The sequence below is a fragment of the Piliocolobus tephrosceles genome, chromosome 2 (assembly GCF_002776525.5).
Source record: "Piliocolobus tephrosceles isolate RC106 chromosome 2, ASM277652v3, whole genome shotgun sequence".
Lineage (NCBI taxonomy): Eukaryota > Metazoa > Chordata > Mammalia > Primates > Cercopithecidae > Piliocolobus > Piliocolobus tephrosceles.
Window position 1 is genome coordinate 136,228,734 of NC_045435.1, and position 144,179 is coordinate 136,372,912.

The 144,179-nt window shown below is 37.2% G+C and overlaps 1 protein-coding gene and 1 long non-coding RNA gene across 2 annotated transcripts; both read right to left on the minus strand.

The window, feature by feature from the left end:
* Nucleotides 1-472: 472 nt before the first annotated feature.
* Nucleotides 473-5,319, minus strand: LOC111526542. Its single transcript, XR_003309405.1, has 2 exons — nt 3,410-5,319; nt 473-2,681 (listed from the first exon to the last, which is right to left on the minus strand). It is a non-coding gene; the product is annotated as an uncharacterized LOC111526542 (long non-coding RNA).
* Nucleotides 5,320-12,841: 7,522 nt separating this feature from the next.
* On the minus strand, nt 12,842-117,448 carry STT3B (STT3 oligosaccharyltransferase complex catalytic subunit B). The gene is made up of 16 exons (XM_023192293.2): nt 117,070-117,448; nt 75,109-75,217; nt 71,195-71,482; nt 54,587-54,652; nt 50,669-50,768; nt 35,277-35,375; nt 33,442-33,588; nt 32,558-32,606; nt 30,802-30,956; nt 28,342-28,553; nt 26,777-26,964; nt 25,554-25,725; nt 24,515-24,688; nt 20,915-21,028; nt 17,355-17,567; nt 12,842-14,476 (listed from the first exon to the last, which is right to left on the minus strand). Exons 1-16 carry the CDS (start codon nt 117,378-117,380, stop codon nt 14,396-14,398), a joined length of 2,478 nt encoding a protein of 825 aa, XP_023048061.1. The 5' UTR covers nt 117,381-117,448; the 3' UTR covers nt 12,842-14,395.
* Nucleotides 117,449-144,179: the final 26,731 nt, after the last annotated feature.

The window sequence follows — 144,179 nt, forward strand, 5'->3', positions numbered from 1 at the left end:
AATTCTATAGGTCTATAGGTAAAGTACATTTCTTGTAGTTAGCATATAGTTGGGTTATATTTTTTTACCCATCAGGCAGTTTACATCTTTTAAATGCAGAATTTAACTGATTTACATTTACAGTTATTATTAGTATGTCATGTTTTGTTTCTGTCATACTGTTGTTTTTAGGTTGTTTTGTATATCCTTTCTTTTTCTCTTATTGTAATTGTTGTTTGGTGGTTTTCCGTAGTGGTACCATGTGAGTTTGTTCTTTTCAATTGTGCATTTGCTTTTCCAGTGAGTTTTTTTACTTTTCTGCCTTCATGATGGTAAATGGCATCTGTTCCCTTCCAGGTTTAAGATTCTCTTGAGCCTTTCTATAAGGCTGGTGTAGTGGTGATTCTCTCAGCTTTTACTTGTCTAGGAAAGATTTTACTTTTCCTTTATTTAGCAAGGATAAGTTTTCCGGATAATCTTTGGCTGTCAGGGCTTTTTTTTTTTTTTTTTTTTTTTCAGTCAGCATTTTGAATATATCCTATTCTCTCTTGGCATATAACATTTCTGCTGAGAAGTCTGCTGTTATTCTGATAGGAGTTCCTTTATAGGTATTAGATACTTTTCTCTTGTTTTCAGAATTGTCTCCTTGTCTTTGACTTCTGAGTTGGACTATAATGTGCTATGGAGAAGACCTTTTTGCACTGTTATCTCTTTAGGGATCTCTGAATCTTCTGTATCTGGATGTCTAAATCTCTTGCTAGACTAGAAAAGTTTTCCTCTTTTTGCCTTCTGGGACCCTGATAATTCAAGTATTTCATTGCTTTGTGGTGTCCCTTATGTCATGAAGTTTTACTCACTACTTTTTATTCTCTATTTTTGCCCGAGTTATTTCAAAAGACTTGTCTTCAAGTTGAGATTATTTCTTCTGCTTGACCTAATCAGTTGTTGAAGATTTTGGATGTATTTTGTATTTCATCCAATGATTTCTTCTGTTCCAGAATTGGCTTTGTTCTTTTTTATGATATAATCAATCTGTGTGGTAAATTTCTCATATGTATCTTTACATTTTTGGTTTTTTTTTTTTTTTTTTTTTTTTTTTTTAAGAGTTTTTGTGTATCTCACTGAGCTGCTTTAGAATCAGGTTTTCCCCCTAGATTTTATGAATTTTTGATTGGGATCTGTTACTGCAGAGTTAGTGTTCCTTTAGAGCTGTCACATTTCCTTGGTTTTTCATGTTTTCTTTGTCCTTAGATTGATATCTATACATCTGGTATAACAGTTGCTTCTTCCAAATTTTTGACTTTGCTTTTGTAGAGGAGGACTTTTTCCTTAAGGTGTGTCTATGATGTTGGTTGGGTAGGACACTTTCCCTTTGATTCTGGGTGTGCACAGTAGCATACTGTGTCATTTCTTCAGTAGTAAATGGAGTCAATGGTATCTGTGATTTCCTTGGTGGCTTAGGGTGAAGTTATTAGCAGAGGCTTTGGTGATGTTTTGCTGGGGCCTGGTATGCCATGTTGGTTAGTCTTTGGGCTCCATTACTGGCAACAGTGGGCTGTGTCTGCACTTGGCTCAGGGCAAGGGAAGCTGGCACTGGTGTTAGTGGGTCCATGCAGGCTAATTCTTGGGCCTCCAAGTGGCTCACTCAAGCACCAATAGTGGCAGCAATGAGTCAGGTTCTTGGTCCCCTGGGCATGGCATGGGCAATGACAGGAATAGCGGTAGGGCAACAATCTGGGCGCATGTGGTGTGCATCGGTGCTGGTGGCATCTCTAATGGGCTGAGAGGGCCAGTCTCCAGGCCCACATATGGAGGTGGCTGCCAGCTGTGCTGGTAGTGGCCTGGTGGGTAGGCCCAACCTCAGGCTCCTTGAAGGAGTGTTCAGGTGCCAGTGGTGGTGGAGTGTGCTAGGCAATCCTTTGGTCCTTGGATTGTGTACTGTGACACTGTGGCACAGGGTTGGGGGAGCTGAAGCCAGGCCAGGTGGGCTTGTCTTCAGGCTGCCTGATGGTGAGTGCAGGTGCCAACCATGGTAGGCAGGAGTATGCTCGCCAGCCACCTGTGGAATGCTTTGGTGGCAGGTGGCAGCAGCCTTCAGTGGTGGGCAGCCTAGGCCAGCAGATGGGAAATACGTATGCTGGGGTAGCCTGTGCCTCACCCATGCCTCAGACCTGGTATGATTGCCCAAGGTTGCTCATGGCTAAACCCCAGAGGCAGCAGCCATACTTCTCTTGTGCCTCAAGTCCTGGCATTGCTGGGCTCCAGAACAGTGCATGGTCTAAGATAGTGCCTTGCTTTAGCTGCTTATGTCTTAAGGAGTATGTGAAACCCAGTGTGAGCTTCCTCCCTGGACCAGTGCCATAGTATAATAATCTGGCAGCTCCCTATGTTAATTTCAGGGCCTGTGACTATCAATCAAGGGGCTGTCCCATGGTAGGGTTGCAGGAGTCCATGGTAGAAATGTGGACTGCTGAGGGTCTGTCACTTACCTTTTCCCTGTACTGTGGTGTCTCTTGACTGCTAGACATTCCTGGACAGGCAGGTGTTCCCACTTCCTTCTTTCTTCCTTAAGTATTTCCTATCCCTTTCCTGTTGAATTCCAGTATTCTTTCTTGGATGATCTGTTTGACTACTCACTACTTTGGTTCTTCTTGGTGGAGGCAGCAACTACTAAATGCTTCTAGTCAACTGTCTTGAAGTGCCTGTTGGAATTTGGTGTTTAAAATAATTTTTTAGTTGATAGTCCAATTTTGTTTGTTTTTTCTGTGTTCTCCTTTAGTTCTTTGAGTGTATTTTAAAGTCTTTAGTACATCTGATGCTTTTAAGGGACAGTTTCTGCACATTTTTCCTATGAATAGACCATGTATTGTTCTTTGTATGCCTTGTGATCATTTGTTGAAAATTGGACATCTGAAAAACAACCAAGTTTCCCAGTCTTTGCAGACTGGCTCCATGCCAGGAGGGACCTCCACTAACTAAAAGGATGTATTCTGAGCTTTAGAATTATCCCACTTTGAAGCCCCAGAGACCCTCCAGGACTTTGCTTAGTTAAGGGTCTTGCCTGGGGTCCTGTGTGTATTTGTTTTTATTGTTATACCACGCTTTTAAATTTTTTACTTTTCCAAAGAGTCTTCCTGCACCTTGTTCTAGTCCATAGGACCGCAGTCCTGCAGTTTTCACAAGCAGTTACCCACCACTTTCTATAGCTTTTCCAAGGCAGAGCTGTAAGTATACCACTTTTCCTCATCCAAGCTCCAAGTTAGGCAAAACAGAGACTAGTTCAGCAGCCCCCAAAATGCTGCAAATATCTGCCCTGCTCCCTCCTATTTGAGGGAGGTCACTGATCCCTGGGCTGCTGCTTCCTCCCAACACTACCACACTGTGGAGAGGGTGGGGCAAGCCTGAGTAAAACTAACACAAAATTTCTTACCATTTTGAATGTGACTTTTCCTTGATTGGGCATTAGCTTGGTTCCTGTAGATCTTTGTCTTCCAGAGTTCCCATAAAGTTTTCTTTAGTCAGTCTCTACTTGTTTCGTTAATGTTTCCATGGGGGAATGAAGACCTGGAGCTGCCTAATCTGCCATCTTGCTCTCATTTTCTATTCTTCTTGGTGCTGTATAGTCCAAGCACAGTGCAAAAATAAAATGTACAGCATAGCAAGTTATATTTTAAAGCAGACACATGTAATCATAATGCAACTCAAAAAATAGAATATTTCTAAAACTTAGTAAGTTCCCTGCTTACCAAATCACTGATATCCCTCACCCTCCCTTCCCAAAACTGATCATTATTTTAACTTTGTGGGCAATCATGTCTTTGCTTTATACTTTAACACTATGTATACATCCCTACACAAAGTATAATCAATCATCTTGCCTGTTTTGGAACTATAAACAGAAACGTATGTTACATATCCTTTTGTCTGATTCGTTACTGTTTTTACCAATGTTTTTTCCTAATAAAGGAAACTTTTCTCCTTGTATTTCTTTTTATGACTATACTACTATCAACTTGTCTATTTTTAAGATTTAGAATCACTGGATATAGGAATATGTATATTGTCAGTTGCACTAATGCCGAAGTTTGCCATAGTGGTTTTCACCAGCAATATATGGCAGCTCGTTTTTGCATACCATCTCCAATATTTATTTGTACAGTTTAGCCAATCTGGTGGGTAATATGTTCATTTTCGTGTATTTATTTGCCATTTGGATTTTTTCTTCTGTCAAGGGCTAATAAAAATATTTTGTTTTCCTAAGAGTTCTTTATATATTCTGGATATTAGTCCTTTATCAGTTACAGGTTGGGTGACAATATATCCTCATTTGCCCAAGATACCTAGGTCCCAGGGTAATTAAAGGGCCATTGAACAAAGGCACAGAACTTGCACTACCAGATTTCAAGACTTATGGTAAACTTACAGTAATCAATATGGTACACTATTGGTGTAAGAAGACACGTACATATCAATAGAACCGAATAGAGAATCCAGACACAGACCAACATTTTAAACAGATTTCTACAAATGTGCCAATTAAATGAGGAAAACAAGTCTTTTCAAACAAATGGCATTGGATCAGCAATTAAAAAACCCTAACACCTCAAAGTCAAATACAAAAATTAACTCAAAACATAGTACAGATCTAAATGTGAGATAACTAACTTGATATTTATTATAAAAAGGAGATATGAACTAGGTTTGCCCACTGACGGGTCTCTATTTTACTTTTTTATATTCCCTTGGGGGAAAGGGCGGTAACAGAGCTACACTAGTCCCCATGTTCTGCAATGTTCGTTAGTGAAGTTTTTTCATTAATAAGTCCATCAAAACATTTTTAAAAATTTCCTTCCACAGGATACAGACTGGGCTCTGGTCCATGTAAATCTTAGTCTGTGGAAGGAAGAACACAGGATATATCGTCTATCTAGCTTGTTTCAGCAACTAAGTGTGCTGAGATGATGAGAATGCACTGTTGTCACTCTTGTTGCCATTTCATCTTTAGTTTTCATTGTCTTACTAGCTCCACTTTTCAGTGAAGCCAGTTTCATAGGAGACACTTGATATTTTAATCAGTGCCCCCAGGCTGTTTTACCCAGGCTGGAGTGCAGTAGCATAATCATAGCTCACTGCAACCTTGAAGTCCTGGGCTCAAGCAATCTTGCCAACTCAGTCTCCCAGGTAGCTAGGATTACAGGCACATGCCACCATGCCTGGCTAAGGCTATTCTTAAGATTTAGAAATAGAGGCCAGGCACAGTAGCTCACGACTGTAATCTCAGCACTTTGGGAGGCTGAGGCGGGTGGATCACTAGGTCAGGAGTTCAAGACCAGCCTGACCAACATGTTGAAACCCTCTCTCTACTAAAAATACAAATTAGCCAAGCACGGTGGCTGATGGCACATGCCTGTAAACCCAGCTACTCAGGAGGCTGAGGGAGGAGATTTGCTTGAACCCAGGAGGCAGAGGTTGCAGTGAGCTGAGATTGCACCACTGCACTCCAGCCTGGGCAACAGAGCGATACTCCGTCTCAAAAACAACAAAGATTGAGGCCATCCTGGCCAACATGGTAAAACCCCATCATCTCTACTAAAAATACAAAAATTAGCTGGGCGTGGTGGTGCGCATATGTAGTCCCAGCTACTTGGGAGGCTGGGGCAGAAGAATCGCTTGAACCCAGGAGGCAGAGGTTGGAGTGAGCCAAGATCGCGTCACAGCATTCCAGCCTGGCGACAGCAAGACTCCGTCTCAAAAAAAAACCCAAAAGGATTTAGAAATTGAAAATATAGCATTTTATTGGCCTGTTTTTTCTAAGTAAAATGGAGATTGTGACTATCTCTGGGTGGCACAAAATTAGAACTAGCAATGTCTAGCTACCATACAGATAGTGGGGAAGATGTAAGAAACATTAAACATTAGATTTGTTCTGCGATTCAAAGATCACAGATTTTATTGCTAATATTCCATTTTTAATAATAGGGATTTCTAATAATAGAGAGGTTTAACCAACTACCCAGCTAACAACAATTAGAAAAGCTGAACAATACCCGCTTCAAAACTTAACCGAACCAAAGCAATATTAGCAGGCCAGAATCAAGAAGACAAATTCTGAGGTAAGTTTGGCATTTGGGGCCATTTTTCCTTGGGAAACTGACAGACTTGAATACCAATTTTAATGACTTCGTAGGACTATGAGGACAAATATTCCTATCTGCTTGGATGAAATCCTCAGAGAATTTCAGCCTGAGAATAATGAACTAGCCCTTATGGGGATGGCAGGCTAGCTTTGTATATAATATTAATCCCTTCATAAATTGAATAAAGGTGTTTCTGGTTTATTAGCTCCCCTAGGTACCTGGCAAAAAAAAAAAAAAAAAAAAAAAAAAAAATCTGTAAAGCATAGGCTGAACATGGTTGCTCACACCTGTAATCCAAGCTACTCAGGAGGCTGAGGTGGAAGGGATCACTGAAATGTAGGAGGTGGAGACTGCAAGGTCATACCACTGCATTCCAGCCTGACAGACTGACCCTGACTCAAAAAAAAAAAAAAAAAATCCTGTAAAGTAAAACACTTTAGGCCCAAACCGACTCATGCTATTTCTTAAATATAATGTCTAAAACACAAACACATGCCCATCAGAAGACCACAGGAACAACAAGCAGCAGAAAAAAAGACCCACTATGCAATAGAAACAAGACCCACAAGAGCTCTAGATAATGGATTTATCAGATACAATTGAAAACTATTCTATGTTAAATAGCCATAAGATTGGGAATTTCAGTGGGTCAGGTGTAAGGTATAAAAAGAGACATAGCTGACTGAAGGAGTGAATGGAGAGGCAAAAGGAGAGAGGAGGGGGAGGGAGACTGGAGAAATTACGAGCAAGAAGGTCTAATTATGTTTAATTGGATTCTCAGAAGGAAAGTACTGAGAATAGGGGAAGAAGGAACATTTTTTAAAGAGATAATGAGAACTTCAAAAAAAAAAAAAAAAAACTGAGGAAAACCAACAAGTCACAAAGTTAAAAGCTCAACAAATCCAAAGTGGGATGTATTAGAAAAATAATAAACATACATTATGTGGACACCATAACAATGTTGACATAATGCTATTATTAATCAGAAACAGGCTTTTAACAAAAAGTCTTATTAAAAATTGTCTGACATTTCTAAAAAGCTGAAGGCTCAATTTACCAGTAAGATACAGGCTCCAAATGTGTATGAACTTGTTAATATGGAATCAAAACATATAAAGAAATTCATAATTCAAGGAGAAATACACCATCTATAATAATCGTGATTTCAGTACATTCTTCTCAGTAAATAACAAAATAGCCACAAAAGATTCAAGCAGTATGCACAAGAATTGCCAAAAGAACACACATTGTTTTCAGGGACATATGGAGAAAAATTATATATATGTCAAATATTTATGTTTGGCTGGGTGCAGTGGCTCACACCTGTAGTTCCAGCACTTTGGGAGGCCGAGGCGGGTGGATCACCTGAAGGTCAGGAGTCTGAGACCAGCCTGGCCAACATGGTAAAACCCCATCTCTACTAAAAATACAAAAAATTAGCCAGGCATGGTAGAGGGTGCCTGTAATCCCAGCTACTCAGGAGGCTGAGGCAGGAGAACTGCTTGAACCCAGGAGGCAGAGGTTGCAGTGAGCTGAGATCATGCCATCGCACTCCACCCTGGGCAACAAGAGCAAAACGTCGTCTCAAAAAAAAAAAAAAAAAAAATTCATAACACACTTACTTATGTCTTTGAAAGCACCGTGTGCTCACTTGACCCTATGTTTTACTGGCAAAATATAATAATATTCTATATGTTTATAAATTGGCCATAAGTCGAGTCACAGAGCAAGCCTCAACCAATTTCAAAGGATTAAAATTATAGAGTCTCTGACTACAATTCAACAAAGGTAGAAGTTGATAATAAAAGTGTATTAGAAAACCACCATATTTGGAAATTTTTATAAAGTACATGTAAATAACCCATGGTTTTAAAAAAGAAGTACAATGGAAATTAAATATACATGTAACTTAATGACATTTAGTCACCTCAAAACCTGTGAGAATGGAGGTTAAATTATGCTTGCAATAAATGTGTAACAATACATTAGGAAAGAAAAAATCAACACACCAAGTTTAAAAGAATATTGCCCTCCGCCCACCCCAAGGAAATGGCACAAAATAATGAAATAACACTGTAGAAAACATTAAAGTGAGGAGGTGCTCTTTGAAAGAAAAAAACAGCTAATGAAATCGATGTAAAGGAAAAAAAAAAAAAAACCTGCGAAGGAAAATAGGGGAAAAAAGTGTGTGTATGGCAAAGGTCGGGGGAAGAAGTATGAATTCAAGGGGGAAAAAAATGCAATATATATAATTAAAAGGGAACACCAATAGAAACTGCAGACATTAAAACAATTAAGTGATATACTGTTAACAATTTTACTTTAACCGAATTGAAATTGTAGATGAATTCCTTGAAAACAACTCACCAAAATGGAAACAAGGAGTAAAAAACTGAAATAATCCTGTACCTGTGAAACGTAATCTATAATTAAAAGCATTTGCAACAGAACTCCAGGCCCAAATGGTTTCACCAGTAAATTTCACCAAGCATAAATCACTATTCCAGGAATACAAGTTTCATTTAATTTAACCTTGTGAACAAAGTCTCTGTAATTCGTGTACCAGATTAAAGGAGAAAAATCAGCATCATCTCAATGAATGAAGGAAAAAACTACTTGAGAAACAAAAACTACTCATGATTAAAAAACTCACAGCAAACAGTAATGTCCTTAATCTGATCAAAGGTATCTATAGAAAATATACAGCAAACAAACTTAAAGGGTGAAATGTCAAAAGCTACCCCTGCGAGAGAAGAAAGCAAGATGTTGCCTTTTCCTTGCAGTACTATACTGGGTGTGTGTCGTAGCCAGTGAAGCAAAGCAAGAAATATAAATATATAAGGATTAGAAAAGGAGAAATAAAATTGTCATTATTCCCAAGTTATGTTCACAACAAAAAAATGTGAAATTGTTAAAAGAAAGTTTAGTAATTTCAACATATAAAAATCAACTATTTTTATATGCTAAGATAGAAAATCTAATTTTATAAGATAGTATTTATTAAAAAATAACATATACCTTGGAATGAAAGTTATGAAAATGTGAAATGTCTTCAAAAGCAATAAAACAGAAACTAAAGGCCTGCATAAATGGAAGGATATGCCACGGGGCTCATGGACACGAGACTCAATATTCTAAAGGTGTTCATTTTTCCCAAATGATCTATATTCACTGCCAAATCAAAAGCTCAACAGGGTTGTTGTTGTTGGGTTTTATTTTTTTTGGTGGAACTTAACCTGATTCTACAATTTGTATGAAAAAGCAAGGCAAATTAAGGAACAATGGAGGGACAGACGGACTTTCTCTACCATATTTTCTGAATTATCTTAAAGCTATATGTTAAGTCAACACAGAGCTCTATGGAATATAACAGAGGGTCTAGAAATAGATGCATGTATGGACATATGACTTACTATGAAAGGGATAGTGAAGAGCTGTAGGAAATGAACTGTCTTTTCAATAAATGGTGCTATGTCATTTAGATATACATATGCCAATAAAATCCCTTAAAACAAAAACAATTCACATTGTACTCAACAAATGAATTACAGGTGGACTGCAAAGTAGAACAATAAATTTTCTGGAAAACACAGCAGACCATATGGCTTCAAGTGAGGAAAAGATTTTGTATAGATATATAAGAGATGGAAATAGACTATATTAAAATTATTAATTCCTAGGCAATTTGCAACACAAATGAAGGCCTTATATGCAACAAGACAAATAATTCCTATTAACATAATAAATTAAACAGGAGAAATGTATCAGAACCAACACCTTATAAAAGGGAGATCTCTAAATGGCCAACCTTATTAACCTAGAAATACCAAACTAAACACGATGACAAATCATTATTCACCCACCAGAGAGGCAAAATTTAAAAAATGACAAGGGTTGATTGGGATATGGAAGTAACCCATCAATTCCACTTTTTTGTAAACACCCACAGAAATACACGCATATAAGCACCAAGGGAGATGTAAAAGAGTATTCCTTTAGCACTGTTGGTAATGTTCTCAAACTGGAAACAATGTAAATACCCTTTAACAACAAAATGGATATGTGTATGTGAAAGCAAACTATAGACACACACAAGGAATACTATATGTATCAATGAAAACAAAAAAAAAAAAAAAAACACGTGTAGCTGCAATAACCTTGATGTATTTCACAAATACTGGGCAAAAGAAGACAGATATAAATAATACATACTCTCTTATTCCATTTCTATAGTTCAAATAGATGCACCAAAACATGTTTAGAGAGAAATACTGAAGTGGTAAAACCATAAATCAAAGTACCAATAAACACCATTATAATGATTACCTTTTGGAAAGGGAAGTGGGACAGGATAGTGACCACAAAGGGTCATGAAGAAACTTCTGGAGTACTGGCACTGTTCTGTTCTCTTGACCTGTGTCATGGCTACGAAGTTGCTCACTTTGCATTAATTCACTAAGTTGACCCCTGAACAATGACCGCCAGTCAAAAATTCACATAAAACTTTTGAGTCTCCCAAAACAGAACCAGTAATAGGCTATAAAACAGTGGTGTCACATACGGTGTTTTAAGTGGGTATTAGCAACACTTGCTCTCACAACAGCAACAGGAGATGGCTAATTACTATAGTACAGTACATATGCAGTTATGATTTAATATGGCTTTACATTGGTTTACATTTCTCAACTGTGAATGGCGCCATGTACTCAGTGAACTTAAGTTTTGATAAATCTTACCATATGATATAGACTTATATATATTTTATGGCAGTAAATGATAAAATAGTAGTACCTAGGCCAGGTGCAGTGACTCACGCCTGTAATCCCAGCACTTTGGGAGGTCATGGCAAGTGGATCACTTGAAGCCACAAGTTCAAGATAAGCATGGCCAACATGATGAAACCCCATCTCTACTAAAAATACATAAATTAGCCACGGATGATGATGGGCACCTGCAGTTCCTGCTGCTTGGGAGGCTGAGGCACGAGAATCGCCTGAACCTAGGAGGTGGAGGTTGCAGTAAGCCAAGATCACGTCACTGCACTCCAGCCTGAGTGATGGAGCAAGACTGTCTCAAATCAACAGCAAAAAAGTAGTATTTATATACTTTGTGCATTAATCACATAGCTTTTTCTTAACTTTAAAAACATTTCTAGGCTATTTGCAAGCTTTTTTCAAATTGCTGTAAATCTCCAAAAAATGTTTCAATACATTAACTATATAGGTTCTTTTGAGACAGCGTCTCACTCTGTTGCCCAGGCTGCAGTACAGTGGCGTGATCTTGGCTCACTGCAACCTCTGCCTCCCAGTTTCAAGCAATTCTCCAGCCTCAGCCTCCAGAGTAGTTGGGACTACAGGCACCCACCACCACGCCCGGCTAATTTTTGTATTTTTAGTAGAGATGAGGTTTCACCACGTTGGCAAGGCTGGTCTCAAACTCCTAACCTCAAATGATCCGCCCACCTCGGCCTCCCAAAGTGCTGGGATTACAGGTGTGAGGCATTGCGCCCGGCCAAATTTTTTCAATTTATTGAAGAAAATCCATTTGTGCAACTCATGTTATTCAAGGGTCAACTGTACATTTTCATGTTCTCTGTGTTACATTTCACAATAAGACATCATATTTCATTACTGTTTCTGGTCTATCTCAATTTCCTACCATTTCCATGGCAGACAGCTGTTGAGCTCAACATTTATTCTTTACTCCACCTATCTCGATTGAGGATTATGGGCAACATGGCAAAACCAGCATTAAGCAGCAGCAGCTACAGCAAGATGAAGAGTTCTGGAGACTGGTTGCACAACAACGTAAATGTACTTCACTATTGAGCTGCGTACTTCAAAATGGTTAAGTTCGTAAATTTTATTTAATATCTATTTTACAATTAATTTTTTAAAGAGGAGAAACAGCTCCAAATTTCATGATCTTACAGTCCCTTGGTTATGGAAACTCACTACAGGACGCTTTTATACTATTTTAGTCCTCTGGTCACTTGGTCATGGCCTAGAATGCAAATGAATTAAAACTCCACAACTATAAACTCAAGTAGGTTACAATGTAAGTCTTACAGGTGAATTTTGTCTTTGGAGTTGCTGCCTTGCTGCCTTATTCAAACTACAAAGCACTACAGCCTAAAAGCTATTTTATAGTCTAAAACTTCACGGCCACGATCTTTAAGTTCCTTTGGTGTACAATGTTAGTGACCACACAAGAAATGAATTAAGAGATCTAAAGAATATTTTGAGTCAATTATCCTACATTCCAATGTATTCACTTTTGTGCTACAAGTGCTTAAACAGTTACAATATGGTATTTTACTGACAAGATACACTGAACCAAAATGTTGTTTCCTGAGAAAGGTGAGGGGTCTTTCCTGAGATTTGTCTAACGAGAAAATTCTATACTGAGACGACATTTCATTACCAGAACTTCATGGACGGTTTTGTTAGGTTCCTATCCTTATTTACACAGAGATAAAACTCCTAGTTGGTGAGGTGTTTCCCCTCCTCAAATCCCTTCCAAAACAAAAAACAAAAACCCAAAAAACCGAGATTTTCATTCCAGGGTAAAAGGCGGCAAAATAGCTTGGTCTAAGATGAAATAATCCTAACGTATTTCTTTCCACACATTTTCTTTACAACCTTTGTGATAGTGAACAAGGAAGGAGGAGATACGTGTTCGGTACTAATTCCTTTCAAAACCAAAAGATTTGTAAAAAACAACGCTTAACACAAAATTTGAATTAACTTTATTTCCCCTACAGTCAACAACTTCTCTGCATTGAATTTTAAAGCAACAAAGTAAAATAAAATCCCCCAAATGACAAGGTATCAGAAATCCAGACTTCGTTACACTCTATTTGTGAAAATGTTCAGCCATTTTATTGTTCTGTAAAAGAACCATCATCTGGGTCAAAAATGAATTCTATAAATCAAAGAATATTCTACACCTTGGAAAAGAAAATCAGCAGTAACATTCTCACTGAACATTGTAAATTACATTTTTCTTCATAAAAGGTACATACTATTCTGCACTTTTCCACCAAAAGCAGTGGTGTGTTATGCTTGTTATATAAAAAAAAGTTCTATCCTGTGGCAGGAAAAACCCTTTCTCTTTCACTTTTACTAAACAACTGGAGAAAATGTTCAAGTCTGTATAAAGTTGCCTATAAGCTGGAAAGTGAACTTGTTCAATCTCCATTTACATTTTAGTGCACTTTTTGACAATTGTCACATTTTTAATAAAAGTAAGAAAATGCATATAGCATTAAAGAGTGTTTCATCAAATGCTTAAGGGATTAAAACACATGGAGCAGAGAACAAAATCACTGTGATGGATGAAACTGTTTTAAAATAACAAAAGTCCAGGCAAAGTTGTTACAAGTCTTTTGCCATTTTGATGAGTCACAGAAAATGAACTTCAGACACCTGTCCACTTTAAGGGTTTTTTCCTTAATCTTTTGCATGTAAACATAGTGCTAACTTCAGTACTAAGATACCAAAACCCCATCCTGGTAAGCAACATCCTGTGCAGTTGCCATGATTTCCAAAGAATATAAATTTAGCCCTTGAATGAACAATGTATGAAATCTGCTCTGTAAGTACCTGGTGAAAACAACTGCTAACAGCAGTAATAATGTGTCAACATAAAAAAACTACTTGAATCAATTAGCTACTCAGAGGTCCATCTTTGAAACAGCAGCTTCTTCTCAGAGCAAACAGTAAGCAATAGAAAATGTCCATTTGATGAAACATTCTTTGCATTGGAGAAACATGAAAATAAATATAATTCAAGGAAGTATAATTATTTTTCTAATATGTCTTTCTCAGACCTGTACTAGTTTACTGGTTCAAGAAGCTCTCATCACCTTTTGTCACTTGTATTTTACATATTGCTATTTGGGTAATTCAAATAAAATGCAGGTCTTGTAAAAGAAAACATTGACAAGTATGCATGTGCCATGGACCAAATTAGAGGGTTCTTTGGTGCAATTAGTCCAAATTCTCAGATTTGAAGGATAATATGTACCAATAAAAAAAAATCTGCTGCTAGACATTTACAGCAGTGCTCTGTCTTGCTTCACATTGGAAATCGAAAACAGCTGTTCTCAACAAGCCAATTTTATTTTTTTAATCAGGCATTGCCAGAAAATTTTGTATATTAACCCAGACCAGTGATGGTTCTGTACCCTCTGTTGCTGTGAAACACGACATGAGCTAAAGGCAAAGACCGGTTCTCACAAGGACAACTGCTTCAAGTTAGGAACCAGAACAGTGCATTTAAACAGTCTTCTTAGATATTTTCTTGCCTTTCTTAAAAACCAGCTTATTTTTAATGTAGCCACGCTTCCTTTTGGTAGTCTATAAAAAAACAAAACAGAGCATTAATGCAGGTTTCTTACTGATTAAAAAATCTATACACACACATGGTTTACTGCACTATAACAACTTAGTAAGCTCTTTGCTCTTCTTGTGACTGGATTCCTTGAATAGTTCAGTGAATGCCACTAAACTGTTAGTGGTGTTTCTCACCTGAGTACACTAACACATCTAAGGTGCAAGGACTAGGTTCCTAGACATCCTCACCATCAAGTGAATGAATCTTCAGTTCTCTTCTCAACCAAAGAGTGCTGAGCTGTAATTATTCAACTTTCCAGGCAAGAGAGAATATGTAACACGAGACTAAGGAATCAGAAATGGTAATGCTGCTCCTGGTTTAGCCTCCAGGAAATTAGGTGTGTGCCAGAAAAACAAGTTAATTTAGTAACTCTTAAGAGTCCCTGTTTTCTGTAAAATGAGCATGACTGTAACCATCTATAAAACTGAGAGATATAATCACTTGGCACATTCTCTAAAAATAATCTTTTAGGTAAGAAAATAAGCAATTGAAAATGTAAAGCAAAACAACATTCCTTCAGTTTCATACATCTTTTAAAAATAAAATATTTTTCTTAACAATTCAGTATCCCACTAAAATACTTTTTATAGACGTTTCCTAGTATTAGAAACAAATTACTGCAAATGTAGTGGTACAAATTTCTGCAAAAATATTTATGTTAGAACCCTACAGGATAAATCATAGGCACATATGTCTTTCAATCTGATACACAGCCAGAGATACTGAAGACAGCAAATATTTTTTGAAAATAAGTAATTTAATGCACCGTCAAAGTTCTGGGTTAACAGAGGCAAAAGACTCGAGAGACTGACCACTCAATTCAATTTTCACATTTAAATACAACTCTCAGAAGTTTCAGAAACTGGGTAAGTCCTGCATCATGTTCCTTTACTCATGATGTTCAATTCAAGACAATTTATAGTAGTTTCTAACAGGGATGAGAACACAAGGCAAAATGCAATCCTTCTTAAGGTACTAAAAATTAGCTACTGCTAACTTGTCAACCCCATTATGTTACCTTATTGTTGAACTGATTTTATTAAGGCAAAAAGAAAGAAACTTCAGAGGGTACAATTTTTAAAAATTCAAACCAGATCTAGTAGTTCCTATATTATCATTACATCCAGATTCTAACAGGACACTTTTTCTATGAGGTCTTATGATGTGCCCCAGGAATACCCAAGTGTGTAACAGCCCTCAGGGTGCTTTTCTCCTACTGGCAGTGAACCATGCCAAAAAACCTTTTCTGCAGCCTGGACTATAATTTCTAGCACCTTAGTCATGCTGGCTTTGTGATGGCCGGTAAACTCTCAGAATGGATGCTGTTATGTATACCCTCCTCCTCCAAAGTCAAAACCAGGGTAGAGAAAGGAAAGTATAAAAAGCATTCCTTCATAGTGCTAGCACAAAACATCTAAACCATGGAAACCAGAACGTCAAAATATGTTATTGGCTACCAGAATATATGTTGTGGGCACACAAGACAGATTATGTTTTATTTATCCATTCACATTTATTTTGGGAAAACGATGGGAAGGCAAAAGAGGTCAAATTAAGAAAATTGACTGCCTTCGGGATCTATATCATCAGACAAGTTCAACAGCCCTCTTTCTGCATAAAAAGTACACCTTAGTTATACTTAGATATCTTAGGAGTAACTGCTTTGAGACTAGCAGCATTTGCCTTGTGTACTGGTGTGACTCACCAGTTTCTCCTACCTCATAGCTGTGACAATCATCTGATTTCTTAATGTTATTTTACCTAAAGATGATGAGTTTTCTATGACTAACACAATGAATGTCAACTCTATGTGACATCTTTAAATACATTAGTCTAGATTTGGTAATTTACATCTGGCACATAAAATATTCATATAAAAAGCTTCCACTGACATACCACACCATTAATATTCAGCACTTTCATAGTACAAATTAAAATCATCTGTATTTTGAATATATTTGATGTATATTTTAATACACAAAAAATTAAGACAGTTGTTTCAATGATATAAAATAGCTGATCTGAGCTATGTAAACCTAAGCATCCTTAAAAAAGGAGAACTGAAGTTAGTCTAGTAATAATCGGTATTGTAAGCATAGTACCTTATAATGAACCTTAACATTTTATCTGACTGTTCATTACTTCCCATTTCCTAGTGCTGGACAACCTATATAAACACTCATTTTTAGTTATCTTATAAAAGATAGATTATAGATCTATTTGGCTTAAGTGAGCAATAATGACCCCCAATGAAATACTTCATATCTTATATAATATTTATTAGAAAAGAATTGCAGTAGTCTCATAATTCCTGCCTATAAGCTTTGTCACAATTACATAAAAAAATAATTATCTTAAGATAAATGATTTTTTTTGGGCTTCAGAAGGACTCACCCAATTCAAACCTATTCTTTATTCAATGAATAATAGAGCAATACCATACTAAGAATGGAACACGAAGATGCAATATAAATTTGCTCTGCTCAAAAGATGAACTATTCATAATTATTTTACTTGAGAATTTAGCATTTTTACTTTCATACAGGTTTGGAAAGCGATGGCCCCAACTACATCTTACTTTACAAGTTAAGTCTTACCTGTGGGAATAGCACAAACCAAAGCCAGAAGGTCTCTGGAAAAATCTCAGCTTGGGATATCTGAAGTGCTCAGTTTGAAAGGAATGCTCCTAGCAGGCTAGCCTGATATTTAGTTTGTATTAATATAGAAGCCACAGTCTTTATAAATCTGGCAGATGGACATTTATTGCAATTTCCAGAAATTCTTTTTCATAAAAACCAACCAACCTTAAGTTACCCTTTAATGCCTTCACTTGGCACCCACCTTCTTTGACAAATACTTCTGTTTTGGGAAAATGTTGGTGACTCGAGGTTTGTGATCTAATGTCTCCCTGTTATCAGGTGCTTTTACTTTATATATCCTAACAAGCCAGTGTTCTGATGTAAAGGCTTCTTCCAAATGCTTGAATTTAATGTCCTTATTTCCAATCTCAGCATTACGTGTTCGGTCAAAACCTGGGGGTGTACGAAAATCCAGCTGCAAAAGTAACGTTATTACTGGGTGTTAACCACATTGGAAAACATTCAGTGTTATAAGACGGTAAATGTTATCATTACAGTAATACCTTCTCCCTTTAAACTAGGAAAACAAGTACTATCTTAATAGTTCTCATGTATTGCTATAGATAGGAAGAAATCAGGAAGAGAGAAACTAAGTACATCAGAGTAAGAATTTCACAAAGTCTTTGGAATAGATGAGCATCCTAAAGGTATTTAAAAAACACACACACACTAAAACATAGAAATGAAATCTATCAAAGCCCTTTTTATAGGTATACAGAGAGAACACACCCAAGGGGCTTCTTTTTTCAGGGCCTTGCACTATCCTCTCTGCCTGGCATGTTCTTCATTCAGCTATTTTGCATGGCTGGCTCCTTTACCACCCACTTCAGGGAAATATTTTCTTTAGATTAGTGACTGACAATTCTCCTTTATTGTTTCCTTAGAGTATCTTGTTCTCATAACATACATTATTAACATCCTTACTTACACTAAAAGTTACCTGTATCTTCGACTGGGATGTAAACATGTCTTTATCTTATTCAAAGTGTAGCTTTATATCCCAATTATTATTTGTTAAATAAATGCACAAGTAAGCAAGAGATACTACATTGTGAAAGTGGGAACTACAAAGGAGGCCAAATAAAAAAACCAAATCGTGAAAGGATTTATGAGGGATAAAAAGGGAAAACATAGGGAGGGAAGGAAACTTTAAGAAATTCTCAGACTGTCTTGGTGTAGTGGCTCACACCTGTAATCCCAGCACTTCGGGAGGCTGAGGCAGGAGGATGACCTGAGCCTAGGAGTTCAAGACTAGCCTGGGAAACATAGCAAGATCTTGTCTCTACAAAAAATACAAAAATTAACTGGACATGGTGGTATGTGCCTGTAGTCCCAGCTACTCAGGAGGGGAGGTGGGAGGATCAACCAGAGCTCAGGAGGTCATGGCTGCAGTGAACCATGATTGCACCACTGTACTCCAGTATGGGCCACAGAGTGAGATCCTGTCTCTGGGGGAAAAAAAAAATTCTCAGACTAAGTTTATGTTGACATACAAATCTAGCGTATAGTTATGGGATTATAGGTGTGAGCCACCAGGCCTGGCCAAACTCAACTTTAAAACAAACATGAAAACCAGCTCTCCTTCAAATAGTGAATTACTTGTTCTTGTTTATCTATATGATAGTAAAAGTTATACTTCATATTTTAACCATATATTATTCTTGAGTCAGGTAGGCATCAAAATGAATGTATGCTGGGAACATGGCTTAAAATTATTGATAAACTTAAAAGAGAGGAAGAAAACGGTCCTTTGGTGTGATCAGTAGTGAGCAACTAGCAACAAGCCAATCAGAAAATATGTTTTCTGGGGTAACTGATTATTACAGCCAATGTGCTTCTTTCTTAGCAAGAGTTTAAAGACTAAGTGTGGCTTTCAAAAGAAACTATGAACACAAATAAAAACCTAAATCTAGATTATCATCTGCTTTTTTTTAAGTCACCTACAAAGTAATTCCAAGTGCATAATGATAAAATATAATCCACTTGGAATTACTTGAAGCAACACAACAAACAGGAACACAGTATATGCTAACTATTCTGAAACTAAGTGAATATTCTAGTCCATATTAGCCACAAAGATGGTGTTTTAGAAAAGGATAAAACTTGGAGCCGGGCACCGTGGCTCACGCCTATAATCCCAGCACATTGGGAGGCCAAGGCGGGGGGATCACAAGGTCAGATTGAGACCATCCTTGCTAACATGGTGAAACCCCATCTCTATTAAAAATACAAACAATTAGCCGGGTGTGGTGGCAGGTGCCTGTAGTCCCAGGAGAATGGCATGAACCTGGGAGGCGGAGCTTGCAGTGAGCCGGGATCACACCACTGCACTCCAGTCTGGGCAACAGAGTGAGACTCCCTCTCAAAAAAAAAACCAAAAACAAACAAACCAGAAAACAAAAAACAAAAAAACCCAGTAAAACTTGATTCACAAATTGAAGTCCAAACATACCCCTTTAGTTTTGATAGTTATCTTGATTTCCAAAGATAGTATAAAATTAAGCAAGCAATTTTTCCTCTGCTTTATCATCAACTTAACCAGAGAGCAATACAGAAATAAGCACTTTTCAGTGAAACTAATAGTATGAAGATAGTAATTTGGGACAGACACTTATAACTAAGGACAGATTAACAATAGCAAAACAAATTGATTAAGACTGAGCGCTCAGCGCACATTATGCAGGAGAAACCTCAATGAAAAGGAACTCAAAGCAGTGGCTTAGAACTCTGGTTTATACAGCATGCTCAACAAAGAACAATACATTTGTGAAGAAAGGACAAAGGAAAGTGGTTTTAGGCCTCCAAGATGGCGAAGTAGAAGGGTACATATATGATAAACTAATGGAGAAAGTTTTGTTTGCAGATTCCTCTGGTGCTTTCTCTGGGCTGATAAGAGTCTTAAGAGTTGTCTCCAGTAAAGGAGAATTTATATTCCGCCTTTAGGTAGAAAAGAGGTTAGACAGAGCTTTTTCTCTGTTTGCTGCTTCTAAATCGCCTTCAGTTCAAAATTAACTTTTATGTCAGAGGCATATTTTGGGGTGACATATTCTGGTTTCCTTAAAAAACAAGTCATCAATCCAAGCACCATTATTTACAAACAAGAAAAGAACCAAGTGGAATTCAAGGCAGATACAAATTGTCTGAGAGTTACATGACTTGACAGAACCTGATCGAAAACACAGGTATTATGACATCAAGTCCATTGTTTCTTCTTTCTGCCACAATGCCTCTTTACACATTCACTCATTTGGTAGACCCTTAAGCTTTTGTACCACATCATTCTAATTTACTAGAAAACTCTGACCCAGACAGCTCTAGCTATTTGTGGTAATGGAGAACAGGGAGAGAGTGAAAATCTGAAGTGACTATTTACTTCAATTCTTTAATTTTAAGCTTTTCTCCACCAAGCAGCAAAGTGACGTACCTAAGACACCACACTGTTTCCTAGCTAGGAGAACTCTTCTTGGAGAACAATACTTTCCAAAAGCATGAGGTCTAAAGGTGAGATGGCAAGCAAAGATTGGATTTGAGGCTACTGTTAATAAATATGTTAGAAAGAAGTCCTTGATCTAAAATTTTATTTTCTAATTTCTCACATATTAGTTTCAGAAATCTAAATTTAATGAAAAAAAAACACACTTAGATAACCACATTTTTCTTCAGCACAATCAAAACATCATTATCCTGTTTTCTAGAGGCAAATAAGACTATGTTTTAAATATTATTTTGAATGAAAATTAGACAAAAATGGATTTAACTAACCTGCATTTCTCCAAATCTGTAGTACGACATTTTATACATAAGGCAATTCAACAAAGTAGGGGATCCTGCTTTGTCTACACGGAATTCTCCCTGGGGGGTAAAATAGTCACTTTCCTACAAGAAAGAAACCAGAAGTTCCATATTAGTTCAACTTAACATATTCAAACCTATAGTTTCCTCTTTTCATTTCTGCATAAGAATAAGCTTTTGAGGTATCATTATAAAGCCATATTCAGTTACACCTCAAAAAAATAAATCCCACCAGACTTTAAACCATGTTATAAGGCTTTAATTATTATTATTTTTGAGACAAGTTCTTGTTCTGTCATACAGGCTGGAGTGCAGTGGCATGACTGTGGCTCACTGAAGCCTCAATCTCCTGGGCTCAAGCAATCCTCCCATTTCAGCCTCTCAAGTAGCTGGGACTACAGGCCCACAGCACCATGCCCAACTAATTTTTGCATGTTTTTGTAGAGACAGGGTTTCACCATGTTATCCAGGCTGGTCTTCAACTACTGGGCTCAAGTGATCGGCCTCCCAAAATGCTAGGATTACAGACATGAACCACTGCGCATGGCCACTTTCATAATTTAAATAGACTGGTACCAACACCATGGCTTAATACCAGGCAGGGCTGGCTCTCTCAATTACCCATCCTCATCTCTGTTACTCCTTTTCAGAGTTTTCTTAAGTGTTCTAGCTAAATTTTTCCATATGAACTCTAAATTCAGCTTCTTTAATTGGGGAGGAGAATGTTAAAAAAACTGTGGTAATTTTTTTGGGTTAACTTATAAATTAACCTCTATGAGGAACAATTTTGGAACTCTAGGTAAAAAAATGTAATTTCTGAGTCAGAAATTGCTTTTCTAGGAATTAACGCTACAGAGATACTTGTATATGGCCAAAATAATAAATGCAGAAAGTTATTATGCATTGTTTATAAGACCAAAATAGTGGAAACAATCTAAATTCCATCAATGGGGACAGGTTAAATAAATCATGGCACACACACAAAATATGCAACATACTGTGCAAATGTAAACAAAGGAATGAAGAAGCTCTCCATATTCTAATATGGAAAGATCACCAAGACATATTATGAAGTGAACAGGGTATATAACTTTCTAGAAGTAAAAATCACAAGAAAATAACCAGTGATGACCAGGGACTTTTCTCTATTTTTAACTGACAAATAAATTTGTGTATATTTATGCTGAAGATCACGTTTTGAAATATGCACTGTGAAATGGCTACATCAACCTAATTAACATATGCATCAATCATACTTATTTTGTTGTAGTGAGAACACTGAAATATCTACTCTCTTAGCAACTTACAAGTACATAATGCATTGTTATTAACTATAGAGGAACTTTCTGTTTTTTTTTGGGGGGGTAGACTTGTTTGTGTATCCTCTTATACTTTATTTTTGAACCACACACAGAGGGGTAGACATTTATTGTATATCCTCTTATACTTTACTTTTGAACCATATGACTGTATTATCTATTCACAAAGTTTAAAAATAATTTAAGATGCACAGAAATTTAGGATTTTTGTATATATTAATGTTCAAAGCATACATTTAGAAAGAGTGATCTATCACATGTCACAGTTTTAACACTGCTAAAGCAAATCCACAAATAAAAACCACATACTGGGAGAATTAAATTTCAGAAGATTAATACAAAGAAATAATGTTTACTCATCAGTTAAGGGAAACATTACAGCATTGACATTTTTGATCAGGAAATCTGAGGCTTTACTTCATCCCCATCACCCGACACTTGCATATATTGTCCCAAAAGATTCCTTTATTCTGGATCACTGGCAATTACTCTTATCTTTTGTGCCTTCATCACGTAAAAGCATAATGCTGGATGTACATCTTAGCTCACAATTTAGTAAAAGAGATAAGACAGAATCTAATACAAAACAGCAGTGGTTCCCAACCTTGCAGTGGTTCCCAACCTTTTTGGCACGAGAGACCGGTTTTGTGGAAGGCAATTTTTCCACGGATGGCGGGGGGCTGGTGGTTTCTAGATGAAACCGTTCCCCCTCAGATCATCAGGCATTAGTTAGATTCTCATAAGGAACGTGCAACCTAAATCCCTTGCATGCGCAGTTCACAATAGGGTTTGTGCTCCTATGAAAATCTAACGCTGCCGCTGGTCTGATAGCAGGCAGAGCTCAGGCAGCAATGCTCGCTCACCTGCCCCTCACCTCCTGCTACGTGGCCTAGTTCCTAACAGGCCACGGACCAGTGCTGGTCTGCGGCCTGGGGTCTGGGGACTCCTGCAAAACAGGTATAAATAATTTGGTGATGAGTACAGACGTTGAGTATACCAGAAAAGGGCTTTTAGAGGGGGGAAAAGTCTGTGGCAGGGAAAGTATTCCATGAAAGGAACAGCAAAAACACATGTGTCAGGTGAGTCAAGGAAAGAAACCACAAGCAAGTTTCGGGGCTGGAACATACTGGCAGAGTAGAAAAAGGTGGCAGAAGAACAAGAGACCAGCAAAGGAAAGTAAAACATGAAGAGGCTTACATTCCAAGCTAAGGGGTTTACACTTTATACCAATGTTTTATCAGAGGTTGTCTATTTTGTACCAGTCCCTAGGCGGGGGCTTCAACTACTTTACTATGAATTCTCATTAAATGGCACTACAAATTCATTATCTTTGGCAAAAGATAACCTAGTCTGCCTTGGTCACCATTTTAATTCCAGATCCTAGAACTAGACCTAGTGCTCAAAGTATATTATGTTGACTGGCTAAAACAACTTGCCCAAGTTGACAGTTCTAGTTTTAACTCATGTCTGTCTGGTTTTAAGGTCCCTTCCCTTAATCTATTGACATCTTTTGGGCCTAAAAGTAACATGATCAATTTCATCTTATACTGGGAAGGAGGAAACAAGATAAGGCAAAGATAGCAATTTCAAGGTTACTATCCTATTTCAGGTTTACAAGCATAAGGGTCAGTACTAGAGTGGAAGCAATGGAAATGGAAAGAAAGGGATGACGTGGCCGGGCGCGGTGGCTCAAGCCTGTAATCCCAGCACTTTGGGAGGCCGAGACGGGCGAATCATGAGGTCAGGAGATCGAGACGATCCTGGCTAACATGGTGAAACCCCGTCTCTACTAAAAAATACAAAAAACTAGCCGGGCGTGGTGGCGGGCGCCTGTAGTCCCAGCTACTCAGGAGGCTGAGGCAGGAGAATGGCGTAAACCCGGGAGGCGGAGCTTGCAGTGAGCTGAGATCCGGCCACTGCACTCCAGCCTGGGCGACAGAGTAAGACTCCGTCAAAAAAAAAAAAAAAAGAAAGGGATGACGTGAGAGGCTGTGAAGAGACGTACAAGTAAGAAGTCTTGGCAAGGGACTGCTTCATAGGGGAAAATGGAAATATTCGTTCCATTTTGAGTTCAAAAAGTTTTAATCTAGGAAATGCCTCTAGTATCTTTAATAAATAGTAAAGTCAGGGTAAGGAACTAATCTGAGGGATAGGATGATGAAACAAATACAATGCAATTATCTAAGGATCAGAGAATTACTTGGACACAGTGAGCTATCTTATACATACCTGGAATTATCTAGTTTCTTACCCGAATGTCTTTGGGATGTTCCCCTTCAGCTATCCTAACCATCCAGAGAAATTTGTTGATATCATCACCAGAATAGCCAATAACCCCTCCAAAAATAACCAAAACATAATCTACATCTAGAGTCCTCATGATTTTATAGGCTGCTGTTTCATTAGAAGACATAGCTTTTCCCACCTGCAGAATTAAAAAAAAAATGAGAATGTTTTTGATTACTCCCACATTCATAAAAATCAATGTATATTTTTACTACAACATGGAATTCATCAAGAGTTTGTTTTACATGGAATTTTTTTTGCAGAAATGATTTCCTATGAATTCAACAAACGCACTGAAATTTATGAACCTCTCAACTATAACTAATTTATAGTCAAAAATCAGAATACATGTTCTAATATTTTGCTAATAATTAAGTTCTATGACATCAACATTTTATGATGAAAGCAGGCAAGCTTAGAAGAAACAACTTCTCACAACCGCAGACCAGGGCTGGCCAGTGATCTTGCTAGCACACACATTTCTTCTCCCCAGTCTAGCACACATCTGACAATTAGCTACAACAGTAATACAAATAGAATTCATTTGGTTAAGACTACTCTTTGTATTTAAAATCTTTGAAGTACAAAGAAGTGATTACATTAATCTATGTAGATCAGTTGTTTAATAGCTAGAGTAACAGTCTGCCTATCCGTAAAATACAGTGCATTTACTTTACATATTTGCAAATAATTTTTAGTTTATAACATGAAAAATACAAGCCAAACACTTTAAGTTTCAGATTTTGTCTAATTCTTTAGTAAGCTAAATTTATCATAAAATCTACCAGAAATCAGCCTGTAATTCTGAATGATACTCAGTACCATTCTTAAAAACAAAATAAATAAGCACAACTTGAACTCACTTTACTGAATATGTGTGTAAAAAAAGTACTTTGAGAATTCAGCAGAGTACTTTTCATCCACATTTTTCCTAGTCACAAGTGAAGCCTGATTGCTAAAGAGTCAATAGAGATTTTTTAATCTTGTGTTTATTAAATCCTTACCAGTGCTATGTGGCTGTTATTCCAGGTGTTATTATCCACCAACGTAGTTCTATTAGCCATTCCAGCTATCTGATAGCCATAATCCCACCAAGACATTACTCGTGCATGTTCATCTGTATTTTGCCTTAGCCAAAAGTAAGCTTCTCTAAAATCATCTAAGATATTCCTGGTGCTGAAAAGAATCACAATACTCTTTTAAATGAGATGTCACAAATGTGAAGAGGCTAACTTAAAATCTTGAGGTATTAAACCACTGAATGCGTTTAGATTTTAAGGATGGTAGTTATTAAATAAAAGCCTCTACCGATGAGAAAAAAAATACTGAAACAATGAAGAGCGAGACTAGTGTTATTCAAACTGTGTGTGTGTGCACAAACCACCTGCATATCTTGTATTAAAAAAAAAAAAAAAAAAAAGCAAAAAAAGCCGATTCTGATTCAGTAGTTCTGGGGTAGGGCTTATTAGTGTACAAGCCTAATAAGCTCCCAAGTGAAACAGTAGTTGAAAGCCATGGCAACACATAAATCAGCTGTTCTTACATTTTAGCTGCATCCGAATCACCTGGGTCTGTTAAGTCAGCCTGCTAGGCCCCAGCCCCAGGTTTCTAATTCTGTAACATTAGGATGAGGTCAAGAATTTGCATTTCTAACAAGTTTCATGTTAATGATGATGCTGTGTGTACGAAGACTACACATTTGAGAAAAACTGATGTATATGAATGATCATGCAGGCAGAAATACTCTGGAAAAGAGCATGAAATACAATGATTACTACCGATGACACGAAGGTGGAGGAGACGACAAAGAAAGGTAGATTCAAATGCAGAGCTTCACAGAGAGCAGAAGGCAGAGACTGGCGGGGGCGGGGGAGAGTGCTCGGGGATGGTTAACAGGTACGAACACAACAGGGTGATTACAGTAAAAAATAATTTAATTGTACATTTAAAAATAAGACTGTAACTTGATCGTTTGTAACTGAAAGGATAAATACTTTAGGGGATGGAAACCCCATTTTACACGTGATTATTACACATGCCTGTATCAAAAGACATAAATAGAATGTACCCCATAAAATAAGTATTTACTATGTACTTACAAAAATTAAAAAATTAAAAACAAAAACACAAATGCAAAATCTCACAAACAACATTCCATTTTTTAATTATATCCTTTGAGACAAAGAAAAAGTGTAAGTATAAACTGTTTTTGTATCTATTTTCTTACCCATCATGATTGTATGAGGCCAGGACTACACTTGGACTAGAGTAAGCATTGCTTGTGACCCAGGTACAGTGGACAGCAAACATCATCAATAGCATCAGCATCAACATGGTGACAATGCTTTTTATATTAGGGCCTAATCCCTCTTCAGTTTTTTCCTGTTCAGTTACATGTTTCCTCACTTTACCTGCCTGAAGATATTTAAAAAATTGGTTAGACAAATTCATTATTTGACTTGCTTCATTAAGACACTCAATGGAAAAAGTTTGGAGACTGTTTATCAATTTAATTCCATGACTCAGAAAATGTATAACCATCAGGATATTCTGATGTGGGTGATGGAGTGTTTTCTAAAGTCAAATGTGAATCAGGTTTCCTGGGAATATACCAATCCAGAAGCTGGTCATAGAGCAAAATAATTATCTACAGTAAGAAGCTGCTTTCAAACCCAGTTGTCCTTGCAATTTAATTAAATACAAAGGAGATTAACCAAACGACCTCATTGTTGTGAAATCCTAATATGTAAATTCTTATAAAATCTTAATTCCACATCCTGAAAATGGCAATGCTCAGCTATAATTCTGACCATGTACCATTTTAGTACAGGAAAAAACTGCATTAACAGAATCAGTCTTCCAATTTCCAAACCCTAAAACCAACAGACTTGTTAAAACTACAATTACCTTAAAAAATCAACTTCCCCAACTAAAAAGGGAAGAGAGAATATAAAAAGTCACAATTTCTAAATTTCAAGGCTGGTTAAGAAACCACAAAGCAACAACAAAAAAAACCCAACGAATAACAACAAACACAAAAATCAGGAATGTGGGTTTATTAACACAAATCTTGACAAATTAAATTCATCTTACAGAAGGAAAGAATTCCAAAGTTAATACCAATACTGGGAAGTTTAATTTCTTATTGGTATTTTAAAACCTAGGCAATATTCAAATAGCAAAGTTTAATATGTCATCCAAGACAAGTGCTCTAATTCTTACAAGTCCTTTTCACACTTGCACCAACTGAGAAACTATAGATTAAAAACAAATTACCTTGTATTGGCCAGTTACCGATTGCTAACGAACTGGAGGGTTTTTAAAAAGGCATTTTGCTCCCACCATTTTACTGTTCACCCAACCAAATACCACTTCCAAAATATTTTGGAAGTATGCACTGAGTATGGACCTGAAGAATAAGCACTTATCTGTCCACACGGTTTCAGAAGGGTTTACAGTGCCAAATGTTATGTAATTTAGTAGAGCATCAAGTTTTTGCTCTCAAAAATGGAAGGGTATATTAACAAGGGTATATATATCTTAAGTATTCAGATAACAAATGATCAAAAAGAAGTAAGAATTCCTTCTCTGATTACATTCTGTTTTCTAACTCTGGGCTAAAAGACTGACCAGGATTCACATTTTGAGGCAAACAGTGAAGACCAACTAGAAAAGTCAGAGTTTGTCAAAATCACCATTTAATAACATTTCTTGATATGTATAGTTCTTACTGTGGTGGAAAAATTAAGAAAGTACATAGACAATTTAAAGGCCTTACTTTAGATTCCCCACCTTATCATACAAATTTCCTGGATTTCTTTTGTCATCCTCATCACTGCTGTCCTCCACAGGTGGATTTTCCCTTTTCATGTCATCCCCCAAATAGTGCTCAAAAACATTTGAAAAGGCAATTGCAGACAGCATACACACGACTGGAGTCAAAGTCAACATCAGTCGCACCATCACTCCAGCAAAGTAGACAGCACTGATTGCATATAGAGCAACTGCAAAGACAAATTCTCTTACAATATGTCGGAGGGAAAAAGTTCCCAGGAAACTGAACTAGATACTTTAAAACCACACTATAAAACCAATCTGGAATTATATAAATGTCTCACAAATGATCTAATTGTTTCTAAATTGATACTACTGACCAACTGATGAATTAGCCACATTTAGAAATTATAGCTAGTGTTCACTAAATAAAATCTACATATCCACAGTTTAGAAAAATGTATATTATTCTAATTTAATTAGTTATGAAGAATTAGACTTAATTTTATTTGTCAATAACATCATAAAAAATCCATAGCTGGCAGATAAAAACATATTTGTGCATGACATCCCCAGGCAAAATAAATATATAGATTTTAAATCTATAAAAAACCAGTGCCATAATCTGGCACGAAGCCTGCTTTAAAAACAAAAACGGGATGAGAAGAACGTAAGTTATTAATCAAAGGAGGAACCGGCAAAGTTACTGCCAGGAAACTTAAAAAAAATTTTTGAAACAAATTTCCAATAGCCAGAGCTTTCTGGATAACATGCTAATAACCACAGGAAAAGGCTCTATTTCTGGCTGAAGGGTATGTATGACTTCACAAATTCAGTGAGACACGTGAGCTCCTATCTTACCTGACACTAATTTTTTTCTGACTAAAAAGTATATCACATCATATTCTCAAGTGTGTATCTCCATGCATTTGTATATATACACACCTGTGTAACTACAACCCATAATGATATAGAACATTTTTATATGTCCTCATGCCTCTTCTCAGTCAATAACTATCCCCTCCCCTACAAAGAAAGGTAACCACTATTTAGACTTCTAAAAAATTAGTATTCTTTATTCTTGAACTTTACAGGAATGTAATCACATAAAAATGTTCTCTTTTGTATTGGCTTCTCTTATTTCCCCCATCCTGTTCTTTCATTGATTGATGTGTTGTATTCCACTACAGATATATAAAAATTTATTCATTCTACTGCCGATGACTTTGGAATATTTACTATTAGGGGTTACTGTAGATAAAATTACTAGTGCATTCTTACACATGCCTTCTGGTAGATATATGCACTCCCTTATCTTAGATATATACATAGGAATGGGATTACTGAGTCATGAGGTTTAAGTTAAAGCTTCTTGAATGATGCAGTATTAACAGGGCCTTATCCAGGGTCCATTAACCTAGAGAAGAATGAGTGTGCCATCCTTTAAACTGAACCCCTACAAGTGCTGTTCTTTCTTTCCTGATTCATATGTCACTCATGGTCCAGGCCCCATAACTGTACAAGTTTCTAGCACTACAAATTACTGACTGGTGTGATCCTGTGCACGTGATAAAGCTTTTCTCAGTTTCAGTTTTTATCTTATACCAAACAACCACGGCCTATTTCATGTGTGATTAAATCACGTACAAGCCTTTGATATCTACTTATTTTGTCCACTTACATTAGAAATATCGAATCCTAAATACTTGGCTTTTAAATATTTTGTATTTCAAGTCTTATTAGTTGGAAATACACAAATCTATCAATGAAGAGGATGTTTACTGAAAGGTGATCCTTATTGTTATAAAATGGACTTGGCTCTGAAATCTGGAAGATGAATGTCCCTAAAAGCTTCTTTCTAAATAAAATTTTACTCAGAAAACAAAGTCAAGGCTATTGTCAACAAAGTTAAAATTTTCAGTTCTCAAACACAAACTATAATAACATTAACCTCTCAGAAACCATAATATACTAGTCCTAAATTAAAACAATCAAAATACTTAATACAAATTCAATGAATTTTTTTTTTTTTTGGAGACAGAGTCTCCCTCTGATTCCCAGGGTGGAGTGCAGTGGCTTGATCTTGACTCACTGCAACCTCTGCCTCCCAGGTTCAAGTAATTCTCCTGCCTCAGTCTCCTGAGTAGCTGGGATTACAGGCATGTGCCACTATGTTCGGCCAATTTTTGTATTTTTGGTAGAGACAAGGTTTCACCATGTTGGCCAGGCTGCTCTCGAACTCCTGACCTCAGGTGATCCACCCGCCTCGGCCTCCCAAAGTGCTGGGATTACAGGCGTGTGCCACCATGCCCGGCCTCTCAATGAATTTTTCTTGGTTAAGCACCTATGCAAAATAAGGGAGAAAATTTATGTCGAATATACAGAGTCAAACAAAGAGAAACAATAATTTAAAGTAAATAATCTCAAAAAGAAAAATAACTATTCCATATCAAAGTATTCATTAAAAACCTCTCTTACCAAATACTCTTTCATCGTTGATATTTTTGATGCAGAACCAAAGGCCTGCTGGGAAGGTACACACAAGAATATGTAGATCAAAGAAGAAAGACACCCAAGTCGTAGGTTGATGCTCAGACACTGATGCAATAATTGGAATGTGTATTTTTGCATACCTGGTATTAAAAAAGTTAATATTGTTTACAATTAAGTGATAAAACAGGAATTCCTTTTAGATGAAGAAATCTTGTTTGGTTGTATAAATGGTACCTACTCCCTACCCCTTCTGATTTAAATATACCTTCCAAGGTAACCAGCTATACTGGATATGAACCTGTTTGGTCTATGTTGGTAAAACTAAAACTAATAATGCCGTCTGTAAAATTGAGACAATTATCTAGATCCAGACATAAGAATGTTGGCTCTGAATTCCAATACAAAAATCGCTGTTCAAATGGCAATTTGTTGTGCAGTTTAAGTCAGCATTTTTCATGTTTGCATCAACGAGTCTCATTACCTTTAGGAATTATTACTACAGACTGAATATCCTTTATCTGAAATGCTTAGAACCAGCAGTGTTTCAGATTTTAGAATATTTGCATTATACTTATCAGTTCAGCATCTCTAATCTGAAATTCTGAAATGCTTCAATAAGCATTTCCTTTCAGCATCATGTTGGTGCTCAAAAAGTTTATGATTTTAGAGCATTTCAGATTTTGAATACTCAACCTGCAGCAGAAATACTTTACCCAATAATTACACCTTACACAAAGACGATGCCTTGCTTGACACGAAGCTGGCATGGAGGCAAGTGAAGGAAATGGAAAGGACTGAAAAAATTATTACTGAAACACTCTGAGATTCTAAAGTAGTCAATTAAAGTTTAGAAATTAAGAATAAATGTAACTGCACAAGTTAACCTAGCAATTTAACCTAATCAGAATAACAGTCTACAACTTGGGTTATCCTTTAAATTCGTTAGTGATTCATAGGTTGAACTCTTGAAGTATGTGTCTAATTGTTAGTTCCAGTCACTCATGCATAATTTGCTCATGTCCTTTAATTAGACCTGGACACAAGTCCTTCTGGTATCACATCAGAAAGCATGTCTGTTCAATAAATTTTTATTGAGCCACCTGGGGAGTAACAAGACAGAACAGCAGAAACAGAGGAGGGGCATAAATTATAATCAATAGATGTTTTCTAATCTCCAGAAAAACATTTTAGAGACAAAAAGTTTTACTGAACTAGTCTAATTCAAAACCAAATGTATTAACTCATTTTCTAACAGCATTCTAGAAAAAACCCCACAACAGATATATACTCTCTGTTTCACAGATTTAAAAAACTTAGATCAGATGGTATTAGAAAAAAATTAAACTTTCTTCCTATCTATGGCAATTAAATTATAACATAGTATCCTTAACAATTCTTAAGAATAAAAAATTATTACTAAAGATGAAAATGTTATGTTAGGTAAAAGAAAAATCAATCTTTAAATTGCACAGTTTACCTAAATATTCTTACAAACAAAACGGAAACAAGGAGTTGCCCATGCAGAACAGAAATACACAATGTACATTTCATACTAAAGGTACATTCAAAACAGGTATCATAACAAGATAAAATACAAGGAATTTCACATTTACTAAACTAGCACCTTTGGTACTTTAGAAATGTTGCCCAAGAACTGAATGAAACGCTGAGAAAACAGATAAAAACAAAGGAAAAGGGGTATTTCAATAAATATGATGCCAAACAACATAACTGCACTTACCCAGTATCCCACAATGAATAAAACCTGCCACTCCATGGTGCAATGTAACCTTGGAAGGAAAAACACAGAGGAAATTAATCTGCCTTTTTATTATTTTGTAAATCTCTTATTGCCTTTATGTTTATTATTAATTATAGATAGACTTAAACTAATGTTCGAGGAATTTCGGTTTGCATTTATAGATGTATTTCGGACAGTTGGCGGTCAGAAAAAATAAGGTAGTGATCAAATACAAATAATATCCATGGAGAATCCATTTCCAGAGAAACACACTTGAGATAAAGTTGTACAAAGTTTTCCAATTCTCTTAGGCTTTTAGTTGACTAACAATGCTAAGGCATTAAACAAGACCAGATCATTTTTTAAAAAAAAAAAGCAGTTTCTAAATGATCTAATTCGTATGCCATATCCCACTAGATAAATTCAAAGATGATTTTAAACACTCATGGCTTTTACATTAATTTGACAGAATAAATTTAGAAATAATTTGATTAGTTTCTAAGGACTGGTAAATCAAGGTTAGAGGGTAACTTACAATCCAGAAGCAGACTGAAACTGATTCTGTTAGTAAACTGCTGAAAAGTAGGGGAGAAAGAGGGAGTGTGTGTGCATGTAAGAGAAAGTGAGCATATAGCAGGTAAATAACAGTTCTGATTTTTTTTTTTCTTTTTATAGTTTGGGCCTATTCATCCAGCAAGAGAAGGATGCTTTAAAGTAGATTTATCAGAGCTTGACACCACAAAATTAATATACACTGTTCAAAAAAAGAAAAATAAAAAAATCACTCTGTAGTCATGCTATTACGCAGATTTTAGAACCTTTGGCTATTATTCTTGTATTGTTTGTATAGACAATACTCACATCCTACAGGTGGTAACACCTACCTGTATAAGTCAAATAGATGACACTAAGGAACACAGCACCTGCAGCTAGTGATACACCCAAAAAGAAAAGGGTCTGGAACTCTTGTTTTGTTAATCGGTCTCTCAGATACTGCAAGAAAGCATAAGCTTGCAGCAACGCAAAGACACCTAATTAAAGAAAAGGGTCATAAAATCAACAAAGCAGTTTTCCAAGGCTATTTAAAAACTTTCATTCGAAAGAGCTTCATCGAATGTCCTGTACCATTCATATCAAAGACTAGTTATTTCATTTAGCCAACATTTCCTTTGTCAAATGACAGTTGCCCAACTAATACATCCAAAAAATTCTGTGACTTTTTTTGTTTTTAAATCATCAGACTCCTCAAACATGTACCAGGCCGAAGGGGGAAAAAATCCCATTTGAGTAACAAGCCAGTTTAACACATTAAGTTCCTCCCTTTTCCCTATATTTTAGGGGGGTTTTCTGGGGTGGAGGGAAGTAATTTTTAAAAATCATGGAAAAACAATTCTCCGATTTGTTTTGCTGAAGGATACAAAGACTTAGGATCAGGATAATCTTGATATATAGTTAGTATTTATAACTGAGTAATAAGATGTGACCTTAATTACACATTTAGACAAGATTCTAAATTAGCATCAGGGCTCACGCCAAATTATGGCATCTTGGCATTTGAGAAACCAGCAGAAGCTGGGAAGTCTTTCTCATCTTTTCTGTTTGTTCTCCCTTGAGGCAGGTCATAAAATAATTCTGACTTTCCTGTAAGTAGGTTATAAGATCCTCATTCCAGAGGGGTCCTTCTACTACCCAGAGGAAAAGATGAAGACACAAGAGACACCAAGAATAATATGAACAAATAGGCCTTAAGTTCTTCCCAGTCTATTGCCATTAGATCATACTTCTCTTTGTCCAATCTTATTTCTACATGATCGTCCACTCTTCATCAAACCTAAGCATAAAAATAGTTTTCCTGCCTTTTAAAAATGTTCACTTCTGAAGACTTTTGTGTCATGTAAAATTTATGCTTTTCTCTTAATCTGTCTTTCGTTAGACATAACAATCTTTTCTCCCCTACACTAGTAAATACAAAGGTGAGTGCTAAGATATACAAAACTAAAGGAGTAATTGCAAAAACGGATTCTCAAAAAGTACAAAACATGATACAAAAACATTAAACATAAAACTTTGAACAAAGAGGGTGTAAGAATCCTCAACCATCTAGAACATTAATTTTAAAAAATAAATTTAATTCTAAGGGTTGTTTTTTTAAAAGTCCATTTTACAATGGTTAAATAAGTATTATCAAAGATTTAGAGTTTAGGAAATGTTGTAATACATATGTGTAAAGACAGGTGACTGTGTATCTACATAGACATTCTATTCATTATTGTGTACACAACACTAAATACACATCTCTCTGTGTCTCAAATTACTACTTGGTAAAGTGATGCCATCCATTCAGAAATCTAAGTATAACAGTAAGTTAGTGATTCTTAACTATTCTGGGAAGATGGGGATTAATTCAGACTCCATTGAGAATCTGATAATAAACTCTATAGAAACACCATGTCTGAAAGTTATATATTGCTATCTACATAATATCAGTGTACAGATGTTACAAATAAAATAACTACCCACAGACTTCCAATGGGTCATAAACCTTGCAATGAGAATCTCTGACAAAATTTTTATCTACAGATTTCCCATAATTGTGACTCAGATTACTTTGGTTGTCATTGCAACAACTAAAATGATCAAAAACTGTCATCTCTTGGAAGACTGCCAATCACATGTCCACATATTCTTTAGAAGAAGGAAAATACGTATTTTTTCATACCTGCAGCTGCCATGTGTTCACTTGTTCTGATTGGCTGGAATCCCACAAAAGGTATCTGCATGGATAATATTAAACCCACAATGTAGAAAGTGCTATATGCTATAAAGACAAAATAGGAAACAAGGACAATTTACTACTACCATTAATTACCTAAAACATAAAAGTATATGTAAATCCTGTTTTTTAGTAAAGTATTAACTGAACTTAAGAACAGAATCTTGAAATGACTTTTATTAGATGTACATTTGTTAACCATATATTACAGATTGTGAATATTCTATCCATTTTCAAAAAAATTAGTACTGTATTTTGCAGATCATTACAAGTTTGTGAGACTTGTGTTGCATTCCTTTCCCAGAAATGGAATCAAGTTTGTTTTGATCTACCATTAGTAATCATTAATATGACTCAAGCAGCTAAGTAATATATAAATAAAATTAAGTAAATACCAGTCCTATTGGCATTAATCCAAAATACACATGACTTAATACTCATCACCACTGCCAGCATGTGTGAATACCTGCTACTGTCTCAAAAGCTCTCAAGTATTTCCTACCTTTTTATTATCCCATAATACTTTGTATAGTACTGAGTTAAATAAATTCATATGTCCACTAAGTTTTCTGTAATTAAAGAACTAAGTACACAGAAGTCAAGCCATTATACACACCAGCTACTGAATTTAGCATCTAATAAAGGAAACTCACTTCTTTTCACACTAAGTATATTACAGTATTCTCGTCAATCTAAATTAAGTTTGTCAATCTAAATGGACAAGGAAACTGGGGAGGGATTTACAATTTGTGTCAAATACTTGGTTTATATGCACAGACCACTGTTAGGCAACTGATTAGAGAGAAAGTATCTGAAGTCACGGAAACTAAAAATTCAGTAGAAATAAAGATAAAGCCCATCTGAAATAAGTCAAAGTAAAAACTAGTCCATTTATACAGGATTACACATCATTTATACATATTATACATAACTTAATTATACATCATTTAATGCATATCATTTAATAGTTTTTGGCAAATAAACTATCAAAAACAAAGATTGGGGGTACATTTAAGAATACACAATATTTGCGTATCCTATATACTGCGTAGCAAAGACGACTGCACACACTTTCCTCCTCATTCAACTTAGATGAGAAAGAATATTGATTTGCTTTTAAAAGAAACCCATCTAGAGAAGGTAAGTTATGGGCTACTGGTTCAAATATTAAGTTGCCTCACAATCTATATGATGAGATGACCATAGTGTTAGGAAGACAGTAAGAAGCTCATAAATTTAATAGGAAGGACCAAAGTAAGTAAATAAAGTTTCCATTGACCTCAAGCTAATGGAGGACCAGCTGTCTAGAGAAGACAACAGACATAATCCATCAGATAATGTTCTTTCCAAACACATTAATGTTGGAATGGAATTACCCTCTACGACATAGCCAAACCCAAATGTAATCAAAGTTAAATAAGAATTTCCCCATCACATGACCTGAAATGTCCACAAATTACAAATCAGCCTGTTGAAGCCCTGATAAAGGAGAGTTACAGAGGCAGAAGGAAAAAAAAAAAGAACCATGCATACTAAAGTATAAAGAAAATTAAAAACTGAGAACAAGATCACTATGTAATCCTGAACTACTTAACAGCAAAAGCTTCAGTTTCCTCACTACAGAATGTGGGTTGGACAAGACTTGTAGATCCCTCCCAGCAATTATAAACTAATATTCTATTATCAACAGGCCTTTCAGATATCCAGAGCTGAGAAGTCAAACCCTAGACAAACACAGAACACACAAAGGCACAACTAGAAATTGACTAGGCCTGAGAAAACCTTGTGTCATTTATGTTTTTATTATAGCTAAGTCTTATGTTGAAACACCACAACCACCTCTGAAACTGGATTTTTCTTCTAAGTACAAATAAACACTGAACGCTGTAACACTGTCACAGAATTTAGATTCAGTATAAGAAAGGATACAAACTGAATGAAAAAGCCCTCTTAAAAAACTGAGGTGAAAGTCACATTACATAACCATTTTAGAGAGAACAATTCAGGGGTGTTGAGTACACTCACAAGGTTGTGCAACCACTACCCCTCTATAGTCCCAAAGAATTTTCAGTGCCCTAAAACAAAACCCTACACTCATTAAGCTCTTACTACTCCACATTCTCTCCTATTTCCAGCCCATGATAACCACAAATCTGCATCTGTCTATACGGATAACTGGTTCAATCGTAAAGGTAATAGGTGTTGTTTTTGTCTTAAAGTAAAAAGTGAAGAAGTTTTCACCCTATTTATTTCCCTATAAGTCACATTCTCCAGAAATAATCACTAGCAGGTATATGGGCACACAAACACATATTCATACTCATATGCATACTTTCTCTCTCTTCAAATGGAGCCACACTTTGCTTGACAATGTAAAAATTTTAGCAATCACATTTGGTAACTATAGATGAAGTTTCCTTAGACATTTGTTCAAATTCATTTCCAGGCATAGTGGAAAAGAAGAGTAGACCTGACAACACTCTCAATTGAGCACTTCCATGCAACTTCTCAGAGACATTTACTGTCATTAGTAAAGCAGAAAACACTTTATACAGAAGCAAATGCACTGGAGGTTAAGTTAATAATAAGAATGATGGAGAGTTCAAGAAAAAGAAAATATTAAGAAATGAAAAAGCCCAGGTGGGACTTTAATTTGTATTATTTGGTAAACATAGGTTAATGCTAAATAAACTAATAGAAACAGACAAGTTTTAGACAGTATTTTACCTTGAAACTTCCTCTATCCCAATTAGTCTCATTCATACCTATTTACCAGCACCAATGAAACAAATTTGATAAATGTGATATCTGCAACAATCCAAACATAAGCATTTACTTTTAAAAGAACTGGACCCAAGTCCCTATGTTTCACATTTTTTGGATCACTGATCCTGAGATGTTTCATATTGGAGATACGTGTTTTATGTGATAGCACTCTTCAGTACATGGATAGACTGTTTGAACATCCCTTATCTAAAATGCTTGGGACCAGAAGTTTTTTGGATTTTTGGAATACTTGCATTATACTCAACAGTTGAGCATACCCAAACTGGTGATGCAAAACAGGAAACGCTCCAGTGAACATTTCCTTTGAGCATCATATTGGTGCGCAGAAAGTTTTGGATTTTCAAATTAGGCGTACTCAACCTGTACTTCCATTAAATAAAGTTGAAGATTGCTTGCCAGATAATATATCAAATACCACAAATACCTTGCTTAATACTGACTGCTCTGCTTGAATTTGTAAAATTACACATATATTGCTATAACTCAATTTAAATCTCATTTATAAATCTACATTTTAAGACATAGAAAATAAGAAATGAGATACATTTGAGTAAAAGAAATGGTGAAGTAACTCAATTCTTAAAAATAAACACAATCTTGGCCAGGCACGATGGCTCACACCTGTAATCCTAGCACTTTGGGAGGCCGAGGCGGGTGCATCACTTGAGGTTGGGAGTTCGAGACCAGCCTGACCAACATGGAGAAACCCTGTCTCTACTAAAAATACAGAAATTAGCTGGGCATGGTGGCACATGCCTGTAATCCCAGCTACTTGGGAGGCTGAGGTAGGAGAATCGTTTGAACTGGGGAGGCGGAGGTTGCAGTGAGCCGAGATCGCATTGCACTTCAGCCTGGGCAACAAAAGTAAAGCTCCATCTCAAAATAAATAAATAAACACAATCTCCACTGCAAAATGAAAACATGCGCTTTTTGCCAGACTTTGTACTATAGCATCTAATACATGTTCAGAAATTACCTCTTCAATTTATGCATTTAAACATTAACTTCAGTATGGTCAATATATTTTAAAAGCAGAAAATCCTATTAAGATCAATCCTATCCTCTAAGAGTCAGATAAATTGGTAAAAATCAGAGATGTAAACAAATGACCATAATATTGGGAAGGTCATGTGACATTTGGTGGGGGGAAAGGCTCTATACAACTTAAGATCTCTTCTCTTCTTGACATGGACAACGAAGAGGTAATTAATGTCTGGTACTGCTCTCTAGTGTTCTCAGAAGACCTCAACAAGACAAACCCATAGCCATCATTCTGTACCAATTCTCCTTCCAATGAACTCTTTTTTTTTTTTTTTTGAGACGGAGTCTCGCTCTGTCGCCCAGGCTGGAGTGCAGTGGCCGGATCTCAGCTCACTGCAAGCTCCGCCTCCTGGGTTCACGCCATTCTCCTGCCTCAGCCTCCCGAGTAGCTGGGACTACAGGCGCCCGCTAACACGCCCGGCTAATTTTTTTTTGTATTTTAGTAGAGACGGGGTTTCACCGTGTTAGCCAGGATGGTCTCGATCTCCTGACCTTGTGATCCGCCCGTCTCGGCCTCCCAAAGTGCTGGGATTTCCAATGAACTCTTTAAGAACCCTGACTAAACTACTATACCCATTTATTACAACTTTCTATCCATCCATGTAAACCTACTTTTCTTACCCTTCAAGTTAGAATAAAGCATTCCATCAAACTGGTGAGCTCTAAGGAAATGCATGATACCAATAGTGTTGTAAATCATTTATTACATCATGAAAATGTTATCATACTGCCATCCTGTGGATGCACAGTTACTGGCATTCATTACTGCAGATCATAATTCCAATGTGTGAGAAAAATTCCACAAAAAATTACCATTAGAAAGATATGTATATACATATACACACACACCTATTATTATTCTGTTTATTCTTAACCAAAGAAAATCTCTAATTTGGGACAGATGAGTAATAATCTCCTCAAAAGAACCTAAAGATGTCTACATTCTTGGAAGTATTTTATATCCAAGGGTGGGATGAGACTGATATAGAGAATATACCATAGCCCTTGACTTAATGTGCTCAAGTGAGTTATTTCATAAAAGAAAAGGTACTGAAAAATCTGACTCAAATTTAAATGAAATTTTAAGTATTGAAGAAGTTTGCTGTTCCCCAAAGCAATCTTTAAGTACCTTCTTTCTGACAAGGCATTACAGCTTAGGTTGACAGTACTCTTTACACTTTTAAGTTATCATTATACTTTTTATGTAAATAAAGTTAGAAAAGGTTATGCAAATACTATATTCCCATTATCTTTAACCCAAGTTAAATCACATTAGCATTTCTGAATTGCTTTGCTCTCTCTCAACCAAAATAGTATTAGCCAAAAGAAACACAACGGGTAAATACTTTAAAATCCAACCAATTTTGCTTTATTATAAACAAATACAATTACAGGCTTATGAAGGTTCTGAATACTAAAGATATTTTATTTCTTTGTAATCACTTTTGGTTAATGTGAACTCTGGTAGATATGCAGGGTAAAGAATAGTAAGAAACATGGATTAAAAAATAAAACAACAAAAAAACCCCACAAAACACTGATTCTTCTTGATCAGCAGAGAGAAATACCTGATTAACTTAACATTATGTATAATTATCATTATACATAATGATAAAAATCATCTCTCTTTTCCAAGGACAATGCTCATTATAAACTATGTTGAGAATGAATCACCGAAACTTTTATTTTACAAACTCCAGACTTGTAAAAGCAGCAAGAAATTACTTGTTCAAAACACTTCAGTAGAGACACTTAATCACAACATTTTTAAAACAGCAAGTGTGACTGGGTGCAGCGGTTCACGCCTGTTATCCCAGCACTTCGGGAGTTCAAGACCAGCCTGCCCAACACGGTGAAACCCCATCTCCACTAAAAATACAAAAATCAGCCAGGTGCGGTGGCATATGCCTGTAGTCCCAGCCACTCAGGAGGCTGAGGCAGGTAAACTGCTTGAACCCAGGAGGCAGAGGTTGCAGTGAGCCGAGATTACACCACTGCACTCCAGCCTGAGTGACAGAGTGAGACTGTCTCAAAACAAAACAAAACAAAACAAAAAACCAAAAACCGAAAACCAAACCAAAACAAAACAAAAAACTCAGCAAGTGTATCTTGTACTAACAATTAAAACGAAAAAAATAATGTATCAGGAAAAAACAATCTAAACAAAGTACATCTTGGTTTCATTTAATTCTGGCAATGGTTAATGAAATAATATTAAAATATAGTGAAATTACAAATGTACTGTGTGTGTGGATGTGTTTGGAGACTATGAAAAACTCATGGAATATATAATTTTTATGTAACTTAAGAGGTGTTAGGTAAAGATCCTCAGTAACTTCTAGAGCTAAGTAGTGACTATACCTAACAAATCAAGAAGCAGTAAAAACCAAATACCAGCAAATTTAATTCACTCATAAAGAAGAAAGTGAAACAAACACAAAATAAAAAAAGATTTAAACCACAGGAAATCACAAATCCTGTCACCACAAGTCATGCTACCACTGAAAATGTTTTGGTTCTTCTCAACACATCCTTTTCTTTCTTTCTTTCCCCCTTTTCTTTTCTTGAGACAGTCTCTTTCTGTTGCCAGGCTGGAGTGCAGTGCCATGATCTCGGCTCACAGCAACCTCCGCCTCCCGGGTTCAAGCGACTCTCCGGCCTCAGCCTCCAGAGTAGCTGGGACTACAGGTGCGCGCCACCAAGCCCAGCTAATTTCTGTATTTTAGAGATGGGGTTTCACCAGGTTGGCCAGGATGGTCTCGATCTCTTGACCTCGTGATCCAACGCGCCTGGCCAACACATCCTTTTCTTAATGTCGACTACTACTGTAGTAGGCTCCTAAATTCATTTAACTGATATCACCAAGAATTCATAACTACTTCTATGCAGGAGTTAATTCTTCTGGACTATGAAACACACGTCTCAATGGGAAGAATAGACCTTTAAAGGAAATCTCACTCGGGTCTATTCTTCTAGATAATAAGAGTACCAAGTGATTTATCAGGTCTTTTTGGCTTGGAGAACATGAAGACTGTTTCTAGTCACTGAAAAAGCCTTTTTGATCAGGCCAATGATTATTGCTACAACATAGGTGAGATCCTTGCTCTAAATAGCCTGAGTTTTAATACAAGGAGATACTGGAGGACCAATCCTTGTGAACTACACATTGAGTTATATCAGCAGCATAGGTGGCGCAAGCAATACCATCTTCCCTTTGTGTTTGAACTTTCAGTTGCCCCCAACCCCAATAACCTCTAAAATATCCACTGGCAAAGCTGCAAAGAAGATCCATAAATACCGTAAACCGATCTGAGGAAAATCCCATCTCTTTTCCCCAATAAATAGCTTCAGTACCTGTTACAAACACTTATCTTGAAAACTCACTTTATGTAACCAACACTGAAACTTCTAATTTTAAATGAAAATCTATGGAAAAAATGGTGGGGGGGAGGGGAATGCAGTTATTATAGTCCCGTTAGCCTGTCTGCTCTTGGCTCACTTACCTTGAAGGTACAACAAAAAGTAAAGGCAAAACAATTAATGCAAATAATATATTCCATCTGTAGAAGAGTAATCTCTTGTCTTGATAAAACTTTATCTGCCACAAACATAAAACTGTACAGTGTCTTATTGTTTTCAATACCTTAGATCAAAACCATTAAAACTACTTGTTTAATTACATACGGAATATCACTGTAAATAATGGGGTGTAATCCCAAATATTTTGTGGCAATAAAACTTAGCTATACTAAATAAAATGCTACTGGGCACAGTGATTCATGCCTGTAATCCCCACACTTTGGAAGGTTGAGGTGGGAGGACCATTTGAGCCCCGGGAGTTCGAGACCACCCTGGGCAACTTAAAAAGATCTCCTCTACCATTTCTACAAACAACAACAACCCCACCCCCCGCCTCCAAAAAACAACAACAAGAAATCAACATTTTATTTGCTATAAACTCTGTACATGTTTGACTTTTTCAACTATACACACTTATTCAATTATATACATTTGTATTAGTCTGTTCTCACACTGCTGATAAAGACATACCTGAGACTAGGTAATATATAAAGAAAAAGAGGTTTAATGCTCACAGTTCCATGTGGCTGAGGAGGCCTCACAATCAAGGTGGCATGCAAGAGAGAAATGAAAACCAAGCGAAAGGAGTTTCCCTGTACAAAACCATCAGATCTTGTGAGAGTTATTATTCACCACCAGGAGAAGAGTATGGGGAAAACCACTCCCATGTATCATTTCCCACTGAGTCTCTCCACAACATGTGGGAATTATGAGAACTACAATTCAAGATGAGATTTGGGTGGGGACACAGCCAAACCATACATTCTGCCCCGGCACCTCCCAAATCTCATGTCCTCACATTTCAAAACCCATCATGCCTTCCCAATAGTCCCAAAAGTCTTAACTCTTTTCAGCATTAACACAAAAGTAAAGAGTCCAAAGTCTCATCCAAGACGAGGCAAGTCCCTTCTGCCTATGAGCCTGTAAAATCAAAAGCAAGTTAGTTACTTCCTAGATACAATGGAGGTACATGCACTGGATAAATACACCCATCCCAAATGGGAGAAATGGGCCAAAATAAAGGCGCTGAAGATCCCATGCAAGTCCAAAATCCAGTGGGGCAGTCAAATCTTAAAGCTCCAAAATGATCTCCCTTGACCCCATGTCTCACATTCAGGTCACGCTGATATAAGAGGTGGGTTTCTACAGTCTTGGGCAGCTCCGCCCTTGTGGCTTTACAGGGTACAGCCTCCCTCCTGGCTGCTTTCATGGGCTAGCATTGAGTGTCTGCAGCTTTTCCAGGCGCATAGTGCAAGCTGTCAGTGAACCTACCATTCGGGGGTCTGGAAGACGGTAGCTCTCTTCTCACAGCTCCACTTGGCAGTGCCCCAGTGGGGACTTTGTGTGGGGGCTTCAAGCCCACATTTCCCTTCCCCACTGCCCTAGCAAAGGTTCTCTTTGAGGGCCACCCCACCCCTCCAGCAAACTTCTACCTGGACATCCAGGCACTTCCATACATTCTCTGAAATCTAGGTGGAGGTTCCCAAACCTCAATTCTTGACTTCTGGGCACCTGCAAGCTCAACACCATGTGGAAGCTGCTAAGGTTTAGGGGTTGCAACCTCTGAAGCCATGGTCTGACCTGTACCTTAACCCCTTTTAGCCACAGTTAGAGCAGCTGGGACACAGGGCACTAAGTCCCTAGGCAAAACACAGCAGGGAGGGCCCTGGGTCTAGCCCATGAAACCAGGTTATCCTCTTACGCCTCTGGGCCTGTGATGGGAGGGGCTGCTGCAAAGGTCTCTGACATGCCCTGGAGACATTTCCCCCATTGTCTTGGCATTATCAGTTGGCTCTTTGTTACTTAATGCATATTTCTGCAGCCTGCTTCCATTTCTCCTCAAGAGAATGGGTTTTGCTTTTCTATTGCAGGCAGCCTGCAAATTTTCCATCACATTGGCAGGCTGCAAATTTTCCAAACTTTTATGCTCTGTTTCCCTTTTAAAAAGGGAATGTTTTTTAACAATACCCAAGTCACCTTTTGAATACTTTGGTGCTTAGAAATTTCTTCCACCAGATACCCTAAATCATCTACCTCGAGTTCAAAGTTCCAAAAATCTCTAGGGCAGGGGCAAAATGCCACCCGTCTCTTTGTTAAAACATTACCAAGAACCACCTTTACTCCATATCCCAAAAAGTTCCTCATCTCCATCTGAGACCATCTCAGCCTGGATTTCATTGTCCACATCATTATGAGCATTGTGGTCAAAGCCATTCAACAAGTCTCTAGGAAGCTTCAAACTTTCCCACATTTTCCTGTCTTCTCCTGAGCCCTCCAACTGTTCCAATATCTGTCTGTTACCCAGTTCCAAAGGTGATTTCACATTTTCGAGTATCTTTTTGGCAGTGTTCCACTCTACCAGTACCAATTTACTGTATTAGTCTGTTCTCACACATACCTAAAACTGGGTAATTTATAAAGAAAAAAAGTTTTAATGAATTCACAGCTCCACGTGGCTGGGAGGCCTCACAATCTTGGTGGAAGGTGAAAGGCACACCTTACATGGCAGCAGGCAAGAGAGAAATGAAAACCAAGAGAAAAGGGTTTCCCCTTATAAAACCATCAGATCTTGTGAGACTTACATGGAACAGTATGAGAGAAACCACCCCCATGATTCAATTATCTCCCACTGGGTTCCTCCCACAACGCATGGGAATTCTGGGAGTTACAATTCAAGATGAAATTTGGGTGGGGACACAGTCAAACCATATCAACATTTATTATCAAATTTTAAAATTATCAAAAAAACACCTAGTACAGGTTATATTTTAATTGCTAGTTTGCACTTTATAACACACAAGTGTTATTTCTCCATTACGTTTCTCACAACCAAAAATAGCTGAAAGTTTATTTTTACTTAAAAAAAAAAAAAAAAAAAAGGAACATTCCTTAGATTCACACTGGGGTTTTACGCCCTCAGTCTTAATACAGTAATCACGTCTCCTATCCTCTTGAACTCTTTTGTCTATCTGGCTATTCCTCCATAACTTTAACACCAACAACAAAAGCAAACACTTATATAGTACTTTTTTGTGTTCATCTATTATTAAGCACCTTTCATATATTAACCTATAACTCATTAATCCTTAATCTGTAAGGTAATAACTATTATTGTCTTTATTTGACCCACGAGGACATTAAGGCCTAAGGACATCAAATGACAGCAATTTGTCCAAAGCTACACAGTAGTAAGGGAGCAAGAATTGTATCCTAGTAGATTGACTCTGGAGTATGTACTCTTACCCTCAATGTCATGATACCTTTTATTTATGGTTACATTACCACAAATTTTAAGTCTGCTTCTATACTATTCTGTCTTCTCAAGATCAAGACTTATCTCTAAAACTTTTAAAAGAACATGGTTAAAGTCCAAACTGATTTTCACAAATTTTTCCCTATTTCCATTTTGATCATATGCTATTAAATTGATTACACTGTATAATATACACTCCTTACAGGAAGGTTTTTTTATTCATCTTTGTATCATAATAGCTAGCACAAAACACAGTATTTATTTTTTCAACACTTAATAAACATATGGTGAGTGAAATTTGCTTTAATTTCCTCAATAGTACAGTAGAATTAGACAAAATAAATTTCAGAACTTCCAGCCCTTGTATCCTGGAATTTTTTTTTTTTTATCCTGGATTTTTTACATGCAATCTTTTTGTTTTTTCTAAGTTAAACTAACATTAGCTGTGTTCTGTTTACAGCTGCCAAGTATAAATGTGACTCCTAATAATTTGGTTTTACTTTTAATGTACTCAATAATTGGATTATTTCTTTATTCACAAAATATATAATGCCCATAATAATCTGTACAGAACTAAAGTAGGTAGTATGTTTATAAAACTTTACTTTTAATGATGGTTCCCAGCAGGTATCATCCAAAAAATACATTTTAGATGTAATATGAAAAACAACTGTTACTCTCCTCACATCACTGCAGAAAAAATAGACAATACCATAAACAAGCTGTTCTAGTGACATTTCAAAAGCATTCATCAATATTAGAAACTGATTTCTTCTCTGTGCTTAAATTACTGACCTAATCTAGTTAATGCAGCCCTTGAGGTAAAATTCCTATTTCTATAAACTAAAAACCAAGTCTCATTTATTATAAACTTAACACATACTCATTGTACGTATTTGGAAAGCAGAAAATTTGGAAAGCAGCAAGAAGTATGAAAAAAAAAAATCACTGGTAATCCTTACTGTCTGCTTTTTATTAACATTTTCCCATGTCATCAAAAACTCAAAAAGATTAAATTTAAAGGCTGCATAATATTCCACATGGCAACATTGCAATTAAAAAATCATTCCCCTATTGGTCATTTAAGTTAGTTCCATATTTTCACAATTACAATTTATACCACAGTAAATATCCCTAAATTTGTATTCATATCTTATAATTTCCTTATGACATGAACACAAAGTATGATAAGCTTTAATCAAATTAGAAAGCTTAAATCACTTCACATCCCATCAGTTTTACTGTGATTTCTTCCAAGAGCCATTCTTTCTACAAATGCAACATAAGGTTTGGGTGTTCCTCTTAAAACAGTAGAATCCTATGCATAACATAATTTTTAAACATTTACTTCCCAATATAGTGAAATTCACCAAGTCAAAAATATCTCCTAACAGAAAATTAAATTTTTCCTCCCAAAATTTCAAGTAGAGACGGCCTCCCATCTCAGCTTTTCTTACACCTCCCTTGCTCAATTCCCATGCCACTCTTCTACCACTATACATCCACATTACCTCCCATGTGCCTCCTTTTCCACGTGAATAAACTCTGACAGTTTTCTGTGGTTGTGTTACAATTGATTTTAATGACACATGCAAAAATCTACTCAAAGAGGACACAATTTTTTCATAATTATTTAAAATAATTCAAGTCATTTAATTCAACACTTAGAAAACAACTCAACTTTTAATTAATATAATTATGAGTTTGATATTTATCAATCATTAATTTTTTTACCTAAACATTTGTGCTCAAGGGGATGGAGAACAAAAGACAAAGGATGTTACGTGCCAAAATCAAATAACTTTATATACAAACACTTTACAGTGCTTCCACAGTTTTAAGACCATTAAATTAGGAGAAACTGAACTTAAATCCTGACACACTCTGGATGAAAGAAGAGCAACACTTGCTCTATCATACTACTTTCCATCCATTTACAAGTAAACCCTATGAAAGTAGACTAGAAATCATCAAAATACTCCCAGATAATTATAAGTAAAAGAAACAAGTTGGGGTAGAGTGGAGAATTTGGACATTATGAACATTAGCTTTATACACACATACATCCCTAACCCATTTTATTTTTCTTTCTTCTCAAAATACTCTCAAGAGTCAACCAAAGTAGTATGAATTTCATATTTTTCCAGAATGACCAAAAAAAAAAAAATCCCAGTTACCAAATACAAAGGCCTTTCTCAAATTCTAATCCTTTGAAATCTTGGTGCTAAGGTTAAAGGGGAGTTGGATACTGCCTGAATTTTAAACTTTTACGTAGAATATACTTCCATCTCACCATTTTAACAATATACTTATTGGACTACTTCTGACATCTCCTTTGACTCTTCTTCCTGAATCATGGCATTTCATAACGTGTACTCAATTTTCTCTCTCTTGTATTCCTCTGACCATTCAATTCTCAAGATCCCAGACTTTTAAAATTAAACAAAACAACAACAAAACACCCTCTTAGTTCCTTCACTGTAACCATTTAACTTAAAAAAAAGCTTAATCTGTTATTTATTATTCTCCTTTCTGGATCCCAACTACTGTTTATAGTGTTTTTGGGGTACAGAAATACATAGGTTTATGCATTTCAACAGTAAGGTTATTTGTTTATATGAGAGGCACACAGATTTGGTGTATTTTAGCATCATGGGCCATTCATTCAGTCATTCACGCAATCACAGACAGGTCTCCTTCTGTCACCCAGGCTGGAGTGCAGTGGCAAGATCATAGCACAATGCAGCCTTGAATTCCTGGACTCAAGTGGAACTCTAGCCTCAGCCTCCTGAGTAGCTGGGATAAGAGGTGTGAGCTACTATGGCTGGCTCATTATAGGCTTTAACGCCAAAATGTGAGTTCAAGCTTCAGCCCCATTATTAGCTACATGATATTTAGCAAATTATGTCTCTTCTTGTTTCCACATCTGTAAAATGAAAATAATAGTACCTACCCTTACAGTATCCAATGAAAAAAGTATGCTGAAATGGCTATAAATATAATATACTATGCTTTTGTTGTTGTTTGAGATACAATTAATATACTATAAAATTATCTTTTAATAACCTATCAAGTAATGGTTTTTGGTGTATTCACAAGGTTGTGTGGCCATCACTACTATCTAATTCTAAAATATTTCCTCATCCACGAAAGAAATCCCATATCCATTAATAGTCACAACTCTCCTCTCCTCTCCCCCTCCTAAATTCCCAGGCAACCACTAATCTACTTTCTCTTTCTTTTTTTTTTTTTTTTTTTTTTTTTTTGAGACGGAGTCTTGCTCTGTCGCCCAGGCTAGAGTGCAGTGGCCGGATCTCAGCTCACCGCAACCTCTGCCTCCTGGGTTCACGCCATTCTCCTGCCTCAGCCTCCTGAGTGGCTGGGACCACAGGCGCCCACCACCTCGCCCGGCTAATTTTTTGTATTTTTAGTAGAGACGGGGTTTCACCGTGTTAGCCAGGAGGGTCTCGATCTCCTGACCTCGTGATCCGCCCGTCTCGGCCTCCCAAAGTGCTGGGATTACAGGCTTGAGCCACCGCGCCCGGCCAAATCTACTTTCTCTTTCTATGGATCTGCCCATTCTGGACATTTCCCAAAAACTCTACTTTCTGTTTCTACAGATTTGCCTATTCTGGACATGTCACACTAACAGAATCATATACTATGTGGCCTTTTATGTCTGGCTTTTTTACATAATGGCATAAAGTTTTCAAGGTTCATGTTGTAGCATGTATCAGTATTTTATTCCTTTTCATGGCTTAATAATACACCACTGTATGAATATACCATATTTTATGGTTTCATAAAGTTGATAGACATTTGGGTTGTCTTCATTTTTGGCCATTATGCACAATAAACTCTGCTGTTAACATTCACATAGAAGCTTTTGTATGAATATATGTTTTTGGTTCTCTTGGGTAAATACCTAGGAGAGGAACTGCTTGGTCACATGATGAATCTATGGTTAACTTTTGAGAAATTGCCAAGCTACTATGCTTTTGAAAATGAACTTAAGATTTATCTTTGTGTTATTGTTTTCCAACATTATTAGAATAGAATTATATTATTTTACTAAGACACTGGTTTCAGTTCACAATTGCTCTCAGTTCCTTCGACCCATAAAAGTTCTAACCCTATCATGGAAAATGAGATCTAAGGTGAAAATATCATCTACCGCTAAGCATCACAGTGAAAATACTGTTTTAAAACTTGTAGAGAAAAATGAACATTTTTCTAAAGACAACAGAGACTCAATCTATTAGTACATTATCCAAAAAAGAGCTTTTGAAAGCTTATTAAACTGCTTACTTTGAGGATGTCAATCTCTTACAGTAAGTTGAATTCGATATAAAAAAATGTGAATGATTTTCATGATAAAAATTCCCATTCCCCAAAATTAAGGGGAAGAAAAAGAGCTGACAAATATTAAACCCAGACTAATTTCTCCCCCCCCCCAAAAAAAAAACCAAAAAAAACAAAAACTTACCAAGGAAAAGTTGATGACAAAGCACTTCCATAAAAATGTCTGACCTTCTTATCAATATAAACAGCAAAATGAACACAAAATTATTTTTACCTTTACATGCATAATATTGACCAAATAGAAATATCTCTTCAATAAAAAGAATGTATACAAAACATCTCTTAGCTGACAGATGTCAAAAATCATATTACTTACCTATGTAGACTCTTTTGCTGTATCTCTGCATCAGTAACAACACAAATACATGCAGTGGAATCAGATTGATGATAAATACATAACCACCCCAAGCAGAGACCTATATGAAAAGAAGTGCTAAGTTAAATTTATATTTTTACTTTTTAAAAATAAGTATATTTAGGAATCTAAACATACAATGAGCAAATATAAACATTAAGATTTTAGCAATTTTGAGAAATGCTTAAATAAGAGCTTACTAACCTATAAAGAACGTATTCCTCAATTTTATTGATCATTAAAATAACACGATCCCACAAATCCAATATGCTTTTCCAAATGCACTGGAGAAATGTTCAAACTAAACTAGATTTAATAGAAAAGCTGAGAGTATTATAATTTGTGAATTGTCAGTAAACAGGCTGTCATAGAGACAAGGAGTTTTAGGATATAGATAATAAATTTTGAAAATAAAGTTTTTACTTCACCCACTTTTTATAACAAATTTGTTGTAAGAAAGTTCACTGAGAGTAAGAGCAATGAAAGGACTCACTGACAACTAAAAAAAATTCAGATGACATGAATATGCTTTGAGATTCTCAAAAAAGTGCTAGCTGGGCATAAATTTTTTTCTTAAAAATGGATTTATACAAAGCAAGATCCCATTTTAATGTTTGGCTTATACAATATACACTATTTAGCCAGAATAACTGAGGATGTTTTTGGTCTACATTAATGAATATTCTAAACAGAATCTCCATTCTCAACCAATAGAATTAATTTTTTGGTACACTAAATAATAGGTAATAAGCTCTTGTTAATATCAAAGCTCTCAGATGTCCTCTAATAATTAGAGCCTGTCTTGAAAGGTTCATTTGTATCAACAGTCACGTTAGCAGACTACAGGCCAGCACATCTATTCCAATAATGCTGCTCTTACCTAAAATATTTCAGAACCCCTTGTGGAGAACTGCCATCAGTTTTCCACACATACACCAGTTTTCTGCCTTGGTCACATGGTATTTTTCACAAAAAACAATGTTACTCTAATGGAGCGCCAGTCCTAACTGAAAGACTTCTGACTACTTTCAGAATTTAAGCCTAAATTTGAAAGAGAACAAGTTTGATATTGCTAAGTACAACTACCCAGAATGTGCCCCAGGCTCTAACCACTTAAAAGGAGCCACGGATAACTTGGGTGCACATATTCTATGACATTTGTTTAAAAATTAAAAAAAGATTAGCTCAAATTATCATTAATTTTCAGAAGACTACTATATAGGTTACGGTATAGAAAAAAAGAGAAAGAAGAATAAAGAGGTAATATTGCACCCTAATCCTAAGAAACCTGTTTAAAAAAATATGTAGGTGGGCCAGGTGCGGTGGCTCACACCTGTAATCCCAGCACTTTGGGAGGCCGAGGCAGGCGGATCATGAGGTCAGAGATCAAGACCATGGTAAAACCCCATCTCTACTAAAAATACAAAAAATTAGCCGGGCACAGTGGCGGGTGCCTGTAGTCCCAGCTACTCGGGAGGTTGAGGCAGGAGAATGGCGTGAACCCAGGAGGCGGAGCTTGCAGTGAGCTGAGATCACACCACTGCCCTCCAGCCTCGGTGACAGAGCAAGACTCCGTCTCAAAAAAAAAACAAAAAGTAGGTGGCCGAGCACATTGGCTCATGCCTGTAATCCCAGCACTTTGGGAGGCTGAGGCAGGCAGATCACCTGAGGTCGGGAGTTCGAGATCAGTCTGATCACATGCAGAAACCCCGTCTCTACTAAAAATACAAAAATGAGCCAGGCCTGGTGGCACAGGCCTATAATCCCAGCTACTTGGGAGGCTGAGGCAGGAGAATCGTTTGAACCCAGGAGGCAGAGATTGCGGCGAGCCGAGATTGTGCTGAGCTGAGATTGTGCCATTGCACTCCAGCCTGGGCAACAAGAGCCAAATTCCATCTCATTAAAAAAAAAAAAAAAAAAAAAAGGAGGTAAATTTACAGGTTAACCTAGAGGATATGACCATTATTTCAGTAATGACTCTAGGTACCTACTACTTTAAGGCTGAAAATTGAGTATAATATCAATATGCTACCTTAGCTACTCTCTTCACTCAAGAACAAAGAAAAGCTGAAACCAATCTGAAAGTAAATCTGATGTTCTGAAAAGTACTTGCTGATCTTATGCATGATCTTTAACTACAGTGATTTATTTCTTTTCGGATCCACATAAATTCATTTTAAGAGTTTTCCTTCATTTACTTGAAGGAGTGAAATGAAAGCAAATGGGCCAGAATAACATTCTTTCTACAACCTTTTCTCATTCCGTTTCTCCTTTTAGTTAACTCTTTACTTAGGTTATCCTTTTCAACAAGACTTCCAATTACTCTTATTTCTCTGCTCTAAGTTCTCTTCACTAAACTGTTTAGATAATGACTGTTAAAAACTCAGATTATTTTAACATTAAACAGTTACCTAGTCAACTCCAATATGGAAAAACTAATTTTTAATATCACATTTAAAATTGAGTGTTAAGTAAAAGTTTATTTCATCCAAACATAGCTCCATGCTCGATATACGACAGGCAAAATTTCCTATTCTTTTTGAGTATGCAATCTAACTTGGAAAATATTTTACTTGTCAGAGCTATTTGAAAAATAAAGCTAGGGGCCGGGTGCCGTGGCTCACACCTGTTATCTCAGCACTTTGGGAGGCTGAGACAGGCAGATCGCTTGAGGTCAGGAGTTTGAGACCAGCCTGATCAACACAGTAAAATCCTGTCTCTACTAAAAATACAAAAATTAGTCGGGCATAATGGCACACATCTGTAATCTCAGCTACTTGGGAGACTGAGGCATGAGAATAGCTTGAACCCAGGAGGCAGAGGTTAGAGTGAGCCAAGATCGCACCACTGAATTCCAGCCTAAGCGACAGAGCCAGACCCTGCCTCAAAAAAAAAAAAAAATAATAATAATAATAATAATAATAAAATGAATAAAGCTACGAAGAATAGAAAATAAATTTAAGTCATTAAAAAGTTAAAACAGGCACAGCGGCTCTCGCCTATAATTCCAGTGCTTTGGGAGGCTAACATAGGAGGATTGCTTGAGGCCAGGAGCTTAAGACCAGTCTGGGCAACAGAGTGAGGATCTGTCTCTACAAAATATTTTTAAAAATTAGCCAGGCGTGGTGGCACATGCTTGTAGTCCTGGCTGCTGGGGAGGCTGAAGTGGGAGAATCACTGAAGTTCAAGAATTCAAGGTTATAGTGAGCTATGACTGCACCACTGCACTCCAGATTGGATAACAGAGACAGACACTCTCTCTGAAAAAATAAATGACAGGCCAGACGTGGTGTCTCATGCCTGTAATCCCAGAACTTTGGGAGGCCAGGGCCGGCAGATCATGAGGTCAGGTGTTCAAGACCAGCCTGGCCAACATGGTGAAACTCCGTCTCTACTAAAAATACAAAAATTAGCCAGGCGTGGTGTTGGGTGCCTATAATCCCAGCTACTCGGAAGGCTGAGGCAGGAGAATTGCTTGAACCAGGAGGCGGAGGCTGCAGTGAGCTGAGATTGTGCCACTGCACTCCAGCCTGCGCAACAGGGCAAAACTCTGTCTCAAAATAAATAAATAAATAATGAATATAATCTTTAAAAATTAAAAAAAAAATTCTTAATAAAATGTTTAAGTATTTTGAAGTGGTACATTTGAAAACATTTTGCTTCACTTGCTGCAAATATTTTACTTGAGGGTTAAATATTAGCCCTCTCCATCAAAGCATGTGTATACAGGACCTGTGAGTAGGAGAAGGAAAGAGGATGGTAGTAATGAAAGATCACATTAAACAAAATAAAAATCCTATAGACTTCAGGAGAAAAGAGAACTGTTTTAACCTCCAAAGACCTATTAGACTTCATGTAGTCTCAAATATGAAATCTTACCATATAGAAATAGGATAAGCAGCAGCACATTGTCCAAAAAACTGACCCAGTTTTTACGGATTTTACCTAAAAAATAAAAGTAACTGATATAATAAAAATGCTTACAAATGCTCTTGTGGAATTTTAAAAGTTAAATGTTTGGTAACCACGTGCTACAAAAAGTCAAGGTTATTTTTAAAAGTACTGTGGTTATTCAGATATGCAGACGTACTTAATATATGTGTTTATAACACTGAGCAGCACACTGAGACATTTTAAGAATAGCTCTCATTCTCTGTTATGCACGTTATGTTATTTAAAAGAATCACCTTTTAAAAAACAAATTACATTTTTTTCATTTTCTGCAAAGTCTCTTGCCCTCACTGATATCCACACACCATGCCACAGGTCACCATGGCCACCTCCCACCCCTTTTCCTTAAGTGTCTACATTCCAGAGTGGTCTTTTGCTTGTTCAGCAGTGCCAAACCAGTTCAATGGGCTGAACCACACCCTATGCAACGAGGTGTGAAAACCTTCCAAGTTTGCCCTTTCTTGGGTACCCTCCCTCAGCCTTAGGATACCATAGAGAGTTTCCTTCTATTTTAGTTACTCTTTTATCATAATTAATACCTCTTTCTCTCTCCTAACCGAACCCAGACTGCTATAATCTATTACAATAAAACCAAGGTATATTTTACAACCACTAAATACAGTTCATATCCTGAAACTTCCTCAGGCTCAATCCAACTGGCTGAAAGAGAAAAGTAAATGAAACATATTTTTCAGTATTTACTAATACACAGAAAACTTTGCTAGGCTATGTTGGACACAAACTAAAACTCAGTCCTGTACTAGGGAGATAAGATACAAAGGCAAGAACCTGAGTCAAAGCATAATATAAAAGAGGCCCTATGGTGAGTATAAACACTGAGTACCAAAAGGTCCTTATAGAGCCTGAATGCCAAAGTCAGGAAAGCAGTTCTGGCTGGGATAAAATCACCAGAAGCTTTACTGAGGTGGTGGTTTTGGGCAGAACTTTGAGGGCAATGAGGCAGGAAAGATGCAAGGCATCCAATCAACCACCCACAGTGAATTCAGTAGCAGGCACAGATAGAAGAAGTAGAGGTGTGGAATTTAAAAATTTTAAGCCCACAAAAAGCTCACAATCTAGAGGAAGTAAATTGAAAAGCAAGTAATCAATATACTATATTTCATAGAATCTATGGCCATCACTCATAACATACATCCTAATTTCAGAGATGTCAAAATCTGTGGAGAAAGTATACATTTTAGGATTGATGAAAGGTGCTATATATCAAGTGCTATAATAGAGGTAGGTATCAGAAACGAAGTGCTATGAAAACAGAAATGAGAATAACAAAATCTACGTAAAAGAATGGTCAAAATGTCAAAGGAGGCACTGAAGAATTATAAACAAGGAGAGAGGGATCAATAACCAAAAGGGGAAAATAGCAACACCTGCGAATACAGAAAACAACAGCTGAGCTACTCAGAAGGAACTGAAAAGACTTTAGGAGAAAAGTTAGGACTTTGTAAGTGTGGTATTATGATATATGGACTTCTGTCCAGTTTGTGGCTCGTAATTCCCCTTGTTACAGAATCTCTCTCTCTGAACTTCTCCTACTCACTTTTCACTTCTCCACTTGGCAGGGCTCTAATTTGATTTTGGGTCATAAGACCCTCTATTTCAGAGAGTGTTCTGTCCCATACCTGGAGGAAGGAATGCTGCACAGAGAGGCCAAGAAGAATCTGAACAGTAGGCTTTGCTAAGTTTAGGTCACACTCTTTTTGTCCAGTCACATTTTGACGAGGGTGTCCATGCTTCAATCATGGACAACCAATAAAGTCTCCATAAAAGGCCCAAGGACAGGGTCTGCTGAACTTCCAGACAGTTGAATACAAGGAGGCTGACAGGAAGGTGATCAACAACTCATCCATGTACCAGGATGAAGGTGCACCCCAACTCCATAAGAACAGAAGCTCCTGCACTTGGGACTCTTCCAGATCTTGTCCTACATATCTCTTCATCTGGCTGTTTACCTGTATAATTTAGGATATCTTTCATAATAAGCCAATAAATTGAACTAAGTGTTTCCTTGAGTTCTGTTGGCCGATCTAGCACATCAATCAAATCTGTGAAGGGGGGCTGGGCCCGGTGGCTTATGCCTGTAATTCCAGCACTTTGGGAGGCCGAGGCGGGCAGATCACAAGGTGAAGAGGTTGAGACCATCCTGGCCAACATGATGAAACCCTGTCTCTACTAAAAATTCAAAAATTAGCTGAGCATGGTGGCGGGGCGGGGTCCCAGCTACTCAGGAGGCTGAGGCAGGAGAACCACTTGAACCAGGGAGGTAGAAGCGACCCGAGATCGTGCCACTGTGTTCCAGCCTGGGGACAGAGTGAGATTCCGTCCAAAAAAAAAACCTTGAGGGGGTGATGGGAATCCCTAATTTCAGCTGGGCTATCAGAAGTTCTAGAGGCCTGGACTTACAACTGGTGTCTGGGGGCATAAGCTGGGATGGTGTGCTGGGGACAGGCCCTCAACCTATGGGATCTCATGCTTTCTCCAGGTAGACAGTGTCAAAAATGATTTGGAGGACACCGGCTGGTGTCTGCAGCAGAATTAACTGCTTGGCAATGGGGAGAAATCGCCAAATATTTTGAGGTCACATGAGTCTTCTGTACTGATGATTACTGTTTTGGTGTGAAAGCAGAGAAAAAGTACGGATTGAGTTTTTTTCCCAGACAGTAAGTCATGCTCACCATTTGGTCTTCTTTTACACATATTAAGGAGTCCAGTAGTAGAAGCTTTGAAATAAGAAAATTGCATGTTCAGATAAGCTATTTTTTAAAATAACACAGGTAAGCTTCAACCCAAAACTACAAGACATGCAAAGAAACAAAGTGTGACCCAAATTTGGACACGTATAGGTTGGGGAAGGGGACACGGTTGATAAAAACTAATTTTGAGTGGGCCCAGATGTTGGAGTTAGAGGATAAAGACTCTAAAACAGCTGTTACATGTTCAAGGAACTAACGAATACTATATTAAGAAAATTAAAGAAAAATATAACAGAAATTTCCATATAGAATATATACATATTCTCCTATACATGGGAGAAATAAGAATGAACTAGAAATTTTAGAGCTGAAAAGCGTAATAAATGGAATAAAAAATTCATTAAGTAGGCTTAACAGCAAATTTGAGATGGCAGAAGAATTAGTGGGCATGAAGATAGGTCAACAGAAAGTATCCAACCCAAAGAACAGAGAAGTTCAAGAAAGGAGAGGCTACGAAGACAGACAGATAAAAACATGTAAAGAAACAATTACAACTTCCCAAATTCTAAGGTAAGCACTAATCTACAGATCCATGAAACCCAAGAAGCCACCAAACATAATAAATACAGAGAACTACACCTAGACAAACTGTAGGCAAAGTACTGGCAGATAAAGACAGAGCAAAGTTGAAAAGAGAAAAAAAAAAAAAAACCCCACAGGGAAGTAACGATACGATTGACTTTGCATCAGAAAAAAAATTTTGACAGAAGGCAGTGGTATGACATACTCACAGTGTTAAATGAAAGAGAAAATTATCAAGTGTTAAATGAAAGAGAAAAGTATTGAAAGTAATGGGAAAAATCACAATTACTTTTGCAGCAACCTAATACATTCTTACACAACTATCCTTCAAAAAGGAAGGCAGGTGAGGATTCTGGGAAGACAGTGAAAGAAGCAGCAACAGAAATCAGCTCCCCACCTAGACAATAACTGCTCGGGCAGAATCAGTCTGATGTGAGGAAACTTGTCCTCCAAGTATTGAGGTTCTGCACTCTGATCACTGATTGCTGCTTTTTGTCATAGAAGAGCAGACAAAGAGGTATCACCCTTGCACTTTCGCCCCATTGTTGCAAGCCCCTCCTCCTCTGGCTGAAGTGACTGACAGGGGATTTAAAGGGCTGGCACTTCTTTCCCCTCCATTTTTCTGCTTTTCCCCACTTTGGAAACCAAATACTGAAGACTATGACATCCAAAATCAACCATATATATGAAGAAATATATGACGGGAAATTAGAAAGTCACTGCGAATACCCTGGAGAAGGTGTAGGCTTTTACAAATGGGCAATAAGGACATGAAAATATGCTCAACATTACTGCTCATTAGGGAACTACAAATAAAACTCCAAGATGCCACCTCACACCCATTAGGATGGCTACTATCAAAAGAACCAGAAAATAACATGTGTTGGCAAGAACTGGGAAAAATTAAACCTTTGTGCAGTGTTGGTAGGAATGTAAATGGATACTGCTGTTGTGAAAAACAGTTTGGCATTCCCTCAGAATTTAAAAATAGAATTGACATATGATCCAACAATTCCACTACAAGGTATACACTCAAAATAATTAAAAGCAAAGTCTTGGAAAGAGATTTGTATAACCACTCTCAAAGTAGCTAAACTATAAAAGTATCCATCTGCAGATGAATCAATAAGCAAAATATGGTATATACATACAATGGAATATTATTCCACCTTAAAAAGGAAGAAAATCCTGACATGCTACAACATGGATAAACCTTGAAGACATTATGCTAAGTGAAACAAGCCAGTCACAAAAAGACAAATACTATATAATCCTATCTATGTGAAGTATTTAATCAAAATCATAGAGACAGAAATTTGAATGGTGGTGCCAGGGGCTGAGAGGAAGGTAGAAAGGGGAGATATTGTTTAATGTGTATAGAGTTTCATTTTTGCAAAATAAAGAGCTCTGGAGATGGATGGTGGTGACAGTTGCATAATCAATGTACTTAATGCCAATAAAGTATATACTTAATGATTAAAACATTCATTTTATGTCATGTCAATTTTACCCTAGTTCAAAAAAACTGGGGGACAAATGAAGGCAAAATTGAAAAATTCCATTACAGCAGATTTGCTCTAGAAAAAATATTAAAGAAAATCCTTCAGGCTAAAAGGAAATTATAACAAATGGAAACTCAGATCACGGGACAGAATAAAGAATACTGGAAATGGTAAATATGGAGTATATAGAAGACTCTCTTGATTGTTTTCTTAATAATTGTAAATTATATGAATATAAATATAATCAGTGTTGTTAGGTAGATAACATACATAGATATAATACACATGACAATAACAGGACAGAGGAGAGGAGAAAAAAAATAAAGCTGTGTTGGAGCAAAGGTGCTATATTTTACCAGAATTATGTTAAGTAGAAGTAGATTGTAATATTAAGATGCATAATTCGTTCTCTGTATCAAGCGCTATACATAAATAGCAATAACAGCTAAACAATTAGGGGAATTAAAATGGTATACTGAAAAATGCATTTCAACACAAAAGAAGACAGTAAATGGCAGGAGCAAATCAAATAATATTTAAAACCTGCATTAAATGTAAATGGACTAAAACCTCCAATAAAAAGGCAGAGATGGTCAGTCTGGATAAAAAAGCAAGATCTAACCATATGCAGTCAATGAAACTTTTAAAATCCAGAGATACAAATACTTTGATTTTAAAGGACAGAAAAAGATAAGCCATAGAAACAGGAATCATACCAAATCAATCAAAGCAAGCAGATTTTAAGACAACATTCCTAGAGACAAAGAGAACTACTTCGTTATAACAAAAGGGTCAGAATACCAGGAAAATGTAAAAATTTTAAGTGTACAGGGACCTAAAACAAATCCTTAAAATACATAAAGCAGGAACTAACAGAACTAAAAGAAGAAACTGTTTCTGAGAGGCAGTTATTGAAATCTCCAACCATACTGTTGAAGACAGAACTTGAAAGAAAAACAATAAGCATATTGAAGATTTGTACAATATCAACCAATTTGACCTGACCATTAATTTACAATATGTAACCTCCAAACAGCAGAATACATGTTCTTTTCAAGCACATGTGGATTACTGTCCACGATGGAGAACATGCTTGACCAGGATACAGCAATCTTGTTTTGAACAGTCAAGATGGTAAATATTTACACTTAGGAGCCAGATCTGTCACAACTATGCAATTCTGTCATTCTGGTGTAAAGGAAGCCAAAGGCCGTATGTTTATGAATGGCCAGGGCTGTGTTCCAGTAAAATTTTATTTACTAAAGCAGGTAACCTACATATGGGCCATACTTCACAGACTTCTGTGCTAGACCATAAAACAAGTCTCAACATACTTAAAAAGACAAATTATGCAAAATATGGTCTTCAACAACATAATTAGAAATCAACAAAAAAAAAGTATGCTAAAAAAATCCCAAATATTTGGAAATTAAACACCATGCTTAGAAAAACCCCATGAGTCAAAGAAACTATGAATTCAAAGAATATTCAACTATATGACAATGAAAACACCACATATTACAATACAGAGAATACAGTTAAAGAAGTAAATACAGTATAATTTTAAATAGTTATATTAGAAAAGTAGAAATGGAGAAAATAACTTAAGCTTCAACTTCAAAAAGCTAGAAAAGAGTAAACCAAATGCAAATTAGAAGGAAATAACGAAGACCAAGAAATCAATTCAATTGAAAATGTAAAGGAAAAAAAAAAAAAAAAACAGTGAAACCAAAAGTTGGATAAGCTTTATCTAGACTAATCAAGAAGGGAGAGAAGATACAAATTATCAGTACCAGGAATAAGGAAGGTGACATCACTACAGACTGTACAGAAATCCAAAGACTTACAAAGAAATATTATGAACAATTTCTGCCTACAAATTAGGTCATTTAAATAAAATAAAAAGATAAGTATTATCAAATTACTCATGAAAAAATAGAACATCACAGAATAAAACTATGCCATTAAAAAGTTGAATTCATATTAAAAATCTTCCCTGGTCCACATGGCTTCAATGGTAAATACTGCCAAACAATTAAGGAAGAAGTAATACCAATCCTATGATTATTATTTCAGGAAACAGGGCAGGAAAAACTACACTGTCCAACGTGACATTAGAGGTTCCAGTCAATACAACCAGGCAAGGAAAAAAACGAAAGGTATACAGTTCAGGAAAAAAGTAGCAAAGACCCTCTGTCTCTAAAGATAACATGATCTTGTATGTAGAAAATCCTAAGGAATCTAAAAAGTAAATTTTAACATGCAAGTTTAGCAAGGTCACAGAATATATGATCAATACATAAAAATCTACAATACTTCCCAATTTTAAAATGTACAATGAAGTTACAGTAATCGGGTCAGTACAGACTTCTTGATCTATGTTTATGAGGTAGGTATAGACATGCAGATCAATGGAACAGAACAGAGCCCGGAAATAAATTAGTAATTATGTTTTCCCCCTGAGATGAGGACAAGATAAAGTTGTCCTCTCTCACCATTTCTGTTCACATTGTAATGGAAGTCCTAGCAAATGCAGTGAGACAAGAAAAGGAAATAAGAAGTACACAAACTGAGAAGGAAGAAACGAAGCTGACTTTTTTCATGAATGACATGATTGTCTATGTAAAAGACCCCAAAGAATCAGAAAGAAAATTACTGGAACCAATAAATGATTATACACAATACTGGAGGACAATGTTGTTAAGATAACAAATCTTCTCATCTTGATCTGTAAATTCAATGTGATCACAATCAAAATCTCAGCAAGTGACTTTGTGGACATCAACAAATCAATTTGAATGTTTATATGGAAAGGCAAAAGACTGAGACTAGCCAACATGATACTGAAATAAGACTGATACTACACCTGACTTCAAGACTTATTATACAACTATAGGAATCAAGACAGCGTGGGAAAAGAACAGATCAGCAGAACAGAACACAGCACAGAAATACAGCCCCATAAATATAAACTGACCTTTGACAAAAGGCAATACATAAAGATTAATCTTTTTAACAAATGATGCTGTAACAGCTGGACACCCACATACAAAAAAAAAAAAAAAAAAAAATCAATCTAGACATAGATCTTATCCTTTTCATGAAAATAACTCAAAATGAATCTCAGACATGAATGTAAAGTGCAACACTATAAAATTTTTAGAAAACAACACTGGAAAAATGTAAATTGGAATAAAAGGCAAAAATCTAGCAGTAGCCCAAACATGGCACAAAAACTGTATTCCAACAGAATTTACAAACGGCTTTCTTCCTCTATACTGAGCAAATCTAGCAGAAATTTAGTGAATCCAGATGACTAAAGAGATATTTTTGTAATGGATTAGGCTTAGGGAATTAACTTTACATAATTCTCACAAATTATGAGGTCCTCTGTTTCTAGAATAAGTTAACATTTCCTAATTGATTTAAAAGAAATAAATATTTTAGACAAATATTTTAAGGGTAAAACTCAGTTCTATTACCTATATTACAGTGAAGCACCTAGTACCTGCACAAAAAAAAGTCCATATACATGTGGCCAGTGACTATCTTATTAAACAGAGTAGATATAAAACACTTCTATCATTATAGAAAGTTCTATTGGAAAGTACTGCTCTAGGCCTACAAACATGGGCCATCTTGTGTTTTGGTTCACAGTATTAGGAGATGCACTGAATTCCACTTGTGCTTGGGATGTGGAAAGCTGCAAGAGAATGTTATTTTCACCTCAACAATAAGGGAGAAATTCTAGATGATCTACAAAATAGTAAGTTTTCTTAGGCTTATCAGAGAGCTAAAGTCACAAGGCACATAAACAAGTGTTAAAACAGCTAAAGAAACAAGACATAAGAGGAATTTACACTCACAAGCTCTTTTCATAAGCCCAAGTAGTCATGAGAAAGATCTGGAGTAGGATAGAAGTTCAGCATCCTTGGTGATACTGTCAGTCACATGGGAAATTATAAAAATCTGAGCTAGAAAATTAAAATAGGGCATAAAAACTCTCTGCAATTCTTACAGTAATTTGTATACAGATGTTTATACATTTGTTTAAAATGTAATAAAAATGTACACAGATGTCCACAGCAGCATTATTCCTCACAGACAGAAATTAGAAAGAACCCAAACGTTTAGTCAACTGAAAAATGGAGAAATAAAATGTGATAACCATACAATGGAATATTATTCAGCCACAAAAAGAAATAAAGTATTTGTAAATACTTCAACGTAGACAAACCTTGAAAATACTATTGTAAGTGAAAGAAGCCAGATGTAAAACAGGTAAGGTCACTTACACTTTGTGAGGCACAGGTGGGAGGGTAGCTTGAGGTCAGGAGTTTAAGACCAGCCTGAGCAATATAATGAGACCCCATCTATATTTGAAAATTAAAAAAAAAAAAAAAAAAAAAATCTAAAAGGCAACATATTATATAATTCCTTTTATATGGAATTCCAGGATAGGCAAATCAGAGAGGCAGAAAGCAGATTACCGGTTGCTAAGGGCTACGGGGATGTGAAAATGGAAAGTGACTATCATGGGCACGGGCTTTCTTTTTGGAGTGTTAACATGTTCTGTAACTGGATAGTGGTAATGGTGGTACAACTTGGTTAATATACTAAAAGCAGTGGTAATGATGGTACAACTCGGTTAATATACTAAAAGTCACTGAATTCCATTCTCTAAGAGGATAAATTGTGTAATACACAAATTATTTTTCAATAAAAAAATGTATGGGGTACAGCTAAAGTAGTACTTAGAGGAAAAATTATAGCTTTAGGTGCTTAAAATAGATCAAGTCACTAACCTGATCATTCAGAAAAATTAAAACAAAAATGAAGAAGATCTAAATAAATGGAAAGAAATACTATATTCACAGATTCACAGAAGGCTACATATTAAGATAACAATTCTACTCCAAATTGACTTATACATTCAATGTACTTCCAATCAACATCCCAGAAGGCTTTTTCATTAAATAAGTTAATAATGTGATTCTAAAATTTACATGATGCAAACAGCTAAGAAAAGCCAAAATAATTCTGAAAAAGAGAAAACAACATTAGATTACTCATGCTACCTGATTTCAAAAGTTTCTAGAAACTAATGAAAACAACATAAGGTATTGTTACAAAGACAGACACAGATAAACAGAAGAGTTCCAAAACAGACCCATATGTATATATTCAATTGACTTTGACAAGGTTACCAAAGCAGATAATTCAGTGGAGAAAGAACAGTCTTTTCAACACATGATGTTGGAAAAACAGAACATTCAAATCCAACAACACTTATATTGCACCAGACCATAATCAACATGAAATAGATGACAGTCATGAGTGTTAAACCTAAACCTATTTAATTTCTAGAAGTAAACACCTGAGAAAATCTTTGTGATTTTAGGGTAGACAAAGATCTCTTAGACAAGACACCAAGAACAAGATATATTAAAAAAAAAAAAAAAAAAAAAAACCTGATAAATTCCGTAAAAATCAAAATTTTCTGCTCTTAGAGCCTAGAGAAAATGTTTATAGAGCACACATCTGATAAAGTATTTATTTCCAAAATATATAAAGAACTCTCACACCTCAAGAGTAAGAAAACAACTCAACCAAAACATGTGCAAGATATGAACAGACATTTCATCAAAGAACAGGGATGGCAAATAAGCACGTGAAAAGATGCTCATCAGTCACTGGGGGGAAGCAAACAAAAGCCATAAGATACTACTACCTACCTACAAGAATGGGTAAAATTTAAAAATGCCACGTGATGGAGTCGTAAATATTACTCTCATGTATTTGTGGAGGGAATGCAAAATGAATACAGCAACTTTGGCAAAATGCTTAGCAGCTTTTTATAAAGTTAAACATATACTTACCACACAAACCACCAATCTGTGCCTATGCATTTACCTGAGAGAAATAATAATATATGTCCAAAGACCCATATGCAAACATTTCACAGCCACTTAATTCATCATTGCCAAAAACTGGAAAACAAATTGTAGTACACCCATATAATGGAGTACTATTCAGCAATAAAAAGTAACAAACTACTAAAACATCAACAACATGGTTGACACTCTCAAAAATATTATGCTAAGTGAAAGAAGATGGATATACAGGGTCACGCCTACTGTCTGTATTATATGGCATTCTAGAAAAGAAACTCCTACAGCTATACAGACAGAGAGACAGAAATCAGACCAGTGGTTGCCAGAAATGGGGTTGGGAGAAGACTCACTACAAAAGGTACAGGAGGGAACCTTAAAGAAACAAAACAAAACCTCTAAGAGGCAATATGATAAACACTGCTCCTTGTACTACTTTATCTGTGTTAGTTTTCTGAATCATGTACTCTGGTGCTTGTAAATAACAGTAACAAACACGTACTAACCTCTCACTATGTTCTCACAATATTCTATACCTTTACATGTATTAACTTTTAAGTTATATGAGGAAGGTACAATTATTACTTCCATATTATAGTTGATTGAACAGGCACAGGGTGGGGATTTAAACAACCTCCAGTGACAGAGCCGGAAATCAAACCAAGAGAAAACCAAACCCTGGCAATTATGCTATAGACTTTACTCTTAATTACTCAATCATGATGAAAATGTTTTAATCTCTGCAGAACACAAATCCAAAAGTGTATCCTAAAATGTCTGTCAACATCAGCTTGTAACTGTAATAGGGCACCAAGAAATAATAATGCTATGACAAATTACTTATCTTCTAAATTTTAAAAACATATACCTTGTAAAAGAGTTGGTTTAAAAACAAAAACACTGGGTGAGGAATTAAACAACTTAATATTTACATATTAGATATTACAAAAATATTTTCACCTTTTTATAACTTCATTTGGGTTACAAACAACTTTTCAGAATAGTTAGAACTGTAATTACTTCCACTTTCAATTAGTAATAATGAAATTTTAAATAAATGTCATTATCTATTATAATTCTGTAGCCAAAACATTTTCTCTATCTTAGGAGAAAACTGAATGAGATTCAAAAGTGTCAATTTGTCAAGAGTCAGAGAGTATTTTATGCCAGAACTCAAACACAAGTATTCTTATTTTCAAATACTGAAGCTATTTCCACCGTAAACCTAATTTATTTAAATGTATTGTTTTTAAAAAGAAAACAAAAGAAAACCTCACTAGAATAATCTCCCAGTTTCTGGGTGAGAATGTTTTATCATTCCATCCTTCTGTTAATATGATCCTTCAAAGCAATGTTATCTATAATTTCTTCTAGATTATCAACTTCATATAACCTTGTATAACCAACACATAAAACAGCACCTGCTTCATATTGTATTCTACAAAAATTTCTGTTGAATTAATAAAACAGTATCATGCCACTTAAAAAAAGAAAAGCTGTAATGAACAAGCTAATCCTAAAACTTACGAAAATGCAAGGGACCCCATATAACCAAAGCAATCTTGAAAAAGAACAAAGTTGAAGGACTTATGCTTTTGGATTTCAAAACTCATTACAAAGCTACAGTAACCAAAACTGTGCAGTAGTGGCATAAAGACACAACATACTGATGGCAAGGGAATGGAACAGAATTGAGAGTCCAGAAAAAAAACCATACATTTATAATCAATTGATTTCTGACAGAAGTGCTAAAACCATTCAACAAGAGTATATTTTTTTTAACAGTGCTAAGATAAGTGGATATCCACATGCAAAAGAATGAAGTTGGAACTCCTCTCTCACACCATATACAAAAATTAACCCGAAATGGATCAAAGACCTAAGTGGAGGAACTTGACATATAAAATCTTTAGAAGGAAACAGAGGTGTAAGTCTTCATGACCTTCACTTAGGCCAACAGTTTCCTTAAATATAACACTAAAAGCACAAGCAACAAGAACAAAAATTAATTAGACTTCATAAAAATTTAAAATTCATGCAAAGGACACTATCCACAGAGTGAAAAGGCAATCCACAAATATGCTCAAAAGGGATTCAAATGATTCACTACCAAAAGAATCCACTACAAAAAGAAGACTAATGGAGAAATGAGGGACAAAAAAAGCTATAAGGCATATACAAAACAGCACAACCACAGAAATCAGTCCCTCTTTATGAGTAATTACTTCCAATGTGTATTAAACTCTCCAAAAACAGAGATTGTCAGAAAGAATAAACACATGATCCAACCACATGCTGTTATGTAAGAGATGCACTTTAAATCCAAAGACAAAGAGACTGAAAGGACAGAAAGTTATTTCATGCAAATAGTAACCAAAAGAGAGAAAAGATAAGACTTTAACTCTACAAAATTCAAAACAAAACAAAAAACGGCAGGGTGTGGTGGCTCACACCTGTAATTCCAACACTTTGGGAGGTGAGGAGGGAGGATTGCTTGAGCCCAGGAGTTTGAGACCAGCCTGGGCAACATGGTGAAACCTCATCTCTACAAAATTAGACAAGAAAAAACAGACTTTGAATTTTTTTTGTTTAAAAAAAGGTTACAAAAGAGAAAGAACCCAAAATATATACAGCAATAAAACAGTTCAATACAGCAAGAAGGTATAGCAATTACAAACATTTATGTACGTAATAACAGACCATCAAAATATAGGAAGAAAAAATTTGAGAGAATTGAAGAAATAAACAGTTCTACAACAATAGCTGGTGACATCAATACTCTATTCCCAATAATGGATAAAACCACCAGAAAGGAGATAACACAGAACTTAACACAACAAACCAACTAGGTCTAAAAGACAGACGCAAAACACTTTATTGAACAACGACAGCATATGCAATTCTTCTCAAGTACACATGGGACATTTTCCAGGATAGACAATACGCTGGGCCACAAATTAAAGATGAAAATTAAGTTTCAATAGATTTAAAAAGATAGATACCATACAAAGTATCTTCTCCAACTATAACAGGATGAAGTCAGAAATTAGCAACAGAAGGAAAACTGGGAAATAAATTTGTGGAAATTAAACAAGATACTTACCAACAGATCAAAAATCAAAATGAGAGAACACTGAATGAAAACAAAACCACAATGTATCAGAACTTATGAGAACCCGTGAAAGTAGTACTAAGGGAAAATTTTATAGCAAAAATGCCTACATTCAAAAACAACAACAAAAAAAATCTCAAATCAAAAACCTGACTTCACAAACTAAGTTGTGAACTAGAAAAAGAACAAACTAGGGCCGGGCATGGTGGCTCACGCCTGTAAATCCAGCACTTTGGGGGGCCACGGCAGGTGGATCATGAGTTCAGCAGTTCAAGACCAGCCTGACCAACATGGTGAAACCCCATCTCTAATAAAAATACAAAAATTAGCCAGGCGTACTGGCGGGCGCCTGTAATCCCAGCTACTCAGGAGGCTGAGGCAGAGAATCGCTTGAACCCAGGAGGCGGAGGTTGCAGTGAGCCAAAATTGCACCACTGCACTCCAGCCTGGGAGACAGAGCAAGAAAAAAAAAAAAAAAGAAAGAAAAAGAGAAAGAATAAACTAAACCCAAAGCTTCCAGAAAGACAAAATTGAATAAATAATACAGACTGTAACAGAGAGAGTGCTCACTTCAGCAGCAATATACACTAAATGAGAAATAAGGACACAGAAAAAATAAATAAATAAATAAATGAAACCAAAAGTTGGTTCCTTAAAAAGATCAACACAATTGACAAATCTTTGGGCTAGATTAAGAAAAAAAAGAGAGAAGACTCAAATCACTAAGATCAGAAAGTGGGACATTACTACTGATTCCATAGGAGACAAGAAGGATTTTAAGGGAGTATTATCAAGTCTTGTATGCCAACAAATTGAATAGCTTACATCAACACATTCCTATTAATAGAAACACAAAAACCTACCAAGACTAAATCATGATGAAATAGAGAATCTGCAGACACAACTTGCAAGGAAACTCAATCAGAAATCTCCCAACAAAGAGAAGTCCTGGTCCTGATGGCTTCACTGGTGAATTCTACTAAAACATTTAAAGAACTGAACCAACACTAATCCTCAATCTTTTCCAAAAACTGAAGAGAAGGGATCACTTCCTAACTCATTCTATGATGCCAGCATTACCCTGATCCAAAAGCCAGACAGACACTGCAAGTAAAGCATATTATAAACCAGTATCACCTTATGAACACTGATGGATAAATCCTTAGGAAAATACTAGCAAACCAAATTCAGCAGCGTATGAAAAAGATTATATATCATGACCAACTGGGACTTATTTATGAATGTAATGTGCTCAAAATTCAAAAATGCAAATGGTAGTTAACTCTGGGTGATTTTTTTCCTCAGATTTTTCTGCTGTCTAAATGTCCACAAAATAGAATATTTTATTTTTTAAATTTATTATAAAGTTTGAAAAATACACAAGTGTAGAGAATATTAAAATAGTTACAAACCTAGCTATTCAGACTTTCAAATTCAAAAATAATACATTTGCTTCAGAATATTTGATTTAAAATTTATTTAGCTGACATAGTTGAAGCTCCCTTAATACTGGCCATCTCAGTATCACCCATTCACCCTCAGGAAAACCCATTATCACAAAGCTGGTGTACATGCAACTTATCTATAACATTTTTATACTTTCATTATAAACTGCTATTAACAAACAGTATGGTTTGTACTGCTTAAAAACTTACATCAAAGATTTCTCATACTGCACATGTTTTATCATAACTTATTTTTCCTCTAAGCATTATATTATCAGGATCAAGGCACATATGCATTATTTTTATAATTTAAAATATTATATAATTTATTAAAAGGCATTCAACAGAGGTTCTAGATTTTAAGTTTTTTTTGTTTGTTTGTTTTTTTCTCAGCTGCACACAATAAACAGAGTTTTTAAAAACACTTTGAAAAGTACAGCAGCACTGGCAACATCCTACTGCTTGGTATCATCTTCATTTCTATGGGTATTTTTCTTCTCTTTTAAACTCAAGATTAAGACACTGTCTATACAGATCACATAGAAACATTCTCCTCTAGAATTCCACGCTAGAGCAAAAATACTCATTAGCCAAGTAGTTTTAAACAATGTAAAATAATTATTAAAGAGAAAATTTATGCTGTCATTCACCTAGCTACCTAAAAATATACTTAATGAAATATACAAAAACGTACTGACACACACAAGTTTTGGTAATTTCTATCACTGGAAAATTATAAGCTAAAGCTAAAATAATAAATACGTAAATAAATGCAAGCTCTAAATTGAACCCAAGAGTAAGTAGCATCATACTTCATATGTAGGGGAAAAAATAATTAAGTTTAAATAGCCTAGTAGCAGCAAAATAAATAATGCTGGTTTCAGAAACAATTTAAAATTCTAACCCATCAAAAAATGCTTCAACTTTCCTGGGTAACTATTTCTTACCTATCTCCCCAAAACAAAGAAACAAAAATATCAACAGATTGTTTTATGATACCCCTGCTTCTGGAGTTCTGACTTATTTAAAAAGGATATTATCATCACTGGTAAATTAGCCATAACAGGACTTTTGTGAAAAACCACGATTTATCTATATATTAATCTAGTTACACGTAACTTGAGAGACGCCTGACATATTTTTAAATGCTATCCATTATTAAATTATGAACAGTAATACAGATCTCTGTACGCAACTATATAATTTGTAAAAGACAAATTTGCGTACAGTCTAAAGTGTTTCATGAGAAAGGTCACGAGTATTAATGGTAGCAAAACATTAAGTGTTACTTACCCACAAGTAGTATGTGAACTGAAGTGCAAAAATAGCAATGCCTTCATTATCAAAGGATCCAGCTACTGACCGAGATATGTAGCCTGGTACAATAGCAATAAAACAAGCAGCTAAAAGTCCTGCTCCTTGGTTCCAAAGTTCTCTGGTAAGCAAGAAAGTAGATATAGATGTAAGGCCGCTAAAAGTTGGGGCAAGGAACACACATACATCTCTTATGTGAACTGTTATGTTCAATGTATTTAAAATCCAATGAATAAGGCCAGCTGTTATCATCAACCCTGGGTAAACCTAGGAAGAAAAAAATGGAAAATTTAATTACATATAAAATGAGACACAAAAATATTAATATATGTACTCTTCTTTATTATTACACTTTGTTTACCATAAGTTTGAAAGCAACATCTCAAAACAATTTGCCTTCTTTATAAACTACAAAAAAACCCCACACCATTGTGTGTTGCATATAAAGAACTAGTTCATATATGGAGGAAATACATAAAAAGATCAGAAAGAATATGAAACAAGAATGATTAAAATTGAAAATGCTTAACAATGGAATGATTAAAATTGGAAATGTTTAACAATGTTAACTGTAGGTAACTTTCTTACTGATCCTACTAACTTTTTTTTTTTTTTAAATCAAAACAGGGTCTTAGTCTAGATTATCCTTGAATTTGGGGTTCTAACATACTCCAATTTTGCCCATACTTGTGTGTACATAAGAAAATGAGAAAAGAAAGATAAGATAAAGAAAAATGACACACAAAACTATTTAAGTCATATTTATTAAAAAAAGTCCCTTCCTTTCAAGGCCTAGACTTGGAAAGTAAGCAACTCTAGCTAGGAAAAGAGGGAATAGTCAGTTGGTGAATTCAGAGATAATGTTTTGGGACTCCTAAAAAATTAAATGTTTTTATACCACATAAATACTTAGGGATACAAGGGAAATAATAAACTAGAAGAGGCCAGTTAACAGTTATACTCACCCTCATTCTAAAAGAGACACATTAAACATTAAAAGGATTCAAGAACAGTAAACAGGACATTCTTCCTGAGTTATTATTCGGTGATTAAAACATGCATTTACATCTGCTTCCTTAGGTAAGTTCTAAAAGACTCTTTTTTTACTCCACAACAGAAACTACGAAGGTTATAAATTTCCTTTCCCTGCTATACAATTTGTAACTGCAACCTCTCTCCCCCACACTCCCATCTTTAACTCTCTTGCTTTTTTTCCATAACACTTACAATCATTTGACGTACTATTTATTTTACTTATTTACTGTCTATTTATTAACTGCCTACGCTCCCAAGAATATAAGCTCCAGAATAGCAGGAAATTTTTCTCCAGCATCCAGAAAAATAACTGGCACAAAGTGGATGTTCAATACCTACTGCATGCATGGAAGGAGAAAGGGGGAGGGAGAGAAAAAAAGTATGATAATTCATCCACATTCTCAACACATAAAAATTTTGTTCCTCTTCAGATTCAATACTAGGTACCAGTGTGTGATTCTGTCAGCAATATGAGGGGGAAAAGAAGGAAGTGAATTTAAAAATACTTTTCAAGGTAAGTCAATATATCCATATAATACGGCAGACTGAACTGACACACACAAAAACAGCCAAGATTCATGGAAGTACTAAATGAAAGAACCAAAAATAAACCAACAAATAAAACCCCAACAACAAAAAAAGCATAATCAAGCTCAAGATAGGGAATTCTCCAGATGCCAAAAATGAAGACAAAATTCAAAGTAGGTACTGATGTCATGGGAGCTCACAGGAGAGAAGAAAAGAGCCAAACATTACCAGGCCTGATACAGGCCTTAAGGAATGAAAATGGGGGGGTTTCACCCAACACAGGAATCAAAGTGAAGACCTAATTTCCAGCAAAAAATCAGGACCAGCTTATGAAACTAGACAAATTCTATTCATCCACCAAGGAACTCTGCTTGCCTTCCAATGCTCAGAGCAGAAACAAAGTCCTAAAGGAGAATATGGAACTCATTCAAATGTGTGAATGTGGGCTCTAGATTTCTAATAACTTTAAGTAAGTATAAGAAACCTCAAACTAAGTAAAACTGTCCCCAAACCAGTGAAACCCCTAAAATTCTCCAGCAAAGGCAAATGAGAAAGATTATTACAGGGATTATTCCAAATCTCAGGACCTCAGGACTCTCAGAGAAAATAGGCTTCCACTGAGGATTAATTTAAGATAAAGGTATAAACCACACAAGAAAAACTATAGTTATCAAATGTAATACAATTTAGGTATATGATAAGATTAGCACCACAAGAACTGCAGGTAATAGCTATCTGCCACATGTACTACTCATTTAATACTTTTCCAACTCCACTGCAGAACATGGTAACTACTATTGTGCCTTCATCTCTTTATGCCTTTCTCTCTATTTACCACAAGGATACGAAGATGTCCCAGACTAGAAACACAACACCTTACTATCATGGAGAACATATTCTTTCTAAACACAAAGGGAACATTTATAAAAATCTGGATATATCCTAAGCCACAAGTCAAGTCTCAGTAATTTTAAAGGATTGAAATTACATAGAAGAGCCGGGCGTGGTGGCTCAAGCCTGTAATCCCAGCACTTTGGGAGGCTGAGACGGGCGGATCACGAGGTCAGGAGATCGAGACCATCCTGGCTAACACGGTGAAACCCCGTCTCTACTAAAAATACAAAAAAAACTAGCCGGGCGAGGTGGCGGGCACCTGTAGTCCCAGCTACTCAGGAGGCTGAGGCAGGAGAATGGCGTAAACCCGGGAGACGGAGCTTGCAGTGAGCTGAGATCCGGCCACTGCACTCCAGCCCGGGCGACAGAGCAAGACTCCGTATCAAAAAAAAAAAAAAAAAAAAAATTACATAGAAGGTGTTCTCTAACCACAACATATTTGAAGTACAAAGCAAAAAACATAACTGGGTAATCCCCTTATGTTTGAAATTAAATACAATTCTAAATAATCCATGAGTCAGGGAAATTACAATGAAAATTAAGATACATTTTGACTGAAATAATGAGAACACTACACATCAGAACTTATGAAATGCAGCTAGTACAGTGGTTAGTGTGTAATTTCTAGGCTTAAAATGCATCTCTTAATAATGAAGTTGAAAATTACTGAGTAAACCATCTCAAGAAGTCAGAAAAAGAACACGAAAATAAACTCACAAAAGTAGAAGAAAATAAATTAAAATTTTAAAAATGCAAAACAAACATATACTAAAGGTAATCAACAGAGTCAGAAGTTTCTTTGGGTTAATAAAAACCCTTATAAAATGAATAAGCCTGGCAAAATTGATTTTAAAAAATCAAACATATATTTCTCCAATACAAGACAATGTTGCCTTGTCTTTCACCTTCAAAATTCTCCTTATGTCCCAAATCCTAAAAATATTCGCTTTTATGTCATCTTTCTGGATATCAGAAGTCTACATGAACTATAATCTTTAGTCAATTACCTGGAATAATTTGGAGACATTCAGGGCCTGAAAAATTCTACTTATCCGATTATTCTAGATATATAATTATCATGATTATTCTATGTTTTTATCTCCTTCCAAACAAATTCCTTTTTCAACCAAATTGCTGTAAGAGCAGATACACAAATAACCTGAACTTCATTCAGATGCGTTGTGATAGCAGATCCCCACCCAGCCTCCACCACTTGTCAAAAAGAGTGGCTAGTGTGAGATAACCCAAAAACAGGTTGGGGATTAAGGGGAGGAGGTGTTAAGAGCCTAAGTAAGCTGAATACTGGATAATAAGCCACAGAAAAATTTGTTAACTATACAAAGCTTTCCAAGAATCCCTACCACCTTGGTAATTAATGATTTACTCAAATAACAATAAATGTTATAATTAACATAAAGAACTGCCAAGATACTTACAGTACCACCTACTATTCTTCCTAGTGGATACCATGCTCTTTCATCAAACCAATTTAAAAATTCATAGAACCCATGAGATGCAAGATGATGTGTTGATCTATAGTTAAACCTAGAGAAAATAGAAAAAAAGAAATGTTATAAAACTGCTTAATAGAAACAGCTCCTTCTTTATATCAAACTCTGTGGCACATAAATACATCTTACAGAGTGTTTTTATCAAACTTGAATAACATAATCTGAAGCTATCAAAAGAACATGCTTATACCTCTAATATAAATAAAAACACCCCCAACCTCAAACCCACACCTACAAAACTAGTAATGCTCCAAGTAACATTTAGCCATTGCTTGGGGTCCAGGTGGTAGAGGGCTATAAAGAAGTTCATAAATCTCAAAAGATTAAGAACTGTTGACAGAAGATAACATCAAAATGGAAGAAACGGTACACTCACCATAACTGCCCAAAATCCTGCAACCCTAAAAACGCTGGCTTTAAACTATAATAGCACTAAAAATATAAAGAGAATAAACCATAACAGCACTATAAAACAAGAATATGGCCTTATAGAAAAAGAAATTATAATTTCTGAAAGAGACAAATGAGACCAGAGCACAAAATGAAAGCAGAAGAAAACCACAAACCACAGAGGGCAATTCCAGGGACAGTCCATGTTTAATATAAAGCAGCTGTGATGGGCAGGAGAAAAGCCTGGAGCAATCCTCAAGGTAATGCCATTACGTATACTCAGTCAGGTCAATCCCCTTCCCCTACTACTGCGAAGTAGGGAAGTGGGCATCAGAGGTGTCTGCCTGAGGTAGAAGCACTACATGTAGACAAGTGAGTCAAGAAGCAGAACAATGCTGGATACAAGACCAACAGGAAATCCTTATACCCCAGATCAATTCGATACATCCTTTCCAGCAGCAAGTTATGATCTCAACTCCAACAATCACTAGATGCAAGCTTTGTAGCATTTTTACAGTCTTTTCGAATACTAAAATAAGCAACACATCCAAAAAAAATCAAACATTTGAGAAGAGCAAGCACCATGACAGTTAAATATTAAAATCAACAAACAGAAAAATTAATATTGTAGAAACAGAAGAATTAATATAGTCAGAGGGTTAATATAACCCAGAATTATATTAACTCTGAAAGAGTTTTAATATTAAACTTTCAGACCTGAAAGGAAGCATAATTAAGAGGTTGAGAGGTCAGGTTCTAGCATCATACTGCATGGGTTTGAATGTTAGTTCCACACTGACTAGCTATGTGACCTTGGTTGGGCAAGTTACTTATGTTCTCTGCATTCTAGTTTCTTCATGTGAAAACGGGGATTAACAACAGTACCTATGATAGTACCAGTGTAGCTATAGGTAAACAATACAGCATCTCTGAAGCACTTAAAGGCTATAGTTACTGTATGTGAAACAGACTTAAGATAAAGGATCCATTTAAGATTTTGAATGGCAAAATAATAATTGCCAAGATAAAGTAAAAGATAGGCTAAATAGCGTAAAGGACAAAAATGAAGAGCGAATTAGAACGAGATAAAAAGAATGAAAAAAATTTAAGTAGTCTAGTTCTTACACTGATTGGAAAAAAAAAAGACTATGCTCCACAGAGCATACACATCCCAATGCATTTCAAAACACTGAAGTATAACTTAAAATCATTACTTCAGAGAGAAAGGTTTTCTACAAAGGAATGACAAAATCAGATTAATACCTTATTTCTCAGTGGAACCACTGGATTGCTATAAGGCAATAGAGTAATATATCCAAATTTCTGAGGGGAATTTTAAAATCAGAATTTTAAGTAATAACTTTGTGTGCCAATAACATGTAAAACTAAGCTAATGCTAGAAATGCTACCCTGCTCCCTTCCTCCTCCAAGAAGTATTTACCAGATCAGAATTTAAAAAAGGATATGTTCAAATGCCAGAAACAAAGTAGTGACTGTATTTACAAAGCCAGGATTACGGAAAGGCTGCCTAGTGAAAGATGGAAAACAATCTAACCACCACCATAAAAGTGACAAAGTTCTTCTCCATCTAAATGCTTTAAAGGTTCCAATAAAAAAAAGCTAAATTAAACGTTGTGTTATGCATTAAGGGTCTAAATTTACAAAGAATCCCCAAGACAAGAAATTAACATTGAAAACAAGACCCAAATGCCTGGATTAGCAATAGAAGCAAACTAAAAATAGCTCTATCCAGATAAGCTCATAAACAACAGTTAAACTATGTAAGGAAGAGATTCACCATACAAAGTTGAGTATACACCAGAAAAAGTAATACCCCGCTGAAACTTCTGAAAGTATTTTAATGGAAGAGGCCTAGTATTTTAGCAAGAATACCAAGGTTTTAAATTTTCAACCTAATTTTTCATTTTAAAAAACTGACTTCAAGGGTCTATTAATAACACGTTTTAAAAACCACGAACCATGAGAGTCCAACCTCATAAAGTTTTCCTGACAAGTATTTTTCACTTTCCATTTTATATAATTCTTGGCCTCTTTATCAAATCATTCTTCCTTTGGCTTTAATGACTACAACAGTCTCTTGATTTTTTACCCCCACCTCTCTAATCTTCTTTGTTTTCTGCATAGGTAGCCTCCTCTACCTAAGATCCTCTTATTAATTCACTCTGAAATCGCTGCCCAAAAGATGTCATTCACACCCAAGTCTTCAGTTATTACCAGTATGCCCACAATTCACTAATATTATCTCCCTACCTAGATCTTTCTTCTCATGTCCAAACTAGTGTTATGTAACTACTCATGTGGTATGTTCTTGAATGTCACAAAGGCATCTCAGACTTCACATTCAACTAAACTCATGATCAGACACCTACCATCCAATCCTAAAACAAATATATACACTATATCTGCTTTCAGTATTCTCTTACCACCACCTGAGCTGAAGAAACCCAGGTGTCATTTTTGAAAGTTCCTTCTCTCTCACATCCTATACAAAAATCAAAACAAGGCTGTCACTTAACTTCCTAAATATCTCTGAAATCTGTACACTATTTTCTTATTCTGCTACTAGCACTGTAATCCAAGCTATCATCTTTTAACTAGACTACTGAAATAGCCTCTAACTGGTCTCTTTACATCCATTCTGCCCACCTTCTAGTTCCCCAATCTGTGCACTCCGCCACAAGGAGGAAGCTCTTTTCAAAATGTAAATGTGATCATATTGCAACTCTCTGAATTATTCAAAGACTTCATTGCTTTAAAATTAAAGCAGAGAAACCTCCACTTCTTAACATAATGGTCAAAACCACACAGTCTACCTCATACATAACTCTAATCTCATCTCACACCATATTACCTCTCTTCTTTCCATCTTTCAGTCCTCCAGGCTCACCTCATTCCTTCCTGTCACAGGATCGTTAAGACTGCTAATCCCCTCTGCCTAGATCACTGGTGTCTCCCTCCCTATCCCAGTTAACTCATCCTGCAAACTTCAACACATTTCTAAGAGATTCTGTCACTTTTTCATCTTGACATATATAAAATTTCACATTAGTTTCCTTGATTAATATCTATTCAAATAAGACACCACTGTGTCTCCAACACCAAGCACAGCATCTGGTACTTCACAAACTCAAAGGACATATGAGAATTTTGTTTCTGTTGCCCATGCTTCTGCAGTGCAGTGGTGCGATCACAGCTGCAGCGTCAGCCTCCAAGGCTCAATTGATCCTCTGACCAGAGCCTCCCAAGTAGCTAGGATTACAGGTGTGTGCCATCACACCCAGCTAATGTTTTATGCTTTGTAGAGATGAGGTCTTGCTTTGTTGCCCAGGCTGGTGTCCAACTCTTGGGCTCAGGCAACCCTCTAGCTTCAGCTTCTCAAAGTGTTGGGATTACAGGCGTGAGCCATTGCACCAGGCCAAGAATATTTTTAAAAATATAAATGTAAGTTCAAACTTACAACATTTAGTCAACAGTAAGAACAATTACATTGTTTCAATGAACACAAAAATCTTAAACTTGACCTTAGAGATCATAGTTGCAATGATGCCAACCATGTCATGAATCTACTTCTGTATTTTGTTTTGGTTCACAAAATTGCAAAAAAAAATTTGACTTACAGAGATAAGTGTCAAAGAGTAAATGTTTTTTTAAAAAGTTTTCCTTACTGTTAAATTCTACAATTAAATGATACAGAAGTTTGTTTGGGGCCTAAGAGAAAATTCTGGTTCAAGGTTGAGTAACTACATAAAATAACTGCTTGCATTCTTCACCTAATCTAAATTTATAACATACCGTGAACTTACGTTACAGATTGAGTTGTTACCGAACAAAGCATAGTCTGATTATTTTCATTCCTGCAAATTCCCAGGATACCTCAGTTGGAACATTAACAATTCAATCCAAAGCAAATATAAGGCATATGAGCCTAATACATGGCTCCAAATCTATCTCAAGGACTTCTCTGTTTCCTCCAGCTTTAGCTGCCTGATTTTCTATTCCTCAGTTCATGTAAATATGAGTAAGAATATGATTGGCTCAAATCATTTCATACAAAGTCACACGTCATAGGTAACAGACAATCTGTATGTTGGCTGCCATGAGATCCTATGCTCATAATCCAATACCTGTAGCCAAAAGGGCAGGGTCATATGAGATAAAATATGGCTGTTCCGGCTTCTTTGCATGTGCTGTGAGTAGAAGATGATGGGCATGAGAATTGTGCAAAGGCTGTGAATATAGTAGGCACTATAATTCATTTTCCTAGAATAAAATAAAGCCCTTAGTGACATTGAAAATACTTAGATACCTAGTGCTTCCTCAAAGTATTGAAGACATAACTGGCTTATTTGCTTCTCTTTTCTACACCTCCTTCAAAAAAAAAAAAAAAAGGCATGAGGCTTTCCCGTAACACTTTTTCTCCCTTTTCCCCCCGTAAGACTACCGTTAAAATCCACTTAATAAAACCTATAAATCTCTGGACAGTGCAGTCTACACAGGATTAGAGCTGCCTGTTCATGTCAGAAGATACAGCAATACCTATGTAATTTTTTCTTGCTAGTTGACAAATACTCTCCTCTTGACCAAATATTAGGTACCTGTAAACCCTTTTCTCAACTAGGCTTCAACCCTGGGCTTCAGTGTCTGTTCGTGTTGGGCCTGGACTGCCCAGTTACAGCAAGAATGCTGTTAAGTCAGTTCAGAAAGAATCCCCACCCTCCATCTATGATTACCTCAATATGATGAAATTCCTTATCGCCAGAATCCCCCAGGTGGTATCTGGTCATCCTGGCCTGCCTTCAGCAAGAATCCCTGTAAAGCTAGTGTAGCCACAATCCCCGTACTCCTTTCCTTACATCCTCCTTTCCTTACATCCATGTTTTCTACCCACTGACCCTATCCCTGCTCCTTGACTATAAATCTTCCATTGTTGTATTCAGAATTGAGCCCAGTTCCATACTTAGGTGTCTCTTGCATTAATTCCTGAATAAAAGTTGTTTATATCATTTAAAAAAAAAAAGGCACTTGGATTGATCATATTGATCCTATAACTACTCTTTTCCATTCCATTTTTAGAATAACTAAAAACTGAATCTATTTATCACACCTGCTTTTCGAGATATTTTAGTATGGTCTTTTCCTTAGCCCTTGGCTCTGTCTACATAGAAACATGCCATAGCCAAGTACTTTATTCTCACTTCTTCATACGATCATCTCAGACCCGAAGTTCCTAATCATTTTTTAAGAAGTCTTTTCTAATGTTTCCTCCTCCTCCTCCCAGTCTACCTTAATTTCTGCTCTTAAAACATGTTGGAACCTCTATGGAAGTTCACCTCACAATGAATTACCTTTTCTTAGTAATGTTTGTATCCTGGAGTTTTCTCATAGTTACTGGCAGTTCACTCATGAGGTTCAATTAATACTTGCTTAGCTAATTACCCCTTTTTAGCATACTAGTATCAACACTTACTTTAATTTTTGTCTTCTATTCCCTTCTTCATTAAACTCAAACACCTGTGTGTACAAAGGTAGTCTTCAATTTTGGCATGTCCTACTTACATTATTTTTAAAAATATTTAAATAGCTGAAAGGAGAGAGTTATAGATGAACCACAGATTGAAAACTATTGAAGCTGAGTGATGTATTCATGGAGGTTCATTGCAGTATTAGTTCTACTTTGCTGTATGTTTGAAATTTTCCATAATAAAGGTTATATATACATAGATATAGCTTATATCTATACATATATTTACAAATATGTCCTTATAATAAATAGAACTTTATGAGCAGGTAGGTGTATTCAATAAATACTGTATTATTTCCTGACATAAACACTAGGAATATCAACCTATTTGTAAACTAGGGCTTTTACAAATAAAGAGGGGAAGTCACAAGGAGCTGCCTTTGCATTTTCCTTCCATAGACCTTGTCAGAGATCCAATCATTTGATACATTTGGTTTCAGACTTATTTCATCTTATATTATACTGATACACCTAATTTACACTGAAAATAACAACAAAGAAATCTCATGATTATGTCCTGAAGCAAAATACCACAACATACTTTTAATCTTAGGTTAAAAAAATTATATCTCTATAAATGGCCAACAGATGTACGAAAAGATGTTCAACATCATTAATCACCAGAAAAATGCAAATCAAAACTATAATCAGGTAACATCTCACCTCAGCTAAAATGGTTTGTATCCAAAAGACAGGCAGTAACAAATGCTGGGGAAGATGTGGGGAAGGGGGAACAGTACTACACTGTTGGTGGAAATGCAAATTAGTACAGCCGCTATGAAGAACAGTATGGAGGTTCCTCAAAAAAACAAACAGAACTACAATATAATCCAGCAATCCCACTGCTAGGTACATATCCAAACAAAGAAAATCAGTATACCAAAGAGACACCTGCACTCTCGTGTGTACTGCAGCATTATTCATAATAGCCAAGATTTGGAAGCAACCTAAGTGTCTATCATCAGATGAATGAATAAAGAAAATGTGGTACTTATATTCAATAAGGTACTATTTAGCCATAAAGAAAAGAATGAGATTCAGTCATTTACAATAACCTGGATGGAACTGGAGAGGTCATTATGTTAAGTAAAATAAGCCAGGCATGGAAGGACAAATTTTGCATGTTATATCTCGTATGTGAAAGCTAAAAATTAAAACAATTGAACTCATGGAGATAGAGAGCAGAAAGATGATTACCAGAGGCTGGGAAAGGTAGTAGAGAGGGGGGCAAAATGTGGGGAGGGGTAACGGATACAAAAATATACTTAGGATGAATAAGATCTAGTATTTAAGAAAAAGATCTAGTAATTGACAGCACAACAAATAATTTATCACATATTTTAAAATAACTAAAAGATTGGAATTGAAAGGCTTCTAAAACAAAGAAATGATAAGTGCATGAGGTGATGACTATACCAATTACCTGGATTTGACTGCTACACATGGTATGCTGGTATCAAAACATCACATGTACCCCACAAATAGACAAACCTATTATGTACCCATAATTATAAAAAATTAAAAATTATATGTCAGCCTTAAAATTAACCTAAGGCTTTTACATCTTAAAAAGAAATTTTGAGGTAGCAAAGGGTTTCGTATGTTTAATTAACATTTTCAGTCCTCATTAAAAGTGACGCCGTATCAGAAAGAAATATTAATAATTGGAGATGCCTAAGAATAAATTAAGTGGAAGAAGAACATATTGTTAGCCATAATGCTATGGCCACAATGAGAGACAAACATGTCCCACATTCCAAAAACGTTCAGTTCACAAATGTAATTTTAACAAGACAACACAAATCTGGTTTAATTTAGCCTTTGCAAATTAAATCCAACAAACAGAAAAGAATCAGTCAGGAACAGAAAAAAAAAAAAAAACAAGAAAAAGGAGGAAAGAAGCTTTGATCAATGATGGTGATGAAAGAACAGCAAATGTTAGTAGTAAAGGAGGGTAAAAGAGGAAAGAGGTGCAGCAAAAGGCAGCGGGATGGAGCACTGTACCAAGTATTACATTTCAACACAGCTCCCCCTTAAGACCAAGCAAAGCCAGGGTCCTAACTTGCTCTGAGTTGACAAACAGGTTAACTAAAGTTTCTGTCTATCAAAATAACCACACATGGGCTCCAAATGAGGGCTCAGGGCTGTCTCCCATGGACAGAGAGAACATAATGTCAGTTTGACAGCAAAGCTCTAAGAGACTCCCAGAAAGTCTTGTATGACAAGATACTAGAAAAATACGTGCCTCTAAAGGTGGTTATTCTATATCTGGCATTGATTTGTTTTCATTTTTACAAGGTAATAATCATGTTTTCAAAAAACTCCTTAAGCAACCAGAGTGTACACCAGGTTTCTGTTAGGCCCTGGAAATAGAGCACTGGAAAGACAGGCAAATTCTGCTCTTTTGGAACCTAAATACAATAAACATAGACCAGGTAATTACAGATTGAAACAAGAGCTGGCGGGAGTAGGGGAGAAAAGATTCAGAGTAATAGAAGAGTAAAATGGGAAGGGAAGGAGGAAGGGGTAGAGATTGCTTTAAGCAGGGTATAAATCCTATCTTAAAACATCTGTGAAGTCTTTAAGGATGGGGGTAACCAGCATTTCAGAGAGTTAAAGAGCTGTCCCAGGCAAAGAAACTATCAAGTGCAAAGTCCTTGAGGTAGAGAAATGGTGTGTTTAACCAAGAAAAAGAGGGGGAGTGGTAATTTATGTCGTGTACACTACTTCTGCACAATTATTATTTAAAAAAAAATGTCAGACATTATGATAATATTTTTCATTTAATCATCACACACATACACACTCCTTTGAGGCAGGAAACTATACAGATGATTAGACTAAGGTACAATATGTAACATAGGTTGTCCAAAGTCATACAGCCATGAAGTGGTCAACACGGGATTTGATCATGGCAGCTTTGACTCTGGTGCCCACATTCTTAAGCATGATCACAAGGTGATTCCAAACAGCAACAGGGCAATTAATGCAGGTAAATCATTTGTATCACCTTCTGGGCACTGTGAACCTTAAAGATTTCTAACTGTTCCCAGTATCTCAGGGATTCCAGACAAGAGTGGGGTACCTGTATAGACACACAGTTTTGAATGAAATACGGTACCATCTAATATAACCTTACCTATTTGTCTATTTATATATGGGGCTTTTGTACAAACTCATTTGAAGAAAGGATTCAAATGCTAAACAAGTGTTTGAAAACAATGGCAAGCATATCTGTAGATCTGTATCTACATATGTTTAAAATATCGAAAACAAAAACCACTGGTGCAATTATCTTAAGATCTGTTAAGATGCAACTTTGAACCTTAAAGCTTATGCCCTTTCTAAAGTTACTTTGGAAATAAAAGGACAGAGAAGTCTAAGACATGTCTGACTGTATCATTTCAGATTTCAATTCTTTGGTATAGGTATGCCTTTTTAAAAATCATGGCCAGAAACCTTTATTAAGTACTGCTTGACCAGTAAAACCATCCTCATTCACCATCTTATAAGAGTCATACATAATTGTTGGTTTTACCAAACAAATCCTCCAGTAAGTGTGACTCTCACAAAGAAACAAAGCCAAGTAGTCCCTATCTCTAGCTCCCATTTCTCTCCTTTTTGGCATCCTTCTCATACTTCTTATATTAACCAATTCAACCACTGTCAATTTTCAAATAACTGAACTCTTCCCAGTAAGCTATAATTTGTCATCTTTACTTCTCCAAAGTTTAGTTCTTACAAGGTTATGTGTAAGTATGTGTACACTTTATTATCAAAAAAATGTACAACACCTCTTTCCTCTTTCAACCAACAAACGCTTATTTTATCTCAATCCCTCCTCTGATCACAGCCAAGTTTATCACATGTTACACAACTACTCTGGAGATTGCCCAATGAGAAATATAATGTCTGCCTGCTATTATTTGAATACTAAGAGTAACAAGAAGAATGAAGAAATGGAAAAGTATTTGTTCTCACACAATTTTTCCTTCCTGCTTTTACAACTCTATTTATGAGACATAAAAACAAGAAACAGGAATTTCTATTTGGTCTAAAAAGGCCAGTTCATCTTTATAATACACGTTATACATGGATCAATAATTAATCTGAGAGAAAGTAAAGTACAATTTCTCATGAAAAAAAGAAAGAATGAGAAAATGCAAGGAAGGAAAGAAGACAGGCAGGCATGTTAAAAGATTAAGCCTATTGTTTCTATTGTCCGTTATTTGCAACATCTTCCAAGAGATACAGAACTTCCATTATTATCACCATAATTATTATATATTGGTATTTCGATTTGAATAAATTATTTATGGGATTTAAAGTTTAACAATTGCTTCAGAATCTCTTCCTCTTTCTTGTCATCAGGTACTTTCTAATCCCCCAGGAATTTAAAGTATGATTGTTTCTCCTCTTCCACTGAAATTAAAAAATCGTATTTTACTTTTTATTGGCAATCCTTCCTTTATATCCCTGATGAACTTGCACCTTGCATTCTACCTTTTCTAAACTAATATACAAAATAGCACTGATTTACAGATTTGTCTCCTCCATTGGATTGGAAGGTCCTTGAGAAAGAAATCCCCAGCCTAAGAAAATGATGACAACAACAAAATCAATAAATTGTTAACATTTAATGAGTGGTTATTATGCCTTAAATACTTTGTTATTAGTAATTTGATCTTTATGACAACTTACTGAGATGCATATTATTGTCATTCCCTGTTTACAGAAAAGAAGATGGAAGCACAGAGAGGTTAAGTAACCTGCTCTTGCTCGAGGTTACACAAGTCAAAGTAGGAAAGCCAGGGGTCTATGTCACATCATTTTGCCTCTGGGCAAATATGAAGGAATCAACCTTCCAACTCCTAGCACCAAGGCCAGTGCCTGGTATATCTAGTAAAGCCAATAAAATATGTGTGAAAGCTCCTCCGAAATATTTTATGTATGACCCAATTTTAAAGCATTTTTACACAACTGCCCCCCAAGCAAAGCGATTTAGTGCCAGTGTTAAGTTATAAATTATGTGAAATGTTTAAACATCCCCACTTTACTAAGGTAAACTATTTTTTTATATAGAAATACACTATTCAGGTAGAGGGCACTAAGATAGTGTAACTGGTTTAATTAAATTTTCATTCAGGGAATACTACCATATACTTTATTCAATGCTGTTTGGGTCCCGGTTCATGTTCTGACCTCTGAAGTCTTTCATCAACAATCACTCAGAGAACCATTTAGTATTGTATATAGAAATGGAAATCACCTGGGGCAGCCAGCTACTCAGGAGGCTGAAGCAGAAGAATCGCTTGAACCCGGGAGGCGGAGGTTGCAGTAAGCCAAGATCGTGCCTACTACACTCCAGCCTGGGTGACAGAGCAAGACTCCATCTTAAAAAAAGTCTGAATAAGGGTTTAATTTCCACAATTAACCAATTTCAACACTTGTTCTGGCTCTATCCTAACACTATTCATACCACTTAGTTCTAACTCTACCCTGGCCACAGGGGTATTATTTCTGTTCCTGCAACATACCAACTTTTTTCTGCTGAGAGAAATGCTCTTAACCCAGATCTTCGCAGGGCCCTAATTCCTTGTCATTCTAATTTTAGTACAAATATTATCTCAGAAAGGCCTTCTTTCACTTCTCAATCTACAGTAGTGGCCCTATAGCCACGGTCTACAAACACATCAAACACTAGTTAGCATATTACTTTTTTTAATAGCCTTTATCACTAACTAAAATTATCTTGATCTTTTTATTTACTTGTTTGCTTGCCTATCTGAAAAATAAGCTCCATCACAACAAAGGTCCTTCTACATATTCCAAATGCTTAGTACTGTGCCTGGTGTATAGTTATCACACAAAAAATACCTGTTAAATGACTGAATGTTAAAGGCACTCACTATGCATACTAAAATAATTTGCACTATTATAGTTTAGATAAGCAATCAAAACCAACAAAAATCAATGCTGAAAATGGCTGACTAGATGTATCTGGTACTTGTCTCTTCTATGGAGAGGAACCACAGTAGGGAGTAAAAAAGATCACCTGAGAGAGAACAATGAAATTCAACAGAGTAGTGATGGGAAGCATCAAAAGCAAGGAAAAAGAGGGAAACAAGGAAGCCTGTTCGGCTGGGATCAGCTAGGAGGCTGGAGTGGCTTGTAATGCAGACAAAGGGTGAGAGACCCCCAGAGGTCTACATTCCCACTGGAACCACTAGGACTCCTAAAATCCTAGCCACAGGAGAGGCTTTACCCTCTTTACCCTCTCAGGTCCCAAAACTAACACAGGGAGCTGCCTGAAGTCCATGCGAAGGCACTGCTCCAGAGAGACAGCTCATGCTGGATCCCATGAATCACTGAAACCTAAGCAGCTACAACATGGTGCCCTTTTGAGAACAGGCCTCACCAAACTGCATCCTGCCCAGCTGCCAGGGCCATCACAAGGCAGGGATACTGCTGCCCCCGCAGTAGAGGGCGACTGTGAATTTTTACCTCCCCTAAGGAGAAATTCCATTGCTTACAGCCACTTGAGGGAGGCGGAGGTTGCAGTAAGCCAAGATCGTGCCTACTACACTCCAGCCTGGGTGAAGTGCCAAGGTTGCTGCAGAGCCAAGGCAGGAAACTCATGCCATTCCAGTTGCCAGCCTACAGCTACTCTCAGGGAAAGCAACCTCACCTTCCCTAGTAGAGCAGGGGTGCAATGCAGCTGCTGCTAGCCCCTCCTGAGCATTCCACAAACTGGGGATCACCCATCCCTTGCCTACCACTGCCAGGCGGACCACCCAGCCAGCTCCATCCCCCCACCAAAACAAGTACCCAAACACACAATCCAAGGTGTGGATGATCTCTGGAGATCTCTGGACTCACCAAGTCCACCACCAGTGACACCTGAACACTACTACCAGGGTCTGAGGTCAGGCTCACTTAACCTGCCACTACCAGCAGAGCTAGGACCCACACTCATGCATCACCTCCAGGTCTGGGGACCAGCCTGCCGAACTCACTGCAGCCACCACAATACCAGCACAGACACTTAGGTTCCAGGGAGTTGTCCACCGCTGCTACTGCAATGGCCCATGCTACACCTGCTGCCCAGGGGCTCGAGAAACTGCCCACTTGCATGACCCACCACTGCAATCCCAGCACCTTAGCAGGCCACCTGGAGGCCTAAAATCAGCCTGGATGCAAGAACACTGTCACTGGCATAAGCTGCCCTGGGGCCAAAACACTGATGGGATGCTCAGTTCACTGCTGCCACCACTGGGTCCAAAAGACTGTCACACCTGGTATCCCTGACCCCATCAACACTTCACCACAGCCTCCACGAACAACCACTTCTTAAGCCCCTGGGGAAATCACAGACACACTAATGCTGTTTACAGAAAAAAGAAAATCATACGGAGACTACACACTAGACACACACACAGAATCAAAATCAAAGTGCCATATCCAACCAACACCATAGATGTATCTTCAGAAAAAATTCTCTCCAACAAAAGCAATGTCAAAAAATGCCATTACACCAGATGTGCAGATACCAAAGTAAAAACACAGGAAACATAAAAAAGAAAATATGATATACCTCCAAAAGAACACAGTAATTATCCAGCAACAGATCCCATTCAAAAAAAAATTCACAACAAACTTATGGACACAGGAGTAGAAAGATGGCTAACAGTGGCTGGGAAGAGTAGTTGGGGGTTTGGTGGGGATGTGGGGATGGTTAAATGGACACACACACACAAAAATTCCAGCATGAATGAGTAAGACCTATGTGACAGCACAATAGGGTGACTACAGTCAATAATAAGCTAATCATATATTTTAAAATAACTTAAAGAATGTAATTGAATTGTCTGTAACTTAAAATGATTAATGCTTGAGGGGAGAGATACCCCATTCTCCAAGATGAGCTTATTTCACATTGCATGTCCATATCAAAATATCTCACGTATCCCATAAATATACATACTTGTGTACCCATAAAATTTTTTTAAAAAATAAAAAACTTTGAAAAACAGAAATTCACACAACCCCAGAAAAAGAACTCTATTTATTTACTCTAAAAAAAACTCAGTAAGATACAAGAGAATTCTGAAAAACAATATAAAGAAATCAGAAAACTAAAGAAATCAGAAAAACAATTCAGGATATGAATGAGAAATTTACTAATGAGGTAGATATCATAAAAAAGAATCAAACAGAAATTCTAGAAGAATTCATTGAATGAAATACAAAATACATATGAAACCTTCAATGACAGACTAGATGGAGTAGAAGAAATACTCTCAGAACATAAAGACGACTTTTGAAATAACCTAGTCAGACAAAAATAAAGAAATAAATTTTAAAAATGAACAAAGTCTTCGTAAAAGACAACATAAAGTGAACAAATATTAAAATTTTCAGTGTCCTAGAAGGTGAAGAGAAAACAAAAGATTTTAAAAGCCTATGTAACAAAATAATGATGAAAACTTCCCAAGTCTAGCAAGAGATTTGGACATCCAGACACAGGAGGCTCAGAAATCTGCAAACAGATACAATGCAAAATGTTCTATCCACAACACATTACAGTCAAACTGTCAAAAGTCAAACACAAGGAGAGAATTCCACAAACAGCAAGAGAAAAGAGTCTAATCACTTACAAAAAAAACCCCCATAAGACTAATAAGAGATTTCTTAGCAGAAACTTATAGGCCAGGAAAGAAAGGGATGATGTATTGAAAGTGCTGAAAGAAACAAACTGCCAACCAATGATACTATATCCAGCAAAACTATCCTTCATAAATGAAGGAGAAATAAAATATTTTCCAGACAAGCAAAAGCTGAGAAAATCCATAACCACTGCACTAGCCTACAAGAAATGCTCAAGGGAGTACTTAATCTGGAAGTGAAAGGACAATATCTACCACCATGAAAACACACAAAAATATAAAAACCACTGGCAAAGCAACACACAAAGAAAGAAAAGACTCAAATGTTACCACTACTACATAAAACCACCAAACCACAATGATCAATTATGAGAGAAAGAACAGAACAAAATAACCAGAAATAAATTAATAAAATAACAGGAATAAACCCCCACATATTAATAATAACCCTGAATGTAAATGGATTAAACTTTCCACTTAAAAGATATACACTGGCTGAATGAATTAAAAAATAAAAGACCCAACTATATGCTGCCTACAAGAAACTTACCTCACCTGTGAAGACACATATAGACTGAAAGTAAAGGGAAAGATATTCAGATATTCAATGCAAATGGAAACCAAAAGTGAGCACGAGTACCTATCCTTAGATAAATCAGGCTTTAAGGCAAAAAAAAAAAAAAAAAAAAACAGTAAAAAGAGACAAGGTAATTATATAATAATAAACGGATTCAACTAGAAGAAATAACAGTTCTAAATATATATGCACCCAACACTGGAACACCCAGATATATAAAGCAAGTATTACTAGATTTAATGGAAGAGATATAGTCCAATACAGTAATAGCTGGCGACTTTTAACAATCCACTCTCACCATTAGATAGATCATGTAGACAAAGTTAACAAAGAAACACTGGATTTAAACTGCAAATTAGACAAAATGTACTTAACAGACATGAACATTTCATTCAACAGCTACAGAATACACATTATTCTGATTAGCACAAGAAACATTCTCCAGGATAGACCATAAAATAGAAGACAAAACAAGTCTTAACAAATTAAAAAAGAAACAATATCAAGTATCTTCTCAGACCACAACAAAATAAGAAATTAATAACAAGAGGAACCTTGAAAACTGTACAAATACGTGAAACTTAAACAACATGCTCCTGAATGGCCACTGGGTGAAGGAAAAAATTTTAAAAGAGAAAATCAAAAAAATTTATTGGAACAAACAAAAATCTAAACATGACACACCCAAACCTGTAAGAAACAGCAAAAACCATGCTAAGAAATAAGTTTACAGCAATAAACACCTACATCAAAAAAAAAAAAATACAAAGACTCCAAATAAACAATCTAATAATGCACCTCAAGGAGTTAGAAAAGAACAAACCAAATCCCAAATCAGAAGCAAAGAAACCATAAAAGCCAGAGCAGAACTAAATGAAAGACACACACACACACACCCCCCCCAAAGAATTAATGAGACAGAAACAAAAAGTTGGTTCTTTTGAAAAGATTAAAAAAAAAAAAAAAAAATCAATAAGGCACTTCCTAGACTAACCAAGAAAAAAGAGAAAGACCCAACTATAATCAGAAGTGAAAAGATGCTACAAATTAGTACCACAGAAATACAAAAGATCATCAGAGACTATTATGAACAACTATACTAGAGAACCTACAGGAAACTGATAAACTTCTGGATAAGCATAACCTACCAAGATTGAATCAAGAAGAAGAAGGAAAAAAAAACAAAAAAACAAAAAAACCCTGAACAGATCAATAAATTGAATAATGATACAGAATCAGTAACAGAAGTTCTCCCAACAAAAAAAGTCCAGGAATTGATGGTTTCACTGTCAAATTTTACCAAACTTTCAAGGAAAAACACACACCTATTCTCCTCAAACTATTCCAAACAACCGAAGGGGAGGGAATTCTCCCTAACTCTTTCTATGAGGCATTACCCAGATACCAAAACCAGACAAGGATGCTACAACTGGCTAAAAGCCAATATCCTTGATGAACAGATGCAAAATTTCTGAACAAAATACTATGAACAGAATCCAACAGTACATCAAAAAGATAATACACCGTGATCAGCTGGGTTTATACCAGGGAACCAAGGATGATTCGACAGACACAAATCAATAAATGTGATACAGCACATCAAGAAAATGAAGGGCAAAAACCGTATGATCATCTCGATAACGAGAAAACAATTTGATTTTTAACTCTGAATTTAATCTTGAATTTTCAATATCCCTTCATGATAAAAGCTCTCAGACTATGTATAAAAGAAACATAACTCAAAATAATAAATGTCATATATGACAAACCCAGAGCTAACATCATGTGAATTAAGAAAAGTTGAAAGCCTTTCCGCAAAGAACTAGAAGACAAGGATATCTACTTTCACCATTCCTATTCAACATAGTACTGGATATCCTAGCCAGAGCAATCAGGTAAGAGCACAAAAGTAAAAGGCAACCAAATTGAAAAAGAGAAAGGCAAACTGTCCCACTTTGCGTATCACCTGATCTTATATTTAGAAAAAACAAAAGACTCTGCCAAAAAACTCTTAGAGCTAATAAGCAAATTCAGTAAAGTTGCAGGATACAAAATCAACATACAAAATCATGTTATTGATTCATTTTTATATGTCAATGACGAAATAGCTGAGAAAGGAATCAGGAAAGCAATTCCATTTACAATAGATATAAAAAAAAAATAGTGGCTCACACCTGTAATCCTAGCACTTTGGGAGGCCGCGGCCGGCAGATCATGAGGTCAGGAGATCAAGACCATCCTGGCTAACACTGAAACCCTGTCTCTACTAAAAATACAGAAAATTAGGCTGGCATGATGGCAGGCACCTGTGGTCCCAGCTATTCCGGAAGCTGCGGCAGGAGAATGGCGTGAACCCGGGAGGCGGAGCTTGCAGTGAGCCAAGATTGTGCCACTGCACTCCAGCCTGGGCAACAGGGCGAGACTCCATATTCAAAAAAAAATATATATATATACATACACACACACACACACACACACACACACACCCCTAGAAATAAATTTAACAAAGGAAATGGAAGATCTCTATAAGGAAAACTACACAAAAATGATAAAAGAATTAAAAGGACACAAACAAATGGAAAGACATCCCATGCCCACGGATCAGAAATATTAGTATTGTTAAAATGAGCATACTGCCCAAAGCAGTATACATACAGATTGAACACAAGCCCTATCAAAATACCAATGTCATTTGTTACAGAAATAGAAAAAACAGCCCTGAAATTAATAAAGAACCAGAAGAGTGAGAATAGCCAAAGCAACCATGAGCAAAAACAACAAAGTTGGAGGCCAAACTACCTGATTTTATAAGACTACAGTAGCCCAAACAGCATGATTTTAGTATAAAAAGACACATAGACCAATGGCACAGAACAGAGAATCCAGAAGTAAATCCACATATTTGCAGCCAACTGATTTTCAACAAAGGCTTCAAGAACACACACTGGGGAAAGGACATAGTCTTTAATACATGGTGCTGGGAAAATTGGATATCGATATGTAGAAAAATGAAATTGGACCACCTCTATCTCTCCCTTTATGCAAAATCAACTCAAGATGGATTAAAGGCTTAAACATAAGATCCCAAACTATAAAACTAGTAGAAGAAAACAACAAAAAACCACTTTAGGACAATGGTCAAGGCAAAGATTTTATGCTAAGACCTCAAAGGCACAGACAACAAAAACAAAAAGAGACAAATGGCACTATATCAAACCAAAAAACTCTGCACAGCAAAGGAAATAATCAACAGAGTGAAGACACAACCTATTGAAAGAAGAGAATCTACTATAAACTATTCTTTCAACAAGGGACTAATACGCAGAATCTAGAAAGAACTCAAACAACAGTAAATCATCGTCATCATCATCACATTAATAAGCAAAGGAAATGAACAAATATTTCTCAAAAGAAGACATACAAATGGCGAAGAAGCATATGAAAAAATGTTCAACATCACTATCATCAGAGAAATGCAAATAAAAATCAATTAGGTATTGTCTTACCCAAGTTTGAATGGCTATTAATGAAAAAAAACAGTAACAAATGCTGACAAGGGCGCAGAGAAAACGGAACTCTTATACACTGTTGTTGACATGAAGTATACAGCCACTTGGAAAACAGTGTGGAGATTTCTCCAAAAACTAAAAATAGAACTATCATATAATCCAGCAATCCCACTACTGGATATTTATCCAAAGGAGAAGAAATTAGTGTATCAAAGGGATAAGTGCATTCACATGTTTACCACAGCACTATTCACAACAGCAAAGATGCAGAATCAACCTAAGAGTCCATCAATAGACAAATGGATAAAGGAAGTGTGGTATATAAGCACAATGGAATATCACTTGGCCATAAAAAGAACAGAAGTATGTCGTCTGCAGTAACATGGATGGAACTGGAGTCATTACGTTAAGTAAAATAAGCAGACACTGAAAGACAAATTTCACAGTTCTCACTCATACGTGGGAGCGGGAAAAAAAAAAAAAAAAAAAAAGTTGATCTCAGTGAGGTAGACAGATACCAGAGGCTAGGCAATGTATGGTGGGGGGTGGGGGATAGGAGAGAAGTAGAGATGGAGAGGTTGGTCAATGGGTACAAAAATACTGTTAGATACAAGGCATAAATTTTAAAGTTGCATAGCAGAGTAGGGTGATTATAGCTAGCAACAATTTACTATGTATTTCAAAGTAGCTAAAAGTGAGAACTTGAAATGTTCCCAACACATGGAAATAATAAATACTCAAGATGGATACCCCTAAATACCTTGACTGGATCATTACACATTCTATGTATGCAACAAAATATGATATGTACGCCACTAAATATGTAAAATATTATGTATCAATGACATAAAGTGATATTAACTAATGCTTAAGATTCTGAGACCTTTAAGGGTATCCTAATTTATCACTTTCCTGGTTCTACAAAAATACATAACAAAACAAAGATAATGTAAAAAGCCTAAAGAACAAGAGAAGTATAAATAAGCTGAGATTGGACAAAACACACAAATATGCAAGTAATAAGGGACTATGATTTAAATGTGAAATGTGACTTAGTTTCCCAGCAATCAGGGCCAAAACAGAGAAGCAGGAGTAACAGAACTCTCAAGGACAAAAAGAAACGCTATTTCCTTAATCAAATTAAGTTTTGATTAAGTGTATCAACATCTAATAGTGTTCTTAAATAGAACACAGATATCAAAATGCAGACTCATGAATTTTCTTCAAATATAAAGCTTATACTAACAATTTTTTGCAAGAATCATGTTATTTTTATCTTTTCATAGGTTTTTATAGCTAGGAACCACCTCAAGAATAACAACAGGATTTGAAATAGAGGCAGCACAGAGTAAGTGAGCAGGTGACAGGATATGTATGTAGCCACACATTTAGATTTTGGCATTTCTAAACATCTTGCCAAGAAAGATATATATTCCCCACAAAATTGGTACTATAACTGAGAACAAGTATATTCTGACCCGAGACTGCAAAACAAAACCCAGGTATGCTGATGGAAGTATTTCTTCTTCATCATTTTCTTGTATCTACGTCTGGGATGGTTTGGAACATAGAAGCAAAGAGGCCAGTCAATGGAACCCAGTAATTATGATCCAGTTCTGCAGCCAAAAAGGTCAGAAAGACAGTGAGAACAACAATGAAGAAAAGGGACCCAACAAACATATCAAACACATACTGATAGTCAATATAGGGAAACAATTACTATGGAATAAATTATTGTTGATTTTTGGGTTGTTATGTTTCTTAAAAGTTGGCAAAACCAGCAGCTGGCAAAATAAAAATCTTAGAGAAAACAGAGTAAAGGCAGGGTTTTTAAACTTTCTGGGTGAGGATCTGTAAGAATCTGATGAAAATACGGATTCTCTTACCAGAAAAATAAGCATAAAAGTTTTGCAGAATTTCAAAATTATTTTTTAGAAGACCTCCAACATAAATCACAATAAAAAGGCATCTACGTGATGAATAAATTAAAACTCACCAGCACTGAAAAATCTGTTCTGAGTTTTCTTAAATAGTTTCAGAGAAACTATACCTGTGGAGCTGCTGATGCGGTTTTGGGAACTTCAGGCTGTCTACACTTACAAGTTTTTGACACAGCCATTAAATCATTTAAAATTTAGTATTTTTTCATCAGGAAAACAAAACAGCAAAAACAAAACCAAACAAACAAAAAACAACAACAAGAGATAGTACTAGTTAGGCAAACTGTTACGTGACCACCTGGTTCTTTTTCAAATTACTCTGGTGTTTAAGGACTTCTGATCAAAAAGCTTAAAAGACCAAGGCTCATTTTTTCCGCTGGCTCAAAAAGTTAAGAAGTGGCAGGAAGGGATTCACAAGAAAACAAGATCAATATTGAGCTTTCATTTTTTTAAGGAGAATAAAATAAACCACAATTTGTTTCTTAAAAATCCGATTTTTAAACTTTGCTTTACAAATACAGTACTGTGCTATCTCAAACTGTGGTTGGCAAAATTGTAGTTGGAGCGAGATTACTCTACCAACACTTAAACAGAAGTCTTTTGTGAATCCTAGAACAGAAAAAGCTAGAAGCTACATAAAGAAAAACATTGAATATAAGATTCTGTAACAATGCAAATATTTTTCTTAAAAATGCAGCCATAAAATATGGATATAATCTATGAATAGATTATAGATCTCAAATAACTATTCACTTCAGGGCCAACAAACTTGGGCATTCTGCATACAAGTACACAATTCTAAAAACCACAGGCAAACTTGGTCCCTGACCTCACAGAGCTGACAATCTCGCAAGAGGAACAGGCAACAAGAAAATATAATTAAGCAGGGAACCCAGCAGGTACTAAACGATACCTTCTTCACTCTTTTTTTTTTTTCATTTTAAAAATGTAAAGTATAATTTAGATGTATTAAAATATACCAATTGACATGTTTCATTGGATGAGGTTTGACAACTATATGCATAACACCACCCTCATCAGCCCAGAAAGTTCCCACATGCACCTTTAGGCACTTCTTCCCAAACACACTTTGACTTGTTTCACCATAGATTCCTTATGTTTGTTCTCAGATTTCAGACAAATTGAATAATTGTAATTCTACTTTTTAAAAAGGTGAGTCAGGCTTTTTTCATTTAACATGTTTTTGAGATTTATTCACATAGCAACAGTTTATTAGTTTTTACTGCTGAGTAGTATTCCATTTCATGCATACTACCATCCATTCCCCTTCTGAAGGGCATTTGGGTTGTTTCCAGGGGAGGAAATAATAAGGCTGTACATTCATTCTTATAAAATATGAACAAGCATTCTTGTAAAAGCCTTTTTTAAGGACACAGGTTTTCACTTATTTGGGTAAATACTTAGCAATTCCACTGCAAAGTTATATAGTAGACACATATTTAAGAAATACTAAACAGTTCTCCAAAACAGTTACCATTTATACTCCCATCAGCAATGTATAGGAGCTCCAGGTCCTCCATATCAAGTTATATTTGTTTTAAGAGCCTACCTTATATCTCACACTGGGTGCTAAAGACACTAGCAAACAGGACAGACCTGTCCTCACGAAGTTTACTGTCCAAAGGACTCATGGATGGCTTCTACAACTGACATCTAACTTAAACCTGGATGAATCATTGAGCAAAAAGGCAGAAAAACAATAGAAGTGTTCTTGAGAGAGGAAAGAACACACGTAAGGGTTAAAAAATACACATAGGTAGTTTTCATAAAGCTAACAGAAAATAAAGATAGAACAAGTTTGTGATGGCAGAAATACACTTTTAAAAAAAAGCTAAGAAAGCAATGTAGTAAGCATGTTTTTAAAAGTCAAATAAGGAGTCCTAAAAAGACAATGTGTTTAGTTTATCTCCCTATTATAAGCTCTCATTGTATCATGTTCCTGCACAGCACTGATCATTCTTACTGGTTCAAGTTTAACTCCCTCACTAAACTAGAATCATGTCTATTTGAGTTCACACTACTGTAGCCACAGTCTCTGACAAATAAGAGGTGTTCAATCAATATTTTTTGATTACATGAGATCAGAGAGAGGTTAGGTAGCAACATTCAGAGATGGAAAGAAAGGTTTATGAAGGGTATTTGTATTAGTTTCCTATTGCTTATAACAGCAATTTTAAACAAACTCGGTGGCTTAAACCAACATACACTCATTATATCATAGCTTCATGGGTCAGAAATCTAGGCACAGTTTAGCTGGATCTTCTGTTTAGGGTCTCACAAGGTTGCCATCAGGATGTCACCAGGGTTGGGTTCTCATGTGGAGGCTAAATTAGGGAAATAATCTGCTTCCAAGCTCTCTTAGGCTGCTGCCAGAATTCACATCCTTGAGGTTACAGGACTGAGGGGCCCTGGTTTCTTCCTGGCTGTTGGTGGAAGCATCATAGAGGCTATTGATAGTTCCTTGCCACGTAGGCTTCCCTAATAGGGCTGCTTATCTTATAATGCTAGCAAAGAGTCTCTGGTGCAAGTCTACGGGTAAAACAAAGTTTTACACAACATCACATAATCACGAAGCAACATTCCACCACCCTAGACTGTTTACCACTCTGTTCTTCAAAGACTATCAATAAATAGGCTCTCTTGAACACAACCCTTTTTATAAAGATTTACAAAGCCACCCATAACGGTTTGTTTGTGAAGTGTACCATAAGATTTTACACATACAACTACCAAAACTGGCCAAGTTAACATGTATTCGTGGGAACGGTGAATGAGAAAGCGACTAGTACCACCAACAGAAATGACCAATTATGAATGCTAACATAAGCATAAAAGAATCAGGAAAGAGGCCAGGCACAGTGGCTCACGCCGGTAATCCCAGCATTTTGAGAGGCCGAAGCAGGTAGATCACTTGAGCCCAGGAGTTCAAGACCAGCCTGGGCAACACGGCAAAACCTTGTCTCTACCAAAAATTTTTCAAAATTAGCCAGGCGTGGTGGCATGCACATGTAGTGCCAGCTACTTGGGAGCCTAAGGTGGAGGATCATTTGAGCCTGGGAGGCACAGGTTCTAGTGAGCCGACACCACTGCACTCCAGCGTGGGCAACAGAGCGAGACCCTATCTCAAAACAAAAACAAAAAAACCACCGCAAAACCACAATCAGGAAATAAAGGAAAGGAGTATAATTCAACAAAGGGAGAATAAAAATAGAAAAGTAGAGGGCAAAAGATAAAAGTGTTACAACACCTCAAGGATTATTCTACTCCTTCTCCTTTTTCCTGTTAGTAGGTCCTCTCAGGCTATATAAGGTATCAGGTCTTTCTTATAGGACTAAGTACCACTATTTGGAACACCTCATATATACACAAAATTCAGCACTAATAGGGACAGAGAACCACCAAGGTAAAGTACAAAGCAGCTAAGGCCAACTAAAGTTGGTATTTCAATCTACCTTTTATTGCTCCTGCCATCTAGTGGCAGGATCAAAAATGAAAGGATGCCAGACTGATGAACTCTACTAAACGTTAACACATGGGGAAAAAAAAAATCCCCCTTCAATAGAACGAAAAAAAAAACAGCCTAAATTCAGTCTCACCAAGTGATACACATGAGCACTGTCTAGATAATCACATTAAACACAGCCAATTTTATAACTTAAAATATGGAAACTCATGAGTTATGTTCAAGCCTAGTATGATTACATAAATCCCTATCAGTGTTTAACAACAGGAAAACAATGATACAAATTCATAATGATTACTAATGGTATGTGAGAAGAACTTTTTTTACTAGGTTACTTTTACTAGGTTAACTGAAGGGTAAGACTCACAAATGTACCACCATATATGTGGCATTGTACAGTTGCAACTGGATCTCAGACTACTCTCACAAACCTCTCTCTGCTCTTGCAACTGATGGGTGGTCATTTTGATTGAAGCAGAGAGCATGTCATAAGCTTCAGATACACAAAGTACCTGTTTCTCTACTCTGAGCAACACAGAGAGAAAACCAAGAGTTGTTTAAAGGCTGCAAATGTCTTGGAAGACTCCTTAGAGCTACTCTGCATCTTCCAACTTAAAGTCAGATGCATGTGCAAATCAAAAAAAGAACACACAGAGCAAAACTTTTGAACACACATTAACCGAAAACAAGATTCCTATTTTAGTACTATCTCTTCTGCCTTAATCGGCAGCGACAACTGTCGATTTTTATCAGTATCCATTTGAAAAATGAGGGGTCTATTCTGATTTATAAAGGACATTTACTAAACTAATTAGAAAAAAGAAAAAGCAACTGGCAACAAAAATAATTACAACAAAGTAAGAGGCTGTTAGAGCATTTTAATGGCACTAAAAAAAATCTGAAAAAAAAAATCCTAAGATCACATACGAAATAGTATATTTGATCAATTAAAACTATCCGGTGACACTCTGCTCAGTTAAGCCCAATAGAGATGGAAATCTAAATAAGGTAGGCAGAAGGGATGGGCACAAGTGTTCTTTCTCTTTATATAACGCACACACAATGTGTATAACAAATCTTTAAGTCAGGCATAAATATTCCTATATTATAGAAGCAAATCTCCAGTAAATATTATATATAAACACGTTATATTTACATTTCTTTATTGTTACTAGCTATTATCTAAATTAGACATATGATTATGCATTATACTATATAAAGAGGATTTCTAACTATTAGATATACAAATACATAATACACATTTACGTCAGACCCACAGTCACATACTATAAAGTTTATAACTAACAAGCATTATCTGTAGTAATAATATCCCATGGCCCACAAGTTGGTGTGATGGAAGAGCCAAAGTGGTTGGGCAACTAATAAAGTCAAAAGCAAAATGACCAACTTTCTGAGGACAGTCTGGGTCAACAGCAAACGGTCAACTAAAATAAAACAATCACTCAGAATAAGCAAGGTATATAGGCCTGAAAACTTAACTAAATACCATAGAGGTTAGTGGTATAATACTCAGCTTAGTCATCAAGACAAATCAGGAGAATCAGGCGGGATGTTATCAATGAGCAGACACTCAACTGTCCCATTTGAAAAAAAAGTATGTTCCTAATGTGGATATACTTGTTCCTAATGCAGTAATTCAAATAAACAAATAAAAAGATATAAAACACTGAAGAATGTCAGTCGTAGTTTTATTATCTATATGACTTTGGTAAAGTCACTTCGCCTTAGGCCTCATGCTCCTCATCTATCAAATAAAACATAGACATCAGTCTTTTCCATGAATTGCATGGAACACTAACTAAAAAAAATTAAACTCTTACAGTGATTAATAAATTAAATATGGTAAATACTAAATAAAATTAACAGTTAACTGAAGAACTTCTTAAGACTGTAACATGGTAATGTGTATCAAAAATCAGTATCAAAGAATGTAGTAAGCAGTTTTTTCCCAAATTCAAATTATCAAAGATTATTTTGTTTAGAAGTGTAACTTCTGGAATATGTGGTTTGCAGAACATACTTTGGCAAAATAATAATTTCTTTGTGCTTGCCAGGTATGAAGTTTGTTCCATATTACAGGAAAACCAAAACTTATCTCCCTCAAAGTGGGGAAGGTTCTTCACTCCCTTTCCAAACAGAAAATAACAGCAAATTAATGAGGGAGCAGAGAAAGAAGAGAATAAAAGGAGAATAAATCAGTTTTCTCCTACCTTTAGAGAGGCTGAGGAGAGATGGTCAATACTGAACTATAGGGAAGTTTTAGTATCCTTAACATATTTAAAATAACTTAAATTTCTGTAAAATAACAACATGCACTAAACGCCTCAGAGATTAGCATGTTTGGTACAGTCTATTTTAAAATTTATTTTGAGAATACAAATGTTAAAAATACTTTTATTAAATTTTAAATGGACTCATTTTGTTCCCTGTTTTGCAAATGAGTCATCCATAAAACGGGGGAGAAAATGGCTGTTCTCCCCCACCACCACCCCCCGATTCACAGAAACATTTTTTTCACTGTTTTAAAATGGCTCATTTTCCCTGTGTTACTATGCTCAACCTGGTGAAATCTTTTTGCCAAACTACTTGACACCTATACTTTATCACAGTAACATTATATCAGCATTATTATAGCAAATATGTTATACTTTAGTTTACTTCTTAAGCAAGGATAACTACCTCTTTAAGACACTTAAAGTGGAAAAATTCGGGGCAAGAAAGAATAAAAATGAATGAGGCTCAATCATGCAATGGCTGGAATCACCACTCCTGTTCCAGCCAAACAGGAAGGTAAACGACTAAACATTACTTGGTCAAAAGTCTCAAGATGCTCTGTATTTCACTACATGTCCAAGAATCCTTCCACTAAGTATTATTATTTCCACTGTCTTTGAATGTTAGATCCAAGAAATCTGAGGTGACATGAAAATAAGTCATGCTGCCTGAAGCACTGTTTTTATACTGCAGAGATATGCTGAGGTGCCTTCAACATATAGAATTGTAAGGATCAGAAACTATACTTTTACACAGAACAAATCTTCCTAATTTGAAGGTTGGGAAGAAGTGTCTACAAATTTATTAACGTCTTTTTGTACTTGTTCAGGCTGTTTTATCCAAAGCTTTGCATTTTGGAATTCAGAATTGTTCTGTGGCATTTCAGTTTAAAGCAACTGAGTTGAACTTGATGCAAGCCTACAGTGTTCTTCTTAGATTGAGTCTTGTTCTGTCGTGCAGGCTGGAGTGTAGCGGTGCGATCTCAGCTCACTACAACCTCCGCCTCCCGGGTTCATGCAATTCTTGTGCCTCAGCCTGCCAAGTAGCTGGGATTACAGGCATGCACCGCCATGCCCAGCTAATTTTTTGTATTTCTAGTAGACACGGTGTTTCACCATGTTGGCCAGACTGGTCTCGAACTCCTGACTTCAAGTGATCCTCCCAAAGTGTGGAAATCACAGTGTGTGAGCCACCGCACCCGACCTACAGTGTTCTTTTAATGTTCTTTTTAAAGTATTCAAATGCAAACATTTGAATATTAATTATAAATCTCTGGCTTCTATTATAATTTTGAAAAATATTTTGACACTACATTTAAGATGGATTTTGAATATGCTGGCAGAACCTGGTTGATCCAAATGAATAATTTAGAGAAAAAAAATTGAGGAATAAGGAGGGCAGGTAAAACTAGAAAGAACTTGGGGCTGAACTTACTGCCTACTCTGTCACTCTGGGCAAGTCATCTAACATCATATGTCCTCAGTCTACTCATAGCAAAAGTCACAGTTACATTAAAATTTACCACAAGTAAATAAAGTAATTGTAAATTCTTCCAAGCCTCAATTATTTGGAGGGAAAGGGGTATAACAGGTAGGTTGAGCAAAACATCATGCTGATTCATAATTGTCCACCTTTGCAAATGCTATTCTTTGTAACAAAAATGTCACCCTGGAGGCTGACTTCAAGGCCTATCCTTTTAACATACTAAGCAGTACTCTCTCTTCTCATCTGTAAAACTGGGGCAATAAAATATCTAATAGGATTGCTTTAAGGACCAATTAGCCACAAACTGGAATAAGACACCTGCAACAAATTTAACCCAGACTTAGGATGCAAAATACATATACATAAAACCTCCTACTAAATTAGTGAGACTAAACAACCCAATTTAAAACTTTGGGAGACACATGAACAGATATTTTACAGGAGATAAAAATGATAAATACATTGCAGTGTTTCCAAAGACGACCCTAAACAATTCTGCCCCTACCTGTATATGCATCTCCTCTCAACATTGAGCTAAGTCTGTGTGTATTTTGAGAACAACAAAATATCGTTGAAGTTACTTGTGTCTATTTCAAGCTTAACCGTTAGCTGACCTGACAGCTTCCTCCCTCTTTGAAATGTTCTCTTTCGCAGAACCCCGCTGCAATGCTGAGGCAGACTAAGCAGTCACATGGAGGAGTCAAAAGCCCCAGCTGAGATCCCAATGGAGCAAGACTCCAGATGACTCTCAGCTGTCCAGGCATCCCAAACATTCTAGTCCCAGCTCTACCGCCTACTGAGCCTCCAGGTGACTACAATCATCTCAGCACCTCAGTTGACACATGAAGCTGAAGGACATCCCACTCAACCCACAAAATTGTGAAATAATAAAATGCTGTTTTGTCATTAAGTTTTGGAGTGGTATATTTTCACAAATAACTGAAGCATATTTTGACAAAATCCCACACACAGGTATATACCCCAGCAAACATCCACACATATGCATCAGAAAACAGTTTTAATGTTCGTAGTAGCATGTTTCATAATAGAAAAAAACTGGATATTATAAACATCTGTCAACTACCAGACATACAAATGAAAGTCAGAGAGGAGGATAAATAAGCTAATACCATTTTTTAAGCTCCAAATAAATAAAAAATTAGCAATATATTGTTTACAGCAGGGGCGTCCAATCTTTTGGCTTCCGTGTACCACAGTGGAAGAATAATTGTCTTAGGCCACACATAAAATACACTAACGATAGCTGATGAGCTTAAAAAAAAAAACAAACAAACAAACAATAAAAAACTCACAAACTCCTAATGTTTTAAGGAAGTTTACAAATTTGTGTTGAGCCTCATTCAAAGCCACCCTGGGCGGCAGGGTAGACAAGCTTGGTTTACAGATATATACATATGAGAGTTTTATTAAAATATGGCAATGGACATGTTAAACAAAATTCAGGATAATGTTGCCGAGTGCTAAGGGGGAAACTAAGGGGACAGGCTAGAGAAGAAACACAGCCAGACGTAAAATTGGTAATGTTCTCGTTCTGTAGTTGGCTAGGAGGTTCACAAGTATTTATCATTAAGTTTTATAACTATATATAGAATATGACAGCCCATTTTATATGCAAGTTATATGTTAAATATACTTCAATTTATTTAAAAATGTATTTATGACTTTGTATTATGTTTTGATTCTTATATAGTTATATCACTTAATGTTACACACTTTTTAAATGTCCAGAATGGTTTCAAAAGGAAAACCTTTCATACAATAGCTATTTATATTTGACACTTCATTTAAATGCAGTAAATTATTTTAACAACCAAATAAAGTATTTAAACACGTGAAAAGATTTTCCTTTCTAATGAAGTGACTTATTTTAACAACTTTAGAAAAAAAATCTTCATTTAAAAAGATTTTAGTTGCTCCTCAAACTCATGACTTATGACTGGCCTTTACAGTTTTAAGATTAGATTCATTTCATCTACTTCACAGTTTCATTATCCTGTTCCTTCAAATGCCAGAAAGCTGCTTAGCATATTAAAATAAAAGCCTTCTTTAGCGATGGTCTAGAGTAAAAATAATCTTGGGATTGAAATTAAACTTCTATGGAACAAGGTTATTATATTTTAAAAATTAAGAGCATATGCAACGTTCTCCCCTCCTCCCCGAGATGGAATCTTGCTCTCTCACCCACGCTGGAGTGCAGTGGTGCAATCTCGGCTCACTGCAGCCTCTGCCTCCTGAGTTTAAGCAATTCTCCTGCCTCAGCCCGGCTAATTTTTGTATTTTTAGTAGAGATGGGATTTCACCATGTTGGCCAGGCTGGTATGCAACTAGCTAGTCTCGAACTCCTGACCTCGTGATCCGCCTACCTTGGCCTCCCAAAGTGCTGGAATCACAGGCATGAGCCACCGCGCCCAGTGGATCACAGGCAATGCTTTAAGTTTCAATGTAGTCAACAAACCCTGCTCACTGTAATAGATTTTTTAAAAGACACACTGATGGATGAAGATTCGTCTTTAAAAAAGCACACTTTATTTTTTTTTATTTTTTGAGACGGAGTCTCGCTCTGTCACCCAGGCTGGAGTGCTGTGGCCGGATCTCAGCTCACTGCAAGCTCCGCCTCCTGGGTTCACGCCATTCTCCTGCCTCAGCCTCCCGGGTAGCTGGGACTACAGGCGCCGCCACCTCACCTGGCTAGTTTTTTGTAGTTTTTAGTAGAGACGGGGTTTCACTGCGTTAGCCAGGGTGGTCTGGATCTCCTGACCTCGTGATCCGCCCGTCTTTGGCCTCCCAAAGTGCTGGGATTACAGGCTTGAGCCACCGCACCCGGCCAAAAGCACACATTTTTAAAAGCAAAAACATCTAGTGAGATCATTACAGCATACTGTTTTAGGATTCACAGGAATATTGCTATTATTACATGGAATGATTCTATAACTAAAGAGCTGACCATTTTGTCAGGATTCAATTCATAATAAAAGAAAAATAAAGACTTTATATCTGGTTTACTTAACTCACAATATCTACAATATTCAATGATCCTCTCCAGTAATTAGACAAAAACAAAGCTATTTCCATTGCAAAGACACTTTAATGAAGACAAGCAACTTATTTCATCCCTAATGAGTACTTTCATTTAGTATCCCTTTAACCTCTTACAGGAAAGTTTAAATGAGATCAGTCAGAGCAGTGATGGTTTCCTAAAGTGTTGCTTAATTTGCATATTAATTTACTATAATCATAAAGTTAAATCAAGAGCCATGAAACCAAATGGATCATTAATCCAACCCCACCCAAATTCATCATGTGCATGAATTTAGTATATTCTAACTAATGCCTATGTATGCAATGATAATTTCAATTCTTACTATTCCTTCGCATCAGAATATATTTCTCAAGTTCAATTAAAATGGCAGCTTGTGAATTTTACTTCTATTGCTGACATCTGTCTTTTTTCATTTCTCATTTGAAAAGAATAAAACTTTCATAACTCATATGGTTTTTGGATATTAACTAGTTTGTCTTCTCTTATTCAATGTTCCCAAACTAGTGAGTTAACACTTGAGACAGACCTAAGAGTTACTTGTACTTGGAAGAAATACTCAGGAAACTAAAATCTTCCTCAAAGTTCTTCCTAAGTTATCCATCCAGCCACTCATCTCCCAATTGTTGATGGCCGTCATGATGCTCACATATACCACTTCTTCCATAAGTGTTACCTCCTTTCTTCATCAACTCTCTTTCTTCTATTAAGATTAATATGACATGTTTATTGAAAGTGGGATGATGATGTTCACTGCACATGTGATCTTACTGACATCACAGTCAAATCCAAAATTTCAAAGTATTGCACAAGAGACTTACTGTAGTATTACTATTATGACCAAAACATAAAACGTGGTTATCATTAAAGGATCTGTCTTACTACTCACTGTGCACTCATTATGTTCCTAATATTGCGTAGGATATTCTAGAAAGATTAGAAAAATGTTTTGCCCTAAAGAATCTTTTGTCTCTTTACAATAATAGTAGTAAGTTATTATGATATTCGTTAGAGGAAAAATGAGCACCAAAATTTAAATCATCATACCAGTACCTTACCAACTTTGGCAAAGAACAGTAAGTCTCTTTGAGTGTTTTTACATACACAGGTGTTAAAATCTTCAAAATGGCTCTGGCCTAGGTAGACAAATAAACACTCCTAAGTAAAACTTAGTTTGTTTTGTATTAATAAAATCTGTACCTAGACCTCTCACGTAAGACACATATGATCAACTGTGATTTCTGAGAGAAGTAGGCCTGGAATTTATCTCTCTCTTTTTATTTTTATTTTTTTGAGACGGAGTTTCACTCTGCTGCCCAGGCTGGAGTACAGTGGCGTGATCTCGGCTCACTGCAACCTCTGCCGCCCAAGCTCAAACAATTCTCCTGCCTCAGCCTCTCGAGCAGCTGGGATTACAGGTGACTGCCACTGCGCCCGGCTAATTTTTTGGGGGGGGGGTTTCACCATGTTGGCCAGGCTGGTTTTGAACTCCTGACCTCGTGACCCACCCGCCTCAGTCTCCCAAAGTGCTAGGGTTACAGGCGTGAGCCACCATACCCAGCCAGCCTGGAATTTTTCTTAATAGTCAATATATCTCAGAAAAAAATCTACATTTGAGGAATTCATATAAGAAATACACTAGAGGCGTTAAAATAGGTTAAATCACTCAGTTGGACCATCATCCAACTAGAACCTAATTTGACCCATTTATATTACTCTCTGGCAGGTACACATGGGATTTTGTGAAGATGGGACACAGAGTGTACACCTACCCTAAGACACTTGGTTTAAATATTAAGTTTGAATTCTGTAGAAATACTGGCTGACTAAACAAAGTTTGAAGAAAGATAGTCCTAGATTTAAATTTTTCTTTAATAAATAATTAACTATGACAGAAATGCAATATATGCAAAATTGCTAAATCTACACAAATAAACAACAAAATACCTAAAAACCAACCAGGATTGACAATCTCTACAAATATATCAATACAGCAAACACTCCATGCTTAGGGTTTTCCTAAATTCCTCAGCTCAGACCTCCACTTCCAGTATTCTCTTTCTTGCTTTCAAGAAATATCAAACAACCAATCCCTCCTTTATGCCAATTTTAATATACAATACTCAAAATAATAGTTGACAAAAAGTCATCGTTTAAAAACTAGTCATTTTGCATTTATCTGATTATCATTTGTCTCCTGAAAGACAATAATGTCTCTCTTTCTCTCCCACCCACTTTCTTAAACTCTTGGTTTCTGTAGATAAATTAAATCTCTGGACAATTAGTACCTTGAAACAAAGTTGTCAAAGTTACTCTAGTCAAGGATGACTCCAGCTCAAGGGTTCAGACTTAAGATAATTCTTTTAAATCTCAAGTGAAGAGAAGAATACCTTCCCCTTCTCTTTCCTAGAGGCACTTCCTGCTATAAAAGAACAGGCAACCCCATCAGGTGAATAAGATACCTGGTTAGTCAAATTATTGCTTTATTACTTACATACTGTCAACAATCCTTTGACCAACAAGGATGAATCTTAAAGAAAATGCTCAGCCAAAAAAAAAAAAAAAGAAAAAAGAAAAAAAGAGACACAAAAGACACAAGTCCATTTATCTGAAGTTCAAAAATAGGCAAAACTAAATTGTATTGTTTAGCAATGCACACAGAGTTTATCACCTAGGAGAAAAAGGAAGGATGTCATCACTATAAAGTCAGGGGGTGGAACAGATTGAGAAACACACCAGGTTGTCTAAGGTGTGGCAACGATCTTGATCTGGGTAACAGTCACATGGGTGTTCATTATACTTTACATTAGATTTATATTTTTCAGGATGTGTCATACTTCATCATAAAAGAAAATTGTTTTAAAAACTGAAACTGAATTATCTTTTCTCCTCTAATGAAATCCTTTGCAGAACTCACTTCTTTGCTGGTTTATAGAACCATTTAAGACTTATTTTCAAATAATATAACTGTACAAGAGTGCTGCCTTCCAACAGTTCCGTACTCACTTCATTTCTGATGTGGGTTACATAAATAAGATGTATAATAATTTACTTTAATAATAAACCTTCCAGGCTGGGCATGGTGGCTCACGCCTGTAATCTCAGCACTTTGGGAGGCCGAGGCAGGCAGATCACGATGTCAGGAGATTGAGACCATCCTGGCTAACAAGATGAAAACCCGTCTCTACTAAAAACACAAAAATTAGCTGGGTACGGTGGTGGGTGCCTGTAGTCCCAGCTACTCGGGAGGCTGAGGCATGAGAATGGCGTGAACCCAGGAGGCGGAGCTTGCAGTGAGCTGAGATCGCACCACTGCACTCCAGCTTGGGCGACAGAGCGAGACTTCATCAAAATAAATAAGTAAATATAATAATAATAATAAACCTTCTTAAACAAGGTATAGTCTACAGGTGGTACTGGTATTTTAAGAACAGGCATCAAATAATAAACAGGTGGTGCGCACGGTGGTCACAAGTGAGTTTCCAGTTATGATCCTTTTCTCCAACTCCTTATGGCCTGTGTTCTCCTTAAGACAAATTTGGTCAGCAACGAACAATAATTTAAGCTGTGGATATACTAGAATTTTGAAAAATCACACTACACTCATATTAATTTTTTTAACAGTGTGGGCAACAACACAAAATTTTACCTTCAACACTAGTATTTGCATATATATGTATACCTTATATGTTACAACATTATCTATCTATTGCAGGGGTCGGGGGACAGAAAGTGAAACAAAGCACCAATATTTAAAGTTCAAAACAATTCATTTGAAGGATTTTATAGGTTGGAGGGGCTGCTAGATATCACTAAAGAATACCACACTGGGGAGAAAAGTCTTTAATTACTTGAGAGTAGCTAATAAACCTGTAAGGCATGAAAAAAAAAAAACCGCAAAAGAAATATTATTAACTTGGTTATCAACTAATCATTAATACTTTAACACACTTTACTCATATCAACAAAATTCTTTTAAATATGTCTTTATGCAGTAACATTTCCCTTTTAATAGGAATGAGCAAACAAGGTAAAAAAGAAGAAAGTTTTAAAACTTACACTGCTAATTTATGGAGATTACAGACAACCAGTACACATAATTTTTTAAATAATCAATTCCAAATAAGTAAAGCTTCACACAAAAGCTCTATTTGCTTCCATATCTAAGCCTGAATTGTCAACATTTACAATATTGTCAATTTAAACTGAGTGGTAGAAAGTAACTTCCCCTCATCTTCTGAAGTAACAATTTCAAACAACTTTTCAAAATACTCCCTTCTACAGCAAACATAGGTGCAAAGAAAATGGAAAAGAATCTAGCCAAGCTATAAATGTATCACCTTTGAAAAAGTATTATCCTTCTGCTCCTTAGCTTCTTAGAAAATAGACAGGTGGCCAACATATACTCTAAAAATCCTGTGGGTTATAGAATTCTGAGTCTACTCTGAAAGTTCAGCTCTCCATCTCCCAATTCCCTTAACTGGCATGGCTTAAGACTTCCAATCTCATTACTATGAACTTTTTACAGACAAAATAAATCTAAATAATAATATTCAGTTGGATTTGATCTTTTCCTCTCATTCATTAAGCTACTCTCTTCGAAGTTTCTGAAAATCCCATGGTAATTGAAGGTTAAAAGTCTTAAAACCATCAACTCATCTCTTTGCTCCATCATAACAATCAAAGTAATCAGCTATTACCCAACTAGTAAGCTTAGTTAGCTACAGCCCGGATTGTGAAGAGGTATTTTGATAGACCAGCATTTTAAGACTTAATTTGGGGCACCTGATAAAAAAACATAAATTAAACAGAGGACACTTTTAGTTAAGCTGGCCCTGGAGGCAGAGGGTGTAGTAAGAACAGACTTTGGAGTCAGGCAGACCTGTATCCTTCAATTCTTGTGGGAAATACTGAATTGAATTATCTTTTGTCTACGGAAATAAAAGACATTACCTCATCTCCTCAATTCTAAGATGTCACTGGATTGCAAAACACTGTAAAAACTAAGCATCTCCTCATTTAGAACAAACATTAAAGTTATCCTGCAACATTAAGTTCCACAGAAAGAAAAGAACAGACACAGTTGAGAGTGGTCGATTAGTGCCAATAGTCACAATTTTTTAGAGATTCGTTTGTCTACATGTAATAGTACAATCTTGAACAACACAAAGAGGATTCACTAATTCATGTACACTTTATATTCCAAAACATGTTTAGATGTTTTTCATTTGAAACTATGAAAGCATTTTTCCAAAGACATAAAATTCTAAATAGTGGTTAGATTTCCTAGCAAGCCTACAAATGCAGATTAATGTATATTTACCTAAATATGCGAGCCTCTGGGGCAACTGATCCTATCTCCCCCAGCACTAATCCTCACCTCCTAATATATTCCACTTTAAAAACAAACAAAAAACCCTACAGTATTACCACTTTCTATCAATTTCTAAATTCCCGGAAATTACTCCTTGTCAGAAGTAGGTAAGAAGAGGACAACAGAAGCCTTCTCAGAAGAGTTACTGGTTTAAATACAAAAAGCATCCACCAAAATCAGGTACATAGACGGTTGAAGACAGAGTAGCAGGTTAACCATTTACATGTTTTCCCCTTTCAACAGCATTAATTTGGCCAATATAGTGTATCTGTGGGTCCTATATTATTTGGAAATGTTTTTCTTTTTTCCTATTGCAGGGATTTACAGAAGCCACTTTTGCAATCACACTAAAGCTAAACCATTACCTCTGGATGAAAGATGGCAGAGACAACAGGCTGACCTATAAAAGTCTTCTAATAATTCAAGGAATTTAGGAGTTTCACATGAATTACACCTAATAAAACCAACATCAACATCAATATCCATCTATCCACTTCAGAGTTTCTTCCGAGACACCAGATTCAGCAAAATCAAGTCATTTAACAGATGTAGAACTAATGCACTGATTTACAACGCACTCAGGTAAGCTGCTAACCAAAACCTGGAATGATGGAATCTAATCCTAACTTCAGTCTGAGGATACTAAAACAGCATTTATATACATATGTTCAAATAATACAGAAAACAAACACTATGCAGAAATAAATCCTCTTTATCATGGCATTGGGGAACAAAGATAGTAACCAATGTCTGTCTACAAGCAGGATTTAAAAGTAGTAATGGATAGAAAGATACGCTAAAGGAAAATATTAATTGTAGAATCTAGTTGGTGAGCGTATATGAGTGTTCACTATAAAATTCAACTTTCTTGTATATTTGAAAATGTTAGTAATAGTTTAGCAATAGGTCTGTTGAATTTATAAGCCAACTGCAGTATTTTCACTCCCTAAGATCATTAAGTTTTAAAAGTAAACAAATTGAGGGGAAAAACATGATTTGGTCACTTGAGAATAATATTAACCTTTCCATCCTTCATTTCTGAGAGCATGTGTGCACAATGAATACTAAGATATAACAATAAACATAAATGTCAACATTTTCTCAAACTTATTAAGAGTACAAAAATTGATTAGGTACAGAAGGGCTAGTTAGCCCATATTTATTAACAACAGGGTCAGAGATTATGATGTAATTCCTTATATTGAGTTTCTAATGTTTATAACTAACGTTGTCTTTATGCAAACTATTCATGGCAGTTAAGGGGCATGTAGTCTTACCAAGTTTTAAGATACGAAAACCCTAAAAGGGGAAGAAAAAGTCCCAAGGGCATTCATGACAGACCCAACTACCCTAGGGACTATACTTCATGAAATCCATGATTACTACCTATGGAAGCCATCACGCTCAACCGAAATGGAAGTAGTACCAATCTTATCATAAATTCATACAATTTAATTGCCAATGAAATCAGTAATCAGTAACAGTAATACCTGGTCTGAAGTGCAGCTGGACTGCTGATGCTAATGATCCCACAGTCAAAGTGACTTTTTAAGATTTGGGGACGTTTGTGTTCTAAAACTGGTTTTGCTACCAATTTGTCCTCTTCAGAACTGAGGTCAACCGCCTCTTTTTATCATCTGCAAAGTGAAGGAAAACATGGAGACCTCAAAGTACAGGAAGTAGTCCCCAACTTACAACAGCTTATGTTCCAAAGGTTTATCACTCCTTTGAAAACATATCTATACTAATTAACCAATTCATACCATAGTTTCTTTGGAAAAATTGCATTCTAAGCTCCAACCCCAAATTGCAACTTTCTGCCCAGCAAAAAGGCATCTGCTGCATTTTTGCTAACTACAGCCAAAACCTAAGGCTCAGAGAATTCTCTCTAGGGAGAACCCACTTTATAACCTGCGTTGGCAGGAAAAAAAGACAGCTCTCACATAGGGAACTTCATTGCTTCTATGGGAAAGGCTACCACAATTTAACAAGATAATGGATAAGGAAAAGGTATCTGGCTATAATAAAGTAAAAGTATTATCAGTTACAATAAAAATATGTAGAAAACGCATTTTGCTCCAGATAAAACGGTATAGTTAAGTACTGTTAAAGTGGTTGATTAATCAAATGTTTGGCAAGTACAGAAAACATATTTCCAAACTGCTTCCTCCTATCTGTTCAACTCAGCTGATAAGGGAGGCATTACTAAAGTGAAGTCAAATTGTTACCAAAAATGTTGTTAAATTCTAAAGTGCAGTGTATTTCAATAAATAAATCACACACCACCCCTCACGACAACTGGTAAGATATATAAAATAACTTGGGCGACAAATTTAAAAAACAAGTATAACTCTGTGGTGAGAAGTCATTTTCAGCAGCTACCTTGAGTCTTTTACACAATTTAAGAACTACTGTAAAATTTAAAGAAATAGCTCACAGGGAAAGTAAACCCTTCACTTAAAACGACTTTCAGAAATGAAACCAGTGATAGAGATATGGAAAAAGAGGTCAGGGAAGGTATGAGCAGGCCAGAATAAATTGGTTTGTGGACGCACAGCCTGAGAGTAACATTTAAATATTATTAAAGGTCTGGGTCATTGCTATATGATATGATGGTGATCTAAGCAACTCCCAAACTAGAAACACTAGAGTGTTCACCTACAGACCAGTTGAAGTGTTGCGACTATTAGCAGCTATAGAAGAAAACTAAATATTTAAAAGCCCAAAAAAGCTTTAAAAAGCCCAAAGTAATAATGGCAGGCAATCTACACATCCCCCTCCTTTTAACCTTTTCAGAAAGAATGACTGTAAGAATTAGGTAAGAATGAATGAGATGCCTAACTACTTGAGATCTTCAAAAGACAGAAAAAAAAAACAAAAAGTAAACAAGGTATTTTTTTTTTGTCTGAAACCTGATTCTCTCATTAAGTCACCTGAATTAGACGTTAGATTCATATTGACAAATCTCCATTCATGGTAAGGCATAGGGACATTCCATTATTCTGTAAATCTCCTTACTACTAAGCAGGATTATCTAACATTATGAATATAAACATTTAATTAAGAATAAATGTCAATATTAAAACTATACGCAGAATACCTAAAGTAGCTCTTTAAAACAGATATATATACTTTCAAATGGTACAAATTTAGCTAAATGATAATGTGTCAGAAATACGTTTTCATATATTAAAAAAATGAAGCAAAAATATTTTCTTTTTTGAGACGGAATTTCGCTCTTTCTTGCCCAGGCTGGAGTGCAGTGGCGCCATCTCGGCTCACTGCAACCTCCGCCTCCCGGGTTCGAGCGATTCTCCTGCCTCAGCCTCCCGAGTAGCTGGGATTACAGGCACCTGCGCCACGCCTGGCTAATTTTCCTACTTTTAGTAGCGGGGGGGGGGGGGGGGGGGGGGGGGGGGGCGTTCGCCATGTTGGCCAGGCTGGTCTCGAACTCCTGACCTCAGGTGATGCGCTCGCCTTGGCCTCCTGGATTGCTGGGATTACAGGCGTGAGCCACTGCGCCCAGCCAAACATATTTTCATGTGCATGAAAAAGAGTTATGCTCTCCAAGTATATTGTTGAAACTGGAAAAAGAAAACTTTTAATTCTTGACTACACTAAAAAAAAAGTTAAAATTAAAATTAAAAATAAAAAAATTAACCACTTTATCTGTTGAGCAACCCAATAAGGCTTTTCATTACTGCATTACTCAATTTTAGTGGGGATCTTTGGCTGACTTGATGCAGATTTCTAATCTTAAAGAAAAAAGACAAAACTCTCATCATTAGTTGTGAATTTTTCTGCAATCTTTAATTTCAGCCCCAGTGTTACTATTAAACAGTACTTAGCCTTCTATTTTTAAAAATGTTACTATGGAAATATTCACAATTTTGTTACCTGAAATGTTTGGTCAACAATGCATTTCTGCTATTTTAATCTGAAAAGAGAACTTTCTCTTTTCATATTGCCCAGTAAATACTAGCTTTCATTTTCTGGTTCCAATTTCATTTTTATCTAATTTGGCTAAGTGTTTCAAAATAAGACCACCTAATATTGTGTCAATAAGCCTTCACGACTATTCTTAGGCTCATAAACAGTCCACAGTAACATATTTTCTTCTGTGATTGCACGTTAACAAAAAGGTTATTTTTTTTAAACTAGTGTTAGAAAACAAAATCAAAACTTCTAAAATGTAATGAAAACATTTCATGGAAGATTGTCACAGTAATTAACTGATCTAAATTGAATTGCCCATGAGTGGGCCCCTCTGGTGTTCAATAGATGCTGCAGTATCAATTTTTCTCACCTTAACAGCACAACTTAAATCTGGTATATTACTATACAGGTAAGTCACCCCCCGCCCCCGAACATTTATTATCTATATAGTTAGTAACTCTCAAAAAAGATTCTCTCTCTTTGTATTTCAAATGGTAAAACAAATATCCTGAAATTTAATTAGGTCTAACCGTGAGGAAGTAAGATTAACTCAAGGCTGACAGGTCAACAAGATACACCAGTTTAAAAGGCATACTCTCGGGGAAAAATCCTAACTCAGGGGGAAAAATCCTAACTCGAGTTGGGCAAGTTGTGAAAAAAAGTTAAAGCCATCTTCTCATCTAGATAATTCACAGACCAACGTAGTGTCTAAGTTAGCTAGTGCTGTTAAGAGTGGGGTTATGTGCAACTTCGATATTATAATCTAGGACTCCCATCACTGTGGTAGTGTTTGCTCTTATCCACAAACCTTCCTGCAGACCAATAAAGGAATTAATGTAATGCTTTCAGATGTTGTGCATTACACACTAAGGGTGACAGCAGCTAAGAGAGTAAGGATCTTGTTCTAAAAAGCAACCCAAGACGATAGTGGAACAGTAAGCAGCTGAGTGCACTTAAGAGCTCTGAAAAAAGCCACTCTTTGAAATACCTAATGATAAATAAATAAGAGTAGCTAGCTTTCAGATCACTTTCAGGGATATTATTTCCTTCCCTCCAACACGCCACTCACTCTCCTTTTCCCTTCTCGTATGAGAGCAAAAAAAGAAATAGTGAAAGCGTAAAACTGCCAAGGGTGAGCAGCCGGGGTTCCAGCACATCTGGACCCACCTCCGGCGGCAACAGGGCAGCCCCCTGGCCAATTCCGTCCGAACTAGCAAAAACGCGCCCGCAAAAATGAAAGAACGCGAAAGCAGCGGGCGAGGAGGGCGGGGAATCCGCGAGAGTCCGCGGAGGAGCTACCTGCCGGCTCCTGGCGTGGCGGGTCCGGACTCAGCGACTAAAGCCGGCTGCGAGGGGCTCACCCACACTCCTGGCAGTCGTCGCACTAGCCCGGCCGAGGGTCAAGGTTTCGCTCCCGAACCCCGACGCCCCGCCTCAGGCTGCTCAGGGCAAACTTCGCCCACGGGCAGGAGGCGCGCCCGCAGCTCCCGGACCCGCGCCGGCCTCAGGCAGGACGCAAGCGGGGCTCGGCGGCGTCGCGGGGCCAAGTCGAGGAGAGCCGCGGCGGACAGAGGAACGGGTCCCGGTTTCCCGCGGGCCGCGGGCGGGGGAGGGGCGGCGGGGCACTTACCACGGGTCGAACTCGTGGATGATGCTTTCGAAGCGGATGACGGCGAAGAGGCGGGAGCTGAAGCCAGCAAGCCAGGCCAGGAAGAGGATGGTGAAGGAGAGCAGCGACTGCCACCCAGCCGGCTGCGACAGCCCCCCGGACAGCCCCGCGGGGGCCGGCTTCGGCGGCGCCGCGCCGCCAGCCTTGTGCGCGCACTGGGCCCCGGGCCCGTGGTGGCCGTGCCGGCTGTTCCCCAGGGCCATGAGGCCACTCCACGGGGACGAGTTGAGGGACGACTTATGCTTGCTCTCCGGGGCCGAGGGCTCCGCCATGTTGTGCCCCGGCGGCGGGTCTAGCTCTCCTCCTCCGCCGCCGCCGCCTGGTGCGAGGGGTGCTGGGCGGGGACCCGGAGGAGGAGGAGGAGGAGGAGGAAGAAAAAGGAGGAGGAGGGAAGAGCTCTGCGCGCTCCCGCCCTCAGCGCCGCGAGGCCGGGGGCCTGGGGGTGGAGGAAGCGGCGGCGGGGAGTCTCCGCCTCAGCAGCGGCCGCGAACGCCGCTCTCTCAACCGAGATTGCCCCTGCGCCCCACTAGCCATCCGTATCCCCAGTGCAGCTGCGGCGGCGGCGAAAGCCGACGGGACGAGGGCGCCAGAGAAGCAGCAGCAGACGGAGGCGGCACCACGGCTCTAAGAAGCAATGACATTCCCTCTCTCGCCCGCCGCCCGCCCAGCCGAGAGGAGCAGGGGGAGGAGCCCCCTGGAGTCCAGGCGGAGCTCAAGCAACCTCTGACTCCGCCCCCGGCCCGACAGGAACTGGCCCCTCCGCCTGTCACAAAGCGACAGGTCCGTTAGGGGGCGGGCCCAGAACGGCGGCGCCCACCAATAGAGGCACGAGCTAGGGCGGTGCTCGACCCAACCGTCTCCCCCTTCCCCTCCCCCTCCCGGCCTCGCGCCCATTCGCCCGGAGCGGCCGAGCTGCGCGGCTACGGCTTCATTGTCAGTTGAAAGACGCGGTTTCGCGCGCCTGTGCGATCGGCGAGGAAGGGTACTAGGCGGCTCCGCTAGGTTCATGGAGCAGAGCTGGGCCGAGGGGCGGGAACTACGGAGCGGCCTCGGTGAAACTCGGCTTAAAGGACGCTGAGAACGCCGCACCGACCAGCAGGACGCTCGCGGGCTCTCCGCGGTCGTGACTTTTAACCCGCTTTGCGCGGAGCCCCCACCACGTGACGGACGCGCAGGCGCATTACCATAGCCCTCGGCGCGTGGGTCTGGCCGAGGGGCTCTGCCGCCCGCGGCACTCTTTGCCTGGCGCTGCGAGTGAGCCCGCGGTGGCAGTGATATGGCCTGCCCTGCTCCCTGTACTCCACGTCCCGCCTCCGGCTTCTGCGGCCGCGGGAATCCGAGAATGTGAGCGAAGACAAGTTTTCCGGCACCGGAAACTGGTTGGAGCCGGCAAGCGCGCCCCTAGCTCCGGCAGGCAAAATGCGACCTTCTCTCGCCCTTTGTCGTTTGTACTCCGTATTGCAAAAGAACTGTATGTTCACTGGAAATATGGGAAAATGCAGAAATGCATTAACGGCTGCATACATTCCGTCGAATGAGTGAAACTAACTTACCCTGGACGTTAAGCTGTTTCCAGTTCTCACTTTACTAAATAACAACAGAACGAAGATTCTCGTGCACGAATTTCTGCACGTCTACCTTGTATTTTTATACCTTCCATTCCTTTCCCCACGTCCCTCCTCATCCGCTAAAATAAAGTATTACCAGATAAATTGAGGGCAAAATGAGCTTAAACTAAGTGAGGTAGTGGGGAGACTTGAATTGCTCTGATATAAACCCCATAGAAAGTACGGAGCTTTCAGCGTAATCGGTGCTCAGTAAATACTTGTTCATGTCAATTCACCGCCAATTGTACATTTTATTAGGTAAGTCACATCTGGATATTAACGGGCATATTAGTGTAAAACTATAAAGGCCCTGAATTATTTTCTTAAATCGTGTTTCAATATTAATAGAGGTCTTTTCAAAATGTTAGATAAATGAACTAGTTATTTTGAGGTAGCTCTTTGAAAGTAAGGCAACTCCAGCTACCCTGTTAACCTGCTAAGTGGTTACGTTTTGTCTTGTTTCCTTAAAAAAACCGTAAATAGTCTTATTAAGGAAAGAATGAAAAGGTTTCCAGAAATAGATTTTCCCACCAACAATTTAATAGTCGACATTTATTGAACATCTACATTTTAAGGAGAATTAGGATAAAATATTAACTGCCTCTGTTACACAGAGTAAGAGGACATGCTTTTCCTTGTAGCCCAAACGGTGATGCTGAAATGACAGCAAAGGATTTTTGTCTGTGTTCCCTGAACCAAAGTTTTATCAGCCTGAAATAAAATTTGTGTTTTAATTTGTTTGGATATTTCTATTTTATTGTCTTTGTGTATCTATTCCCTATTAAGTTCTACGTTATCTTCTTTTGCTTCCTCTTTTGGCTGTTTAATGGCCCTAGGCCTGGTCTGAAAAGTGACAAGGCTTAGTTCTAGTCTAAGTCTTCAAGGCTAAGTTCTAGTCTATGGTTGCTTACTAGGCATGTAGCATTGGACATGTCTCCTGCATGGGTTGCCCTTTCTGCTGTTAAAGTCAGTTGTTAATATTAAAAAAGCTTATCTGAAAGCATTTTAGGAAATTGTTAAGGAACGTGCAAATACAAGGTAGTGGTAAAGGTAAAAAATATGAAAACCCTTTGATTTTTGATCTTCATTTATTCACTCATTCATTCAGCAAGTATATATTGAACTCCTTTATGCCAACCACTGTGAGTGAACTGGGATGCATTGGGATTCAGTTAGGAACAGGAGAGACATGGCTCCTACTCTCACAGAGTTCACCAGCCAGCCCTAGGAAGGGAGGTATTAACCAAATCATCACATGGTTCAGGACCAAAATGCAGGGTGACAAACACTGGAGGACAGGCATGTGGGGAATTTGATGTACATGAGAAGGATGACAAATATTACCCTGAGGAAGCAGCACTGGGGGTGATGATGAATGGACTAGGAGAAGGATAATGGAACACGTTATGTAGACAGAGAAACACATGCAAAGGCTTCTCAGTGGGACGGGAGGCATACAAGGAACCCAGAAAAGTGGCTGCAACACAGACAGTGGGACAAGGTGGAGTAGGAGTCAAAGGAATGGTCAGATAGTGTAGGTCCTTTTAAGAGGTGTTTTTTGCTTCATTTTAACTTCAGAATTTTGAGAAGCCATAAAGGGTTTTAAGCAGCATGTGGTGTATTTGAGATAGAAGGAGAGAGTTGATCAGACGTGTGTTTTGAAAAGATTACCAAGGCTGCAATGTGAAAAGCATTTTGGAGAGGAGACCAGTAAGACATCTCATATCTACCTGAGAATTCGGAGGTTACTTTTGTGAGGTATATGCTATTGTGGAACCACTAGAGAACCCATAAAAATAAATTGCAGCATTGTGAATTCGCAATTTCTAGCCTATCAACGTGGAAAAATGGTTTACAGTTTGTGCAAGAAGCTTGAATGAGTTTGCCTCATTGCACTTGAGGTTCTTAATCCTGCTAGGTGCTTGTAACATCCTCCTGAGTTCAAATCTCGCAGGAGTCAGATAGTCAGACACTGTGGGTGCAACATGATGAGCAGAGTGGTGTGGAATCAGAGGCCCAGCTTCCAGGGAAAGGGAGTATTTGAGCTGAAACTTGAGGGATGAGCAGAAGTTCACAAGACACACCAGGAAGAGGGATAGGGGATTCCAAAAAGGAACAAGGAAGTCCTTCAAATTAATACACAAAGTTTAATATTAATGAAGGTGCATTGGGAGATGAAACTGAAAGAGAGCTAAGAACCAGATTATCAAGGACTTGTCTGCCTGGTAAAGGAGTTTAAATATTATTCTGTAAGCAGCTGGGACTCATTGAAACATTTTGAACAACAATAACGTGATCAGACTTGGCTGATGGAAGAAAAAAATGACAGTAGTATGAAAGATGTACTAGAAAGGGTGAGAGTAGAAGGAGATAGATAAGGAAGCATTTACAGAAGTTTAAGCAAGAGAATTAAGTACGATAACTGGGACAGACAGTAGGGCCCGGAGAGGAGAGGACAGATAGGAGAGGTATCAAGAGGGTAGAGTCCAGAAATTGGTGATTGGGGTAAAATAAAAGTCGGGTTTAGGACAAATCTGGAGTTTCTGGTTTGGTTATTTGGATGGAAAGTGATGTCTCAGAAATACGGAGCAAAGGACAAGCAACAGATTTGGAGGGAAGAGAATCAGCTTCGGACATGTGATGTTTTAGGTCCCTGTAGGATACCCAAGAGGAGCTGGGTGACAGACCCTTAAAGAGATGTGATGCTCAGGAGGAAGGGTTTTCTGGGAATAAAGGCTTGGGACTCCATGGCTATGGGTGAAATTTTGCTGGAATCAAAGTTATAGACAAGGAGAGAAGGGTTGAGGATAGAGCCCTAAGGACCTCCCAAATTTAGATGTGCCTATAGGAAGCCCAAGATAGAGCAATCAAAGAGAAAAAAGAACCAGCAGAAAGAGTGATGTCCCAGCAGTGAAGAAAGGGAAATAAAGTGAAGTCAGAAGTAGCACAAGGTGCAGAGAAATGGAGTGTGACAGCCGGGCGCGGTGGCTCAAGCCTGTAATCCCAGCACTTTGGGAGGCCGAGACGGGCGGATCACGAGGTCAGGAGATCGAGACCATCCTGGCTAACACTGTGAAACCCCGTCTCTACTAAAAAATACAAAAAACTAGCCGGGCGAGGTGGCGGGCGCCTGTAGTCCCAGCTACTCCGGAGGCTGAGGCAGGAGAATGGCGAAAATCCGGGAGGCGGAGCTTGCAGTGAGCTGAGATCTGGCCACTGCACTCCAGCCCGGGCGACAGAGCGAGACTCCGTCTCAAAAAAAAAAAAAAAAAAAAAAGAGAAATGGAGTGTGACACAGCTGAAAAGTGTACCTTTCTTTTGGCAACCAGGAGTTCACCAATTACTTTAGCAAGGTCAATTTGAGTGGAGTCATAGGGGCAGAAACCAGATGGCAGCAGGTGAGAAAGGATCAGTGGCAAGAGATGTGCAGGCGGGGAATGTATACCACCTTTTCTAAAAGTCTGGTTTCAAAAGCACAGACAGGACCACCAAATCAGACCAAAAAAAAAAAAAAAAAAAAAAAACCTTAATTATGATCTGCAGTCCCTGGCATTTCTCACAGTGATCAAGAAAAGATTTAAGTGCCTGTAATGTGTCCCAGGAATGACACAGGTCGGAGAGTTGGTTTCATTCTTTCTAGAGAAACAAACAACATGACATCTACGCTTGTACCAGACACACCACACTAGGGGTTGCCACAGTCTGTCACATAATTGACATTTGCAAATATCTAGAGCGGAGATGCACTGTCACATTTTATCTTTATTTGCTATCATTGAAACAACACCACACCCTAGTCTTAAGATTCCAGCTCATACATAGCAAATTAATTTTCTATTTTAGTACTTTTGAAAATTCACATTTCTATGCCCACTATCTCATGATTTTCATAAAAGGACATTGTAACAGTGAGGCAAGCATTTGATTTCACAAAGGGCCTTAAATAAATAGAAGTTTATTTTCTCTCATAAAGTGAAATCCAGAGAAAGGTGGTTGCTGGTATGAAGTCACTTGCTCAACAAAGCTTTCCACTTTTTCTGTCTTTATACTCTTTGCTGGATTCTTGGATGTCATTTTCACCCCCTTTTATGCTGTCCTTTGCATTGCATAGCAGAAGCTGAGGAGTACTTTTCCCACATTCTTTTCTCATATGACTCCATGTTACTTTGTCAGTGAGGGGAGCTCAGTCGACAAAAAAGACAGGATTTCAGATAGAAAAGAAAGAATGGACAAATGTAAGATTTACACATCTTTTTGGCTGGTGTGAGAACCACTTACATAATTGTCATTGACTAAGACAATTTTGGGGAGCTTTTTGGAGATTATTGAGAACTGGAGCAGTTTCCTAGAGAACTTCTGAGAGCTCCCTGCTTTAGTCCTTCAGGCTAAAGTTTTCAAAGTCTCCTTCATTGACCTTGACCTTCAGGCAACAACTTCCCTTATTTTTATTCCCTAATAAGACTAATGGTCTTTCAACATTAGTGTAAGTAATCATTCTTGATTAAACCTTTTATTCCTGAAATACCTAGAGTATCTCTGTTTTCCTGATTGAACCTAGTAATACACTTTCAATTCACTTAGTGTATTGGTTTTCACTGTCTTGATTATTGCCTCACTATTGTAAGATAGCTGCTGCAGTCCCAGTCATCACACCAGCACTTGAGGCAGAAGGTTAGGAGACAGGAAGATGCCAATCACATATGTCTTCCTTTTTTAAGAAAAACGTTTTCCCAGAAATTATTTTAGCAGACTTTCTCTTAGATCATATTGGCACCACCACCTCTCATGACCATATTGACTTTATATTGCTCTAAGTTTACAGCTTCATTTCTTTAGGCATGCCTGGTTTTCCTGAGAGCACAAGCAAAAGTCCTGAAATTGGTTTCCAGTGGCTCTGATTAGTCTGTTTTAGATGATGTGCCAGTTCCTGTTTTTTACTTTGGGACGGCGTCTCAGCCTGTCTCCCAGGCTGGAGTGCAATGACATGATCTCAGCTCACTGCAACCGCTGCTTCCCAGATTCAACCAATTATCCCGCCTCAGCTTCCCAAGTAGCTGGGATTACAGGCATCCACCACCACATCGGGCTAATTTTTGTATTTTTAGTAGAGAAGGATTTTGCCATATTGGCCAGGCTGATCTTGAACTCCTGACCTCAGGTGATCTGTCCACTTTGGCCTCCCAAAGTGCTGGGATTACAGGCGTGAGCCACCACACCCAGCCTATACACTGACGCCTGACCAAGTGCCTTTACCAAGAGAATAAGAAACACTCATTGGCTTAAGCCATCCTGGAGAGGATGCACCATGATTAATTCAACCACTAATGGCTGTTTGGGCTTTTACTGGTCTTGTGCTACTACAAATAAGGCTGTAATTAATAAATTTATGCAGAAGAAATTTTGCCTAAGTGCAAGTGTGTTGATTGGAATTACCATAAGGAAAATTTGGTATAGGTATGTCCATTTGTAATTTCAATAGATAAGTTGTTCTCAGTAAGGGGTTGTACCAATTGCATTCCCACAATGTGTGAGAAGCCCATTTCTGAGGGCTCACCAACTGAGTGTGTTAACAAACTGTTGGCTTTTTGCCAACAAATGAGGTACAAACTGGTAGTTTTAATTTGCGTTTCCTTTATGAGTAAGGCTAAGGGTACTTATTTAATATTTAAGACAGTCTTTTCACATCCTCAATGAGGCTGAATTGCCATTACTGATTGTATATTCTTAAGCATAATTATTGGAAGAGTATGCTCCTATGTTATGGAAACCATTAACATGTATAGTTTTATTTGCTAGTTGCTCAGAAAATGAGGTCATCTGTATTAAATTCACACAAATCCGTTCTTGCAAAATAAAAACTCTTCTACTGTTCAATTTAGCATATCCCCTAGATTATCTATTCTAGATCATGTACTTCCTGAAAGTATCTTTGAAGCAGTGAAGCAATTTTTAATAATGTATTAAGAAATTCAGATAGAATTTTTTTAAGATAAAGTAATTGCTAGCAAACACCCCCCGATGGAAAGGGAATTGTTTTATTTAGTTGTAATGTCATTATGTTGTGTGCCTTCCTGATGTATAACTAAACTGTCCACTTTTTCCTGAGGGTTTTATAGAAGTAGATGAATAAATAGGTAACTTCAGCAAATGTTTTCTTTCAATGTAGTTTAACTACAATTAGAGTGCTTCAGATGTAATACCATCACCTATGCCCATGGATTTGTGTTCGTATTTTTAAAAATTTAATCCAAGCAATCACAGAATCAGTATCTGCACTATATTTTTAAGAGAACTTATTGTTATCTTCTTATGTGGTTGACCATAAAATAAGTCAGTGAAGTTCCAAACAGAAACCTATAAAACAAAGATTTCAACCTATAGGTATCAAGAAAACAGAAAATTTGAAATAGGGACTCTCTCTGGCTTAACAAGAGAACTTAATATGTTGAGCTTCAGAATTATACATTTTTAAAAATTCATCTACTTGTTATTGTTGTAAATTGTTGATATCTCAAATGTTTAATTTTAAATTTAGTTACAAATAAATTTTTTACTGAAGAAATGTATTCCACTTAATAATTACACAGAATAAATTCATTTACTGAGGAATTAGAAGAGATTTTGTTGGTTATTAAATTAGTGACACAATAAAGAATGGAAGTTGCATTAGCTAGAAGTCATAACAAAGAAAAACACATTATAATTTTAATAATAAAAACAAAATTAAAAGGAGCTGAAGAGACCTACTTAATATATAATCTAAACATCTAAAGCATTGGACATGCGTATGATTGGGGCGTTATTTCTACTTCTGATTGTGGGGGTTTCTTAGGCCCTTTGAGTTTTCAAAGAACAGCGTTATATTTGGGTCACTGGGTAATGGAGTTTATTAAAAAGGATACACAGAGGAATAACAGATAGATATCATTGCAGCTGTACAGCCATACATCATAGAAAACGGGAATTTATTGCATACAGCAGTTCTGGTGGCTCAACAAAACTCTACTAAGCCAGCAGCATGACCTGTCATCTTCCCTGCACTCAGCAGCACCCTACCCCACACCCTGTCCAGACACTTTCTCCAGTGTTCTGCCTTGGTTTCCTTTGTGACTGGCTCTCCTCCCCTAACTCACTCACTAGTGTTCTCCTAGACTCTTAACATAGACTTCCCTCTGGCTCCTACTGCTCTTATTCTGCCAAAAGAATAAGAAACACTCATTGGTTTAAGCCATCCTGGAGTTGAACGAAGTTATATTTGGGTCACTTACTGATTGCCTCCTCTTGAATATCTCTCTGCTTCTCATGAAATCTTTGTGCATCTATCTTAGATAAGTTTCTTCAGAAGCAGAGCCAGAACTTCTGTGTGATTTGTTAAGGTGAGTTATTAAGTGTTCTCAGGAAACATCAGTGGGGGAGGGAGAAGGTTAACAAGCCAAGCAACGATGCAATCTCAGGCAAAGACCATGGAGAGTCCTTTAGTGTCATCCCAGACTAACACCTCTCAGTCACTGACTAATTGAGGAGATGCATGAGCTTCTAGGCACTTCCAGCTTTCTGATCATTGGGAAGAAAAGCTCCAGGGAAGGGTACACACAAATGCTTGTGTAATCTGAGGATCTTGGATATGGATGGAACACTGCTTCAGCATTCCTCTCAAATGCAAGTATGACTCAGATTGGAGCTCCCAAGGAGAGAAGATGTGGTTGGGTCAAGAAGTTACCCTCCAGTATAGGGTTCTCTTATTGGGTTGTTGTACGGGGTCACTCGCTCTATAGACTAGGAGACATTGGCAGACTTTCAGATCAGGCTAATTTCTCTGGCCTTGTCAGTTGTGGCTAGGGTAATAGGGCCACACGCTGCAATATATGGTCACTTATGTACAATAAGCCTCCAATAGGGGGCTGTGGCTCTGACATCATGCTGAAGCCTCTTAGAAAAGAGCATAGTAACTGGCCTGCATCTTGTCTAGGCTGTTCCTAGACTAGTTTGTTTGCACCTAGATATATACTTGTTACCTTGGTTTTTGGGGGGTGCGAGAGGTTCAAGTGTGTCTTGAAAGTAGCCACCCTCACGCCTGTAATCCTAGCACTTTGGGAGCCCAAGGTGGGTGGATTGCCTGAGTTCAGGAGTTCAAGACCAGCTGGGCAACATAGTGAAACCCTGTCTCTTCTAAAATACAAAAGAAATTAGTTGAGTATGGTGGCGTGCGCCTGTAGTCCCAGCTACTTGGGAGACTGAGGCAGGAGAATTGCTTGAACTTGGGAGGGGGAGGTTGCAGTGAGCTGAGATGGCGCCACTGCACTCCAGCCTGGGCGACAGAACGGGACTCCATCTCTCCAAAAAAAAAAAAAAAAAAAGAAAGAAAGTAGCCACCAACACTTTTGTTTTGCATAATGAAGAACATACCTTATTATCATTTTTATTAGTTGTTATCATATTCTTTTAAATTCATACCTTTTTAAATTTTCCCGTAAACTTTATTTTAAAATGTATTTTTGAATTTAAATAGCTTTTGGGGTACAAGTGGTTTTTGGTTACATAGATGAATTGTATAGTGGTGGAGTCTAAAATTTAGTGCACTATCACCCAAGTAGTGTACCTTGTACTCAAAATATAGTTTTTTTTAAATCCCTCACCCCCCTCTCACCTTTCCTCTTTCGGAGTCTCCAAAGCCCATAATATTACTCTGCGTGCCTTTGTGTACATAGCTTAGCTCCCACTTACAAGTGAGAACATACAATATTTGGTTTTCCATTCCTTATTTGCTTCACTTAGAATAATGGCCTCCAGCTCCATCCAAGCTGCTTCAAAAGACAGTATTTCATTCTTTTTTTTTTAATGGCTGAGTAATATTCCATTGTGTACATATACCATATTTTCTTTCTTTCTTTTTTTTTTTTGAGACGGAGTCTCCCTCTGTCGCCCAGGCTGGAGTGCAGTGGCCGGATCTCAGCTCACTGCAAGCTCCGCCTCCCGGGTTCACGCCATTCTCCTGCCTCAGCCTCCCGGAGTAGCTGGGACTATAGGCGCCCGCTACCTCGCCCGGCTAGTTTTTGTATTTTTTAGTAGAGACGGGGTTTCACCGGGTTAGCCAGGATGGTCTCAATCTCCTGACCTCGTGATCCGCCCGTCTCGGCCTCCCAAAGTGCTGGGATTATAGGCTTGAGCCACCGCGCCCGGCCTACCATATTTTCTTTATCCACTCATTAGTCAATGGGCACTTAGGTTAGTCACCAACTCTTGATCTCAGATTTAATTTTTTTAAATGAATGTTACAGTAATTATTGTTCATGTAAGGGAAAGGGAACCAGTGCTTGATAGTTTCTCATTTAATTAATTTTTTACTACCATATTTCACAAGAGTACAGTAATGCTTACATCATAAATTCTTGGGGTGCTTCCTAAAAATGCTGCTTTTTGGGCCATATGCTTAGTATGTCTGGGTGTACCCTAAGTACTCTGCATTTTCAGTCAGGATTCCAGATATTTTTCTCAAACTAATGTCAAAGTTTAAGAACCACTGCTTTACAAAGTACGAATTATCGTCTTCAGTTTACTGTGAAGGAAATCAAAGCATTAAAAGACTAAAATATTTACCTGAGGTTACAAAACTAACACTAAAAGTGTTACACTCAAAGTTGTTTTTCTTAAAAGGAAGTTTCCACTGATGCATTGTTTGCAATATGAAAGTTCACTTGTTTACGAAAATGTTTGCTATCATCTTGAAGCAAATTTCAAGGTGTCTATGACTACATAGTGTCTGTATCTATCATCTCATTTAGTCTAGGTGCAGCTTCCCAGTTGTGTGACTACAAAATCATAATTTGAGTACTTCTACATTACTGCTAGAAGGAAGGACTTGAGTGCAAAGGCAGCAGCTGAGCAAATCTGTAAAATTTAAGGTGAAGGAATTGGTAGAAGAATACTATCAAGTGATTGAACTGGTGGTTCAGCAATTTTGTTCCAGACAGACAGTGTATGTTTGGTTAAGTGCTGAGAGGGTTCAGCACATCATACATATTCCGTGTGTCAGGGCCAATATTGCTGTCCTATATGTAGGATAACCTGAGCATGTACATGGAACCTTGGAGTGTTGCTTTTGATCCAGGTGAGAATGCAGGAATAGGATGGGGCTGAAGGTTGCTCATATCTGACGTGTAATGTAGAGCTTGCATGTCTGGACCTGGTTGTATAGAGAAATGGCCATGTTTCTCCATAAAGTATGAATTGAAACATTGGGTAAAGTCATAGCAGTTCTTCACCTCCAAATCCAAAGATTGGCCTGCTTGCAAAAAGGTGGAGCATAGTCCATAAAAATCTAATTTTCTTGTGTATTTTTGCCCATAAGTCATTCTTCTGTGGGAAAGAATTTAGAGATACCTTATGTAACAGGATCTGATGTTCATCCTTGCCTTATCTGAAACCAGAATCTGTGTTCCTGCCACTAAATTATCCTTTCATTATAAGTGTTGTTATGCACTGAACTTTGTCCCACCAAAATTCAAATTTGATGTCCTAATCCCAATATGACTGTATTTGGAGAGAGGCCTTTAAGAAATTAATTAAGGTCATATGAGGTGATAGGGTAGAGCTCTAATCTGATAGGACTAGTGTCCTCATAAAGACAGACCAGAGATCTCTCTTTCTCTATTTGCACTACACAGAGGAAAGGCCACAGGAGGACACAGCAAGAAGGGAGCCATCTACAACCCAAGGAGAGAACCCTTACCGGGAACCAACCAGTTGACACCTTGATCTTGAATTTCCAGTGTCTAGAGCAGTGAGAAAATAAAATTCTTATGTTGAAACCACCTAGTTTGTGGTATTCTGCTAATGCAGACTGAGTGGACTAATTAATACATGTGCACTGAGTACAGCCTAGGTAATCAATACATTTTTCTTTAGGTCACTTTCTCTATTTTACAATATTCACAAACATTTTTGAAATTGTGAGACCTGAGTCTTATAAGAGTCAGCCAGACTAAATCTAAGAAACTTACTGATACACATATCTCATTTATCTAAGAAACTCAGGAATATAAAAACATTCTCAGAATTCTTACACCTTGAATAATTATTTTACCTATATTTGAAAATCGTTTAGCATATAACGTAATTATTCTATTTCATTCTTATGTACACACATTACATGAACTTGAAAACCACAACTATAACATTTTGGCTGTAGAGAATCTAGTTGAACTCTCATTCTATAAATAACTGAGAGGTCCAGAAAGGTTAAGCAGCTTGTGAATGACACATTACTTATAGTGGCCAAACCAGGATTAGAATCCAGTTCTAGTGACTCCTAGTATATCTTGAATGCTTTCCAATTTGCCATGCTAAGTACAATATTGCAAAGGTAATAAATTTTGATTATAAAAAATTTTAGAGTCTCAAGATACTACAAATTATCAGAGACAGACTACCTGACACTTTGAACTTGAAAGAGAAAGCATTATTTTTAGCATTATTTTATAATAGGGTTGGGTTGTATTAGTCAGCTACTGATACAATAATTAAAATAATTCTGCATAACACAAAACTCCAAAATTTAGTGACTTATCACAACAAGCATTTATTTTCACTCATTGGCCTGTGAGTAGTCTGATTCTGCTGCTCTCAGCTGATATCAGGTAGATTTAGCTTTAGGTGTGGACAGAGTTGAGATCTTCTCCATGTATCTCTTCAACTTCCTTGGACCCAGTGGCTATTCAGATCATCCACGTTTCAGGACAAATGGCAGAAGCTCAAGAACCAAGCCAAATCATGCAAAGAGTTTTTTTTTTGAGACGGAGTCTCCATGCAAACAGATTTATATCCACATCAATGGGGTGGGGCTGTATACACCACCGATTCTCCTGGGAATCATTACAAAGTCTTATGGGAAAGAAGATGGTTGTATAATCCTATTACAGGAGAATGATAAATTGAAAATAATAATCTAGTCTATGAAAAATATTACTTGTTCCTGGTTATTACAATATAATTTATAAAATTCCATGTAGCAAATTTATGAGCCAAAAGTGAGAATAAATTCTAATATGCTGTACACATTCTCTTCTTTAAGATAAAGAAACATAGTATTAATTAAAAGTTCTATATTTCTTGAGCAAAACGTATGTCTCTTCCAAAGAATGCCTGCTTTACTTACATGCAAGACTTTGTTTAAATGGGAGGAAAAGAAATATATTCTGGTTGTAAATTTGTCATTGTGGAAAAATTTTAATTATATAAGTAGTTTTAATGTTTAGGCAAGTAAGCCTAACTGCATTTACCTAATAATGGACTCTCAACCATTAGATAAAGGAGTGTTCTGAATCCAACAATATGGATCTTGAGGTAATAAAAATAAGAGGCCAATGCAGAGTCCAGGAAGAATGACAGTGGAAAAGCTTTGTAGAGCTCCAAGAATGGGAAGGAATTCTGTACAGACTCATGTGATCTAAATTTTACACCCATCTAGTCAGAATTGGGCACTTTGCTTTTGGGATATACAAACTTCCCTTCTGACCAAAATCTCATGTAACACTTGATAAAACAAAAAAGTAATTTTTAGCTCACTAAAGTGAAAATCTCAATGTTTGATTTCAGAGGCAGCTTGATTTCGGGGCTCAAACAATGTCACTAGATGCCATTTCTCCATCACAACCATGTGCTTTTATCATTCACCCCCACGTTGGCTTTATTCCCAGGCAGGCTCTTCCTTCGTGGCTCAAGATGGCTGCCACATCTCCAACAATTTCAACATCTTATGTTCAAATGAGAAAAAAAAAATCTAATACCTTTTTTCAGGATTCCCAGCATTCTCATTGCATCTTATTAGCTCTGAGCAGACAGTGTGTTCATCCTTGAACCAATTACTGTGGCAAGGGAAATGAACTGTGATAACTGCCTTAGCCTCAGGTCACGTGCTCTATCTTGGAACTTCATTGGAGCCCTAGCTGGATGGAGCATGTTGGTTGAGAACGGGGGGTGGGGGGCTGGGGGGGAAAGAGGATTTCCCATGGGAATTTGAGTTATGGTTAACAAAAGGAATGTGAATGTTAGGTGCCAAAACATATTTATAAAATGGGTGCACATTATAACCTTGTTTACATGTTGTATTAGAAATAATCTTTGGCTGTTTTACAGTTATAAGCAATTTACAGGAACCCAGTAATAAACTCTGGAAGCAAATGTTGTTCCCATCCTTTATACACTAAGTTACTTAGGCTGTTCTTTTTTTTTTTTTTTAGAGACATTGTCTTGCTCTGTTTCCCATGCTGGAGTTCAGTGGCTTGATCTTGGCTTACTACAACCCTACAAACTTGAGTGATCCCCCCAGACTCAAGTGATCCTCCCACCTCAGCCTCCTGAGTAGCTGGGACTACAGGCACACACCACCACACCCAGCTAATTTTGCTTAGTTTTTATATAAATAAGGTCTCACTATGTTGCCTAGGCTGGTCCCAAATTCCTGAGCTCAAGCGATTCTCCCACCTTGGTCTCCCAAAGTGCTGGAATTACAGGCATGAGCCACCACACCCAGCCTTGTTTGGTTACTTTTATGAAGTGTAATGCTGCATACATACCATAGCTACTATTTATTGAGCAACTTCTATTTGCCAAGCATACAAAAGCTCTCATTTAATCCTCATGTCAACTGCCAGGAGAGTGTCAGTGTCCATATTTCAAAAATAATGAAATGAGGCTGAGAAAGGTGAAGTACCTTTTCAGTGATTACACAGAAAACCTGGTGAAACTTGTGGACTATATTAGATAATATCAGAAACAAACTAGTCTGATTCACCAGTGGTTTAACATAACTGAGGTTTCTTTCTTACTCCTAGTTCCTATCCAAGTGGGCTTATGAGGGGCCCTGTTCCATATGAATGGACCTAGGCTGCCTGAGTCTTTACCATCATTTAGCTACACCATCTGAACCAAATAGCTTTCTCAATCACTGTGGCAGATGAACAGAGAACTGAAAATTCACACATTGGCTTTTAAATTCTTCAGTCCAGATGTGGCCTGTTTCACCTCCATTCATAGCCCATTGGACAGACTAATCACATGGGCTCAGCTAATACCATGCCGCCTAGAAAATGTAGGGGAGCACTTGGATATTCAGTGAGCAGTAAAATCACTACTACAGAGACAATCCCAGCTCTTTCTGACTTCAAAATAATTATTCTGTCCATTAGACCCCCATTGCTATATTTGATCTAACCACCTTTGATTTCACTGTTTTGAAGTACCAGTTGTTAAAGATCTTCCTTGACTGTAGAAAACAATACAATGGTAAGAGTAGTATAATGATTAAGAGCATGGGTCTTAGAACCAGACTTCCTGAGTTTGTATTTTGGCTCTTGTTAAATGCTGTGTGCCTCTGGGTGAGTTACTCAACATCTCTATGTTTCAGTTTTGCTATCTGTTAAAAATAGTGTCTATATCCCAGGTAATCAGGATTAAATGAGTTCATTGAAATAAAGCATGAGACAGTGCTTAGTACAATGAAAGCTTAATAAATCTTGTAATTATTATTATAGAACCACTTAGGTTTTCACTGATAAAAAGTATTTTTCTTCTGCAAAATGTAACTTCTGCCAGAAAATTTGGAAACGTGTTCACTAGGTCACAAAGGCAACCACATGAGAGGGAATAACAGTGCAAACCTGAAACTACTATTGGAAAAACAACTCAAAGGTCATGTTCAATTGAAAGTGGTTTAGCAGTGTGGCCTTTATTGGTAAAAGGAGTGTGTGTGTGTACGTGCATGTGTGTGTATGTACGCACACACTCATGTGGGCGTGGGTTTTTATTCAAGGTACAAAATGTGGTAAATGTACCAAGGTACATAATGTACATTTTATGTACATAATATATTTGATCTTGTATATTCATGAATCAAGAAAGTAAAACCTAGAACTAGAATATAGATTTTGTTTACTCTTATTTCACACACACATACACACACACACACGAAATACAATCTCTTTTTGGCTACTGAAGTCTGAAAACATTGCACAGAAACCCAATACTTCTTGTACTCTCATTCCTTCTCTTCCAGACACTCTCTCTGGGGAACGCCATTTCTCTGTGACTGTGGGCAGGATTAATAAGCACTATTAACTCTTCACTCTGGCCCACAGGGGTGGGGGACTGAAGATAGTCTGTCAACAGTTTGGCCAACTTGCCATTGGCAGCCTTCTGTCACCTGCCAGCATCCACTGGACACAGATCACTTGACTCCCTTTTATTTCAGCCTTGAGAATGCAACCAACATTTGTGAGAACCAAATCCTGCTTAGATGTGCTAACACACCTGAATAATTAACTTTAACATTAAATTTATTCCTGCTTGAATTTCAAGTTTTTTTTTGTTTGTTTGTTTTTTTTTTGAGGCGGCGTCTCGCTCTGTCGCCCGGACTGGAGTGCAGTGGCCGGATCTCAGCTCACTGCAAGCTCCGCCTCCCGGGTTTACGCCATTCTCCTGCCTCAGCCTCCGGAGTAGCTGGGACTACAGGCGCCCGCCACGTCGCCCGGCTAGTTTTTGTATTTTTAGTAGAGATGGGGTTTCACCGTGTTAGCCAGGATGGTCTCGATCTCCTGACCTCGTGATCCGCCCGTCTCGGCCTCCCAAAGTGCTGGGATTACAGGCTTGAGCCACAGCGCCCGGCCGAATTTCAAGTTTTTATTTCTCAAAATTGAGAGCACTCATTAAACCCAAGAGTCCACAAGCTTACTGTGTTATATACATGAGAACATTCAAGATTCTGAGTGCACTGTAAAATTTACTTTTGAAAAGCAAGAAATTTTGAAATAAGAAATTCAAATCTCTTTCTATGTACATTATTTAACAAAAATAATGAAGGGTTAATAATAACTTCTATGAGTGTAATAAAGGCCTTAATTTAGTTCTCCTGTTTTCCCTATTCATCTTTGTGCCCTTTAAATAAAAGATATTTATTTTATAGTTTACATGTAATTATTATATTGTGTCTCTGCTTTAGCAGGAGATCTGTTATTCTATCTTTACTTCAAAAGAGGGTTTTATAATTTCAGAAATAGTTAAGCATCTTGAGGCAGAGCATGTAAGTACAGATTATATAGTAGACACTGACCAAATGTTGGTATTAACATCTGCATAGAAATTTATAATGCCCAGGGTAAGTAGCAAGAAATAGTCCTAAGAGTTCTCAGTGAGTTTAACAGGTTTTCAACTCTATAGACCAGGTTAAAAGTAAGGTGTTTATTTAATTAATTCTTATGTTCCTCTCAAGGAGATAGAGTACATTTTCACCAGGTCGATAGCATCATTTATTATTCTCTTTTTGTTTGAGCTCCAAGTTTTCATTTGAGCTATTTATTTTCTAAACAAATGAATTCTGTTTTTAAACAACTTTAAAATGAACTCTGGTTTTAAATAACTTCATGTACTTGTACATTCATCTTCTTTGCCAAGTTGTACACCCAATTTACAACCTCTATAGAAAACAGTACAGAGATATCTCAAATAACTAAAAATAGAACTACCATTCGATCTAGCAATCCCACTCCTGGGGGTACCTACCATCCACACAAAAAAGAAATCCTTATATCAAAAAATCACCTATATGTTCATTGCAGCACTATTCACAATACCAAAGATATGAAATTAACCTAAGTGTCCATCAATGGAAGATCGGATAAAGAAAATGTGGTGTATATACACAATGGAATACTATTCAGCCATACAAAATAATGAAATAACATCTTTTACAGCAGCACGAATGGAACTGGAGGCCATGATCTCAAATGAAACAAGTAAGACATAGAAAGACAAATACTGCCTGTTCTCACTTATAAATGGGAGCTAAATAACATGTACACATGGACATAGAGTGTGGAATGATACACAACAGAGACTTGGAAAGGCGAGGGGGTGGGAAGGGAGGGAATGATGAGGGATTACTTAAGGGGTACAATGTACATTATTTGGGTGATGGACACCCTAAAAGCCCTGACTTCACCACTATGTAATCTATGCATGTTGCAAAATTACACTTGTACCCCACAACTTTATACAAATAAAAACGAATAAATTAATTTTTAAAAAGCAGTTTCAAACTTTCTTTGAAGTTATAAGACCCTTTTGAGGTCATGAAGATATATATTGGGCATACTTCATTCTGGGCTGAGATGCTGTTGTAGAGATTTGAGAAAAGGGAAGTGGCCAGGTGCGGTGGCTCACGCCTGTAATCTCAGCACTTTGGGAGGCCGAGGTGGGCAGATCACGAGGTCAGGAGTTTGAGACCAGTCTGGCGAACATAGTAAAACCCTGTCTCTACTAGAAATACACAAAAAATTAGCCGGGTGTGGTGGTGTGCACCTGTAATCCCAGCTACTTGGGAGGCTGAGGCAGGAGAATCTCATGAACCCGGGAAGCAGAGGTTGCAGTGAGCCGAGATTGCACCACTGCACTCTAGTCTGGGCGTCAGCATGAGACTCTGTCTCAAAAAAAAAAAAAAAAAAAAAAAAAAAACCCCAAAAAAAGAAGAAGAGGGAAGTGATTAATTCTGGATAGAGTCTAAATGTTACACAACTTACATTTTGAAGAGGTAGGGGTGGGTTTGTATGCTGTTTTACAGACTGTTGAAAAAAATAAAGAAACAGTAACCACATCAGACCCCTTATTTCTCTGATAGTAGTGATTCTGATAGTAGTGAATTAACCTAAGTTAATCTTCCTTCTTTCTCTTTCTTTCTTTTCCTTTCTTTTTTCCTTCTTCCCCTTTCTTCCTTCCCTTCCTCCTTCCTTCCTTCCGTCTTTCTTTCTTTCTTCCTTCCTCCGTCCCTCCCTCCCTCCCTTCCTTCCTTCTTTTCTTTATTTCTTATCTTCCTTCTGTCTCTTTCTTTCTCTCTCTGTCTTTCCCTCCCTCCCTCCCTCCCTCACTTCCTTCGTTCCTTCCTTCCTTCCTTCCTTCTTTCCTTCCTTCCCTCCTTCCTTCCTTTTTTTTTTTCCTCCAACTGAAAAAATCCTGACTGGTACAGAAAGGAAGATTCTCCCAACAGAGCATATAAGATCATCTTTATTTCTTTGTTCTCTCAAGCTTTCAATTCCCCCTGCAGCTACTCAGAATGGCAACTTAGTCTTCCCTTAGATCTCCTAAGGGCCAAATTACACATCTTTATGCTTCATTTCTTTTCAGCACAGAGGAGAAGGAGTTGCTTGTATTTCTTAGAACTTGCCTTCTTGGATTTGAAAATTTAAAAAGTATGTTTTGTAAATCTCTACTAAGAATATACACTGGAATTCACAGCCTTACCTATTCTAGGTATATTTATTGATCTTTAGCAAACACTTCTTGGAATTCTTTTACTATTCAGTAAAAACTCCTCTGTCTAAACATCCCAACTGCCTACCCACTTCCTCTTTCTCAATTATGGCTTTTATTAACATTAACAGTATCTGTAGAAATTAGAGCTTAATGGATTTCTTTCTGTTGATCTCAAAATCCTACCACAACAGGTCGTAGCCATACAGTGCACTTTTTGTTTTTTAAGTAACTTTGCCTACCCTGTTTCTAAGCATCAATTTACCTAGCCTGTTTCCTTGGCATCTTTTTTTCTGGGTGTTTCCTTTGAAGCAGAAGATACAAAACGTTAGTAGGTTTTCCTATCAGATTCGGAAAGCATGGTTTTCACTTAAATTATCATGCTTCTCTGTACCTACTTATATCAGTAAAGTGATTAGGAGTGTCTACCAACTGCAATTCTCAGGCTATGAAATTTGGCTTTTTGAATTTAAATTATACTGCAGTACCATATGGCAGAGGAGAAAGGAGTGCTCAATTTCTTACCTCACAGAGAGTTCCTCTCAAGCAAGGGAAATTGCTGTCACAGCCTAAGTTTCATTGGCTTTCTGTGGCTTAGCATTACCCGCTGCCTCCCAAGCACATACATGTAGGCTTTTCTTGAGCTACTTTGAGAAAAATTGCTGCAAACCATCACAGATGAGGAAAGCCCATCTGAGTCAACTGCTGCTCATCTTCCCACAATTGGATGCTGAAGAAGCCCTGTGTACAAAGTTCCAAGAATGGGAGAACTCTGGGTGCCTTTCACTTATGTTTTTAAAAAAATTTTATTTAACTTGAGGCAGAGCCATGTCATAGAACATCATTCACATCCCTGAGGGTATTCTAAGCAGTCGTTACCAGCCTAATGTAATTATGCTTGGGAGCACCGCAGAGACTCCTAAAGCTTCCGAAATGCAAGGTCAAGTTCTACTAATGTCCAGGTATGCAGGAGGAATCTACTAATTTATGATTATGGCAACTCTTTTCTCTGAGTCTGTCACAAATTAATGGAACTCAGGGAGCTACACATCCTTTTTAGGATTATAAATGGGGTCCTGACATTTCAGACTCTTTGCCGCTGTAGTGACTGAGAATCCTGTCTCTTGTCCCCGATATTAGGGAGGCCCTTATTGTCTAATGAGATGGCAGACTTCTCTACCTGCCTTCAGTCAAGTCGGCATAAGGATAACTCAGAAAGAGAGGAAATATCCAGGTTGTGTTGTTCTCTGTCATCTAACTTATGCAAGTTATGAACGTATGAATCAAGCAATCCTCCATACAATGTGGTACTGGATATATCCTTGTCCTCCAGATCCACATCCCTTGTGCCCTCTGTCCCTGGTGGCTGAGCTGACGAGTTGTACCAACATGGTTACTTGTCCTCTGGCTTCCGGTTGGGTTTGTCCAGGGCAAGTACTGGCAAATGAGGTTAGGATATCTATTTCTCTGGCATTGCCAGTGCTGACACACTGACCCAGCTCCTGCTGGGCAGCCCTCTCCTCACAGTTCTCATTCTGATTACTCCTAACTTCTCTCACTCCTTTCCCCTTCAGACCCTGAACCCCCTCCCTGCTGTTCCTAGCCCTGAATACTATACTAACCATTGTGGTTTCCCTAATCCTGCCCACACCTGTATAAATTACCCATTTATTAAACTCTCCTCAAATTACTCAGTTTGAATGTGCCTTGTGTTTTTTGCTGGAGCCCTAAGTGATAAAACAGCACTGTTCTGATTTGCCCATTTTCTCTTCTACCTTTTTCACGTGCCCTAACTCTAATAGTCCTGTCTTTCTAAATGTCTATAAAAGATCCCCGTATTTGTTTCTGTTTGTACTTATGTATTTTATACCTGTTTGCCCTATCTCATTTCCAGAAGGATGTGATGATGTTGCATGTTTGCTGGTTTTGCCCCGGTACTGACTTGCCTCTGTTCATCTAAAGGGTACTGTATCTTTGGGTCCCCCAGGCAGCCTTTTAAGAAATTGGGGAAAATCCTCAAACTGGCTATTTCCTGTCATGAAGACAATCACTAAAAATAGATTTTATTGAATTCAGTCTTATTAAATTGAATTTGATTGAACCTGTTTGGCATGGACAGAACCTCAGAAATACAATAGGCAATTGATTGGTGACACTAAAACATATAGTATTTTGGTTAGCACGGATTTCACTTTGATTCTTTTGAGACAATTATCTTCTTGTATAAGATGGATAATTTCTTTTTCTTAGGTACCTATTGCCCTTATGAAAAAATACAACAAGAAAAAAATACTAATATATCGCACTTGTGATAAAAAATGATCCAGACATGGGTGCTAATGTCTGGGCTATTTAAAATCAAGATGGATTATTTAAGACTAAATTAGACACTGCATAATTTTTAGTACAAGGGAAGAGTATGGTATCTTAAAATAGTGGTAAAAGTGATTTGAATCCTAGGTATTCTGACGATGGCTTTGGGCCAGGACTAGTTTGTGCCCCAGTGAAAAAAGACATGTAGCAGATGCTATAAATGCCTCACTCGCCTCTTCTTGTTCCCCTGCCCCCCAGGTCCCCTGTGGCCTCAGTGAAGGGTTCTGATACTTGCAAAACAGCTTCCTCCTGCCTGCATTTCTCTGCCAGAAAACTTTTTCTGGCTGTGGAATTGTGCTGTGCCTATGTGAAGAAGATGCCCGCAGTGCCTAGGATTTAAAGCCCCAATAGCAATTCTCAGCCACGTAGGGACAGGAGTTGGAGGATAAATAGCCACATTTCTGGAGGATAAATAGCCACATTTCCTCACAATTCTGAGATGTGTTCTGTGCATTCACTCAGGGGGTCCTCAGCAGGATTGAGCCTCTGTTGCTCACAGCAGTAACCTGCTAATTAACACATCCTTTATTGGTTTTCTTCCCTTTCCTGTCTCACTGCTCCACTCTCACACTTGCTTCCTGTGATCACCTCCCAAATTCTTGCACCAAAATTCTTGTCTCAGGCACTGATTTTCAGGAGAATGCATTTAGAATAGGAGACTTTAGAAAGACAATAAGAGGTGAGAAATACAGAATGAGTAGATCATGCCACTCTAAGCTTCAAGACAATAGTATCTTTCATGTTCTTCTGAATTATCTTTGTCTTTAGATTATAAACTATTGAGAACACTGGCTGTTTCTAATCAAATCTATAAATTACCACAATCTATGAATGCCGTGAAGGAGGACTTCATAAATATTTGATAATAATGACAATTCTAAGATTATACTATTTATGGTATCCATTACCATAATGAAGGGGCATAATTATTGCAAAAAAGCAAATAAAATTCTGTCTTAAAAAAAGGTGAATGATGTTAGCTCATTTTTAGTCATCTTTAAAATAAAAAAAAAAAAAATTAGAATGGGCCAGGCATGGTGGCTCACGCCTGTAATCCCTGCATTTTGGGAGACGGAGGCAGGAGGATAACTTGAGGCCAGAAGTTTGAGACCAGCCTGGGCAACAGAGTAGGACCTTTTCTCTACAAAAAATTAGAAGATTAACTGGGTGTGATGGCATACACCTGTAGTCCTAGTTACTCAGGAGGCTGAGGCAGGAGTATTGCATGAACTCAGAAAATCTAGGCTACAGTGAGCTGCTGTGCCATTGAACTTCAGCCTGGGCAACATAGTAAGACCTTGTCTCAAAAAAAAAAAAAAAAAGAAAAGAAAAAAAAAAGAATATCTTACTCAGATGAGCACTGTTAGGGGATGATAAGTTTATACAATTGTGTGCAATGCAAACTGAATTTCTTCTCAGGTGTCTTGTTGATTTTTTATATTCCTCTACTCATATCAGGCATCTAAGTGAAGTGATCATGGCACCTCTGCATGGTTCCATTAGACAGCAACACAATTTGGCTAAATGCACATCAAGGGTATATATATGTTTGCACGCACAGCTCAGTCTCACCATTTAGAACTGGCTAGAGACCTTTATAGACCTTACTGGAAAGAGCCCAACCCAAACATAACAGCATAGAGTTCAATGAACTCTATGTGTGAACATTGAACAGCATAAAGTCCAATGGAGAAAACAAGAATGAAACAGAAGTTATGTGCATTATTTTACTTTAGGCAAGTTCCAGAAATCTGACCTTTATTCTTTGACTTATCCTATTCAGTGAAATGAATATTTTTTTTCATTATGTTGTTTTAGGAATTTTTTTCCACCATAATAACTCACTAGCATTCATTATATGGTAGAATAGTGAAAAGTCACACACAAGATAACACCAGACAATTTCTTCATCTAGCTAATGTAATAAAATTGAATAGGCTTGCTCCAAAATTCATAGGGAATCATTATTCACTGTCTGAGAAGCATTTAATCATATTCAGTTGCCCAAAGATTGCATTACACATCTCTGAGGAAGAAAAGTTATGGTATATAAAGTTAAAATCTCCAAGGCTGTACACAGTAGGGCAAAATACATGATCACTCTTGGAAACCAAAGTAAGTCAGCTTAATTTAAAAACATCAAGCTTAATTTAAAAACATCAAGCTAAAATGTGGCATATCTTAGCAAAAAGAAGGTAAAGTGCTCCTTCAAATTATCACACATTGCATCCTTCAAAATGTATTCTATATTCATTTTCAAAATCGTCATCCTAACTACATTTAGGCATCACTGCAAATAAGCTAATGGTATAGCTGCACAAAATGCTGAGACAACTACAATTATCTCTTAATTATACACAGCAGGCTTCCAATGTGTGTCCCCTTCTGAGGATACTTAACAAGAAACAAAACAAGTCAGGCAAACCAGTTAGACATCCCACGCAGCTTCTTGATGACAGGTTTACTCTGAAATGCTGTGGGGCAAGATACAGTAGCAACTACTGTCACTAGGAAGAGCTTGCTCAGCTCAAGAAAATAATTGAACAGAATCGGATTTCTCTGTCCACATTGTGAGACTTGAGGAACTAGGGAACAAAGCAAAGAGGAAACTATGATCTACAAGTTAATGGTTTATAAGGAGCTCTGCCCCTCTATGTATGACATAAGGAAATTTCAGGTAACTCACCCCGGATTGTGTTGCTCAGGGTGAGTTTAATTCTTTGAGAAAGAATCAATATTATCATGTTATTGTGAGATCATATAGTTAGTAGTAGAAATGGTCTAAGACCAGAAATAAGTCAAACAACTTTATTTCATCTTTGAAGAGATTAATGTAATTGGAAAAAGTATATCAGTTAATTATCCAATAAAAGTTTATTGCATGACTATTAGTTGCCAGCATCATCCAAAGTGAGGTTAATAAAAACTTTACATGTATTCTGTGCTGTTTCACACATTCTGTGACAAAGCTCTGGGGGAAGTAGCACCCAAACACATGTGGATGGTGTGAATGTGAAAATGGATCGACTGAGGATGATAATAATTATTCTATGTGTATAAATCAGTTGCCAGATAACAAAGGATGTTCACAAGCTTTCTCTTCTTTGATTCATATTACAACCCTGTGAAACAGATATGGGAAAATATTAACCCCTTTCTATAAGTGAGAAAGTTTCTTGATCAGTGGTCTAGAAATTGCCAAGAGTTGTGGGAGTTGAGTTTCCAGTACAAACCCATTATCATATACTTATGATGAGAGAAGGATAGGAGAGCGAATAAATGGAGGTTTCTAGAACCACACCTAAGAACAGCTGTCACCCCCCACTCCTCATATCCAGCCTCATATGAGAAATTTCAATTTGTCTTGCCTGAAACTTCCAATCTTGCCATTTTCACAGAACATTTTTATATCTTTAATTTAGCCTTTCGTAGTAGTGCTCCTCTTTCTTTGTTCTCTCTCTTCTGCTAGACCAGCAGTCTCAAAGCTGGCTTTATAATAGTCACTTGCTGAGTTTATTAGCAATTCAGTTCCCTGGGCTCCACTGTAGAACTACTGAATCAGATATTCTAGGTGCTGTCTGCTACCGGATCTCCTTTTTTTTTTGAGACTGGGTGTCGCTTGGTCACCCAGGCCAGAGTGCAGTGCTGTGATTGCAGCTCACTGCAGCCTCAACCTCCCAGGCTCAAGCAATCTCCCACATCGGCCACCCAAATAGCTGGGACTACAGGTACACGCCAGTACACTGGGTTAAGATTTTGTATTTTTTTGTAGAGACAGATTTTTATCATGTTGCCCAGGCTAGTCTCCAGCTACTGGGCTCAAGCGATCCCCCATCTCAGCTTCCTAAAATGCTGGGATTACAGGCCTCAGCCACCGTGACTGGCCTCCACTTGGAAACTTTAACTCCTCAAGGGCATCTTTTTTCATTTTTATGACCTCAGCCTGATACAGAATAATATTCTAATCAATAAAAGTTAAATGGTGAATCTAAATTAGGAGGATATAGTTGTTCATTTGATTATTCTTGCAACTTTTCTGTGATTTTTGACAGTTCTCAGTGTAAAACATTGGAGAAAAGAGATATGATTGGTTAAATAATCATTAACAAATTTGGAAATAGTTAAAAATCCAAAGTGAATTATGCTTCACTAATAAATAAATATTTGTTGAATAAATGGATGAATGATCTACTCTCCAGCCTTTTATTTGGGAGAAGATATTAGAAGTGAAACATCAGATGAAAAATCATTTACATCAGAGAGCAGGAAATGGAACCAAGAAGATCCTAGAAACATGAAAAAGTGGGGCTAAAAAGAACTTTCTCTCTTAGTTGCATTATTGGAACTCACAGACCGATTTTTTTTTAAATCTTCCTGATTTTTTTTTTTTAAATCTTCCCATTCCATATTATCCTGTAATAGAAACCTGTTGCAGATTTCATTTCCAGCCAACCCTTCATTGTACATACAGTTGAACAGGGAGCAAGAATGTGGATCAACAAGAGCAGCAATGTGAAGAGGACAGACCAAGAAAGAACAGGCTGGTTTTACTGTTCCTTTCTGAGGAGCCCCAGAGTGCCTGCCAAGCCCATCATCCCTTTCTGCAGATTCCTTTATTCAGGAGACATTGTGATTTGTACCACACTGCCCTCTCCACCCAAACCATGTCTGATTGGAGTAGTAATGGGTTCCAGGTTCAAAGATAGCCAAAAGTCACCAGTCTTTGAGGTGGTCTGGATCCAGTCCAGGTGGTCTGGATCTATCCTGGTTCATAACTAACTTCTCTTGGGGTGT

Excerpts from the sequence above, each read along its gene's own strand:
- STT3B (XM_023192293.2), bottom strand. The coding sequence starts at position 117,380 with ATGGCGGAGCCCTCGGCCCCGGAGAGCAAGCATAAGTCGTCCCTCAAC. Across the intron at positions 54,653-71,194 it reads AGTTCACATACTACTTGTGG|GTAAAATCCGTAAAAACTGG; the intron begins GTAAGTAACACT and ends TTTATTTTTTAG. Across the intron at positions 25,726-26,776 it reads GCCTCATACAATCATGATGG|CACCAGGAATATCTTAGATG; the intron begins GTAAGAAAATAG and ends GATTCTTTTCAG.